This window comes from Microcaecilia unicolor, chromosome 1 (genome assembly GCF_901765095.1).
Source record: "Microcaecilia unicolor chromosome 1, aMicUni1.1, whole genome shotgun sequence".
Taxonomy (NCBI): domain Eukaryota; kingdom Metazoa; phylum Chordata; class Amphibia; order Gymnophiona; family Siphonopidae; genus Microcaecilia; species Microcaecilia unicolor.
Window position 1 is genome coordinate 739,975,373 of NC_044031.1, and position 144,179 is coordinate 740,119,551.

General features: G+C 44.8%; 1 protein-coding gene across 2 annotated transcripts; it reads left to right on the forward strand.

Moving 5' to 3' along the window:
* Window positions 1–20,104: 20,104 nt before the first annotated feature.
* DET1 (DET1 partner of COP1 E3 ubiquitin ligase) lies at window positions 20,105–99,811 on the forward strand. Of its 2 annotated transcripts, XR_003940343.1 has the most exons (6): window positions 20,105–20,205; window positions 21,451–22,553; window positions 77,498–77,688; window positions 80,079–80,270; window positions 98,167–98,770; window positions 98,808–99,811. XR_003940343.1 is itself a non-coding variant. In XM_030189705.1 (5 exons), the coding sequence occupies exons 2-5, from the start codon at window positions 21,468–21,470 to the stop codon at window positions 98,354–98,356; spliced, it is 1,659 nt and encodes a 552-aa protein (XP_030045565.1). In that variant the 5' UTR covers window positions 20,105–20,205; window positions 21,451–21,467; the 3' UTR covers window positions 98,357–99,811. The 2 variants fall into 2 exon arrangements, 1 of the variants encoding a protein (XP_030045565.1); XM_030189705.1 differs by having other exon boundaries at window positions 98,167–99,811.
* The last annotated feature ends 44,368 nt before the right edge of the window (window positions 99,812–144,179 follow it).

A 144,179-nucleotide genomic window follows, 5' to 3' on the forward strand; every position in this document is an offset into this window, starting at 1 on the left:
CCATTACGGCAAATGTAAGCCACATTGAGCCTGCAAATTGGTGGGAAAATGTGGGATACAAATGCTACAAATAAATAAAATAAATACTCCCTCAGTGGTCTCTGACCCCTCCACCCCCCACCCCCAAAGATGGAACCAGACTCTATGACAACCTCAGATGTTACAGTCCTATTAGAACAGCAAGCAGGTCCCTGGAATAGCCTAGTGGTTGGTGCCGTGCACTATGGAGAAGGGGACCCAGACCCATAATCCACTCTAAATGATCTTCCTGAGGCAGAAGTGAAACAAGGGGGCCCCTTGTCGGGGAGTTCTACTGTGTTACATCGGAACCACCTTTGAAGTTTTACCCAGTTGGAAATTTATGCAAATGTTTGTGAGTCCTGGCAACCACCCAGGTGGATAAGTTAAGTGGATTTTTTTTCCTGTGCACTAGTAGCATTTTTTTTTGTATTTTTCAAAGAATATTACGTTATTATCACATTGACCCTGCAGATTTACTGTAGTTGAATTTTATCCTCTGTTTTTTGGCTTCAATGTTTTTATTTCTCCAACTTGGAGTTGTTTTCCACTGCAGTTTGATTCAGATGATAATTGAAACCTCTGATAAGAGCCATTTAAAGGGGAAAACCATCTATGTAGGCACCCCTGGCTATTAAGGTTTCCTTTCTTTAATATATTTCTTATAGATAATCTCTGGGGTTACTGTTATGATTTAGGGCAAATTGAGTACCACTGATTTGATATGGGTTTTGCTCGACAGTATTTTTTTTTTTTTTGGAGTATTCAATATTGTATTTATGCAACTTACATAAATATTATCTACCTCTGACTGTGTTGGCAACTCTGACACGTATTCATGCCCGCGTACAACAAAGCAGAAGAGTCCACCAAGAAAACCAAAAAGAACCAACCAACCAACCAACCAACAAACAAACAAACAAAAGAAAGAGTAGACTAATATAGTTCCAGCACAGGGATATTTATTAATAGTTAATCACAACAGAGAAGTAAAGAGTGTGTCAATGCAGTCCTGCATTTTGGTGCATCATGCGCCTGCCTCAGGAGTCAAATTACCTTTGCAATAACAACATAAATGCATAAAATCTTAAATATAAATACAAATGGAAAACAAAAATGAGCACGTTATAATGCCTTTGTGTCGCTCCATGGTGCGACCACACCTCAAATACTATGTGCAATTCTGGTCACCGTATCTCAAAAAAGATATAGTGGAATTAGAAAAGGTACAGAGAAGGGCAACGAAAATGATAAAGGGGATGGGACGACTTCCCTACGAGGAAAGGCTAAAGTGGCTAGGGCTCTTCAGCTTGGAGAAAATACAGCTGAAGGGAGATATGATAGAGGTCTATAAAACAATGAGTGGAGTGGAATGGGTTGATGTGAAGTGTCTGTTTACGCTTTCCAAAAATACTAGGACTAGGGGGCATGTGATGTAGCTACAAAGTAGTAAATTTAAAACAAATCAGAGAAAATATTTCTTCACTCAACATGTGATTAAACTCTGAAATTCTTTGCTAGAGAATATAGTAACAGCAGTTAGCTTAGCAGGGTTTTAAAAAGGTTTGGATAGCTTCCTAAAAGAAAAGTCCATAAGTCATTATTAAGATGGACTTGTGGGAAAAGCCATTGCTTTTTTTTTCTAGGATCAGCGTAGCATAAAATGTATTGTAATATTTTGGGATTTTGCCAGGCACTTGCAACCTAGATTGGCCACCGTTGGAAACAAGATGCTGGGCTGGATGGATATTCGGACTGTTCCAGTATGGCAACACATGTTCTTATGATCACATAAGAATATATGTATTTATTTATTTATAAATATAAATAAGGCAAAATAAAATAATAGAGTAAAGAGGATGTTGAACTAAACATAAAGCATAAAGAAATCCATGTTAAAAAAAAAAAGCACATCAATACCAAAAAAGCCAAAAAAACCAAATGAATACATTGGTTAATAAATGAAGAAAAAGAAAAATATATGATAACATACCAGCATAAAAAATGAACCCCTCTGTTTACTAAGCCGTTAACTACATATTGAATTACAGGGGAGTCAGAGGTATCAAATTTCCCCTCCTAATGTTCTCTTATTAGGTCAAGGGGCCCTCTCACCCTCTGGCCATAAGGCAATTGAAATGGGGAGAACCCTGTAGACTCCTGAGGTACTTCCCTGTATGCAAACAGTAGGTAGGGCAAGTATTTCTCTCAGTCATGGTCTCCTGTTTCTTTTGTTTTTTCTTTTTAACAATTTACAAATTAATTCCAAAAATATTCTTGATACAGAAAAGATAGGTAATATTGAAACTTCGTATTACATAAAAATAGATAAGCAATATATTATCTTATTTGAAAGGTATTAATCCGCAAACAAACCTTTTCCGGAGATGGGAGGCGGTAGAACGAGAGGACATGATATGAGAGTGAAAGGGGGCAGACTCAAGAAAAATGTCAGGAAGTATTTTTTCATGGAGAGAGTGGTAGATACTTGGAATGCCCTCCCGCGGGAGGTGGTGGAGATGAAAACGGTAGCGAAATTCAAGCATGCATGGGATAAACATAAAGGAATCCTGTGCAGAAGGAATGGATCCTCAGAAGCTGAGCCGAGATTGGGAGGCGGGGAAGGTGTTTGGGTGGTGGGGCTAGTTCTGGGCAAGACTTCTACGGTCTGTGTCCTGAAAATGGGGCTAGTTCTGGGCAAGACTTCTACGGTCTGTGTCCTGAAAATGGCAGATACAAATCAAGGTAAGGTATACACAAGAAGTAGCACATATGAGTTTATCTTGTTGGGCAGACTAGATGGACCGTGCAGGTCTTTTTCTGCCGTCATCTACTATGTTACTATCCTGCTTATAATCGAACGAGACAAACGCCCAAGTTCCGACCTAAATCGGGAGATGGACGTTAATCTCACAAAAACGAGTAAATCCATATAATCGAAAGCAATGTTTCAGTGCGTCCGTGTCGCTCGTACGTGGACGTAAAAACGTCCAAATAAGAGGCGTGTCGGGGGCGTGTTAGGGGCGGTGATACGACGTGGACGGGTACAACGTATAACGAATAGCGAAATGGCTCTGGTTCAGCGGGAAGATGGGCGTAATATGATGGACCCGAAATAAAAGCGACCAGAGCAAGGGGGAAAGCGTCTTTAGACCCATTAGCGATTGTGTGTAGTTGGAGAGTGGCGATATTGTTGGTGGAAGAGCTGAAGTGGTGGTTGGAGAGAGAAAGCCGAGCGTGTTGAGTACCTGTGACGGTCGTCTGTGTGCCCTGCCTCTTTTTGTGTCATACCCTTTGACCGTTCCTTACTCCTACTCCTTTGCTCCATCGCCCCCTTCCCCTCCCCCTATCCCTCCCCATTCACTCCTCCCACGTGTATACTCTATTCCCTGACCTCCGTTTGTCTCTGTGTTTCTGTACTGTTTGGCGAGTGAGTGGCCAGAGGGCGTGGTGGCTGGAAGTGAAAGATCTGTGTGTGTTGCTGTTTGTTTGACTACTAGTCCTAATACTTGCACTGGTGGTGGGGATATGGATGCACTTAATGCACTTGTGGCATGCATGCTACACGAAGAGGCCACCCACCGCAGGAGGTATTCACGGCCCCGAGTGTTTAGGCCCCGCACCACCTTCCTACAACTCACTGACCAGCAGTGTCTAACAAGGTTCAGGTTTGATAGGGCCACCATTCGTCAGCTGTGTGAGCAGCTGAAACCCCTCCTTCAGCCCCAGACACGTAGGAATAACCCCATCCCTGCCCACCTCAAAATCACTTGCGCTCTCTCTGTCCTGGCCACTGGCAGTTTTCAATCCGTATTAGCTGCTAACACAGGCCTCACCCAGGCTTCTATTTCACACTGTCTCACCCAGTTCCTGGATGCCTTTATCACTCACACCTCACACTACATCACTTTCCCCACCACCCCCCAGGCCCTGCACAACAACATGGCCGCCTTCTATGCTCTTGCTAGATTCCCCTCGGTCATCGGTGTGATAGACTGCACACACGTAGCCCTCAGACCCCCCCGGGCACACGAAGCCACCTACAGAAATAGGAAGGCATTTCATTCTATGAACATGCAAGTTGTATGTGATGCCCAGGGGGAGATATTAGACGTGTGTGCCAGGTACCCCGGCTCCAGCCACGATGCCTACATCCTACAGCACTCGGGCATCTTCCGCAGGTTCGAGCGAGGGGAGTTCATTTGTGGATGGCTACTAGGTAAGTGCAACATGCATGTACCACCCATACTAGACCTCCTCCACTGGGCAACCCTCCGCCCTGGCTTCCTCCACCACAACCCACTATCCAAATCCCCCCGCCCCCCCTGTACCTGCTCCAAGCGATACACAATCATCTATCTCATTCTGCTTTTCTGCAAAGGTGACCGAGGCTACCCGCAGAGGACATGGCTCATGACCCCCCTGATCCACCCACAACCAGGGCCAGAAGAAACCTACAATAGGAGACATTGCAGCACCCGGGGGATCATTGAGCGCACCTTTGGTTTACTGAAAAACCGCTTCCGCTGTCTGGACCGGTCTGGAGGAGAGCTGCTCTACAGTCCAGAAAAGGTGGCCAAGATCTTTGTGGCGTGCTGCATGTTACACAATTTGGCCCAGCGCAGAGGACAGCCTCTCCCAGACGAGCCACAGCCACCACCAGAAGAGGCCCCAGATGAGCTAGAAGAGGAGCCCCCTCCACCCCCAGCCCACAGAGCAGAGCTCAATGCCTACCAGCTTGGCGTAAGAGCAAGACAAAGACTCATTGAAACAAGTTTTAGGTGAAAGTAAAGTGAACATTTATTTTTGACATTAAGTGCATGTGTGTGTTCAACCCCACCACCACCCCCCTCCCACACCCACTCCCCTCCCACCAACCCTCACCCTACAGCATGTCCCATCATTTTCCCCTTCCCTTCCCCCGTCCCCTCCTACCCCTCCCACGCCCTTCCTTTGCAGCTGGTGCTGCACGGGAAGTCTCTTCACCCTCTTCTGAGCTGCTGCTCCCAGTGTCCTCCTCCCTATCCCCACGGCAGCCTGCGGCTTCGGCTGCACCGTGGAAATCGGGCCACCTTCTTGGTTCTAGTGGTCTGGCCACAGGACCCAGAATGGGAGCAGATTTGGTGGGTGCTGCAGGACTGGGTGCGGAGGCTGAGGATCGCAAAACCCACCTCTTAGCTGGTGGTTGGTGGTGGTCAGTGGAGGAGGATGTTGATGGCAGGGGCTGCTCCAGCAGCACGGGGGCTGGAGTAGGCGCGGTGCCCTGAAGGCGCAGGTGTTGGATGCTCTGCTCCAGCCGTTTCAGTTGCTGGAGCACCTCCTGGTGGCCTTCACGTTGCGCCTGGAGGAGTTCCTGGTGTGCTCGCTGCTGTGCCTCCAGTGCTTGGTGCTGCAGCTCCAGTTTCTGCTGCCGGTACTCCTCCAAGCGCACGTTGTGGCGGAGTAGTTCCATGGCCAGCCGCAGGAGTTGCCTCCTTTGGCCGGATGGCCTCTGGCGGGGAGCTGGGCCCTCCTCCTCCTCACCAAAGTCCTCCGGTGCTGGAGGTGCGGCCTCTGCTGGTGCTGCAGGTGGTGGTGGTGGTGGCAGAGGCTGGACAGCTGGTGCAGGTGGTGGTGGTGGTGGTGGCAGAGGCTGGACAGCTGGTGCAGGTGGTGGTGGAGGCAGAGGCTGGACAGCTGGTGCAGGTGGTGGTGGACGCAGAGGATGCACAGCTGGTGCAGGTGGTGGAGGCTGGACTGCGGGTGCTGCAGGCTGTGGAGGTTGAGGCTGGACTGCTGGTGTAGGGCGTTGGCCTTGCAGGCCACTAGGGCCAGCCTCCTCTGAGTCATCACCTGTATAGCACAAGAGTGAGGAATAGTGTTGGTGCAAATAACCCACTTTTGTCTTTCAGCATTCATATACATTGGCATGTCCCCCAACCTGATGACCCAGCAAAGAGATGGTGAGGAGGAATGGAATTGACACGGGTACGAAAGAGAGAGCCCCACAGGCAGCTGGGTAGAGGTGGTGGATGAGCAGCCAAGAGAAGGACACCACTCACAACGTTGTGGACAAGCTGTTAGTTGTATAATTGTTAAATTGAACAACATTGCAGCATGTGTTGTGTTACTACTGACTTGCTAAACTGCATAGAACTGCTTTATGACCCCCATTACAGGCTCCTTCAGTTGAATGCATGTGGCCCACACTCAGTAGAGCACAGAGGTCACAGGAGGAACTAGGCAGTTTGGTAATGGGAAAATAGGAGGGAGTAGTAGGGAAGGACGGCCCCCAAAGTTCTGCCACAGTAGTAACCTCAGTGCTTTTTTTGTGCCGGTACGCAACGGTACGGCGTACCGGCACCTTTTTCTCCTCCTCCCCTCCCCTCCCATTATTTCCAGCGATTCTCCGCCTCTCTCCTGCCCTCCCATCGACGTGCAGCGATTTTTCCGTCCCTCCCCTGCCCTCACCTCTCCCATATCCAGCGATTCTTCGTCCCCCAGCGTCCTCCTTCACTGCCTGCCAGCCAGCGTCGGAGTCAGAAGCGAACGGTGCAGGCAGCGATTGGCTGGCAGCGTCGTAGCTTCCCTCTGCAAGTCCCGCCTATGCGTAAACAGGAAGTTGTAGGCGGGACTTGCAGAGGGAAGCTACGACGCTGCCAGCCAATCGCTGCCTGCACCGTTCACTTCTGCATCCGACGCTGGCTGGCAGGCAGTGAAGGAGGACGCTGGGGGACGAAGAATCGCTGGATATGGGAGAGGTGAGGGCAGGGGAGGGACGGAAAAATCGCACGTCGATGGGAGGGCAGGGGAGAGGCAGAGAATCGCTGGAAATAATGGGAGGGAAGGGCAGGGGAGAGAGAATTGCCGGACATGGGATGAGAGGGAAGGGCAAGGGAGAGAGAATTGCTGGACATGGGAAGGGCAGGGGAGAGAGAATTGCTGGACATGGGATGGGAGGGAAGGGCAGGGGAGAGAGAATTGCTGGACATGGGATGGGATGGGAGGGAAGGGCAAGGGAGAGAATTGCTGGACATGGGAAGGGCAGGGGAGAGAGAGTTGCTGGACATGGGAGGGAAGGGCAGGGGAGAGAGAATTGCTGGACATGGGATGAGAGGGAAGGGCAAGGGAGAGAGAATTGCTGGACATGGGAAGGGCAGGGGAGAGAGAATTGCTGGACATGGGATGGGAGGGAAGGGCAGGGGAGAGAGAATTGCTGGACATGGGATGGGATGGGAGGGAAGGGCAAGGGAGAGAATTGCTGGACATGGGAAGGGCAGGGGAGAGAGAATTGCTGGACATGGGATGGGAGGGAAGGGCAGGGGAGAGAGAATTGCTGGACATGGGAAGGGCAGGGGAGAGAGAATTGCTGGACATGGGAGGGAAGGGCAGGGGAGAGAGAATTGCTGGACATGGGAAGGGCAGGGGAGAGAGAATTGCTGGACATGGGATGAGAGGGAAGGGCAAGGGAGAGAGAATTGCTGGACATGGGAAGGGCAGGGGAGAGAGAATTGCTGAACATGGGATGGGAGGGAAGGGCAGGGGAGAGAGAATTGCTGGACATGGGATGGGATGGGAGGGAAGGGCAAGGGAGAGAATTGCTGGACATGGGAAGGGCAGGGGAGAGAGAATTGCTGGACATGGGATGAGAGGGAAGGGCAAGGGAGAGAGAATTGCTGGACATGGGAAGGGCAGGGGAGAGAGAATTGCTGGACATGGGATGGGAGGGAAGGGAAGGGCAGGGGAGAGAGAATTGCTGGACATGGGATGGGATGGGAGGGAAGGGCAAGGGAGAGAATTGCTGGACATGGGAAGGGCAGGGGAGAGAGAATTGCTGGACATGGGAGGGAAGGGCAGGGGAGAGAGAATTGCTGGACATGGGATGAGAGGGAAGGGCAAGGGAGAGAGAATTGCTGGACATGGGAAGGGCAGGGGAGAGAGAATTGCTGGACATGGGATGGGAGGGAAGGGCAGGGGAGAGAGAATTGCTGGACATGGGATGGGATGGGAGGGAAGGGCAAGGGAGAGAATTGCTGGACATGGGAAGGGCAGGGGAGAGAGAATTGCTGGACATGGGAAGGGCAGGGAAGAGAGAATTGCTGGACATGGGAGGGAAGGGCAAGGGAGAGAGAATTGCTGGACATGGGATGGGAGGGAAGGGCAGGGGAGAGAGAATTGCTGGACATGGGATGGGAGGGCAGGGAAGAGAGAATTGCTGGACATGGAGGGGAGAGAGGAGAATCGCTGGATGGGGAGGGGAGGACAGGGAAGAGAGAATTGCTGGACATGGATGAGAGGGGAGAGAGGAGAAATGCTAGAAATGGATGGAGAGGAGAGCAGGAGATAGAGGAGAACTGCTGGACATGGATGGATGGAGGAGTTGGCTAGGAGAGAGGAGAAATGCTGACTTGGATGGAGGAGAGGGGAGAGAGAATTATTGCTTTATATGGATACAGAGGAGGGAAGAGAGATGAGAAATGCTGGACATGGATAGAGGGGTGGAGAGAGGAGAAGTGCTGGACATGAATGGAGGGGAGGAAAGAAAAAAGAAGATGCACATGGATGGAGATGAGGGAAAGGGAAGAGGAGAAAAACTGCACATGGATGGAGAAAATAGGCAAAAGCTGGATCCATGTTATACCTCCTCCAGTCAATTCCATGGAGGAGGACCCAGCTTTTACTTATGGATGCAGGGCCACAAAAGAAGAAGAAAGGAAGAAAGTAAAGAAATAAATGGAAAGGAAGCCCTGGAAATGGAGTTAAGAGAACAGATAGAGAGCAGCAGAATCAGAGACTGGGACCAATATGGATAGAAAAACAAAGTCACCAGACAACAAAGGTAGAAAAAATCATTTTATTTTCATTTTAGTGTTTGGAATTTGTCTTATTTTGCATTGGGTATACTGGAGCTGTAACAGCTTACAGAAATTATTTATAATGAAAAGAAATCACATTATTTTTTCTCCTATACTAGTTTAATATTTTCAATGATGTCTGTTTATATGCGCCATGGCTGGTATAAGGGGTGTGACTAATGTGGGTGTGGCTATAATAGGGGCGGTGCCATGTGTGGTGACCCCGCCCACAATGAGTACCGGCACCTTTTTTTCTACAAAAAAAGCACTGAGTAACCTACACACACCCATAGGAGCCAACTGGAAAGTAGTATTGGGGGTGCTAAGCCCAGTGACCAACACTCCTCCCTGCACAGCTACATAATCTTTCCTGAATATTGGGGGTGCTCACACACACAGCACCCACCCTGTCCGCTTGCTCCTATAACACACATGACCACTACCACTACTCAAATAGAGCTTACAATTCAATAAATATGGGCACACAGGACAAGTAAGAGGAAACCCAATGACAACGGTAGGGATAGGGAGTAAGGGTAGAGAGCTAGTGAGTAGGGGTTACCAGGTCACAACAGCATCATAAAGGTGGCCTGTTAATATACTTAAAGACAGCCAGAGACACTCCCCCCCCCACCTCCCTCCTCCTGCCCCCCACTCCTCACCTCCCTCCCCCTGACCCCAACTTCTATAACACAAGTGTACTGCAGCACAACAGATACCCCAACTGCATAATGAAACACCTACCTGAGTCCTCAGCCTGGCCCGAGGTGTCCAGGGAGCCAATCCCGTGGATGCCCTCCTGGGGTAGGAGGGAGTGCACCATCAGCTCCATGGGCGTAAGGTTGGCAGTGTCATTGCCTGGGGGATTGGCCCCCGCCTTCCTCCGAACATCCCTCCTCAGCTTCCGCCACTTCCTCTTGCAATCCTCCACGTCTCTCCCAGCATGGAAGACAGCATTCAGGCTGTCCCGTACTGCCTCCCATTCCCGCTGCTTTATTGTTGCAGCCAGCCTCTGCCCTGTGGGAGCAAACAGACTCCGGTGCCGCTGTACGATTTCTTGGACCAGGAGCTCCACCTCTGCTTCAACGAAATTACCCTTCCGGGTCGGCGGCATGCGTGGTGGCATTGTACCAATGGGGTTTTCGAAAATACGGAGTGGGCGTTTATATAGGCGCCAAGAACACCCATTGAGACGGGGGAATAGGCGTTTCTGATATGGGCGTTTGTTGTTCCATTTTACACACAATTCCTAAGCGTGCCCAGCTCAGATAGCGATTAGGAACACATGGTTTCGATTATGAGTAGATAAGTATGGGCATCTCCACCTGCCTTCCCTTTCTTCATTGCCCTTTTACCTGCCATTTCCTGCACTGAGACCTTGCCGGTTGTTCGTAATAATCATTTACAGGGTTTTACCCTCACTTATATGAAGGTATGTGTTTAGCAATGTATGCTTGGGTACACCTGTGTATTTAGGGGGGGGGGAATTATTATTGGCCCTCAGCCACCACGCCTTCCGTTTCCTGTCTTCCACATCGCCTGATGCTCCCTTCCTTTCTTCCATTCTCTCTGCCTGGTTGTAGCAGGCAGTGTTTGGGGGCCAAGAATTTAGTACAGTCGGCCCAAATCAAGCACCCCTCGGTAAGGGTCATTTCAATCAGGGAGATGTGCAGCTAATGTTGCAGAAGATAAAAGGCGCACTACACAGTCTTGAAACAGACGTTCATGGTAAGCTCTCATTTGTCTGCCACCTCTTCTCTTTGTGCTCATAGTCAAGGAGTGTGCATTCACTGTATGTATGTAGTCTGGAGTCAGATGTTAGGTAGCTCTGTTTTCACCAGGTTCCTGTGCACTGTACTGTGGGGTTGGCAGGTCCTCAGTGGTGTGGGCCAGCTGTTGGAGGTGCTGTATTGGTTCCCGGTAGGTTTCATCTTCCTTGTTTATGTGGTGTACCCCAGTCCCCATTTATGAAGTGGCCACCCATTCTCAAGGTCCATAGGCGGGGGAGGGGAGAATGATTAATGCAATGGATGTGTATAGCACATTATGGAACACCTTCCTAAATAGCTCCATAGGTAATAGGGTAGGGAACATGCACATTACATTGTTTTTAATCGGTAGCCTGGACAAAATGATCGAGGTGGCTACAGGTAGTGCCACTGAGGCCTATGACGTGGTGGTGAGGGACAGGGGTGTGTGTACAGGTACCAACCCAAAGTAACTGGTGGTGGCTAAAGCCTGGTGGCTGCTGTGGCCTAGTGGTTAGAGCACAAGCCTTATAATCATAAGGTTGCTGGTTCAAATCCCACCTAAGGCAAGTCACTTCAGGGACACAGTTTGACACAAACCCAGAATACTTGAATGTAACACACCTTGATCGACTACTGGAGAAAGTGTGATCACAGCTGCAAATAATGAGCACCATTTTTATTTGTGCCCTTCTCTAACACAAGTATTACATTGCAACTGTGATGAAGTAACCATCCATCTATTGGGTTTCCCATTGTTTCCCTTTTGCTCCTCAGCATTATATACCATAGCTGATGTATTCAATGTGAAAATATGAGCCAGCTGTTTGTAGGTCCTTCTTGGGTCCCCCTCCCACCAATGTGGCTTGTGGGTAAGGATATGTGTCCATCAGACAGCAAACACTGTGAATGTGGTACCTGGAGTTATGTGGAAGTGTGTACCTGGCAGATCACACGTGGTACACTATTAATCTCTTATTGATGGCACTCTGTATTGTGGGTCAGTATGGTGGAGGGGAGGGAGGGAGGGAGAGAGAGATGCTGGCTGGCCATTTTTATTCATGAACACAAATATCCATCCAGCCTCCCCGGCCCAACCCCCCTGCACATATGGCCATGCAGGTTGGAATGAACAGGTGGCGTTCTGTATGGCCAACATTCTCAGACATACATCACCTTCTCATTCACACAGCACATTTAATGCTATGCATATTGCTGCCTCCTTCCTCTCAACTCAACAGCACCATTTGGTGATATGTAATGCACAAGGGAGACAAACACACACACACCCCCTGATAGTTATATTGTAAGAGAAACATTTATTTCCCCCCCACCCCCACCCCTACAAAATAAGCCCCAACACTGCCCTCCTCCCCCCCACAACTCCCCACACAACCCCAACAATTCCCTCCCCCACCCCCCCACAGAACCCCCAACATTTCCCTCCCCCCTCACACACAACCCCAACAATTCCCTCCCCCACCCCCCCACAGAACCCCCAACATTTCCCTCCCCCCACACACACAACCCCAACAATTCCCTCCCCACCCCCACAGAACCCCAACATTTCCCTCCCTCCCCCCACACACACAACCCCAACAATTCCCTCCCCCACCCACTCCCCACACCCCCAACAGGCCCCCCCTATTTAAATTAAGGGCGGCCACGCCCTCTGAGCAAGGCCCTCTGTAGCAGGGCAATGAGCAGCCCCAGCAGTACCCTTAGTGGGCCCTGGAGCTGCTCATTGCCCTGCCGTAGGGCTCTCACCTCCTGCAGCAGCTGGTGCTGGCCAACTATAAGCTGCTGCTGGCCATCTACCAGCTGCTGCAGGAGGCGCACCACAGTAGCAGGGCCAAAGGCTGGAGGTGGGCCAGGGGACACTGAAGATGGCCCAGGGGATGGAGGTGGGCCAGGGGACACTGAAGCTGGCCCAGAGGATGGAGGTGGGCCAGGCGATGGCGCTGCCTGAGGGGAGGGAGAGGCCTCATATGGAGCTGCAGGTGGGGAGAGATCCTCATGAATGTCCTCATCCTCATCTATGATGAGGACTCCCTCCTCCTCCTCCTCCTCCTCCTCCTCCTCCTCCTCCTGGTGGGCCGCCTCCTGGCCTGGCTGCTGCTCCTCCTCCTCCTCATCCAGGTGCCCCTCCTCTTGCTGTTCCTCCTCCTGCTCCTCCTCCTCCTGCTCCTCCTCCTCCTCCTCCTCCTGGAGGTGGTGGCCCTCCTCATTCTCCCGCTCAGCTTCCTGCTGGTGGAGCCCTGTGTATGTAAAAGGAGTGTGATTGAGATCAGTGCATACACCATGGCTTGCATAGTGCAGTAGCTGGGTGGCGTGAGGCAGGGGATGGGGCAGGGTGTGGTAAGGCATAGCCTATGCCCATGGGGAATGAGCTGCATCAGATGACATGAAACAGAACCCTGGACCCTCCTCTGACACACACCACGCAGGACATGTTGCCATACCAAATTCATTGCTGACCAGCATGTTTGCATTGTGAGATGCAACGAGGGGTTGATGGGCAGTTGTTGTAGGAGTTATTGGGGGGGGGGGGGCAGTGGGAAGGGTGTTGAGCACAATTCTTTTATGTGATTTAGGCCATAACATGCAGTAAAAGTAGGGCCTCAGGCAGCTGTACCAGGACACAGTAATCAGCCACCACAATAAGGGGAATAGTAAAGTGTGGCATATCATCTCATTCATCTCGGGGGGATGGTCGGACGTTGCAGGCACGCTCATGGGAGAACCCCTGCAACCTGCATCCTTGATCTGGGACAGATATGGTATTATTTACTAGGTGGCTATTAGGCACATGGGAATTGATATTGTACAACACATTTGCTTTATTCATGAAATGTATGTAGTAATCTGTACAGGTGTCCTGTTTTTGAATACTTACGGTGAGCCCTGAGGTGCCTTCGCACCGCCCGGATGAGGTCGGGTCTCTCCCGCCTCACCCGGCGGAATCGCCTCCTGAGGGACTCCAGGTCCCGGTGGACTCCAAAGCGTCTGTAAGATATAAGTTTGTAGAGCAGGGGTCAGGGGTGTTGGTCCTTTTTGTCCGCTGCACACATTCATTTGCTATTCACATACCAGAGAGAGAGGGTCTACGGTGTTGGGGGGGGGGGGGGGCACCTCCATTGGTAGTGAATCATAGGAGCCACCTTTTTACCATTTTGGGGGGTGGAACCCCCAGTGGAGATGACCCCTCCCTCCATACATATTTGATATTGGGGGTGGGGTGGTGAAGCACCCACAGCAGCCACCGAGTTGGTTCCTATGCAGATGATGCCAGAGAGGTGGGCATGAGGCCAGACAGTACCGTTTGTATACATTATAATGTATGCTTGTTAAACTACTTTATATGTGTTATCATGACCATGTTATAAAGTATGGTATAGGTTTCATTGGTCTCATGCTTCCACTATTCGGATGCGTTGTAACCCACTGGCTGCAAAGAGGGGTTGGAAAATGTGGCCTTCACATAACTAACGAAATTGTCACATAACACTAATAGCATAGTCACATACCTAACCTAACGAAATACATTCTTGTAGGGATGTGGGAATGGTGGTCGTTTCAATAACATACAAATTATTAGTGATTGTGCATGTTCCTATATTACTCATGATCCTTGCATGGACACTCCAGTTACTGCTGGTAACATTGATGACGGAGCTGTTATATGTGTAGGTACAGGAGGGGAGGGGGGTTGGGCCATAACCTTACCTTTCTAGCCTTTCCTGGATGCGGGACCAGGCTCGCATGGCCTGCAGCCTGGGGGGCAGGTGGTGGTGCTGAATAAATAGGCGATGCCGGTGCCTTAGGCACAGCCGGACGAGCAGCAGGCTCTCCTCCTCGCCAAAATTGGGCTCTCGCCGGTGTGCCATTTTTCCACGTGTTGTAAAAGAAGTGCCTTATATAGACGACCTTGCGTGAAAGACGTCGTTTCATGCACAGCTCCATATATGGATGACCATTCCATATATGGCCCCTATCAGCACGTGGACGCCCTCGTAAGCATAGACGTCTGTGACGTGCACATGCCTGCACGTGTGTGGAACGTGCCTTATATAGATGAGTATGACGCACCCCACCCGACCCTTTTCACATATACACAATATGCATATAGCTGCATGTTCAGTAGGTGTACAGTGCATGCAGATCCGGACATTCAGATGGGCACATATGATGAAAGTATGGGTGGAGCAGCATGATATGTCTGTAGTTGACACATATATGCGTTCCTCATATTTTCCCGTACCTGGATGGCCTGAACAACATGTACTGTACTTGCGATACACCTATGTACATTATTTTACACACCACGTGATTTGGTCGTTTGCACCTGCAATAATCGACCATCTTAGGGCGCCCAATTTAGTCACGCTTATGCGCTCGTCATTTGATTGTTTTCTTACAGGGATAATCGATTATCGAAAAACGCCCACACTATTTTTCCATTATACATGTCTATTTTTGGACGTTTTCGTAAGAACGTCCTAATTTGTACTTGGACGATCTTTCCATTATGCCCCTCTATGTGTGCTAATGCCGACACAGCCCATTCACTTTGAATCGGCCGTGTTGGCATTGCCGTGCAGCTTAGTAAACGGGGGGGGGGGGGGGGGGGGGGGGGGGGGGGGGGAGGGGGGGTAAATTATCTCATGGATTAGTAAGAACCAGTCAAAGTTCATAACACAAGCTTGATAAATCAAAGCATCCAAGAGTGATAGTTCATCTAATACGAAAAAACCAATATAATAGCATTCAATATATGCAAGCATGGATAGAAGGAACATATGTGATTTAAAAACATAGGACCCTGATTACTAAGCTGCGCTATACGTGCGTAACCCTTTTAGCGCTCGCTAACGCTAGAGACATCCATAGGAATATAATGGGTTTCTCTATCGATAGCGTGCACTAATAATTTAGTGAGCCTACAGCGCAGCTTAGTAAACAGGGCCCATAAACCGATAGGCAGAATAATACATAAAAAGGTTAAAACACGGAAAAGTAAGGGGCACTTTTACATAGTAGTAGTAGTAACCCAACGCGGGCTTACCATTTGCTCTTCCAAGACTACCGCCAGCCCGACGCAGCTGCTGACAGTGGTCCCGCTCTGAGTGCGCGCCATTTCCGGGGGAAAAAGAAAACCCCTCGGAAATGGCTTGCATGGTGGTAGCCCGGCAGTAATCAGGCATCGCCATGTGCTGCCCGGTTACCGCCGGATTAGCAAGGGAGCACCTATCACCACCTCAATGGGTGGTGGTAAAGGCTTCCTGCTGCATGGCCACACAATGTTACCTTACTGAATGGCCATTTTGAGTGGGGGGGGGGGGCTTTTACTGGCTGCGGGAAAAATGGTCCCTGCTGCTAGCACAGGGCCCTTTTTCCCGCAGCTTTGTAAAAGGACCCCTAAAAACAGCCAATAAATAAAAAGGGTTGAGATATATAGGCAATGAGCTAAAGAAAAACCAAATGAATGGAGTGAAAAAGAAAATTAAAAAAACTTGATATACGAGCCTTCTATGAAAAATTAGAGTGATTTACAATATAAATAAAATCATATAAAATACGAAATGAACACCATAGTAATAGGAAAGTACACAAACTGAGCAAATATAACAACTAAAAACATCCACCTTCACATTTACGAAGTAATTGCTGGTCTCCAACTGCCAATCATCTTAGATCAGCTAGCCAAGCCAAACACCTCTTAAAAAAAAAAAATTTCAACTTAACTTTAAATTGCTGAAAAGATTCCTCCATCCGCAACTGCAGAGGAAGTTGGTTCCAAAAAACTCGAGCCCGCCAAAAAAAGGCACTGGCCCTAGTAACCATCAAATGAGCAAGGGATGAATCCGGGAGAGCCAACAGCGAAGCTGTCGGCTCTGCCGGTCCTCTACCCCCAGAACGGGAAATTGAAGGCAACAGGAGCAGAGGATGGCAGAGCTGACAGCGAAAGCCTGAAGGTTGCTGTGGCCCGGCGTTTGTTTTTCTTGTTTCGCCGGCACTGCTGCTGCGACATCGGGAGCAGCAGCAGCGGCCAGGAAACACGGGGTACTGGGTGGAAAAAGTAGGGGAAGGGGGAAAGGGCATCAAGAGGGAGGCAGATGATAAATGGAGAGAGCAGAGGGGAGAAAAAAGAAAGAAGAGTAGGGACGCTGGATGGAAGAAGGGTGCAGAGAGAGAAAGCGAGATGAGTGGAAAGATGGGTAGAGAAAGAAGGGACAAGGAAAAGGGCAGGGGAGAGACAAGCTGCTGGGGAGAAGGAAGGGGAGCAAGGGGGAGACCCCAGCTGGTCAGATGGAGAGAGAAAGAGGAGAAATGTTGGATGAAAGGAGGAAGAGACAGAGGAAAAAAGCTAGGAGGGGCAGAAAGAGGGAAGATGCTGGATGGAACAGGAGTACAGAGAGAGAGAGATGAGTGGAAAGATGGGGTGAGGAAGAGGGGACACAGAAAAGGGCAGGAGAGAGAGAAGCTGCTGGGGAGAAGCATGGGGAGAATATGGAGGAGACCCTAGCTGGTCAGACGGAGAAATGCTGGATGAAAGGAGGGAGAGAAAGGGAAAATGCTGGAAAAAGGGGCAGAAAGAGGGAAGACACTGGATGGAAGGGTAGGGAGAGAAAAAGGAAAGACACTGGACGGATGGGGAGAGAGAGAGGACATGCTGAATGGAAAAGGGTAGAGAAAGAGAACTAGCTAGAAGGAAGGGGAGATAGAGGGAGACAATGGGTGGAAGGATGGGAAGAGAGAGAGGGATGACACTGGATAGAAGGGTAGGAGAGAAAGAGGGAAGGTGCTGGACAGAAGGATAGGGAGAGAAAGAGGAGACACTGGATGAAAGGAGGCAGAGAGAAAGAGAGGAAGATACTGGAAGGATGGGGATAGAAAGAGGGGAGATGCTGGATGGAAAGGGGAGAGAACAGAGATAGTGAAAGACTGAAGAATAAGAGGAAGGGGCATGGGGAGAACAAAAGTGAGAAAAATATAAAAAGCCATAGGTAGATGAAGTAAAAAGAATATTAAGAACATAAGAATAGCCATACTGGGTAAGACCAATGGTCCATCTAGCCCAGTATCCTGCTTCCAGCAGTGGCCAATCCAGGTCACAAGAACCTAGTAGAAACCCAATTAGTAGCACCATTCCATGCTACCAATCCCAGGTCAAGCAGTGGCTTCCCCCATGTCCATCTCAATAACCTTTCTAACCATTGTTACCACATCCTCCGGCAATAAGTTCCAGAGCTTAACTATTCTTTGAGTCAAAAAAATATTTCTTCCTATTTGTTTTAGTATTTCCATGCAATTTCATTAAGTGTCCCCTGGTCTTTGTACTTTTTGAATGAGTGAAAAATCAATTCAGCTCCACCCACTCCACACCACTCAGGATTTTGTAGACCTCAATCATATCCCTCCCTCAACTGCCTCTTTTCCAAGCTGAAGAGCCCTAACCTCTTTAGCCTTTCCTCATATGGGAGCAGTTCCATCCCCTCTATCATTCTGGTCACTCTTCTTTAATCCTTTTCTAATTCCACTCTATCTTTTTTTAGATACAGTGACCAGAATTGAATACAATATTCAACGTGAGGTTGCACCATGGAGCGATACAGAGGCATTGTAATATTTTTGGTCTTATTTTGCATCCCTCTCCTAATAAATCCTAGAATCCTGTTTGCTTTTTTGGCCACCGCTGCACATTAGGCAGAAGATTTCAGCGTATTGTCTACAATGACACCTAGGTCTTTTTCTTGAGTGCTGACTCCAAAAGTGGACCATAGCATCAGATAACTGTGATTCATTCCCAATGTGCATCACTTTGCATTTGACTACATTAAATTTAATCTGCCAATCTGATGTCCAGTCTTTCAGTTTCCTAAGGTCTTCCTGCAATTTTTCACAATCCACATGCATTTTGACAACTTTGAATAGTTTCGTCTCATCTGTAAATTTAATCGCATCACTTGACTACATAAGTATTGCCATACTAAGACAGACCAAAGGTCCATCAAACCCAGCATGCTGTTTCCAACAGTGGCCAATCCAGGTCACAAATACCTGGCAAGATCCCAAAAAAGTACAAAACATTTTATGCTGCTTATCTCAGAAATAAGCAGTGGATTTTCCCCAAGTCTATTTTAATAATGGTCTACGGACTTTTCCTTTAGGAAGCCGTCTAAACCTTTTTTTAAACCCCGCTAAGCTAACTGCCTTTATCACATTCTCTGGCAACGAATTCCAGAGTTAATTACATGTTGAGAGAAGAAAAATTTTCTCAGATTCATTTTAAATTTACTACTTTGTAGCTTAATTGAATGCCCCTAGTCCTAGTATTTTTGGAAAGAGTAAACAAGTGATTAACGTCTATCCATTCCATTCCACTCATTATTTTATAGACCTCTATCATATCTCCCTTCAGCCATCTTTTCTCCAAGCTGAAGAGCCCTAGCCGCTTTAGCCTTTTCTCATAGGGAAGTTGTCCCATCCCCTTTATCATTTTCGTCGCCCTTCTCTGCACCTTTTCTAATTCCACTATATCTTTTTCAGATGCAGTGACCAGAATTGAAGACAATATTTGAGGTGCGGTCACACCATGGAGTGATAAAAAGGCATTATAAAGTCCTCATTTTTGATTTCCATTCCATTCCTAATAATACCTAACATTGCATTTGCTTTCATAGCTGCCGCAGCACACTGAACAGAAGATTTCAACGTATCATCAATGACGACACCTAGATCCCTTTTTTGGTTGGTGACTCCTAACGGGGAACCTTGCATTATGTAGCTATAATTCGGGTTCCTCTTTCCCACATGCATCACTTTGCACTTGCTCACATTACACGTCATCTACCATTTAGGTGTCCGGTCTCCCAGTCTCGTAAGGTCCTCTTGTAATTTTTCACAATCCTCATTATACGTGCAGGACGTCAGACTCACAGAAACAGAAGCCTGCGCAGCCTTCTACATGGAATGTTGCTAGTGGAATAGCAACATTCCATGTAGAATCTCCAATAGTAGCAACATTCCATGTAGAATCTCCAATGGTATCTATTTTACTGTCATAGTAATGCTTGAATGTTTTCACTTATATACACTGTCAGCTAGCACATTTGCTTATTTCCGATCTGACGAAGAAGGGCAACCTTCGAAAGCTAATCAAGAAATGTATTAAGTTATGTCCAATAAAAAAGGTATCATCTTATTTTCTTTTCCATGTTTTATTTTGTTTGATTTCTATTGAGATTCCCTTTCTTTGAAACTCCCGCTACCCCTCCCCATTCACTCCCGTATCTGTCCTTTATTGTTTATTCTGAAACTTCCCGCGATGACGATCCCGCCCTCCTCGCACTTTCAAATTCATACGTCAGCCCCGCCCCCTTCCTTCTCTGCGTCCCGATCGAACACAACCTCTCCTGCTGCCTCTTGCCTCAGCTCAGAGAGCCGCTTAGGCTTAGGCAGGCTCAGCCGGAAATAGGAAGTGGCGTCAGAAGGGGGCGGGACGAGGTCGAGGGAGGACGTCGCGTCAAAGGTGGCGGCGGGACGCCGGAGATGGAAAACGGTGGCGGGGTCTCTCACGAGTGACCTGGAACGTAATTTGGAAGGTGGGATGGAGGTTGTGGAGTTTGAGAACGAGGGACAGATGCTGGACCGTGGATAGGGGAGGAGAGGGAGATGCATGTTGGTGCCGGGGAGCGTGGAAGAGGCCAGGGGGTCCCCGAGATAGCAAGAGAAACCCCAGGTACTCCGGCTCTCGTGTGCAGAGATCTCACAAGCCCTATAAAAGAAGAAAGAAAAAGCTCTTGGGTGCTTTTGTTGGTGCCTGACCCAGTAACAACAATTTTCCAGGTTTTCCATCCCCTCCCACACTTCCAGGGTTCCTAAAAACACCAAATTCTAAAAGAGTGTTCGAAAATGGCAGATTTTTTCCCCCCTGTTTGCATATTCATAATAGAAAGTTTCTGCAGTTCTGTCTCTGAATATGGCCGAATAAGAAGCCCTAAACGCTCCAAATAATGGTAAAACCAAGACTGCCTTTGCAGGGTCAACTGTAGGATCTTCTCCATGGGCTATCAAAAGAAAGGGTACCACCTCACTCACCCATGCTAGCACCCTCAGCGTTTCCGATTGAATGGTGGTATTTCTTGAAATGTTACAGAGGGAGCACTAAACTGCCGTTGTCTGTGAATGCAACAAAGTGACACCTTTTCACAGCCAGAGAAAAGCCCTTCTTTCATTTATCTTGAAAACATACTCTCTCCATTGATTTTTGCTTCCCTCCTTCCAACACACAGTACCGCCAGCCCCTGGGAAACAAAGCCTGACAAATGAAACTCAGATTTACTGTATGGAAGTTTGCAGTAGTTCTTACAGTTTGAGAGAAACACTGCGCTCCTAGCACTTCTGAAAAGGAAAGAGGATTGATTTCCTTGAAAGTATTTTTCCACAATTTTTTATCAATAATGCATCAACTCAGACATATTAATATGTATTGCAAACACTGAAATTCTACACAAGGAATAAAACACATTTTATCATACTTATTTGAAATTATTTGGAAAAAAAATTAGACAAAATCTCAAATTACACAACACCCAAAAGAAAATTGTACTTGTGAAAAGACTATATATGTATATATATAACCTTGTTGTATATTAGATTCTGTAAACTTTCATTGGTCCCATTGTTTTGGTTAAAGGTATAAAAGTAAAAAAGAAATGGAATGAAATATTGTAGAGCTGCAGCACTTCAGATGTTCATTTACATCCTGAGCAGCATTTTGAGCCATCAACATCATTTTGTTGTTTTATGGTGCTTTTCCTTATACCACAAACTTTCTTACTTTTCAGTTGGAAGATGAAGTGATATGATGGACCACGATGCCCCTACCATTAGACCTCGAAGAATCCAGAATCAGAATGTTATCCACCGTCTCGAACACAGAAGAATCAGCTCTGGTAAACCTGGAACACACTGGCATCAGGTGCGTATATTCCATCAAAACGTGTTCCCCAATTTCACAGTGGTCAATGTGGAGAAACCACCTTGCTTCTTGCGCAAGTTTTCACCAGATGGACGATATTTCATTGCGTTTTCTTCTGACCAGACCTCTTTGGAAATCTATGAGTACCAGGGATGTCAGGCTGCAGAGGACCTCCTACAGGGCTATGAAGGTGAAATATTGGCCAATGGAAATGATGAACGATCTATCAACATACTTGGCCGACTTTTTGAACGCTTTTTTGTCCTGCTTCATATCACCAATGTTGCTTCGAATGGTGAGCACCTCAACCGTGAGTGCAGCTTGTTTACAGATGATTGTCGTTATGTGATTGTAGGCTCAGCTGCTTACCTTCCAGAGGAACCCCACCCTCCTTTCTTTGAAGTGTACCGTAACAGTGAATCAGTGACTCCTAATCCCAGGTCTCCATTGGAAGATTACTCTCTGCACATAATTGATCTTCATACAGGGAGATTGTGTGATTCAAGGACATTCAAATGTGATAAAGTTATTCTCTCTCACAATCAAGGTCTTTATCTTTATAAGAACATTTTGGCCATCCTATCAGTGCAGCAGCAAACCATTCATGTGTTCCAGGTCACGCCTGAGGGGACTTTCATTGATGTACGAACAATAGGCCGGTTCTGCTATGAAGATGACCTTTTGACTTTGTCAGCTGTCTATCCTGAAGTTCAGCGTGAAACTCAGACAGGGATGGCTAATTCATATAAGGAGCCATTTATAAATTCTTTGAAGCATCGACTTCTTGTGTATCTGTGGAGGAGGGCAGAACAGGATGGCAGTGCAATGGCAAAGAGGAGGTTCTTTCAGTATTTTGATCAATTGAGACAACTCCGTATGTGGAAAATGCAACTCCTGGATGAGAACCATCTGTTTATTAAGTATACGAGTGAAGATGTGGTGACGTTACGTGTTACAGATCCTTCACAGGTACTGTTCTTTTGTGAAAGTTCATAAATAGACTAAGCACAGGACTGGTGGCCTCTTAGAATTCAAAAACTCATACTCCTTATGCTGTAATAGAGTATTTGGGCTATTCTCTGCCGCATGCCACAAGTGAAAGATTATAACTTGATAGGGAGTCAATGAATTATCTATATAAATAATTCTCACCTCCAACGTTCTGAACCTCACTGTGTGGCAGGGAAACACTGAAGCCCTGTAGTCTTCTAGGCTGTCATCACCTCTTACTCTCACGCATAGACCCGCCCTCAGCCACGCCCCATCCACACACAATTCACAACCCCAACATTCTAAATGTAAATTTGTAGTTGCAAGATCCCATGAGTGTCTGCCCCGCCCTCACGTCACAACGTGGTGACGTGAAGGGCGGGCCTATGACACTCAGCCAATCGGCAGTTCCACCACCCTCCGACGCCCCCCCAACGCACAACCAGAAACAGCAACCTATGCAGGCCCTCCACCCCCCCCCCCCGACGCAGGGGGAGGAGTGCCGTCCGAACACCTGATCCGCCGGGACCCCGAAGCTGCCGCCCTCCACAAAAAAAGCTACCCACCTGCGCCCTCCCGACGCTGCCCTCCAAATACCTCACGACACTGCCGCAGGAAAACCTTGCTAGCGCCCGTTTCATTGCTCACAGAAACGGGCCTTTTTTACTAGTAATGAATAAAGGTCTTAGTTTTAAACACATTTCTATATTTATTTAGAGAAGAGGATGATTAGTACAGAAAGTTCCAGATGAGGAGCTTTAGTCAGAAACAAAGTATACATGTTGATATCTTATCTTCACTATGTAGGTATCTTATCTAAAAGTGGTAGGGTAAGTAAACCGTACCATTTGATTCATACAGTACTGTGGTCTGAAATTTGGTGCAACTGTGAGGGCCATCCTAGTACATAAGTACATAAGTAATGCCATACTGGGAAAAGACCAAGGGTCCATCGAGCCCAGCATCTTGTCCACGACAGCGGCCAATCCAGGCCAAGGGCACCTGGCAAGCTTCCCAAACGTACAAACATTCTATACATGTTATTCCTGGGATTTTGGATTTTTCAAGTCCGTTTAGTAGCGGTTTATGGACATGTCCTTTAGGAAACCGTCCAACCCCTTTTTAAACTCTGCTAAGCTAATCGCCTTCACCACATTTTCCGGCAATGAATTCCAGAGTTTAATTACACGTTGGGTGAAGAAAAAAGTTTCTCCGATTTGTTTTAAATTTACTACACTGTAGTTTAATCGCATGCCCCCTAGTCCTAGTATTTTTGGAAAGCGTGAACAGACGCTTCACATCCACCTGTTCCACTCCACTCATTATTTTATATACCTCTATCATGTCTCCCCTCAGCCGTCTCTTCTCCAAGCTGAATAGCCCTAGTCTCCTTAGTCTTTCTTCATAGGGAAGTCGTCCCATTTTAGTCGCCCTTCACTGCACCTTTTCCAATTCTACTATATCTTTCTTGAGATGCGGTGACCAGAATTGAAGACAATACTCAAGGTGCGGTCGCACCATGGAGCGATACAACGGCATTATAACATCCTCACACCTGTTTTCCATACCTTTCCTAATAATACCCAACATTCTATTAGCTTTCCTAGCCGCAGCAGCACACTGAGCAGAAGGTTTCAGTGTGTTATCGACGACGACACCCAGATCCCTTTCTTGGTCCGTAACTCCTAACGTGGAACCTTGTTTTGCTCTCTTTTATAAACGGTGATGAAGTGACTAGTCAGCTTTTGACTGTAATTCTGCTTGCAAAGCTGGACCTAAAACAGCAAATGATGTGGAACCCAGAGAACTGGAGAAACAATAATTATCAACTAGTGCAGGAAGTTCAGTATAGATGTTAATCATTCTCCACCTACTACAAGAAGTTTATTCAGATGGAGAAGGGGCAAGGTTAACCAGCATTTAGTGCGAAGAGCAAAAGCAGAACATTGACCATTTTCACAACATGAATAAAAACACTCAGGTTTCATTAAATTTAGTGTTTAGCATTCTAGTAGCTATGTAGACAGAATCCCAGGCAAAGTTGGGTACGGCACACAATGTCCTTTGATCCCAGTGGGTGAGTGATCCAACCAATTCTTGGACTTCACTTATCTCAGGTATGGTGTGGTTGCATGAGCAACCATAAGGCTTGGATTCCTAAAATACAGACAGCAGGTAGTAAAAGGGTCAAAAGGAAAACTTTATTTCTGTACAAAGGGAAAAATAAACAGACTTGTTTCTCCACAGGTTCTGCACTCTCAATAAGGTCTCTAGAATACAATCCTACTACTATTACTACTATTTAGCATTTCTGTAGCGCTACAAGGCGTACGCAGCGCTGCACAAACATAGAAGAAAGACAGTCCCTGCTCAAAGAGCTTACAATCTAATAGACAAAGTAAGCAAATCAAATCGATTAATGTGTACAGGAAGGAGGAGAGGAGGGTATGTGGAGGCGAGTGGTTACGAGTCAAAAGCAATGTTAAAGAGGTGGGCTTTCAGTCTAGATTTAAAGGTGGCCAAGGATGGGGCAAGACGTAGGGGCTCAGGAAGTTTATTCCAGGCGTAGGATGCAGCGAGACAGAAGGCGAGAAGTCTGGAGTTGGCAGTAGTGGAGAAGGGAACAGATAAGAAGGATTTATCCATGGAGCGGAGTGCACGGGAAGGGGTGTAGGGAAGGACGAGTGTGGAGAGATACTGGGGAGCAGCAGAATGAGTACATTTATAGGTTAGTAGAAGAAGTTTGAACAGGATGCGAAAACGGATAGGGAGCCAGTGAAGCGACTTGAGGAAAGGGGTAGTATGAGTAAAGCGACCCTGGCGGAAGATGAGACGGGCAGCAGAGTTTGAACCGATTGGAGAGGGGAGAGGTGACTAAGTGGGAGGCCTAGCAAGAAGCAGATTGCAGTAGTCTAAGCGAGAGGTGACAAGGGTGTGGATGAGGGTTTTGGTAGAGTGCTCGGAAAGAAAGGGGCGGGTTTTACGGATGTTGTAAAGAAAGAAACGACAGGTCATAGTAACATAGTAGATGACGGCAGAAAAAGACCTGCACGGTCCATCCAGTCTGCCCAACAAGATAACTCATATTTGCTGCTTTTTGTGTATACCCTACTTTGATTTGTACCTGTGCTCTTCAGGGCACAGACCGTATAAGTCTGCCCCGCACTACCCCCGCCTCCCAACCACCAGCCCCACCTCCCAACCACCGGTTCTGGCACAGGCACAGACCGTATAAGTCTGCCCAGCTCTATCCTCACCTCCCCACCACCAGCCCTGCCTCCCAACCACCGGCTCTGGCACAGACCGTACAAGTCTGTCCAGCACTATCCCCGCCTCCCAACCACCTGTCCCACTTCCCACCACCGGCTCTGGCACAGACCGTATAAGTTTGCCCAGCCCTATCCCCGCCTCCCAACCACCAGCCCCGCCTCCCGATCTTGACTAAGCTCCTGAGGATCCATTCCTTCGGCACAGGATTCCTTTATGCTTATCCCACGCATGTTTGAATTCTGTTACCGTTTTGGTGATCTGCTGGGATATGAGCAGAGAAGGAGAGAGAAGAGTCAAAGATGACCCAAGGTTTCGAGCTGAGGAGACAAGGAGAATGAGAGAGCCATCAACAGAAATAGAAAACGGGGGGAGTGGGGAGGTGGGTTCATTATGTTCATTACTGCAGCCAGGTACTACAGGTTAGTGATTTCCATGGTAATATTGCTGCAGTAAAATGTATTGCTTTCCTGCAGCTTAGTAACCACTCCTCTAAATGCCTTTATAAAATACGGTCAAATTCTCTTTAAAAAACTAACACCTTGTGCTCTGTCCCCAATAGGTTTCACACTTCACTATACATTGCTTTCCCTCATGAATCAGAGCCACTGTAGCTTGGCCCAGGCAAAGCTCTCACAGGTTAAATAGTCTTTAAACTTAGGTTCCAAGAAATTTCTCCTACCTTACTGGAATCTGTTTTTCACGAAAATTCAGGCATCTCGGGCCACTCCACTTCCCCAGGCCTTCCTTAGATACTACAGCTAACAGCACACGCTGGAAGGATCCTTGGTCACAGGACCTTCCCTTCCAGAGACCTCTTGCTTTGGGACCTTCCTCCTGGAAGCCTCTATAGTTGGGGCCTCACTGGTCCTACACTCTCTGGGCATTTCACCTTCCTTCCCTCTGAGCCCAGCCCTTCTGACCCAGGACCTGTTTTGGCAGTTTATCACCACCTGCTTTCAGGCAGTTAAACTGCTCTCTTGGGCCCTTTTACTAAGCCGTGTTAGCATTTATGTGCACCCAACATGTTCCAAAATGGAGTTACCGAGTAGCTACCGTATAGCTCTTGCGGTAATTTCATTTTTGGCATGCGTCCGATAAATTTGTATTTTTTGCAGTGTGTATTGGATGCGCGCCAAGTGGCATTTGGCGCGCAGGTCATTACCGCCCGGTTACCGTATTTTCGGCAAAAATTTAAAAAAGGTCTTTTTTACAGGTGCACTGAAAAATGATTCTGCCCGCACCCAAAACCCGTGCCTTCACTATCGCAGGACATTTTTCAGCACACCTTAGTAAAAGGACCCCTCAGTGAGGAAGTGCTCATTGTCATACCATCCACTTCCTTACATATGGTAAAAAAAAAAAAGGAAAAAACTTTTAAGATATAAAATCAAATTTAGACATAGGCGCTCATTTTCAAAACAGACATCTCAAAATGGCTACAAACATGTCCATCTGCCAAAAATGTCTAAATCACGATTTTCAAACAGGCAGAATTTGGATGTTTTCAATGGACTCTACACGGGAAGCAAAGAACAACTCATTAAGAAAATACAAACCGCCCAAAACACAGCAGCCAGGCTTATATTTAGTAAAACATGATTCGAAAGCGCCAAACCCCTCCGAGAAAAACTACATTGGCTACCAATCAAAGAACGTATTGCTTTCAAAATCTGCACCCTGGTCCGTAAAATTATCTACAGTGAAGCCCCGGGATATATGATAGACCTCATAGACGTACCAACAAGAAACGCAACCAGATCAACACGAACTTACCTAAATCTCCACTACCCAATCTGCAAAGGTCTCAAATACAAATCTACTTATGGGTCCAATTTCTCTTACATAAGCACACAACTGTTGAACGCACTACCAAAAGCCGTGAAAACAACGTACGACCACCTTTCTGAGCTGAATCTGGTATATGATTGGGATGTAATTATTGCTTTAAAAAGTTATCTATTCAAACTATTGAAATTAAAATAGTTAACCATTTAAACTTTAAGCTCTGGAGTGTGGTAGCCGTGTTAGTCCACTCTTAAGGTTGTTAATAGAAATCAAACAAAATAAAACATGGAAAAGAAAATAAGATGATACCTTTTTTATTGGACATAACTTAATACATTTCTTGATTAGCTTTCGAAGGTTGCCCTTGTTCGTCAGATCGGAAATAAGCAAATGTGCTAGCTGACAGTGTATATAAGTGAAAACATTCAAACATTACTATGACAGTCTGACAGGGTGGGAGGATGGGGGTGGGTCGGAGGTATGCATGGGGACATCAAAGCATATCATTGATATTCTAACAGGATGGGTGTGGATAGGTGAGGGGAGGGTGATCAACAGAGACATACAGCTTTATGGTTTATAATGGGCTAGGAACCCCAGGTCCTTGTTAAGTCCTTTCTGTTGGGTGTTAAAATATTCAATCATTCTGACTTCAAAGGTCTTACATTCTTGTATGGTTTTAAAGTTACCTTTCAGTATTCTCACTGTGAAATCACTGGTACAGTGTCCTGGTTCTGTGAAGTGCTGTCCCACCAGGGTGGGGGCCCTACTGGCTGTATTGTTCATGTGATGTCTATGTAAATTGAATCTTGTCTTAAGCATCTGGCCTGTTTCTCCAATATAGCATCCTTCATTACATTTTTTTACACTGAATGATATATACCACATTATACCACTGCAAGGTGTGTTATCTTACTTGCAAAGTAATGAGATGAAAAACATGCATTTGCATGCTTTGCATCTCATTACTAAGTAACTCGCGGTGACTTAAATATCACTGTAATAAATTTTGTCAGGTTACATTAGGCATGTTAAGGGGCAAATAATGTGAGTTAGAGCCCTAACACAGCTTGATAACCACCCCTCCCATACATTATTTATTGTAGGGCCCATAACTTGTTAACTGAGTTAGCATGTGCTGTTAGTGAATTGTCCCCACACAAATGGACCAAGCAGTAATACCTTATGTACTGTTTAATCACTAAGGATGGAAATTATCAATGTGGCTAGCATTAAGATGGGTTATTTTACTGTTTTAACCCTAGTTATTAGTAACTAGGTTTCATTACATAAAGTGGGACCAGTTCTAAAATAACCCATTTTAACGGTAGCTGACATGGATAACTCCGCCCGTCCCCTTAATATTTTATATTCCTAATATCTAGTTGGTTGTCTTGATCTTCTCCCACCAGCCTTATCTTGGATCTTGTGTGGCTGCACAGTGCTGTCAAGGTAGCCTGAAAAAGAGGTTGAACCAATTTCTTACACAGTGTCCCTGTTCCAAGAAAGAGACTGATTGGGTAGGGCAAATGCTGCTCTTATTGCAGCAGAGCCATGTCAGGCAAACATCTACCGAGGTATCACATCACTATGTACCTGCAGCAAAATAAATGCCTGGTAGTAAATCAAGAAAGCTAGGAAAATTTGTTCCATCTAGTTTGCTAGACATCTTAAGATTTCAAGGCACTAATCTTGCTGTCTTTCTACAAAAAGGAAGAGAACGTTTGATCTAATTGCTTGTAAAAAGTAATCGGGAATAGCACTGGAATCATTTTATTATGGTATTCTGGAACCTTCTGGTGAGGAGGCAGTGAAACTATATGGGGCAAGAGGCGAAACGAGAGAGCAATAATTTAAGGAAGGAGGTATAATGGCATTAGGATAAAGGATAGAATTAAAATGGCAAGGGTACACAGTGTGAAAGACGCACAGAGGAGAGTGGCATGCAAGATAGAATGGCATGATAAACTTCTTTCATTCTGTATATAATTGTGGAATGATGTTATTTAAGACCATGGGTGCTTTAATGATAGTGCCAAAGGAAGCTGAGTTGTCATTGCTGTGGCTTCCATGACTTTAAATTTCCAGACTTTTGTACCATTACTTCAAAGATGAAAAAAAAAAAAAATAAAACTGGCATGGAGCCAAAAGTTTTAGAAAGCAGAGGAGAATTTTTTTTTTCATGTAACCGATTTTTTGACCTTTTTTATTTTCTTTGTATTGAAGTGGGTGAGGGCCCTGTTTACTAAGCTGCGCTGTAGGCACGCTAATGTTTTTAGTGTGCGCTGACACAAGAGACACCCATAGGACTATATAGGTGTCCCTAGCATTAGCGTACTCAATAAAAACGCTAGCATGTCTATAAACTGGGACTTGAGTATTTAATGTTTTTCGCCTTGTAGTCTGTTTTTATATTTTGTCTTAAAGATTTTTGTTCTTTGTTTTTTGCCTATATTTGGATTTTTCTTATTTTTTTGTTCAGTTTTTGTCTCTGTTTTGCTTTTTGTTTTTATCATGTCTGGATTTTTTTGCATTTTTAATTTTTGTCTAATATTTATACCTAATGCACTTTTGCCATTTTAATTTTATTTGAACAGTGCCATTTTGAATCCAGGGCATTTTGTCTCCCTTTCTTCTCTTCCAACTTCTCTCCTGTTCATGCAGTTTGCATCCCTAGGCTGACCCCGAATTAACTACAGGTGTCTAGTGATCTGGCACCTGGGTATTTTCCACCTCTGAATAACTTTAGAAACTATGTTGTTGTTGGCATAATTGCATGTGTGATGTGTGAATTTTAAGTTTATTACTGTTATCACAATTTCTTAGAACACTGGTTTTCTTTGTAAGAAAATTCAATACAGTTTGTCTGCTCTTTCACGGATTGGCACATTTGAAAAGGAAGACTTAAAAAAAAACAAGTTTACAACCAAGTCATTAGCCAGCTCTGTGGTTCATGATGAAGTACCACAGTATAGAGAATCTGGGTTCAGATTATCCAGGATGGATGATTGGAGCCGGCGCACTTAAGCATAGGGAGGGTGAGCAGATGATTACCACTGGTGTGGCCATCAGCTGCTCTGCCTCATAGGGGAGATGTTTCCTGTGGCCCCCAGGCTGTCAAAGGCTCCTTCAGTATGCCATGTAAGGAGCAGGAGAGGGAGAGGGGTTGAACAGACCTCTGAGAGACAATGGGAGAGATGAATCTGCCACCTCCCAAAGCCGCAATTTTGAAATGACCTTTCCATTTTGTTTTCTAAGTATTTTTAAAATTGTCCAGTCTGTCAAGTATTTAAGACTTTTTGCTTAGTAAAATGTATGTTTAATAAGGAAAAAAAAAGGTAATAAATACATAATTGCAACATTTCTTAGACTCTCTAGTTCTCACACTTGCTTTTCTGTCAGCCACATCACCTCTTGGATTACCTGATTCACTGCTTGCCGTCCAGTGCCATAATGCTTTAAAATAACACCGTGCAGAGTGGAAATTATAAGTGTTTATGGAGATGCCGACATTTAAATTCTCTCAACAGTCCTTGTAATCTTGAAACTATGGGGAGCAGAAAGCACTTGAAGTGATTTTCCTGAGGTTAAAATTTCAACACCTCCACACCTGCCTGTACTAGCCCCAGCACAAAATTGGTGTGAGACAACAGCTTAACAGGTGACCTGGGGTAAAGCCCCCAGTTTGTAGGTAAATGTAAGTCTGAAATTGAGTTACTGATGAGCAGTGCCTCATTTTGTAGCCAGGGTAGAAGCAGAGCTCAAAGTGCCTGGCTTTTTGCATTTCAAAACATTTTTTGTAAACAGAAAAACATTAGCAGCTGTTAGGTAAGGCATAACTATTTCTCTTTTGACATAACAGACACAAGGAACAGAAAGAAAACAAGAAAAGTGGATGGAAGCATTGCAGTTATGCTTGTATTTATATAGACTAAAACTCTTATACATTTTTTTACATTCTGCTGACTAAAAATTACAATTTAAAATGCATTCTCTTTGTGTACCAGGTAGATAATTGTGTTCCTTATTGGCCTGTAAGGGTGGTTTTACTGAGCCCCGTGTTGCATCATTTTTCCTCTACCCAGAGCAGTGCCTTTTTTTGGGGGGGGGGGGGGAGGGGGCTTAGTTCTAGCCTTTTGAACAAGTTACTGGTTGCTTTGGCCTAGGTTCTATATATGGTGCCCAAAAAAGGCGCTGTTCTATAAGCCATGCTTAGAGTTACGCACAGGTATCGCGCCTAACTTTAGACACAGCCATTTGCTTCAGCTGTAACATAATGCAAATATGTGCGCCTACATTAAACACGTATCCCAGTTATTCTATAACAAAGCGTGTTAATTTTAGGAACGTCCCCATTCTGTGCCCCTTTTTCAGATCGTATGTAAAATTTAATTACATTTAATTATTGCCAATAATTGCTTGTTAAAAAGCCAATTTTTCTTCAACATGCCAACTTCATTCAACAAATTAGCAAAACATATATTCTACAGAATTGGATTCCTTTCATCCATTCCTGCGCTCCCCCCCCCCCCCCCCCCCCCCCCACCAACTTCTCCCTTTCCCTGAACAATGAAAAAAAATGAGTTTGTGATACATAGCTTAAAAAAGAGAGGGAACAAAAACTAACCCATCTGATCTATCGTGCAGTTTCATCCAAGGGCCTCCCATCACTGTTTATTGAATATCGCGCTCCTTACATGTGCTGTTTATGAATACCAGATCAACTCTTATATATCCCAAAATGTCTTCTACTCCCAAGCTGTGCCTTTTCCACTTCAGGGCTTTCAGTAATTGTATTCATTGGCGTTGCCATTGTGCTAGAGAGGATACTTCTGCAGCCTTTATTGATACACACTTGTGAGCCATCATGCTTTTTTGAGGAACATCCACATGCCCCCATCTAGCCTGATATCCCTTGCACACTATCAAACAAAATTACTGGGTAATCAATATATGTACTTGGGCTGTGGAGTTTGAGTCAGAGTTAGAAGCAATTTAGGGTGGAGTCAAGAGTCAGTAAAAATGTACCGACTCTGACTCCAGCATCAAATTAAAAACTTACAACATTATAATATACTAGTAAAAGAGGCCCGTTTCAGAGCAAATGAAACGGGCGCTAGCAAGGTTTTCGTCGCCAACCCCTTCGTTGTTCTGCCATTGCTCCGCCCCCAACGTCATGACGTTTGATGCGAGGGCGGGGCCCGGAGCGATTCCCCCCCCCCCCCCCCCCCCGCCTCCCTGCTTCCCAACCCCTTCGTTGTTCTGCCATTGCTCCGCCCTCGAGGGTGGGGCCTGGAGCGATTTTGGTGGCTTCACCACCACGAACCTTCGAACCTTTTTGAAGGAAGTCAGGGCTTGGCTTCACTGACGTCAGTGTCCTCAGAACGTTGAGGGTGAGTTTTATTAATAGTAGATTATGGTAAATTTATCATTTTGTACATACATATATCCTTATCTTTGAATCCAGAACAAAAAAAACGTAAAGCATAATATCAGTTGGAATCGGAGTTGGACAGTAAAAAAATAAAAAAAAAAGAGTTGAAGATTTGGTGTACTGACTGCACAGCCCTGGTTATAACATTCTACTAAAAGGTTTGTGGTAGCTGGCACTTCCAGAATATATTGCTGCATGCCGGCTGGTTCCATCCCACAGTTGGGGAAATTGCTTGTGCTCTCAGTCTTTACTTTAAAAACACAAAAAGGGATGATATAAGCCCTACAAATAATTTTGGAGGAGTGGCCTAGTGGTTAGGGTGGTGGACCTTGGTCCTGGGGAACTGAGGAACTGAGTTCGATTCCCACTTCAGGCACAGGCAGCTCCTTGTGACTCTGGACAAGTCACTTAACCCTCCATTGCCCCATGTAAGCCGCATTGAGCCTGCCATGAGTGGGAAAGCGCAGGGTACAAATGTAACAAAAATAAAATAGATACTATTGGAGATTCTACATGGAATGTTGCTACTATTGGAGATTCTACATGGAATGTTGCTATTCCACTAGCAACATTCCATGTAGAAGGCTACGCAGGCTTCTGTTTCTGTGAGTCTGACGTCCTGCACATACGTGCAGGACGTCAGACTCGCAGAAGCCTGCGCGGCCACATTGGTGATCTGCAAGGGCCGACTTCTACATGGAATGTTGCTAGTGGAATAGCAACATTCCATGTAGAATCTCCAATAGTAGCAACATTCCATGTAGAATTTCCAATAGTAGCAACAGTGGAGGAGTGGCCTAGTGGTTAGGGTGGTGGACTTTGGTCCTGGGAAACTGAGGAACTGAGTTCAATTCCCACTTCAGGCACAGGCAGCTCCTTGTGACTCTGGGCAAGTCACTTAACCCTCCATTGCCCCATGTAAGCCGCATTGAGCCTGCCATGAGTGGGAAAGCGCGAGATACAAATGTAACAAAAATAAATAAAATAGTCTAGCATAAAGTCTTTGTGATACTACAACACTTTGGTGCTCATTTTCAAAGCACATATACTTACAAAGTTACGTGTAGGGGCATTTTTGATATGACATCTAAATCGGCTTTTGGCCGTTTTGCGCTAAACGTCCCAAACCTGAATAGCAAATGTAATCATTTTCGAAAACAGAAAAGCGTCAATCCTTTTTTAATACCGTTTCGAAGAAGGTTTTGTGCATTTATCGCACAAAATCAAGCCATTGGGCTGTAGAAGAGGCCAGCATTTTTAGCAGACTGGTCCCCCAGACATCCCAGGAGGTCAGTGGGGCACTCTAGGGGCACTGCTGTGTACTTGAAATAAATGCTCCCAGGTACATATCTCACTGTTGCTCCCTTATCTTGTCTGCTGAGCCCTCCAAAACCCACTACCCCCAACTGTATACCACTACAATAGCCCTTAAGGGTGAAGGGGGCACCTATATGTAGGTACAGTGGGTTTTTAGTAAGTTTTGGAGGACTCACAGTTTCCACCACAAGTGTAACAGGGAGATATAGGTCTGGGTCCACCTGTCTACAGTGCACTGCACCTACCACTACACTACAGGGACCTGCTTGCAACTCTAATGGACTCTGGTGAATCTGGTGTCTTAAAGATGCTTTTATTAGAACTGTGTTTTGAACCTTCTGTGCCAGTGATTTCATATTTTTATGCTGGAATTGTCTTAAAGGTGCTTTTATTAGAACTGTGTTTTGAACCTTCTATGTCAATGACAATCCAGTCAGTTTGGTTACATAGAATCTGGTGAATCTGGTGTCTTAAAAGGTGCTTTTATTAGAACTATGTTTTGAACCTTCTGTGCTAGTAATTTAATATTTTTATGCTGGAATTGTAGGTGCTTTTATTAGAGCTGTGTTTTGAACCTTCTGTGCCAGTGACTTATTCCAATCAATTTGATTTCATAGCATCTGGTGACTCATAGAATGTGTACCTGTGGAGGAGGGGCAATTATGTACAGCTGTGTGGTAAAATTAAAAACAGAACACTTGGCTTACCTTGAGAGCTGTCTGAGCTAAGCTGGCCATTTTCAGACTTGGTTTGATTGTAACCTGATGTTACCTGTGTCCTGCTCTTAATATCTACCTGATAAACTACTGACTTTACCTCCTTAAATTCTATCCTATTAAAAAAAAAAAAAAACAGACCTGTCTTTTCACTTGCAGAGGGTCTGACTCTATAGTCCCACCCACCCCTGTGAACTCCCTTTATATAGGACCCTTTTATATAGGTCAGTCAAGGGACAAGTATCTTCATTACACCCTGATTGGTCAATTCTCCTTATGTTCACCTTTTCACAATATCAGAGCAGCTGAAATGTGAGGAACCTGGAGAAAGGAAGAAGCTTTATGGATCGTCTTGGAAAGAGAAGATGGAACCTGTATCCACATGGGGGTTATCTACAGACCTCCAGCACAAACGGAGAAGCTAGACAAGGATCTGATAGAAGATATTCAAAAGATTGATATGAAAGGGGAGGTGCTACTGTTAGGAGATTTCAACTTATCTGATGTGGATTGGAACGTCCCGTCAGCGGAATCGGAAAGAAATAAGGAGATTGTGGACGCCTGTCAAAGTGCCTTGCTCAGGCAAATGGTGATGGAAGGGTCGACACTGGATCTAGTACTCACAAATGGAGGAAGTGTTTTCAGTATCCGGGTGAGTGCCCACCTATGTAATAGTGATCATCACACGATATAGTTTGATATAAAGGCAAAAGCGGAGTATGAACACACAAAACTCAAAGTACTGGATTTCAGACATACTGATTTTGATAAAATGGGGGAATACCTGAAGAAGGAGCTGTTGGCATGGGAAAGCATAGGGAGAAGTGGCAAATCAGTGGTCCAAGCTAAAGGCTGCTGTAAATATGGCAGCTGTTCTTTATGCAAGGAAAGTAAACAAAAACAGGAAGCCTATATGGTTCTCTAAACAAGTAGCTGAAAAAATAAGAACAAAAGAGGCTTTGTTCAAGAAATGTTGAAGAACACAACGAGAGGATCATGGAAAAGATTATCGGATTAAACTCAAAGAAGCGAAGAGGGAAATACAGCTAGCACAAGCGGAAGAAAAAATGCCTAAAGGTGTAAAGAGAGGTGACGACCTTTTTCAGATATATTGGAGAAAGAAGAAAAGATAGGAATACAATTGAAAGACTTAAAGTTAATGAGAATGTCTATGTGGAGAATGATGAGGATAAAGTGAACATGAGAAACAATTACTTCTCTTCGGTGTTCATGGAGGAAAATCCTAGAGAAGGACCACAGTTGGCTGCCAAGGGAATATCTGGGAGTGAAGTGGATATTATGCTATTTATGGAAGAAAGAATTTATAAACAGCTTGAGAATCTGAAGGTGGACAGAGCTATGGGGCCGGATGGGATACATCCCAGGATACTGAGGGAGCTTGGAGAAGTCCTGGCAGGACTTCTTAAAGATTTATTTAATAGATCTTTAGAGATGGGAGAGATTCTGTGGGATTGGAGACGAGCGGATGTGGTGTTTCTTCACAAAAGTGGAGACATGGAAAAAGTGAGAAACTGCAGATCGGTGAGTCTCATGTCAGTGGTAGAAAAAAATAATGGAGCTGCTGCTGAAAGAAAGGATAGTTAACTTTACATAAGTACATAAGTAGTGCCATACTGGGAAAGACCAAAGGTCCATCTAGCCCAGCATCCTGTCACCGACAGTGGCCAATCCAGGTCAAGGGCACCTGGCACGCTCCCCAAACGTAAAAACATTCCAGACAAGTTATACCTAAAAATGCGGAATTTTTCCAAGTCCATTTAATAGCGGTCTATGGACTTGTCCTTTAGGAATCTATCTAACCCCTTTTTAAACTCCGTCAAGCTAACCGCCCGTACCACGTTCTCCGGCAACGAATTCCAGAGTCTAATTACACGTTGGGTGAAGAAAAATTTTCTCCGATTCGTTTTAAATTTACCACACTGTAGCTTCAACTCATGCCCTCTAGTCCTAGTATTTTTGGATAGCGTGAACAGTCGCTTCACATCCACCTGATCCATTCCACTCATTATTTTATACACTTCTATCATATCTCCCCTCAGCCGTCTCTTCTCCAAGCTAAAAAGCCCTAGCCTTCTCAGCCTCTCTTCATAGGAAAGTCGTCCCATCCCCACTATCATTTTCGTCGCCCTTCGCTGTACCTTTTCCAATTCTACTATATCTTTTTTGAGATACGGAGACCAGTACTGAACACAATACTCCAGGTGCGGTCGCACCATGGAGCGATACAACGGCATTATAACATCCGCACACCTGGACTCCATACCCTTCCTAATAACACCCAACATTCTATTCGCTTTCCTAGCCGCAGCAGCACACTGAGCAGAAGGTTTCAGCGTATCATCGACGACGACACCCAGATCCCTTTCTTGATCCGTAACTCCTAACGCGGAACCTTGCAAGACGTAGCTATAATTCGGGTTCCTCTTACCCACATGCATCACTTTGCACTTGTCAACATTGAACTTCATCTTCCACTTGCACGCCCAATCTCCCAGTCTCGCAAGGTCCTCCTGTAATCGTTCACATTCCTCCTGCGACTTGACGACTCTGAATAATTTTGTGTCATCGGCGAATTTAATTACCTCACTAGTTATTCCCATCTCTAGGTCATTTATAAATACATTAAAAAGCAACGGACCCAGCACAGACCCCTGCGGGACCCCACTAACTACCCTCCTCCACTGAGAATACTGGCCACGCAATCCTACTCTCTGCTTCCTATCTTTCAACCAGTTCTTAATCCATAATAATACCCTACCTACGATTCCATGACTCTGCAATTTCTTCAGGAGTCTTTCGTGCGGCACTTTGTCAAACGCCTTCTGAAAATCCAGATATACAATATCAACCGGCTCCCCATTGTCCACATGTTTGCTTACCCCCTCAAAAAAATGCATTAGATTGGTGAGGCAAGATTTCCCTTCACTAAATCCGTGCTGACTTTGTCTCATCAGTCCATGTTTTTGTATATGCTCTGCAATTTTATTCTTAATAATAGCCTCCACCATCTTGCCCGGCACCGACGTCAGACTCACCGGTCTATAATTTCCCGGATCTCCTCTGGAACCCTTCTTAAAAATCGGAGTAACTTTCTAGGCACCAGTGGGAGGAAAGGGAAATAGGACTTGATATACCGCCTTTCTGAGGCTTTTGCAACTACATTCAAAGCGCATATATTCAGGTACTTATTTTGTACCAGGGGCAATGGAGGGTTAAGTGACTTGCCCAGAGTCACAAGGAGCTGCAGTGGGAATCGAACTCAGTTCCCCAGGATCAAAGTCCACTGCACTAACCACTAGGCTACTCCTCCACAGACGTTCAAATATTTCAAAGGTGTTAATCCGCAAACAAACGTTTTCCAGAAATGGGAAGACGGTAGAACTAGAGGACATGAATTGAGGTTGAGGGGGGGCAGACTCAGGAGTAATATCAGGAAGTATCTTTTCACGGAGAGGGTGATGGATTCATAGAATGCCCTTCTGTGGGAGGTGGTGGAGATGAAAACGGTAATGGAATTTAAACATGCATGGGATAAACACAAAGGAATCCTGTTTAGAAGGAATGAATCCACAGAATCTTAGCGGAGATTGGGTGGCAAAACCAGTGCTAGGCAGACCTACGATCTGTGCCCTGATCATGACCGAATAGATATGGATGGACTGAAGTGTAAATTTTAAGATTCTTCAACGTTAACTTCAGAAATTTTAGCACAAGAACACATCTGCAAAATAGGTTTTGAAAATACTGCTTTGGACATTTTGAGAAGAAATGTGTCCAAATGCTTCTTTATGACACTTTTTGGATGTTTTCTCTTTTGAAAATATGCCCCATCGTAACCTATGTAACTTGTAAATCTATGTGATTTGAAAGTCTATGTGCTATGTTCATGGAAAATAGTATGATTTCTCAAGCCTAAAAGATACATAGCTTTCCATATTACAGCCAATAGCATTTGATGATCCAGAGATTACATTAGGTGGAACGATTACTTAATAGATTTTCTAAATCAGATAGTACCTTTACAAAGTTACAGACAGCATTCTTCAGCAAATGAATCCAGAGACTTGTGGGTTATGACCATCTGCCAGCAGGTGGAGATAGCACTGAATTGAACTCTGACCAAGGAGCGTTTTGTCCTATTAGACAATCAGTATTCTCTATATCCAGCAGGCGGATGGACAGTCTTTGCCAAGCTCTTGGGTTCATCTGAGTGCAGCTCCTGTTCTATATTTTTGTAGTTCAGAGTAGCGTGGTGCTGTTTGGCTAAGCAGTGCGAACTTTAGGGGCTACACCTGGTGACAAAGCCGAGATATGTGATGGTAGAGGACTTTGCAGAGCAATTCGAAACTCTGAGTAAGAGGGTTCTGCTCTCAGTGAGAGAGGAAGCAGGTTCTAGAATGTGGGGGTGATGAAAAAGAACACATTCCATTCAATATAAAGCCCTCGGTGGTCAGCATTGTTTTAAACACTGATGGCCATGGGCAGAATTAGCCACAGGTATTCAATTATGCGCCATGTCCAGACACTGGCACTGAATATCTGGGACAAATTCAACATTTGCTGGCCACTGGAACTTAAGCAGACCTTGGCTGAATATTAGTATTCTGAACCCTCTCCTCTCCCTAGGAAGAAAAATTCCAGTCTACTCCAAGCCCTCAACCCCCCCCCCCCCCCCCTTCTCCCAAAGGAAGATTCCAGCTCACTCTAAGGCCCCCCCCCCCCCGGACTTTTCTGATATCTTCTTGGTAGTCTAAGGAGGGTCGAATGGGCAGGAGTGATGCCCACTCGCACTTTTGAGAGGCAGGGTGTTACTGCTTAGGGAAGAGGTCTGTGCATCAGACCTGCTTTCCATGGTGGTCTTCTTCCTTTGGGACAGAGAGGAAGCCTAACTGGCATAGCTGGAGGTACCTGCAAAAATGTCCAGTAATGGGCAGTGGGTTCTCTTCCTGAGGAAAAAGATTGGAAGCAGGTTGGTCCTCAACATGGTAAAGCGGGACTGTGTCCTAGAGATTTTCTGCCTGCTCTCAGATTGTTTTATTGGCTTGCTTTGTTGAGCAAGAGGGTAGCTGTTCATGACAGCATGGCACGATGGTTGTATCCAGCAGCGGTAGCTCTCATTACTAAGGAGGAGTAGGGACAAGGCTGCTATTCTTTCTATTTTGTGGTGTCCAAGAAGGAAGGATCATGGTATTGCGAGTGCCCCATTTCCAAGCGGAAATGCTATGGTCAGTGAGAGAGGTTGTGCAGCAGAGGGAGTTCCTCACTTTGCTGGACTTCAGAGGCTTAAATGTGTATTTTGGTGTGGAGAGATTATCACCTATACCTGGACAACTGGCATGTCAAAGCAAAGAAGTTATATGATAAGAGCAGGCTCTTCACCACTTGTATGGTTATGTTATCACCTTGAAAAGAACACTCTGAAGCGGAATCAAATGCTGGAATGCTTGTAAACTCACTGCCGTACGAAGAGAGGGAAAAATTTCCTTACCCAGCAGATAGCAATCAAGTAAAGGTGTTTCTTGGGATCAACAGGCCTGGGACTACAGATAGGACTTGGGGTTTATGATGGCCTCAACTTTGTGTCTTTGGCCAGAGTGCACATGAGACTGTTCCAGAAGTTACTTTTGCAGCAATGAATGGCCTGGTCAGAGAGCTATGATACTCAAATTCCTTGGACTCTGCAAGCCAGAGCCAAACTATCATGGTGGCTGGATCCATAGAATCTGGCCAAAGAAATCAATCTGGAGTATCTGCAGTGGCAGGTAGTCAAGATGGGTGCAAGTCTGACTGGTTGGCGGTCCCATTGCCTTGGCCAAATAGCTTAGAGAGTGGTCACCCATGGAGGTCAGTAAGCCATCTGGAGACGAAAGTAGCTTGACAAGCATTGCACTCCAGCAGTCCTATAGTTGTAGCTTACGTTGATTGTCAAGGAGGGGACAAGAAGCTGGGGAGTTGCTCAAGAGACAGATCTTCTTTGCAGTTGGGCAAAGTTGTGCCTTCTGGTACTGTTGGTAGTACACATTGCTAGGTCCCTTAATATGCAGGTGGATTTCCTAAGCAGATACTTCCTGGACCATGTAGAGTGGAAACTCTCAGAGAAAGCCTTCTCTCCGATTAGAGATCAGTGGGGCAAGCCAGCTATAGATTCAGTGGCATCAGAACAGAAGGCAAATATTTCCTGCTTTTACACCATTGAAGGAATGGGGTTCAATGGGCTTTAATGCTCTCTTTCATCTGTGGCTACAGTTGGATCTGCTCTGTGGTTTTCCTCCATTGCCCTTAGTGGGCTGGCAAAAGCAGAAGATTGCCATACATCCTGGTCTGGTGGCATTAACCTGCACCGGCCAGTCCCAGACACCCTTGGTTCGCAAACCTGGTTCACCTGCTAGTGGGGAAAGCTCTCAAGATCCGACAGGAGAGGGACTCCTGGATCAAAGCTCTGTGCAAATAGGAGACCTAGCATTCTTCTTTAAAGGGCAAGGTTGAGGTATATAGGTAACTCTCCAGTAGTTATTGCTACCCTTCTTCTAACACAGAAGCAATCAACTTCAATAACATACGTGAGGTTCTGAAGAGTTTTCAAGAGCTAGTGGGCTGAGAGGGGTGTCCCTCCATTCTGTGTGTCCCTCAAGCAACTTTACCCTTCTTGCAGGGATGGTTTCCAGAGGGTTCTATTGGCCTTGAAGGTTACATTGCGGTGGTAGTATGCTTATGCTTATCCGCTGCATTTGATCTGGTTAAGCGTGCCCTGCTTCTTCAGTGTCTAGTCTCCATTGGCATTTCTGGAACAGTTCTTCTTTCTTGGAGCACCACTTCTTTAGGGTGTTTGTCTTTTTTTCTCTAGCTCCTTTCCTTTGTCCTGTGGTGTTCCTCAGGGCTCTTTCCTTTCCCCTCGTCTCTTCAATCTTTTTTTTAAGTTCTCCTTCCCTGTTAATACAAACTTAAGGTATTAGCTTTTACTCATATGCAGAGGACATTCTACTCATCCACTATACTAGTGCTGAATCCATAAATCTTAAACTGTTTAAATATTGCCTACAAGAAGTAGCCATATGGCTACATTCACATCACCTAGTCTTAAATCCAGAAAAAAAAAAAGTGGCATGTTGGATTACAAGTTCATAGTCCTCCCCTTCCTCTGTTCTTACATTTTTAGACAGACAAATAACTCCAGTTACCTCTTAAGTACTTAGGAATTATCCTCGATTCAGCACTTTCCATTTCTCCTCAAATCTTTTAAGTGTTGAAAAAAGGCTTTTATTTCCTCCAGAAACTGAGAGAAAATTATTTGGATGATAACTCACTTTGTTTACTTTTTTTTTATGCATTGTGAGGGAGAAGGAAGAGGGCCTATAAGGGCCCTGCCACCTCAAGCTCAATGATCTCCTACCACTTTATAGAATAAAGACAGTATAAGAAAACCAGCTGTAAGTAAACTTGCAGCCAACATAGATCACTCAGGGTCTTCTAGTAAAAGGTTGCTAGGCACCTAAGGAAAGGTAAAGGTTCAAGAAAGATCCTGGTTACAGTCTGCTAGACAGGTGGTTCTCAACCCAATCCTTGGGACACACCCAACCAGTCAGGTTTTCAGGATATCCACAATGAAAATGCATGAGAGATAACATTTCCATACCAAGGAGGCAGTATATACAAACCTATGTCATGCATATTCATTATGGATATCTTGAAAATCTGTCTGTCTGGATATGCTCCAAGTATTGGGTTGAGAGCCACTGTGCTAGACGATTAAGAAGGAAAACTGTTCCTACCTGCTAATTTTCTTTCCTTGAGCCCCACCAGATACAGATCTGGCTGGAGTCACATGGTGTACTGTGTGTAGGGTATGTTGTCACAATTCATTCTCAGTCTCCATTTGCTGGTAGAGGGGCATAACCCATTTGTTCTCAACTAGTCTGGTAGGTCTTGATGAAAACAAAAAAAGCAGGTAAGAAACTTCTCCCTTAACACAGGTCCCCTCTGCATGAGTGCATTGCACTTTCTGCTGAGCCTGCTGGCCAGATTATTTGAACAAGCTAGAAGAAAAATAAAAAGGAATTTCACTCCTGGAAAAGTGAAGCTGAAGGTGTATAGGCAGTGTATGCTCTGTTTCAAAAATTGTACTAAGTTCTTCAAAATATTAACTTCTGAAATACAGTCAGAACTTAAAAATTAGGTAGATATTCAAATCCACTTTTAGGCTTTTTGAATTTCCTGTAATAAGCACTCTAACAAGTCCATCTGAAATTGCCCAATTTAGAAAGACTTAACCATTTTCATTCTGATGACATCTTGGCATACTGCCAGAGCAAAATATGCAGGGAACTCACTTCAGAGTTTCTAAGTTTTGGTCATTCTCACCTCTGCTTAGAGAGACACTTGGATACAATGTTTCCTTTGGCAGCTTTTCAAATTTCAGAGGTCTCTAATTTATATTTTGTCAACCTTGCAAAGAGAGAACTGGCACGCCAATTCCTCTACTGCTGATTTAAGTAGCTTTTTCTTTAATGATTTTTCACTTTAGCAAAAGACTTTGACTTCCCTGTAAGCTGTAGGGCAGATTTTATAAATAGCCTTAACACATAAAGTAGTGGTATTCAATGATGGGCCCTTGGGACTGCAGATGTGTCAGATTTTCAGGATATCCCTAATGAATATTCATATAAGAGATTTGCAAGCATACTACATCCATTGTATGAAGATCTACCTCATGCATATTTATTAAACACAAAATTCTTTACTGGGTAACAAATTTTCTAATAGCTATACTCAATATGGGGCTGTCTGTACAATTTGGATAATCAACTAAGCGCTTAATAGTAACATAGTAGATGACGGCAGAAAAAGACCTGCACGGCCCATCCAGTCTGCCCAACAAGATAAACTCATATGTGTATACCTTACCTTGATTTGTACCTGTCTTTTTCAGGGTACAGACCATATAAGTCTGCCCAGCACTATCCCCTCCTCCCAACCACCAGCCCCGCCTCCCACCACTGGCTCTAGCACAGACCGTAAAAGTCTGCCCAGCACTATTCCCCGCCTCCCAACCACCAGTTCCGCCTCCCACCACTGGCTCTGGCACAGACCGTATAAGTCTGCCCACCACTATCCTTGCCTCCCAACCACCAACCCCTCTTCCCCCCACCGGCTCTGCCACCCAATTTCGGCTAAGCTCCTGATGATCCTTTCCTTCTGCACAGGATTCCTTTATGTATATCCCACGCGTGTTTGAATTCTGTTACTGTTTTCATCTCCACCACCTCCTGCGGGAGGGCATTCCAAGCATCCACCACTCTCTCTGTGGAAAAAATACTTCCTGACATCTTTTTTGAGTCTGCCCCCCTTCAATCTCATTTCATGTCCTACCGCCTTCCCATCTCTGGAAAAGATTTGTTTGCGGATTAATACCTTTCAAATATTTGAACGTCTGTATCATATCACCCCTGTTTCTCCTTTCCTCCAGGGTATATATGTTCAGGTCAGCAAGTCTCTCCTCATACGTCTTGGAACGCAAATCCCATACCATTCTCGTAGCTTTTCTTTGCACCGCTTCAATTTTTTTTACATCCTTAGCAAGGTACTGCCTCCAAAACTGACAATTGTTCAGGAGGTGGTACAATACGGCGTGGTTGACAAAAAAACACGCTGTGAATGATTTAAATGAATGTGCCTAAAACAACTGTTGCTTGTCACCAGTGATTTGTAAAAAGAGAAGTGCTGAGTGGGGTCACTGTGGTAGTTAGATACATGATTGTACTAGCAAGATCTGGCACAAGGCTTGGATGAATGTGGAGTGTGAGAGAGAGAGGTGTGTGTATCTGAGTTATTGGTGACTTAATGGTTTTATAAAGTTTGATATTCACAATTTAATAAAGAACAATTAAAAAATAGTTATATGGTGGTGAAGATATGCATATTCATTAGAGAAAACCTGAACCATTTGCAGCCTTCAAGGACCATTAAGTGAAGACCACTATGACAAGGCACCTAAATTATTTTTTAAAAGTCCTTGTTTTGAAAAGACAACATAGTCACCCATGTGCCTTTATAAATAAGCTGCTAGAATGACACCCTGTAGTGCACAAATTGTAATGCATAAATTAATACCTATAAGCATGTATATGTCGCAAGTGTGTTTTATAAAATATGCATTTCCATAGCATCCCACAGATCAATCCAGAGACTTGTGTGTTATGTCCCTCTACCAGCAGGTGGAGATAGAGAGAACTTCAGAGGTTTACGGTATGTGGTCATGTGCAGCCATCTTAGCTTCAGTATTCTCTCTGTCTAGCAGGTGGATGGTCATAACCGTGCAGCTCTGGATTGATTGGCTCCTGGCCTGGTCCCCTGGGTCTGGTTGAGCTTCTGGGGTCTGAGGTGTCCGGTCCTGGGACTTAGGTGCACACCTGGTGGTGCCAGGTCCTTCCCTTCCTCTCCCATGGCCCTCTCCTCTCTGCCTCTCCTGATTTTAAAAAGAGTCTGAGGTTTCTTTAGCTCCAGTGTTCACTCCTGCTTTAAAAAAAAACAACAACAAAAAAAACCCTCCTCAGACTGATTCGTCCAGCACAGCGAGCTGATGCCAGTTTGTAGTACCGGCTGAGGGATGTGAGGACCGACTTGGCATGTGACAGCGATTCCCAAGGGGGGTGAGTATTCATTACCCTACCTGTGCCGGTGGTGGGGGAGAGCAAAAGCGGCTCCCGGTGTTTCCTGTGCCAGAACTCCACTGTACGGCCCGACTCCGTGGAGCATTGTGCTCCTTCCCGGCTTGTTTGGGACAGCTGTTTTTTTTTGGGTGTGCGCCATCTTTTCTGCCACACCACATGGCAAGGCTGAAGCGCCGGTGCTCCCTTGGGTCCCGGTTCACCTGCAATTCTGACAGTTTTATGTGCAGGCTTTTCAGAAGGTGTGACTGGGGAACTGGGGTGGATCGCTTCCAGTTTCTTCATATTTAAGGGCTTCTGAAAAGGAGGCCTGGGTCAGTTTGCAGACTCCTATGGGAGTTCTCGAGTCTCCCACAGCCTTGAGTCTCCCGCAACTTCCCAAGGGCGAGGTCGGAGGCCCAGTAAACCCGTGTAACTGTTCTGTGGCAGCGAGAGTCTTAAGCTGCAGCTTGGAAAGTACCGACTGTCTGAAAGTCTTGTGGTGAACTTGCCTGTGCCTTGCTAGGTGGTTTGTGGTTTGGGTGTACCCTCTTATAGTTGCACTAAGAATATTTCTGGACCCTTTTCAAGGAGGTTCAGAGTGTATTACATTATTAATAGAGGGAAGAAAGGGATCAGGATTAGGGATCCTACTCTAGTTTTTTCCCTCTTTCCGTTTCTCAGAGCATGGCAGTACATATTGTTTAGTCAGGCTTAGGGGCTGTTGACTCCATATTTCTGTGAGAAATGTTACATTTTGAGGCTAGTGCATGCCTCTTGGGTTTCTCTTGGTCTCCATGGTAATCCTGCACTCTCTGTACTGCCCTGGTGGCATTTGGCATTTGCTCTGTGTGCACAGTTTACATCAAATTAGTTTTACTCAGGAAGGTGGCTGGCCTTTCTGCCTGAAGGGTACAGGTTCGAGACTAGTTTATCCACCCTATTAAGTAGAGGAGTGTGGTAGCCGTGTTAGTCCACTCTAAGGTTATCAATAGAAATCAAACAAAATAAAACATGGAAAAGAAAATAAGATGATACCTTTTTTATTGGACATAACTTAATACATTTCTTGATTAGCTTTCGAAGGTTGCCCTTGTTCGTCAGATCGGAAATAAGCAAATGTGCTAGCTGACAGTGTATATAAGTGAAAACCTTCAAGCATTACTATGACAGTCTGACAGGGTGGGAGGATGGGGGTGGGTCGGAGGTATGCATGGGGACATCAAAGCATATCATTGATATTCTAACAGGATGGGTGTGGATAGGTGAGGGGTGGGGTGATCAACAGAGACATACAGCTTTATGGTTTATAATGGGCTAGGAACCCCAGGTCCTTGTTAAGTCCTTTCTGTTGGGTGTTAAACCACCCTATTAGAAACTGTGGACTAGCTGTGTTTCCAATGGGGCATATTTTATTTCATTCTCTCTTTCTGCTTGCCTGGCCAAGCTGTTGTTGCATGACTGGAATAGTTATCACTACACTACTGTACTAATGATTGCCCTCCTTTCTCGTTTTGCACACCAATACTGGCCACACCTTTGCATACTAGCCCCAGCTTCCCCGGTATCTGCAGCGTACCCGGTACCTCTAATTGCTTCTATGGCATTTTTAGCATCTTTTCATGGTATGGGGTGCCTAGATTTCATGAGGAGTGGGCCAGGATCTACTTCAGTGTAGAGGTAGCTTAATTGTTGTTGCAACCAGCTGAGAGTGAGCACAGAGCTCTAGAGGTACCACTTCACGATCTGCTGCAGTTTGCTATCTGTACTGCGCAATGGTGCAACAGCCGTATTGTGCTACGCCACCTGACTCATGTTCTCAGCCGCACTTGTTAGCTTCAGTGCGCAGCAGCTCTAGTACACAGTCACACCAGTTGATTCTTGACCTTCTCTGCAAGAAGTTAGTGCTGATTTAGGCATCAGACCACTGATGTGGCTTCCAAGTCACATTTGGCAACCTGCCTTTTGGAAGTAATCTTGGGACTGGAGAAGATCTAGGGCAGCTGGGTAAAGACCTGAGGGACTCTCAAGTCTCGGAGATTTCCAGGGGACTATTCTAAGGATGATTTTTAATCCTCTCGGTTTTGTCGTAGGTTTCGTGGGACCAGGAAAACCACTTTCAAGGTTTCCGCTTTCACTACAACAAGCCACTTGGCTGCTGGTAGAATGAGCTTGGTTTCAACTCCAGGTCTACCTATGCCTGCTGTATCTCCCAGTGATGGAGTCTCAGTTCACTCCTTAGGCAGGACTCCTGTAAGGGTTTCAAGAGGAGTGACCAAGATTGCCTCAGCCCATGTGTCTTAGTTTTTCTATCGCATGGTTACAACCTAGACTTCACTACAGGCTTTTCTTTGAGTCTACATGCAAGTTCAAACACTAATATCAGGCAGTTCTTACCACCATGCCAACGTTTCTGCCTTTAGGCACAGTCGAGTCTGTCCCCAGTTGCAGTTAGGGGAATGGGAAGTTCCCTTTGCTTTGTAGTTCCAACCAGGGAGCTTCCTTCCAGCTGAGTTTGGAAGTCATAAGAGTCTAGGGTGTTTACGGTTCAACTTTTCACAATAGGAACCTTGCAGTGTGTAATAATTCAGTATGGTGGGGAAAGTTTCTAGCCTCTCTGGACCTCTAGGAAATGTACTTTCATATTCCCAGTGCTCCTTCCCGCAGAGGGACCTTAACGATTTATGACCATGTCATTCAACCTTTCCACGTTACCAAAGACATTTTTTCAAGGTCGTGGTAGTGGCAGCTTTCTTTTGTGAGGATAGATTGCAGGTTCATCAATACCTCGTGACTGGCTGATTTGCAACTCTGTCTATCAGGAGACTGCAGATTTCAACCAAGATACCTACCCTTCTTCAGTGCATAGGATTGGTAATCACCAAGAGTCGGTTGTTTATAGCATGAATCTTGGCTTATCGGGGAATGATGTTCCATATAGGCTTGGGAAGTCCTTTCTTTTGCCCCTCAGCAAGAGGTGCCACCCAAGTCAGGTTCTACTTTCCCTACCAGGTCCAGGATATGGGCACAAAGGTCTCTTTCTTGGATATTCTCCCATGGGCCTGATTCTATATCAGACCACTTCAGGGGTTCTGTCTCTGCTTTGGTCCCCATCTCTATGGTCCCTTCAAGCCTACTTAGTCTCCGTGGGTGATTTCAACACAGCCTTCCACTGACATTTCAGAAGTTTTCTCTCTCTGGAGGTGGCTAGCTTGTAGGCTGCTGGGGTGTGCCGTAGCTAGTGGCAACAGATTTCGGATCCCTTACAGAAGGCAGACAATCGCCTCCTCATTTGCCAGATGTGGAGTCGAGGCTGGCTTAGTGACAGTTTTCTTCTATGATTTGTTTTGGACGTTGAATAAGCGGATGTTTTTGGCTGTGATAGCCTGTCGTTTGACGTGGTTGCGCTGCTGGGCAGCATATGCAGCTTCTAACAATGGCTGGTTCAGCTCCCTTTTCAGAACAAGCTTTTGTTTGAGGACTCGGTGAAGTTTCATGGAAGATCTGGGTAACTCATAGACTCAACGTCTTCCTGAGGACGTGTCTACACGTTCTTTTTGGTTGTGTCATGCTCGTCCTTATCTTTAGGACACCTGGACTATAGTCCACAGCAGCCTAGTTTTCTTCAGCGATCCAATCCAGGCAGGGTCTCAGATCTCCTTACTTCATCCGTTCGAGATCCTCCAGATTTCTACTGACGGGGTGACGGGGCACACAGTCCTGTCTTTGTTGCATATGATGGTTTCTGCCTTCCATCCCATTCCACCTTTGTCCCTTCCCACTTCTGGGACATTCACTATGTACTCCTATTTAGAAGTGACCAGCGAGTTCCGTTGGTCAAATCTTTGCTTTGTGCTTTGCTCGGGACCTTAGGAAGGTAATGCAGTTTCCAAAGTCACACTGTCTCACTATTTTTAGATTGGCAGATGCGGGCGTAGCAGTTTTGATATCAGGGGGAGCAGACCTTTTGTTAAATAGGCGTCAGTGTGAAGCTGAAGGGCTGATCTGCAAAGGTGCCATTTTATTCAAAATCCATTTAGGGACACAGCCGCTCCCCTTGCACCCCACCTAGCTACACCTGTGCATAACGGGGCAATGTCTGGGGTGACCCACTGAGCAGAAGTAACTTCCGACATAGCCTCATATACTGCTAAAGACTGAAGCTGCCTTCTAGTGCTCACCATTTTAAGGTTAGCAAATGCAGCAGTGGCAGGATCAGAAGCAGATATATTCAGAACCTGGAGAGCCGTAGGTATATAGAAAGGCAGTGACTCCTTATGAAACACCCACTGCAGTGGGATCATCAAATTCCAGACCTGCTGAGTAGAAATGCCTCACAGCATAGCCTCATGTTGTCCTCTAGCTTGTCACAAGAAAGGGGATCTGGTTTTGAGAGCCGCAGTGGCTGTTGGCTGAGAGAGGCAGTTTCTTCGGCTGGCCTCTGTATGGGACGGTCTCTCCCATTGTGGGTGGCAGCGCTTTCTTCCAGATCGCAGTTGACTTCCTATTTCCAAGTCCCATCTGGCTTCTGTGGCTGCCCTTTGCAGTTTGGCCACTTGGACTTCTGTCCTGTCATGGATGGCTTTTGCAGCTCATCCACTTGATCTGCTGTCCTTCCCTTGCTAGGCTGCAGACTTGAAGTGGCAGCGCATGTAGCCGCTGCCTGTGGAGTATTGCTCCAGTCTGCTGTGGTGTAGTACGCCACCCCGCTTGAGGGCTGCTTTGGTACATCCCACAAGTCTCTGGATTGATCTGTGGGACGCTATGGAAGGTAAAATTAGTCCTTACCTGATAACTTTCTTTCCATTAGTCCCAGCAGATCAATCCAAAGGCCCGCCCTTTGTTGTTCTGGGTTGAGTGTTTTCTTCTAGTTGCTTTAGTTTCATCAGATTCCTTAATTTGATTTTTGTCTACAAAACAAGCAAAACAAATCAAAACATAAAGGAAATCTTCTGTTGTTACCCTCCCGCATGAGCAGTTGAAGAGCTTATATGGGCTTTATGCAGGCAGGAGAGGACTTTCTGTTAGATTTCCTCTTCCTTCTTTCACTGCTTTGATGTCATAGGATCTTTGGGTTATAGGATCTCTGGCTGTTAAGGCTGAGCTACGGGCTAGACTATTTTCCTCTGCTGATGTAGCTTTAGATAGTTCGGACCTAATTTGGAGGATCTTGTTGGCAAAATGATCAGCTAGGTCTTGGGCAGTGGAACATGTTTTCTGTGAATGTGCATCCTTATTAGTGGAAGCTAGTGTTTTAACTAAGGATAAAAGTTTTTTGTTGTCCAGAACATCTTGACCTATTAGGCTGCTATAGTATTGGCAATTTGAGTTTGCTACCTTCTTTTTGTAGCATTGGAGGGCTGACTTCCATTTGGATTTATCAGTAGTATCTTTGTTCTTTCTCCATTGCTTTTCAAGGCAACAACATTCCTTTTTTAGGATGTATAGTTCCTCTGTAAACCATGGTGAATTTCTAGGTGTCTTGACCTTTATAGTGGTAAATGGTGCAATTTTGTCTAGTATGGCTTTCACCTTGGTGTCCCAGCAGGATTTGATCTAACCATGTGTAGGAGATGCGGTAGTGAGGGAATCTGTTAGCTCAGACCAGAAAGTGTCCTCATTGATTTTACCTCTGGTGGAGAGGAGTTTGGATGTCTGATTCACTTCTACCACACCTGACCTCCAACACAATCTTCTATTTGTTATCAACCGAAATGGCAAACGCCTTTACGGTACTTTGTAAGCCACATTGAGCCTGCAAATAGGTGGGAAAATGTGGGATATAAATGTAATAAATAAATAAACAATACTGAAGTTAAGGTAGCTGCACATGACCACGTATAGTAAACGTCTGATGTTCTCTCTATCTCCACCTTCTGGTAGAGGGACATAACCCACAAGTCTCTGGATTGATCTTTTGGGACTAATGGAAAGAAAATTATCAGGTAAGGACTCATTTCACCTTACATCATAGCTCTGCTTCTGCTCATAAAAGTAAAGGCAGTGTCTACATTTTAGGCATATATTTACACGCTCCCGCCACCACCCCATCACCCCCAAACACAGTTTTATAATAGCTGTATTCTGATATAAAATATGCTTTATATGTGGAAAATCTCTCTATATAAAAGGCAACACCAACGTTCTATGAAGCCTCCAGACGGAAGTGTGAAGGGGGAGAGATATCCGGTTTCCCCATGAGTGTCTGCCCCGCCCTCTCTGTAACACAAACAGTCAGTGAAGGAAAAGAGCAGAGCACGAAATCAAATCGCTGGCTCTGTAACAATGAATGACTCAGAGGGGGAGGGGAGAGAGGGCAGGGACACACACACTCCCACATGCACACAGAAGAAAACATTGCTAGCCCCCGTTTCATTTGCATCAGAAACGGGGCTTTTTTTTTTACTAGTGTTTTTATAATATTGCCCCCTTTTGTCTTAAGATATGCCATGTCTGTGTTGTAGAATGAAAATGACTACTTTGCATTGTGATCCTGTCCAGTTTTTCTTGCTACGTGCAAATTTTGAACATGTCCAGGTGGTGTTAGTACAGAGTCTGACAATCAGCACAATGAATCTGTATGGCAGCACAGTTTAGAGTGGCAAATGAAAGAGCTTTCAGATATTTTGTGCAAATGTTACTTTTTTCTACGGAAAAAGGAGGAATCATCATGATTTTCTTCATTCTTACTAATTAAAAAAAAAATGGCTGTCATCATACCTTTGCCTTTAAACATAAGTACTAGCTACAAAATAGCTGTATGCCTGTTTCCTGGCTCCTAGTCAGTCATCTCTTAGCTTAATTCTTAGAGCTCTTTCCTGTGTTTTTGTTTTGTCTCCTTCTGTCTATTTCCCCAAGTATGTACCTTTAGTTCATAGTGGCATGTTCACTGAAGACCAGCTGGATGATTTATTCATACAAGTGGGTGATGTCATCTAACTGTGCCATTTGAATAAATCATCCACTTCTATGGTTAATTATCCTGTTGTCCTCAGAGAATACCTGTTACAGTTGAGTAACTTTGCTTTACATGTTTTGATCTGTGTGCGTCTTCTGCGTTCATGTATTGTAATTTCTGCTTGGGCTTTTTATAAGTATTGAAACATTAGTGCCCTGATTTACTCAGGTGTTAAAGTATTGGACATATCTAATTAGGAAGAATTTTTTAGAAATGCAATATTTATATCGCATCGGGGAAAAAAGGACTGATTTTTCTGCATACATAATACTGCTGCTTTCACTTAGTTGTTATGTGGCATTGTGGCTCGTGGCTGGCTGCAAGACCTCATAGAAATGTGGTACACACATTGCAGGCAATTGCCTTAGAGGAAATTATAGGAAAGCCAGGTGGTTTTTGAAGATTCTTATGAATCTTCGGTAATACATATATCACCGGTATAATTGGATGTGATACTTGAAGAAACTGACATTCTTTTTTGAATGATGAAATGATGTTCATATTCCTCAGTAATAAGAGCATCAAACTTACTGCTTAACTTCATAAGTAGGATCAGAATCCAGTGGTTGGTAAAATGAAGTATTGGCAAGTTGGCATTCAGTTTCCTGAATATACATTTGTCGATCCGTCACCACCACTGACCCACCCTTATAGGCCGGTTTGATGATGAGCAAGGGATGGTTCTTCAGTTTTTGCAATTCAACTTGTTCTTCCCGAATCAAAATACGATAGGTCCGAGCAGGAAAAGAATATTCTTCAATCTCTTTAATCCCAGCTGTTGAAATACCCCTACTGTCGGGTCCACCAGACCCAATGGAGTCCAGCTAGATTTAATTTTCACATGAGAATGATCCAACGGAACATCTGATGGTTGGCTATCGAGAAATATCTTTAAATTGCAAAACCTGAAAAAAATCTTGTAAATGGTTACACATTTGAAACATGTCCACTTTAGGTGTAGGCACAATGGATAACCCTTTGCCTAATAAACTCAGTTGTGCTGCTTATAGAGTTACAGATGAGATGTTAATAACTGCCTGCTTCAATGGTGTTGGGAATAGGTTAACGGTCATGCTTGATGTTCTTAAAAAAAAAAAAAAACACCCAAACGCCATTGTACTATCTTGTGGGCATCGGGTGCAGTATTGTTATATCGGCGCTGATACTGCGGCAAGTAGATCTAACATAGTAAATGATGGCAGATAAAGACCTATCCAGTCTGCCCAACAAGATAAACTAATTTCACATGATATGTGATCATTGTTTCTTTTTCTTTTCACTCACATTTACATTTCATGCTTTATTAAATGAATTAATGGATTTGCCTAGATTGTATTAAGAAAGTTTGCTCCTTTTGGAGTATGATGGATAATTTTATTTATTTATTTAAACAATTATATTCTGCCTACAACTAAGCGGATTGCAATATCACATAATCAAAGTAAAAGTAATAAAAATCAAAACAAATACAAATAAAGATACAAAGTTGGGATGTAGACAGGACAAATGATTGATATAGTAGCAAAGGCTCAGATTTGAAATAGCTGGGTCTATATAAGATCCAATAGCCTGCTAATAATTTAGTGATGTCACCTCTGTTATTTTTTTTTTTCAAAATGTTTTAAATGTATTAAGTTGCAACATTTAGTCCTCCTCTGTTATGCCTTTGAATTGTGTGATTGTAGAGTAGGGTTTTTCCCCTTTGTGTCTGTTAATGTTAATAGAATCCAGATAATAGCAACATTCCATGCTACTAATCCCAGGGATAAATTGTGACTTTCTCCAAGTCTATCTTAATAGCAAAGTATGGAATTTTCCTCCAGGGACTTATCCAACCCTTTTTTAAGCCCAGGCTTGGTATAACTTAGGTGCATTCCTGCTGCACAAGCTAGGTGGCCCATAACAAAATCATCCTTTAAAATGTATATTTATTTTCATCATTTATTCCAGAGTGATTTATTCAAAAGTTCCCCTTTTAAAAGTATAGTCCTTTGAAAGAATTTATTTTAATATTTACCAATGCACAAGAGGAAAATTATTGATACAGCAGCTTCTCCATTAAAAGAAGAAAATACATTTTTTTCCAATTTTCATTTTTCCACCGGCAGGACACCAGGAGAATAGACCTGTAACAGCCAGTTTTAAAACACAATGCACTACAAGGGCTTGCCTCTACATGTAGAAAATGAAGAAGAAAAGATGGATTTCTTAATTTTTTTTTAAAACTCTCATTTCTGTACACATCTAGAAAAATAATTTTACACTGAGCCACCTCACGAATACTTTTTCAAATCACTTCCTCAGCAGGAAATAAAATTAAATCTGCCACCTTAAAAAGCACCACACAACAGGGGGAAAACACTTGAAGAGAAAAAAATATTGAATTGCACAATATGAAATGAAAGACAAAAGGAAAGTCACTCCCTGAGTAGCTTGAGGTATCATTAATATGACCATATTCACTACTCTTTATTTTTATTTTGCATGTTGCATGCTAACAAATTGTCTGATGTACCATAACTTGTATGCTTCTGAATTATTTCAGGGGTCCTTTTACTAAAGTGCACTGAAAAATGGCTTGCGATAGTGTAGAAGCGTGTTTTGGGCGTGTGCATAATTAATATTTTTAGCGCACCTAAAATGGACGTGCAGCAAAATGAAAATTGCCGCGCATCCATTCTGGGTCTGAGACCTTATTGCAAGCCACTGACCTAGTGGTAAGGTCTCACGTGGTAACCAGGCGGTAATGGTCTACGCGCGTCAGAAAATAAAAAATATATTTTTCAGACACATGTAGCAGACGCGCGCCAAAATTGAAATTACCGTAATGCCAGTTTGGCACGCCTAGGCGCCTACACGGCTTAGTAAAAGGGCCCCTCGGTTTTTCCAGGTTTCTGTTAAAGCATCATCATGTGAAAAGCAATAGGTTGTATATTTATTTTTATTTTATTTATGTATTGCATTTGTATCCCACATTTTCCCACCTATTTGCGGGCTCAGTGTGGCTTACAATACCTTGTGAAGGATGGAAATACATTGTTACAATACGATTATGGGTTACATTGTGAGGAGTTATGGGAAGACAAAGTCAAGTCAAAAATCGTGAGGGCGTGGAAACCATGTGAAGTTACAGTGGGGAAAAGATAGGCGATAGAACAATTTCAAGAGAACAAAGTATAACATTGTATCTGTGGTTGGAGTTTGAAGTGTGGTGATAATGCGGGGTGAGAGTAGTTCAGAAGGGAGTGTATTGATGCATTTCTATTAGTATACACCTTTCTAAGTGGAGAAGTGGCCTGGTGATTAGAGCACCAGTCTTGCAATCCAGAGGTGGCTGGTTCAAATCCCGCTGCTGCTCCTTGTGATCTTAGGCAAGTCACTTAACCTTCCATTGACTCAGCTACAAACTTAGATTGTGAGACCTCCTGGGACAGAGAAATATCCAGTGTACCTGAATGTAACTCACCTTGACCTAGTACTGAAAAAGGTGTGAGCAAAATCTAAATAAATAAGGGGCTCTTATACAGAGCTGTGGTAGGCACTAACACTTGCTTACCCACAGAAAATGGCCTACCATGGGATGCACTGAGGTGTCCCATGGTAATTTTGCTATGTGTGTGCACTACCCACGCACTGAAAAATAAAATTTATTTTTTGGTGCAGGAGGCATGCCTGGTGCGGAGAGTGAGTGAATGTGTTCTGTGCTAATTGGTTAGCACAGTTACATTGCCACGTGCTAACCGATTAGCACCTGCTTAGTGCGTGAGCCCTTACCGTCCACTTAGTGGGTGGTGGTAAGGGCTCACGTGCTAATTTGTTGTTCTCCGAGGACAAGCAGGCTGCTTGTTCTCACTGATGGGTGACGTCCACGGCAGCCCCTCCAATCGGAAACTTCACTAGCAAAGTCCTTTGCTAGCCCTCGCGCGCCCGCGCGCACCGCGCATGCGCGGCCGTCTTCCCGCCCGAAACCGGCTCGAGCCGGCCAGTCTTCTTTTGTCCGCACTCGGTACGGTCGTGTTTTCGCCGTGTCGAGCCCCGGAAAGTCGACCTCGCGCGTCCAATTTATTTTGAGCGTGTTTTTTCCTTCGGGAAAGTTTCTCTTAGTCGGGAAGTGCTCCGGAAACCCCCCGCCGGGTTTCGTGTAAATCCTCCCCATACTTCCAGCTTTTTGCCCCGGTAAGTTTTCTTTCGTCGTCGGGGTAGGCCTCTTTTTGGCCTCGGTCGAGATTTTTCTCCCTCTAAATTTTGGTGCTTCAAATTTCGCCATTTCGGCTTTTGATTTCGCCGGCGTGATTTTTCCGCCCATGACATCGAAGCCTTCCAGCGGCTTCAAGAAGTGCACCCAGTGCGCCCGGGTTATCTCGCTCACTGATCGACACTCGTCGTGTCTTCAGTGTCTGGGGGCCGAGCACCGCCCTCAGAACTGCAGTCTGTGTTCCCTGCTTCAAAGGCGGACTCAGGTAGCGAGACTAGCCCAGTGGAACGTGTTGTTCTCGGGCTCTTCGTCGGCATCGGCACCGGGATCTTCGTGTGCATCGACGTCGTCAGCGTCCAGACCATCTTCCTCGGCCGCCTCTGCATCGGCGCCGAGACATCGGATAGCTGCATCGACGTCGGTGGTACCAGGACCTCGTCTGCTGATGTCGTCGGACGGTGGTGCATCGGGTGGAGTGCAGGTGAGGGCTGTCCATTCCCCTGCTGGTGGCGGTGAGCCCTCGGGTGGGTCTCCGCCTACCCTGAGGGCTCCTGCGGTACAGCCCCCCCGAGATCGACCTTCTTCAGTCTCGGCCCCGAGGAAGCGACGGATGGATTCGACGTCCTCCTCGTCGGTGCCGGGGAGCTCCGGTGACATGCTTCGGAAGAAATCGAAGAAGCATCGACACCGGTCTCCTCCCCGTGTCGGCACCGAGAGCTCTGGGTCGCCGAGGGATTCGGCACCCAGCAGGCATCGGCACCGAGAGGACCGCTCACCCTCTGTTCAAGAGGTGTCGATGCGCTCCGCTCTGGACAGCCCGGAACAGCCTCCACGCCCGGAACAGGTACTGACGTCGACGCCTGCATCGACCTCTCAGCCTTTCTCTGCAGCCACTCTAAACGAGAGCCTCCGGGCCGTTCTCCCAGAGATTCTGGGAGAGCTGTTGCGCCCTACCCCTCCGGTACCGGCGGTGCTTGCGCCTCCGGTACCGTCGAGTGTGGCGCCGGCTGGCCCATCGCCCAGGTTGAGGTCCCCGACGTCGGTACCGCGTGCGGTGCCGACCGCGGCCACCTCCCAGGAAGGCTCCCCGACCACGTCGGCGGAGGGAGCTTCGCCGATGCGGGCAAGGGAGTCTACCTCTCGACGCCCCCATCGTGGACGGGGTTCCACGGAGTCGAGCAGGGCGAGGTTGCAGACACAGGTCCGGGAACTCGTGTCTGACACCGAGGGTGAGGCCTCGTGGGAGGAAGAGGAAGATCCCAGATATTTCTCTGACGAGGAGTCTGAGGGTCTTCCGTCTGATCCCACTCCCTCTCCTGAGAGACAGCTTTCTCCTCCCGAGAGTCTGTCTTTCGCTTCCTTTGTCCGGGAGATGTCTACGGCCATCCCCTTCCCGGTGGTTGTGGAGGACGAGCCCAGGGCTGAAATGTTTGAGCTCCTGGACTATCCTTCTCCACCTAAGGAAGCGTCCACTGTTCCCTTGCACCATGTCCTGAAGAAGACATTGCTTGCGAACTGGACCAAGCCATTAACTAATCCCCACATTCCCAAGAAGATCGAGTCCCAGTACCGGATCCATGGGGACCCAGAGCTGATGCGCACTCAGTTGCCTCATGACTCTGGAGTTGTGGATTTGGCCCTAAAGAAGGCTAAGAGTTCTAGGGAACATGCTTCGGCGCCCCCGGGCAAGGACGCTAGAACCTTAGACTCCTTTGGGAGGAAGGCCTACCATTCCTCTATGCTCGTGTCCAAGATCCAGTCCTACCAGCTCTACACGAGCATACACATGCGGAACAATGTGCGGCAGTTGGCGGGCTTGGTTGATGCTCTTCCCCCTGAGCAAGCCAAGCCTTTTCAGGAGGTGGTCAGGCAGCTGAAGGCGTGCAGAAAATTCCTGGCCAGAGGAGTTTATGACACTTTTGATGTTGCGTCCAGGGCCGCTGCTCAAGGTGTGGTGATGCGCAGGCTCTCATGGCTGCGTGCCGCCGACCTGGAGAATAGAATCCAGCAGCGGATTGCGGACTCGCCTTGCCGTGCGGATAACATTTTTGGCGAAAAAGTCGAACAGGTGGTAGAGTCTCTCCACCAGCGGGACACCGCATTCGACAAGTTCGCCCGCCGGCAGCCTTCAGCTTCTACCTCTACAGGTAGACGATTTTTCGGGGGAAGGAAGACTGTTCCCTATACTTCTGGCAAGCGTAGGTACAATCCTCCTTCCCGACAGCCTGCGGCCCAGGCTAAGCCCCAGCGCGCTCGCTCTCGTCAGCAGCGTGCGACTCAGCAAGGCCCCGCGGCTCCCCAGCAAAAGCAAGGGGCGAGCTTTTGACTGGCTCCAGCAGAGCATAGCCGACATCCAAGTGTCAGTGCCGGGCGACCTGCCTGTCGGAGGGAGGTTGAAAGCTTTTCACCAAAGGTGGCCTCTCATAACCTCCGATCAGTGGGTTCTCCAAATAGTCCGGCAAGGATACACCCTCAATTTGGCCTCAAAACCTCCAAATTGTCCTCCGGGAGCTCAGTCCTACAGCTTCCAGCACAAGCAGGTACTTGCAGGGGAACTCTCCGCCCTTCTCAGCGCCAATGCGGTCGAGCCCGTGCCATCCGGGCAAGAAGGGCTGGGATTCTATTCCAGGTACTTCCTTGTGGAAAAGAAAACAGGGGGGATGCGTCCCATCCTAGACCTAAGGGCCCTGAACAAATATCTCGTAAAAGAAAAGTTCAGGATGCTTTCCCTGGGCACCCTTCTCCCCATGATTCAGCAAAACGATTGGCTATGCTCTCTGGACTTGAAGGATGCCTACACACACATCCCGATACTGCCAGCTCACAGACAGTATCTGCGATTTCAGCTGGGCACACGCCACTTCCAGTACTGTGTGCTACCCTTTGGGCTCGCCTCCGCGCCCAGGGTGTTCACAAAGTGCCTAGCTGTGGTAGCAGCGGCGCTTCGCAGGCTGGGGGTGCACGTGTTCCCATATCTCGACGATTGGCTGGTGAAGAACACATCCGAGGCAGGAGCCCTGCAGTCCATGCAGATGACTATTCGCCTCCTGGAGCTACTGGGGTTTGTGATAAATTACCCAAAGTCCCATCTTCTCCCAGTGCAGAAACTCGAATTCATCGGAGCCCTGCTGGATTCTCGGACGGCTCGCGCCTATCTCCCAGAGACGAGAGCCAACAACTTGTTGTCCCTCGTCTCGCGGGTGCGAGCGTCCCAGCAGATCACAGCTCGGCAGATGTTGAGATTGCTGGGCCACATGGCCTCCACAGTTCATGTGACTCCCATGGCCCGCCTTCACATGAGATCTGCTCAATGGACCCTAGCCTCCCAGTGGTATCAGGCCGCTGGGGGTCTAGAGGACGTGATCCACCTGTCCACGAGTTTTCTCGAATCCCTGTTTTGGTGGACGATTTGCTCCAATTTGACTCTGGGACGTCCCTTCCAAATTCCTCAGCCACAAAAAGTGCTGACCACGGATGCGTCTCTCCTGGGATGGGGAGCTCATGTCGATGGGCTTCACACCCAAGGAAGTTGGTCCCTCCAAGAACGCGATCTACAGATCAATCTTCTGGAGTTGCGAGCGATCTGGAACGCTCTGAAGGCTTTCAGAGATCGGCTGTCCCACCAAATTATCCAAATTCAGACAGACAATCAGGTTGCCATGTACTATGTCAACAAGCAGGGGGGCACCGGATCTCGCCCCCTGTGTCAGGAAGCCGTCAGCATGTGGCTCTGGGCTCGCCGTCAGGGCATGGTGCTCCAAGCCACATATCTGGCAGGCGTAAACAACAGTCTGGCCGACAGGTTGAGCAGGGTTATGCAACCTCACGAGTGGTCGCTCAATTCCCGTGTGGTGCGACAGATCTTCCAGGCGTGGGGCACCCCCCTGGTGGATCTCTTCGCATCTCAAGTGAACCACAAGGTCCCTCAGTTCTGTTCCAGGCTTCAGGCCCACGGCAGACTAGCGCCGGATGCCTTCCTCCTGGATTGGGGGGAAGGTCTGCTGTATGCTTATCCTCCCATACCTCTGGTGGGGAAGACTTTGTTGAAACTCAAGCAAGACCGAGGCACCATGATTCTGATTGCTCCCTTTTGGCCGCGTCAGATCTGGTTCCCTCTTCTTCTGGAGTTATCCTCCGAAGAACCGTGGAGATTGGAGTGTTTTCCGACCCTCATCACGCAGGACGACGGGGCTCTTCTGCATCCCAACCTCCAGTCCCTGGCTCTCACGGCCTGGATGTTGAGGGCGTAGACTTTGCCTCTTTGGGTCTGCCAGAGGGTGTCTCCCGCATCTTGCTTGCTTCCAGGAAAGACTCCACTAAGAGAAGTTACTTCTTTCATTGGAGGAGGTTTGCCGTCTGGTGTGACAGCAAGGCCCTAGATCCTCGCTCTTGTCCTACACAGACCCTGCTTGAATACCTTCTGCACTTGTCTGAGTCTGGTCTCAAGACCAACTCCGTAAGGGTTCACCTTAGTGCAATCAGTGCATACCATTACCAAGTGGAAGGTAAGCCGATCTCAGGACAGCCTTTAGTTGTTCGCTTCATGAGAGGTTTGCTTTTGTCAAAGCCCCCTGTCAAGCCTCCTACAGTGTCATGGGATCTCAATGTCGTTCTCACCCAGCTGATGAAACCTCCTTTTGAGCCACTGAATTCCTGCCATCCGAAGTACTTGATCTGGAAGGTCATTTTCTTGGTGGCAGTTACTTCGGCTCGTAGAGTCAGCGAGCTTCAGGCCCTGGTAGCCCAGGCCCCTTACACCAAATTTCATCACAACAGAGTAGTCCTCCGCACTCACCCTAAGTTTCTGCCAAAGGTCGTGTCGGAGTTCCATCTGAACCAGTCAATTGTCTTGCCAACATTCTTTCCCCGTCCTCATTCCTGCCCTGCTGAACGTCAGCTGCACACATTGGACTGCAAGAGAGCATTGGCCTTCTACCTGGAGCGGACACAGCCCACCAGACAGTCCGCCCAATTGTTTGTTTCTTTTGACCCCAATAGGAGGGGAGTGGCTGTAGGGAAACGCACCATATCCAATTGGCTAGCAGATTGCATTTCCTTCACTTACGCCCAGGCGGGGCTGGCTCTTGAGGGTCATGTCACGGCTCATAATGTCAGAGCCATGGCTGCGTCGGTAGCCCACTTGAAGTCAGCCTCCATTGAAGAAATTTGCAAAGCTGCGACGTGGTCATCTGTCCACACATTCACATCTCATTACTGCCTGCAGCAGGATACCCGACGCGACAGTCGGTTCGGGCAGTCAGTTCTTCAGAACCTGTTTGGGCTTTAGGATCCAACTCCACCCCCCGAGGGCCCTGTTTGTTCTGTTCCAGGCTGCACTCTCAGTTAGTTGGTAAATTTTTTAGGTCAATCTCAGTTATGTCCTCGCCGTTGCGAGGTCCAATTGACCATGGTTGTTGTTTTGAGTGAGCCTGGGGGCTAGGGATACCCCATCAGTGAGAACAAGCAGCCTGCTTGTCCTCGGAGAAAGCGAATGCTACATACCTGTAGAAGGTATTCTCCGAGGACAGCAGGCTGATTGTTCTCACAAACCCGCCCGCCTCCCCTTTGGAGTTGTGTCTTCCCTTGAAGTGTATTGTCTTGCTACATACTGGACTGGCCGGCTCGAGCCGGTTTCGGGCGGGAAGACGGCCGCGCATGCGCGGTGCGCGCGGGCGCGCGAGGGCTAGCAAAGGACTTTGCTAGTGAAGTTTCCGATTGGAGGGGCTGCCGTGGACGTCACCCATCAGTGAGAACAATCAGCCTGCTGTCCTCGGAGAATACCTTCTACAGGTATGTAGCATTCGCTTAATGGCCACATGCTAATGACAAAATTAGCGCTTCACCATTAATACCAAAAATAGGAATTTCAGCCATTTTACCCCAGAGGTAAAAATGGCCTTAATGCACTTGAATGACCCACATAAGAGCACGCTAAGACTATTTTTCACCGTTATGTGGTAAACGGGCGCTTTTAAAAAAAGCCTAAAAAATACCTGATCACTTATTACAAAATATTTTGCCAATTAGTGCAAAACCTCAAAATAGTATGCCTCCTCGTATGCCTTAAGCTATGTTACGTTATGTATTTATAACCCACTTTCTCCCGGTGAGATCCAAAGTGAAGTCATAAATCAAGAATCTAGTGAATAGCACTAGGAATCTTACAAAAATAGATTCAATTTAATTTAATTTTAGCATTTATAGTCCACGTTTCGATCAGGTTCTAGGCGGAGTAGAATCAAAAAAATTAACATAAGATCATAAAAAGTTAAGTTACAAACAAAGGGCTCCTTTCCCGGCACTACTGATTAGCATGTGCTGAATGTGAAGAAGCGCATGGGAATGGAATGGGCTTCTTTGCATTCAGCGCACCATTAATCGTTAGCGCCGCTTTGGAAAAAGAACCCAAAATCTTATCTCAAAAATATTTTTGCAAAAGCCAAGTTTTTACTAAATGCTATCAATAGAAATCAAACAAAATAAAACATGGAAAAGAAAATAAGATACCTTTTTTATTGGACATAACTTAATACATTTCTTGATTAGCTTTTGAAGGTTGCCCTTCTTCGTCAGATCGGAAATAAGCAAATGTGCTAGCTGACAGTGTATAAGTGAAAACATTCAAGCATTACTATGACAGTCTGACAGGGTGGGAGGATGGGGGTGGGTCGGAGGTATGCATGGGGACATCAAAGCATATCATTGATATTCTAACAGGATGGGTGTGGATAGGTGAGGGGTGGGGTGATCAACAGAGACACACAGCTTTATGGTTTACTAGTAAAAAAAGCCCCGTTTCTGATGCAAATGAAACGGGGGCTAGCAAGGTTTTCTTCAGAGTGTGTATGTGGGAGTATGTGTGTCCCTGCCCTCTGCCCTTTCTCCCTTCCCCTGTGTTGTCTGTCTCCTCCCCCTCTAAGTCCTTCAGTGTTACATTTCTGTTCTGTGTTACAGAGAGAGTGAGGGCATCTCTCTCCTCTCCCCCTCTGAGTCCTTCACTGTTACAGAGAGAGGGATTTCGTGCTGTGCTGTTTTCCTTCACTCATGGGGAAAACGGATATCTCTGGCGCTTCACACTTCCGGCTAGAGGCTTCAGAACGTTGGTCTTGCCTTTTATATATATAGATAATGGGCTAGGAACCCCAGATCCTTGTTAAGTCCTTTCTGTTGGGTGTTAAAATATTCAATCATTCTGACTTCAAAGGTCTTACGTTCTTGTATGGTTTTAAAGTTAACTTTCAGGATTCTCACTGTAAAGTCACTGGTACAGTGTCCTGGTCCTATAAAATGCTGACCAACAGGCGTGGGAGCCCTACTGGCACCAGTATTGTTTATGTGATGTCTATGTAAATTGAATCTTGTCTTAAGCATCTGGCCTGTTTCTCCAATATAGCATCCTTCGTTACATTTTTTACACTGAATGATATATACCACATTGGAAGATGAGCAAGTGAAAGATCCCTTTATGTTGAATATCTTTCCTTTGTGGATGACTGTGGGGTCCTGTGAAATATTTTGGCATAGTTTGCAACTGGATAAATTACAGGGAAGTGTGCCCTTCTGTTCCTTTTCAGTCTGTGATGGAAGTTTACTTTTGATTAGCTTGTGTTTTAAGTTGAGTGGCTGTCGGAAGGCCAGTACTGGTGGGGATGGGAATATCTCTTTCAGTAATTCATCCTCCTGGAGTATAGGTTGTAGATCTCTTATGATTTTCCTCAGTTTTTCCAGCTCTGGATTGTATGTCACTACAAGGAGGATTCTGTCTGTGGATTTTTTCTCCTTGTACTGTAGCAGATTCTCCCTGGGTGTTTTGAGGGAGGAGGCAATATTCTTGGAGATTATTTTGGGGTTGTAGCCTTTCTGTTTGAAGGATGCAGTCAGGCTTTTAAGGTGTCTGTCTCTGTCCCCTGGGTCAGAGCAGATACGGTGATATCTTGTGGCTTGGCTGTAAATGATGGATCTTTTTGTATGTGAAGGATGGAAGCTGGAGTTGTGGAGGTAGCTGCATCTGTCTGTGGGTTTCTTGTATATAGATATTTGTATACAGCCATCACTGATTGAGACCATGGTGTCCAAAAAATTGACTTTTTCTGGGGAGTAGTCAATTTTGAATCTGATTGTAGGATGGTATGTATTGAAGGCAGAATAAAATTGTTTGAGTTTCTTCACCCTCCGTCCAAATCATAAAAATGTCATCGATGTACCGGTAGTATTTTAGAGGTTTGGTCTGGTGTGTATTCAGAAATGTCTCTTCCAGCTCAGCCATAAAAAGGTTGGCATATTGGGGTGCTGTCCTGGTGCCCATCGCAGTGCCCATTATTTGTAGATAGATATCATTGCTAAAGCGGAAGTAGTTGTGAGTTAAAATGAAGGCTGAATGCTGAAACCTCATACAATCCATATAATAGTATTACAATTTTTAGATTAAGTATTTAGGAAAAAGATATTTCTTCAATTGTCTTTGAAAAATATAAGAAGGTATTAACCGGATAGAAGGAGGAAGCAAATTCCACATTTTAACAGACTGAAAGCAGAATGCACGTTCTAACGCCAGACCAGTCCATGGGGTCATTTTACTAAGGTGCACTAGTTGATTAGCATGCATTAAATATTAAGCCCATTATATTCCTGTGGGTGTCTTAATCATTTAGTGGCCTTTGTACAAAGCCGCGGTAGGGCTAATGCAAGAGTACCATGCGCTAAATTGACACTACTGCTGGGGTAACATGAGCGCTCTGTGGTAGTTTCAGAGTTAGTGTGCGCTGTTTCCTGTGTTACAAAATAATTTTCTGTTTTCTACCGTGGGGGGTGGGGGGGGGGGCATTCCCAGTGGTAATTGGCAACGCGGTCACATTAACATGAACTACCTGATTATCGCAGGAGTACTGCGTGTGCCCTTCCTGCCAAGTAAATAGGTAGCAATAAGGGCTCAGGCAGTAAATTGCCATGCACTACTTTTAATATTAGTGCACAGCCATTTACTGCCCCATTAAAAAAAAAAAAGGCCTTGTTCCCTGTTGTGGTAAAAAAATGACCCAGAGCACTCTAATTTCACACGTCCAAACTAGCGCAGACCACTTTTTACCACAGCTTAGTAAAAGGGCCCCTTAGTGCACACTAAATCTGTTAGTGCACCTTAGTAAAAGGACCCCCAGGTTAATAAGAATAATACCCTCCCTCCAGCAGAGGGAGATGGAGCAAATTCCTGCTCTCATCCACTATGCTGGTGCAGCCGATAGCCTGTAAATACTTTCTCTAGCAGGGAAAGTAGATGGTGCTGGGGGTAAACAAACAAAAAAAAAGCTCCAATAGCCTTGGGATTCAGTATTGTACCTGGGTACCTTAGGGGGGGCTATTTGCCTGTGCTCCTTTGGCATAAAGCTTCTTCCTCATCAGGTTCTAGAGGATGCCTTTTGAGGCTGTTCAAGAATTTTCTTTGTAAGGACTTCTTGGCTAGAGTGGCTTGGTAGTAAAGCTTATATGAAGGTTGTTTTTGTTTGTTTTTTGGTTTTTGTTTGTTTTTTTTAAAGAAAAAAAAGGATAGCCAAACAGGAAAAAAAATGCAAAGGGCGAAGACAGCAGGCAGAGGTGCTGCCCTAGGTCCAGCGTCTCTGGGGAGTCCTGTCCCCAAAGACAGTTCATCTAGATATGCACTATGATATATTCTCTTTGAGCTTCTGTGACCAGGATATAAAAGAGAAGGTCACAGCAAGTGATGCTTAGTTGAACAGTATCTAGAAATCATGTCCAAGCTTCAGGAGAGTGGCAGGTGCTGTCCCAATTTTGGCGACAGAAAACAGAGGTTGGTATTGGGCTCCTTGTGTTTGAAATGTGATTCTGAGGAGTTGTCCGCCACTGGTAAGCTGCTGTTGGATCAGCCTAAGGGAGAACAGCTGTGTTTGTTGACCTCATAGATCCAAGTCCCAGTGGGAGGATAATTTGGATTTTCTACCTCATCCCCATTTTCACCACCTGTGTTCTAAAATTCAGCAGGACAGGGAGATGAGATTGGAGGAGTTTCCTGAGAACAAGAGGAACCAGGTTCGATTTCCACTGCAGCGCCTTGTGACTCTGGGCAAGTCACTTAACCTTCTATTTTCCCAGATACAAAATAACTACTAGTATATAATTTGTGAACTGCTTTGATTGGAACCATAGAAAGGCGATATATCGAATCCCAGCCCCTTTCCCTTTCCCCTGTGTAGGGTTGTTCTTGTTGGAGGAGCAAGTTCTTTGGGGTTTTCGCCTTGATTTCCTTATGAGAATGTATCAGACTTGTCAATCCTGGGGTCAGGATTCAGTAGAGCAAGAGGCCAAGGATGATGGGAGAGGTTCTGCATTTATTTCTGATTCTTCCAACCCCTTTCTCATTCACCACTGAGGAGGATCCAGAGGCTGACAATGAACAATGAGATCTCCGTGACATCTGGGACAAGAAGGAAGAAGACTCCTCAGTGGTTAGACTCTTCAAGAGAGAAAACTCTAATCTTATTAATCAGGTGATAAGTACAAATAGAAGATCCCTATGGTGGGATAAACTACTACTATTGCTACTTATCATTTCTGTAGCTACTTGACATATGCAGTGCTATATCCCATTCTGGCTGGTATTTCTAGACCAGCAAAATCATTTCTGCTTCACTGGGTAGTCAGTGATATGATCCAGGAGACTGGAGACTTGGGAGGTTCCAGTGCAAGATTTCAAGGAAGAACCTTCATGAAGCTATATCCTCTACCTAGGGCATAGCAGGAGAAGCTGTTTGCCATTCTCAGAATGGATGCCTTATTTTCAGTGGTTACCAAGCACACAGCCATTCCTGAGGAGGGAGGCACTCCTCAGGCATTTCCATTATAGAAGGATGGAGATACTTTGTAATCAGGGCATCCCTTGGGCATTTCCATTATAGAAGGATGGAAATCCTTTTATAAGAATATCTTTGAGAAAGCAGGGCTTCTCCTGTGCTTGTTCTTTGTAAGGGCTATTTTGTTCAGGCTTCTGTATATTGGCTTGAGGAGTCTCAGGCTGAAAAATTTTCATTAGGGACTATTGGAATATGTAGCCTCGTTACCTGCAGATGCTCAGTATGAACAGACCTGGTTATTGGCCAGTCATGGCCTCAGTGGTCATGGGATGGTGACATATTTGACTAATTCGCTGATCAGTGAACTGTCCTTGAAGGACCAGTTGTTATTCCAAGATAAGCTGGATAAAGTTGTCAGGGAATTCGGGGGAGGGGGGGGGCTAGGAAGCACGTCCTAAAGAATAGGACCCAAGAGAGGGTATCCAGAAAACGATCTCCGAATGCTTAGTCAATTAGGCAATTTAAAATATAGCACTGCTTAGAGGGCATCTCTTTTGTGGCTCAAAACAGGGATCCCAAATTGGATGTCTTCTCCTTGGCAGACTTAAATTCACCCAATGACATAGGGGTTCCAAGTAACAGTTGTCTTGGAGGTGGCTTTGGAAGTTTGCCTCTGCCTGAGCCCACATCATGAGGAACCATTGGGTCTTATTGTTCACAAACATGGATATATCCCTGAGCTGTAGTCCCCAATTCCTGACATGTTGTTGGTTTTCCCACTGCAATACTTCAGAAAAGGCATTGCTGGAACAGGTGACCTTCTGACATTTCTGCAGTTTGCACACAATAGTACCAGTGTCAGAATCCGAAACAGGAAGGGGATGATATTTCCCGTAGTTTGTGGTATCCTGCAAAAAGAAGGCTCCTTTCAGCATGGAAGTTCTTCAGTAAATGGAAAGTGAAAGAATCCATTGGAGTAGATTCCCTGGCAATCCCATGACCTCATAATGAGCTGCTTCACATTCACCCCCCCCCCCCCACCCGGCCCTTAATAGACAGGTTATTACAGTATACCCCCCATACACAAATGAGACAGGAACCTGAAGAGCTTGTAGAAGCAGAGCTGCTTTGACTACTTCAGGTCAGGAGCTACTGTGACAAGGACCACTAGAGTCATCTTCATACTTACAGCCTAGTTCTTGAAAGAGCAAGGCTAAGGAAATTGGGCGCTCATGCCCAGTGATCGCCCAAAGCTAGAAGAAGGTCTGCTTCCTTGACGTATACAGTATCAAAATCTGGAGGATTTGTGATACCTGGTGCAGGGAGCAGGGCTATGGTGTCAGTACACCCTTCGATGCCGAGAACTCTATTTTTCTACTGTCCGAGTCCTGATATTAGTCTTTACATTTTTTTGTTCTGGATATAAAGTACTAGTAAATATAACTTTAGATCCAGGACAAAGATAGGTATATATAAGTATAAAATTATAAATTTACCATATATTATAAAGTTTATTTTATTTTGAAGCTAGAGTCATTATATTTGTACCGACTCCGAGTCTACCCCAAATTGTTTTCGACTCCACAGCCCTGTCAGGGAGAGGCATGTTTCCCCATGGAGGGTTTAGATTCCAGACATTTTGAGTGGTTTTTTGTTTGGGAGGGGGTGCATGGAACTTGAATTTGGTTCTCAGCACTGTAGGAGAACCTCCTTTCCTCAGGACAGCATTCCCGGAAGATATCTGGAGAAAAGCCATTTTTCTGGTAGCTATTACATTAGCTAGTTCCAGGCCCTTGCATGTAGAGAACCATATGTAATAATGGCTAAGGATAAGGGTGACTTTTCATAGTGTACTATCTTTGCTGAAGGTAGTTTCACCCTTTCATCTCAATCAGACAATTGAGTTTCTCAGTCTGGTGAAGCATGAGGGGCGAGTAAGCTAGCAAGGTACTACGTCTCTTGTATGTTAAGAGGACATTCTGCAGATATATGAAGATGGTTGAACATTTACAGAACATTGCTAGTTTTTTTTTTTTTTTTTGTCTTTTTTGGTAGTCCCAAAAGAGGTAAAATGGCTTCAAACTCCACCTTAACCAGATGGATAGGAGAAACCATGGTGGCATATGGCTCACACAGATGCAAAGCTCCAAAGGACTAGAAAGCACACTTGACCAAGGGTCTATTGGGCAGAGTATAGGTTGGTTCCACTAGAAGGTATCTGTTAGAGCAATGACATAGACATCTCTCCATCCCTTTTTGTGACACTAGAGTGAAGACCAGCAAGCAGGCTGTTTTTAGGAGCAGCAGCCCTTGCGACCATGATAGGTTTCTCCAGCCCCAGATGAAGAGGGCTTTTGTACATCCAACTGATCTGGATTGGTCTTGCACGGATGAAGAGGAAAGTACGGTAATGCCTTACCTGATAACTATCATTTTTTTTTTTGAGTCCTGCCAGACCAGTCCAGGGACCCACACAAGGAATCCAAAGGTACTGGGAGCGAGAGAGAGAAGATGGCTGTGGGTTGCATGATTTACTAGAAGAAAGATTGTGTGGGTATATGAGTTGAACAAACCAAATATATTTAGGGCTAGCTCTTACTCTACTACAATGATGATAATGAATTTGGAAAAGACTTCAGATCCTTGGTAGCAGCTGACTATCTTTTTGATGAAACAGCTGACTGCTCTGCTCGGCGTGACTGGATTTACATTCACGCTGGCGAGAATCCTCATTAGTCAAAAAAACTCACAACACTAGCAAGCATATTATTTCATATGAATGCTGTGTATAAACGGTACTGTACAAGTACTTAGCTGTGGTTGTGCTGGAGAAATAACAGATGTCCGCGCTCAACAGCGAGCTCCTGTTTCGCTCCGCGCTTCTTAAGGAGCCAGATCATACAACTCTTCACAGCACCTTCCAAAACCGCCAGCTGACTGACAACAATGGACAGCAGGCAATTAGAGATACAATGGCTTGGCTATGGAGACCGCTTGCTGAAAGAATACTGTTTCTGCAAGTATGTCCCAAATTAATTTGAAAAGTTTAAACACACCAGAATGCTGCTACTCACCACTATAGTCATGTTGTCCCATTGTTGTTCTATTTACACTGGCTTCTGATCTCTTTCAGAGTGAAATTTTATATTTTAATCTTTGCCTTTAAAGCTCCGTATGACGGTAAACTCCATTATTTGGCAGAATGAGCACTGCTGTATGTTTCTGTTTGTTCACTGCAATCTTTTAATGAGCATCATTTTATTCTCTCCTCTCCATCTCATGCACACCTTGAGTCTACAAGGTATAGTGCCTTTTTCTTTCACTCAATCTCTCTGAAATGATCTTCCTCTGTATTTATGTGCTGATCTGTCTTGGAAGAAATTTAGATCTACTTTTGAGGCTGACCTTGGTGCCACAGATTTAGGGAGGCTCCTTCTTTGTCCAGCTTTGTTTGTATCTCTGCTATATGTCTTTTCTGCTCCCGTAGTGTGATTTTTAGGTTTTTTTTCTGTGTATTTTTTTAAAATTGTAGTTCCTTTCTAAGAATTTCATTTTATGACTGTAAACTGCTTTGACCTGTGTGCCAAGTAAAGGTGGTACATCAAATCCTAATGAACATAAACATTCCTGTTTCAGCAGTATATATAGCGGATGGCTAAAATTTGCTCTGTTTCACTCTGCTGAGGGGTGGGTGTATTTTCACTTTTCTGAATTGGTCCGACAGGGCTCAAGGAATGACAGTAATCAGGTAAGGCATAACTGTAATTTTCTGATTTCTTCTTTTTCGTGAAATGTGTTTAGTTTTAAGATTAGCATATTAATATGCATTCACTATTTGTATCTATAAACTAAGCTAACTTAGGTAAAGGATTACTGATTATTTTCTCATAAACCATGCTAAAGTGCAGGTTTTATTTTTTTTCTTTATACATGAAAAAATAGGTTAAGCATTTATCTTACCTGTTAAATTGTTTCCTGATTGACTAACCCATTTTAGACCCAAGTGAATTAAGAGGTAGCTTATCTTGAAGACGATTCCTTCAAGCTTACAAGCATTTGTTTTATAAACGATACAGCTCAGTTGTCATCTTCTCTGATTCTCTAACCGTTTGGGTAGATGAACATTTAAATTCTCCTACCTAAGACTCCAGTTCTCCTGCTCGTTGGCCAGTTTTTCCATCCTGCCTCTGTATCTGTTCCAAGGATGTTTATTTATGTGATAACCTTGCTACTTGGTATTGGTTACCACAGCCATCTTGGAAGCCTGACATTGCTGTACTTACTGCTATTAGGTTTGTAGTTATGGTTACTTCTTGGAAGCCTGTTGTAGGCCTGCTACTGATGATAGCGTTTTAACAATTTACAACAGCAAAACTTAAAAGGATACTCTCAAAGTGACTTACAAACTAAAATAAATATGCAACAGTTACATGTACATAGAGTAGGTTTAGCTAAGAAGATGGTAATATGTTTATTTTGGTTGTCTTGAAATCCAGCCAGTCAATATCCTTGGAGTCATCATAGATCAAGAACTGACCCTAGAGAAACAAGTCGTAAAAGTAACAAAAAACATGTTCAACATGATGTGGAAACTAAAACGAATAAGAAACTGTTTTCCTACATCCATCTTCCTCACACTAACTCAGATCATAGTACTGATCCACATGGATTACTGCAATGGAGTTTATGCAGGCTGTAAAGATTCAATCCTCAAAAAACTACAAACAGTCCAGAACACTGCCACAAAACTCATCTACGGCAAACCCAAAATTCGACAAAGCCTACCCATTGTTAAAAGCTGTCCACTGATTCCTTATCAAAGCACGAATATCATTCAAAGTATGCACACTAGTCTACAGAATAATCAACGGGTTAGCAGCAAATTACATGACTACCCTAATCAACCTTCCAACACGAAACGCAAAACAAGACACCCATAACTACCTGACTCTTCACCCCCCCCCCCCCCCCCATAATGCCAAGGCATCAAATACAAAACCACACACACGCTTCAAACTAACCCTAACCGATTAACCAGATGCCACGACCAACTAGACCTCATCTTACACACTTCCATGCTATAAAATCTGTGACTGTTTGAAGACCCCAACAGGAATAACATATCATTCCTCGATCTTTCACTTCTTTAACAACATAAGCACTCATAGCTTCATTATTCAATATGCCCTCAGATTCAGAGGCACTCACTATGTAACCCATGCTACTTTTCATTACAAACTGTATCTTTACAATTGTATCACTATGTAATCAAATGTATCACTGTAAACCATACTATTTTCCATTTCAGATTGTATCTTTACTCCTTTATCTGTAAGCCACATTGAAACAACTAACTGCTTTATAATGTGGAGTATAAATGACACAATAAATAAATATTCAGCCTGCAGCGGTCAGCGTTTTTTAAACACTGACTGCCATGGGCAGAGTTAACCCCATATATTTAATTGTAGGCCATTTCTTGGAACCGGCATTGAATATCTGTCCACTGGGTCTTATGTGGGTCCTAGCCAATATTCCACCAGAACCTGCATAAAATTATATGACCATATCTCTTTCCATCCCCTTCCCGATCTTCCATCCCCTTTAACATCCCCCCCCCCCCCCACCCGGACCTTAGCTCTTCCCCTTTTAATCTTTCTTCTAACCCCCCCCCCCCCCCCCCGAAGAAAATACCAAGAGGCCTGAGCCTGGCCACCCCCCTGTAGGTTCCTCCTGAGCCTACCTTTGCTGGTCCCTGGTGGTCTAGAGGTTGCAGCAGGATTTTTCAGGAGCAGCCAGTGCTGGGTAGGAGCAAGTGGGCATCTCTCTTGCCCATTTTCCCCAGACCATCGAGGACCACCAGCAAAGGTAGGCCTGGGGGTGGCCAAGCTTGGGCCTCATGATACTTTCTTCGGAGGGAGGATCAGAAGGGGGGATAGTTTAGCTCTGGGGTGGGAGGGTGTGCTATGCTGCTCTGGGGGGGGGGGGGGGGAGGGAAGATTGGAAGGGGGCAGGCTTGCAGGAGCACAAGTACTACAACCTGGAGATTAATCGGGCCCCAGCTGATATTCTGACTGGAGCCTGGTTAAGTTAAGACTGCCATTTTGCTGTCTATGCAGTAAACCTAGCAAGTTAGCAGACTGAATATTGCCACTAACTGGCTAGGTCATCGCTCCACCCTAACTCCATCTCTGGCCTATGCCAAAACTCTCCAGTTAGGGAAAGGCCATTTAGAGGGGTATTCAGCAGCACTGTCTGGTTAAGTGCCACTGAATAACCCTGGGCAAGCAATTTAAATGGCCAGGAGCCTTTCCTGGCTGTTTAAATCGTTTTGAATATTGGGTTCCACTGATTGTTTTGGTGGAGCTTGAGTGCAGAAATTGTGTACTGGTAGCTAAACATGTTTCTTTTTGCTACTTTGAAAAGCAGAGAGGTGTTCAGTTTTTGGATTTAATATTTTTACTGTGACCTCAGAACTGAAGGAAAATGTTCTCACTTAGGTGATTTTGACCACAAAATTCAGATTGAGTTCACTGAAATATAATTTCTGATGTGGAAATGCAGAGTAAAGATGTACATGTAATTCTCAAAAGAGTTCAACATTTAAGAAACAGTATTGTGAGAACATGTATTTAAGGTAAGACGGGCAATTTACGGAACGAAAAGTCAATCATTTGTCTTCAGTTATTACAGCAGTTGTTTCTGTAAGTGACATACCCGCAACTATTGAAGGTCTTGGTTTACATCCAGCTAAAGGAAAGTAGATGTTGATTTAATTACATATTCTACCACTTGCCTGCAGTATTTTATATTATTCTATTTTATTTTATATGTATTCAGCCCACGTAGTTTAAGGCGAGTTATATGTAGGTATTTCCCTTTCCCCAGAGGGCTTGCGGTCTAAGGTGCCCTTTTACTATGATGTGTTAAAAAGTGGCTTACGCCATGATTACCGCATGGGTTTCCCCGTGCTCTGAGGCCACTTTTAGCGCGGCTGTAAAATGGCCGCGTTTCCATTTTTCCTATTAATGGTCAGGTGCTAATTATTAGCGTGTGAGCCCTTACCGACACCTTTGTAGGCAGAAAGGGCTCGCACATTAACCACACACTAATCGGTTGGCTTGCGGCAGTGTAGATGCGCTAACCGTTTAGCACTAGGCACTACTCTCTGCTCCCCAAAAATGCCAGGGAAATGTGCGCAGATGCCAGAACCACCACAGGACGCCTGAACGCTCCCCACTTTTACTGCATTTTGGCACACAGAAAGCACGTGTTATTGCTTACCACCGCTTAGTCAAAGGACAGTATACGGAAGCAGTGTACTAAATTAGCAAGTCAGTTATGCAGTAGGCATGTATCTTTATGACCACCTCAAATGGTCAAAAAGCTAAAGAGGATCCACGTACGTGGAGAACTCAATAGATCCCACGGGGCAGCAAACAGAGATAAAAGAAGTGGGAAAAGTAAACCAGTGGAGGAGTGGCCTAGTGGTTGGGGTGGTGGACTTTGGTCCTGAGGAACTGAGTTCGATTCCCACTTCAGGCACAGGCAGCTCCTTGTGACTCTGGGCAAGTCACTTAACCCTCCATTGCTCCATGTAAGCCGCATTGAGCCTGCCATGAGTGGGAAAGCGCGGAGTACAAATGTAACAAAAATAAAATAGATACTATTGGAAATTCTACATGGAATGTTGCTACTATTGGAGATTCTACATGGAATGTTGCTATTCCACTAGCAACATTCCATGTAGAAGGCTGCGCAGGCTTCTGTTTCTGTGAGTCTGACGTCCTGCACATACATGCAGGACGTCAGACTCACAGAAGCAAAAGCCTGCGCGGCCACATTGGTGATCTGCAAGGGCCGACTTCTACATGGAATGTTGCTAGTGGAATAGCAACATTCCATGTAGAATCTCCAATAGTAGCAACATTCCATGTAGAATCTCCAATATCTATTTTACAAATGTAACAAAAAAAAAAAACAGGCTTGTCCAAAGTACTGGGACCAAACAAATAATTAATAATAAAATCAACACAGTTAGAAATGCGTCATTTCTAAGGAAACATTAATAAACTGTGTTGATTTTATTATTAATTATTTGTTTGGTCCCAGTTCTTTGGACAAGCCTGGTTTACTTTTCCCACTTTTATCTCTGCTGCACCTCAAATGGTCACCACTTTTCTATAAATTAAACTATAATAATGTACTTACTACTACTACTACTACTTAACATTTCTAAAGCGCTACTAGGGTTACGCAGCGCTGTACAATTTAACATAAAAGGACAATCCCTGCTCAAAGAGCTTACAATCTAAAGGACAAGTGAATAGTCAGTTCGATAGGGGCAGTCAAATTGGGGCAGTCTGGATATCCTGAAGGTAAGAGTTAGGTGCCGAAGGCAGCATTGAAGAGGTGGGCTTTAAGCAAAGACTTGAAGATGGGCAGGGAGGGGGCTTGACGTAAGGGCTCAGGAAGGTTGTTCCAGGCATAGGGTGAGGCGAGGCAGAATGGGCAGAGCCTGGAATTGGCAGTGGTGGAGAAGGGTACTGAGAGGAGGGATTTGTCCTGTGAACGGAGGTTTCGGGTGGGAACATAAGGGGAGATGAGGGTAGAGAGGTAGTGAGGGGCAGCAGACTGAGTACATTTGTAGGTAAGAAGGAGAAGCTTGAACTGAATGCGGTATCGGATTGGAAGCCAGTGAAGTGACCTGAGAAGAGGGGTGATATGAGTATATCGGTTCTGGCGGAATATAAGACGTGCAGCAGAGTTCGGAACAGATTGAAGGGGGGATAGATGGCTAAGTGGGAGTCCGGTGAGGAGTAAGTTGCAGTAGTCAAAGCGAGAGGTAATGAGAGCGTGGACGAGAGTTCGGGTGGTGTGTTCAGAGAGGAAAGGGCGAATTTTGCTGATGTTGAAGAGGAAGAAGCGACAGGTCTTGGCTATCTGCTGGATGTGTGCCAAGAAGGAGAGGGAGGAGTCGAAGATGACTCCGAGGTTGCGGGCAGATGAGACGGGGAGGATGAAGGTGTTATCAACTGAGATAGAAAGTGGAGGAAGAGGAGATATACTTATTAATGTATACCATGTTAATAGTTGGGCATTAAACTTTCATTTATCCCTGACCTTCCCCATGCCTAGTGCTCAAAGATTCTTTCTCTCAGTATCTCTATACAACAATTTGAAAATTTTGAAAACCAAATATTAAAACATCTCTTTGCAGGATTAACAGGTCTTAAAAACTCAGTTGAATATGAGTGTGTTAGTTTCTGGAAAAATAACCAATTTGATTAAATATTGTAGATAGATCACCAAGAATGTGTTGGTCCAATAAAACAATGTATATTACGCTCCGAAGAAAAGGAAAATATTTGTCAAGATATGGTCTAACTATTTACAACATATCTCCCACAAGGCTAGAAGTGCAGTGCTTAACAAATTGGGACCGTCCTAGACAGTGCAACATTAAGTAGATGCGGACTTTGGACTGGTTAATACCTGTAATAGACATTGATAGTATCAATACCATGAAATCAGTAGACATAGGTAAAGGGGCAAATGAGGAGGAGGGTGGGGGTAGGGGGGGAAACTGTGAAATAATGATGATGATGTAAGATTTGATGCAGATGTACACTTGCGTTATGACTGAATGTTTACACAGTGAGTGAATTTATTGGTTTATGTTTGACATGATGTACCATCAATAAAAATCATTAACAATTAAAACAATGTATATTACATTTTATTTTCTGAAAAGTAACGTGCAAGTTTCCTTCTTTCTGTAGCCTTCTTTCTTTGTGGTGTACAACATGGTGACAACGGCAGTCATTGCAGTCTTCGAAAATACATCTGATGAGCTGCTGGAACTCTTTGAGAACTTCTGCGATCTGTTCAGAAATGCCACATTGCACAGCGAAGCAGTGCAGTTCCCCTGCTCAGCTTCTAGCAACAATTTTGCCCGGCAGATACAACGCCGGTGAGCAATTTGAGACTTACTTATAGACGTAGACTTCAGTTTATTGTAAGATTTAATTTGAGCAAGAAGAATAGGAAGGAGAAATGTTGATTTTGTAGGGGTTGAGTAGGGGATGTTTGTTTTAGCCTGTGTTGTTATTGAAACTTGTTATATCGCAAATTCTGAGACAAGACAGATCTAAGCATTGTACAGTACTAAAATACATTGTTCCTAGTGAGAGTGAAATGGAGGATTAGGTTATAGGAGGGATTTTTATTGTTTTGCTTTATTTTGGGGGGGGGGGGGAATATTTTTGATACTGTTTTATATATTTTTGTAATATATATTAGATTTATTGTAACACTAGTAAACAAAGGCCCGTTTCTGAGTGCAATGAAACGGGCGCTAGCAAGGGTTTCATGGCTGCATGGCTCGTCGCTGTTTTACCTGGTTCGTGGCGTACACCGCTGCTGTTTCCGTTGTAGCTCTGTGTGGGTGGCGGTTTTCGTGCCCCGCCCTCGACGACATCGCATTTTGACGTGAGGGCGGAGCAGAGCTACAGTGTGGAAATCCGGAGTTTGTGGCCCGAGTAGATCGTTGGAGGTGAGAATGTGCTCCGCCCTCAACGTCATAACATTTGACGCGAGGGCGGGGCCCAGAGACTGTGATTTTCGCGGCTTCAGAGCTTCGAACGTATGAACCTTGGCTTCAGTGACATCAGCAGACAATAGAACGTTGAGGGTGAGTTTTATATATATAGATGTCAAGTGTGGGCTCATTTTACAGAGAGACATGAGTTACTCCTGAGGGAATTCTGCGCTACTGCACAATGCAGAATTCCCCACCTTTGCAGATTGCCACCCTCCTTCCCTGCACACTCAGTGCTCTAGCTAGGCAAGAGGAAGATCTTCACAGCCACACATCAGGCTGCTTCCTCCTCTGCTTGGTCCTTGGTGATTTTTTTTTTTTTTTTAATCTGTGCAGCTTTACAGAGGCCTGCAAAGCTCATAGGAACTGCTGGGTCTGGGATGGCAGACGAGCAGGAAGCAGCCCGACGTGCAGCTGTCAATTCCTCCTCTTTTTGTGCCAGAGTGGTGAGGGTGCAGGGATGAAGTGGGGGACCTGGAATAAAGCATAGATGGAGGGGGAACTGAAAAAAAAAGGTGAACAGTGTATATGTGCAGGGAGGGGTTTGGGAAAAAAGGTGGATGGAGTGGGGGGGGGGGGCTGGAAAAAAGGTGGATGAAATGTGGTGGGGTAGAAAAAGTAGATGAGGTGTATGTGTATGCCATGGAAATGGGGTGAGATCTACAGGAAGGTGCATGGGAAACTGCTGTAGTGGTGATGAGGGAGGTATTTCATGCCTGGGGGGAGATGCTAGCCCTTATAATTTGGGAATTATGCACATGAAAATTACAAGTAAAGTGGACAGAAGATACCAAACTTTTCAGCTTTTATGCATAGATTTCCCCCAGGAATAATGAATAAACTGGAACAAAAAAAAAAGAGAGACTCCAATAGGACAGCAATTGTTGGCATATTAGGATTAAGTAATGCTTTGGGTTTCCTATCTGTTTGCTTTTCGGAATATCCACCCATGACTATTCATATGTCATATTTGAGTACATTTAATTTAATTTGGAAGCACATTGGCCGCTTTAGCAGGCAAGGGTTCAAGGTGGATTAAATCTGAGCAAACGTAAAATTAGGACCAGTGGAACAAATGTACAATAAAAAAAATACAATATAATTAATGGGCTAAACAACAAAATCATTAATTGTAAATCTATGGAATCAGTTCAGATAAACAGATCATTTTTGTTCTGATAATCTAAAGCCTAAGTTTAGTGAAAGATCTGTAGTAAATTAAATGATATGAATACATAGTAGCATAGTAGATAGTAAAGACCTGTATGATCCATCCGGTCTGCCCAACAAGGTAAACTCGTAGTATAAGGTATGATACATATACTTGATCTTGGTTTGTCATCGCCATCTTCAGGGCACAGACCGTGGAAGTCTGTAAAGCACTGACCTTGTTCTCCAGTTACAGAAGGGCACAGACCATAGAAGTCTGCCCAGCACTGGCTTTGCTTCCCAATTATTGATGTTGCCCTCTAATCACCGCTAAGCTTGTTTGGTTCTATGCCTTCTATACATAAAGGAATCCTGTTCAGAAGGAATGGATCCTCAGGAGCTTAACCGAGATTGGATAGCAGAGCCGGTAGTGGGAGGCGGGGCTGGAGGTTGGGAGGCGGGGATAGTGCGGGGCAGACTTATACGGTCTGTGCCAGAGCCAGTGGTGGGAGGCGGGACTGGAGGTTGGGAGGCAGGGAATAGTGCTGGGCAGACTTCATTGGTAGGTAATTTACTCGTTTATGTAACAGAACGTTTTTTCTGCTTGGCTTTAGATTTAAAGACACTATTGTGAATGCAAAGTATGGTGGTCATACTGAGGCTGTGAGGAGACTCCTAGGCCAGCTACCAATCAGTGCACAGTCATACAGTGGCAGTCCTTACCTTGACCTCTCTCTCTTCAGCTATGATGACAAGTGGGTGTCAGTTATGGAGAGACCCAAAACATGTGGAGATCATCCAATAAGGTATGAAGAATAGTCAATGAATCACAGATGTGGAAATGGAGAAATATTTGCATTTCCTGTGTTTTTGATCCATTAAGTGGAAGCATTCCTTTCTTTTTCTTTCCAACCCAGTGGTTCTTCAGAAGGAAGTTAATGTCAAGAATGTCTTTTCCATTGACAAGCAGGATTGAGGCGGGTATTCATGTAGTTGATGGAACAGCTCTCCTAGAGCTCAGATCTAAGTGTACACATTTTCAACATGTGCAACCCTTCCCTAAGCACATTTGTTTTTTCCTGTCTGTTAAATGGATGCAAAACACACTGGCATATTTTCAAAGCACTTAGCCTTCCAAAGTTCCATAGGTTTCTATGGAACTTTGGAAGGCTAAGTGCTTTGAAAATATGCCTCAAAGTGTACTAATTTGTACAAGAGGTTTCCTTTAATGCAGTGATTCTCTACCAAGCCAGTCAGGTTTTCAGGATACCCACAGCAAATATGCATGAAATAAATTTGGATGCACTATCTCCATTGTATGCCAATCTTCATGCCCCTCACCGTCGAAACAGTCACCCAGGCGATCAAAAGGTTCTCCAGCACCCGCTGCAAACTGGATACCTGCCCCAGCTACCTGCTAAAATCTGCCCCTGATCGCTTCCTAACAGACCTCACATCCCACCTAAGCTACATGCTCCAACATGGTCTTTTTCCTGAGGAATACAGCAACATCCTACTCACTCCAATCCCAAAAGACACTAAGAAAAAATCAACCGAACTCACCAACTACTGACCAGTCGCATCTATCCCACTGACTGTCAAACTGATGGAGAGCATGGTAACTAAACAGATTACTGACTACATGGACAAGTTCTCAATACTACATCAGTCACAATCGGGATTTTGCCCCCTCCATAGTACCAAAACTGTGCTAATCACTCTCCTGGCCAAATTCAAACAGGAAATAGCCATAGGTAAAAATATAGTTCTCCTCCAATTTGATATGTCGATTCGACATGATTAACCACAACATACTACTAAGACTCTTAGACTACTTCGGTATTGGTGGAAACTTACTTACTGGATCAAGGATTTCCTAACCACCAGAACATACCAAGTGAAATCAATCTTAAACATATCCCCACCTTGGAAAGCAGACTGTGGAGTACCTCAAGGATCACCACTATTGCCAGTACTTTTCAACATAATGATGATCCCACTGGCCAAGTCCTTATCAAAGCAAGGTCTCAACCCGTTCATCTAAGCAGACAATATCACAATATACATTCCCTTTAGACATGATCTAACCGAAATTGCCAACGAAATCAAACTCAGTCTGAACACCATGGACTCAGGCAAACTCTTTTCAGCTGAAACTTAACACCAAGAAAACACACTGCCTTATCCTCTCATCTCAACACAATATGTACAAACCCACAACCTTAATCACCCCTGAAAACTCCCTCCTTATCTCAGACAATACTCGGTGCCACTATCGACTGCAACCTCACACTCGAGAGCCAAGTGAACTCCACAACAAAGAAGATGTTCTATTCATTGTGGAAACTTAAACGCTTAAAACCTGTCTTCCCGAGGGAAATATTTCGCAACCTAATACAATCAATGGTACTAAGCCATGTAGATTACTGCAACGGAATCTATGTGGGATTCAAGGAACAACTATAAAGAAACTCCAGACAGCTCAAAACACAGCAGCCAGGCTGATTTTTGGTAAATCGTGATTCGAAAATGCCAAACCTCTCCGAGAAAAACTGCACTGGCTCCCAATCAAAGAACGCATCACCTTCAAAATCTGCACACTGGTCCACAATTTTCTACGGCCAAGTCCCAGGATACATGACAAACTTCATAGACCTACCAATCAGAAACAATATCAGAACATCCCTAACATACCTAAACCTCCATTACCCAAACTGCATAGGACTGAAATACAAAGCAACCTATGCATCCAGCTTCTCCTACGTAAGCACGCAACTATGGAACACACTGCCAAAAGCTGTGAAAACAACCTATGACCACCTAAACTTCAGGAAATTACTAAAAACCAACCTGTTCAAAAAGGCATATCTCACTGACCCAACATAAACACCTACACCCCGCAACACAGCAAATCTAAGCTCGAAATGGACACTTCATAAACTTCCTCTCCTCGACCCCCACTGTAACTGCAACACAGGAAAACTAAAGCTTGAAATGGACACTTTACAACCTTTCCTCTCTTCGACCCCATTGTACCGAAACGTGTACCTTATCCGACCACAATATCACATTGTAACTGTTTCTACCGGATTGGCGAATGTGAGCCACATTGAGCCTGCAAATAGGTGGGAAAGTGTGGGATACAAATGCAACAAATAAATAAATCTATCTCATGCATATTCATTGTGCATATCCCGAAAGCCTGACTGGCTGGTTGCGAACCCCTGCATTAATGGAATTGAACCAAATTTGGCTTGCTGGAAAAACAGGGAAAATAAAAATTAAGTTTTAAAATGGGCCAGTCTGGATCAGGGGTTCCAGAGAAATAAAGTGCCCCAATACGTTTCTGTAGATGAGGCTATTACTATAGCTTCCTTGTTATTTGAGGCCATACCATCCTGAACGAGTGGATGTTATCCCTCATACCAGCAGATGGAGGTACAAAAAAACTGATCTTTTCCAGTGAACACACCTTTATGAGGGGCTGGTGCTCGATGGAAATCTCCAGTGTTTTCTCTACCTCAAGCAAATGGTAGGTTGTTCAGGCTGGTGCTCCTGGCCTCTGGCCTAGCTCCCTGCTTTGCAGGCAGAGGCTGCACAGTGTGGTAGAGCCTAACGGCCACTCCCAGGTTTTCAATTCTGAGGCCTGGTTCTGGTAGAGAGTGGAGCACATCTTCCTTACCCCCAGTTGTGCTTCTTGGTGATCACTGGGCAAGGTATTGACTCAGCCCTTTGGGGCCCTGCCTGAAAGGTGAGGGTCTCCCCAACCCCTTGTTGCCCGTATACCCTGTTTGGAATAAAGCTAATTGAGATACAAAAAAGTGTGCTTTGCAGCTTAAAAAACAAAAAAAAAACCACAGAGCATAGGTGAGCCAGGAGGACAGCAGAGACACCACATAGCTGGGCATGCCTGCTGGGAGATACTGTGCTATCTACAAGAGCCAGCATCTGAGCGCAGCTGCCAGCTCTATCTGCTTCTCCTTCGACAGTCTGGGGTGGGGGGGGGGGGGGGGGGGGGGGGGCGGGGTTGGAGGTCATTGAAGCTGCTAGTACTTGGCTAGGATGGTTCCAGTTGGATTGACACTCAACAGCCTAGGCTTCAGAAGCAGGGCTCCTTTTGTGGCCCCAAAAGGTCTGGAGATTCAGGTTCCTCTGATGGGCCTGGAAGTTCCAGGCCTACCCAATAAGGGTGTGCCAGACCCCTCAGTGGTTCCGGTAGGGAGCAGCTCTCATTACTTCAGATTAGTGGGTTCTAGAGATGATAGCTTCAGGGCAAGGTAATGCCCTGGAGCTGTCTCGCCTCTTCCCAGACACCTTCATGGTATCCCCCTGTGGCTTGGAGCTAAAGCATCAGTCTGTCGCTTCACTATGCTGCATCGTCTCAAGCTGGGAGTGGTGGAGCCCATCCCAGCACTACTACTGCTTTCGACTCCTAACCATGACTCTCTTACTCAACACCCTCACTTATCACCCCTACCACTGCAATTTCCCCACCCCTAGCTGTCTGTTCGTCTATCCAATTTAGATTGTAAGCTCTGTTGAGCAGGGACTGTCTTTTCATGTTAATTTGTACAGCGCTGCGTAAGTCTAGTAGCAGTATAGAAATGTTTAATAGTAGTAGTAGTAGGATTGGTGCTAGGAATGTTATTCTGTTTATTTTGTGGTCTCAAAGAAGGGAGGCTTTTTTTTTTTGTCCCATCCTGGACCTCGAAAGGGGTGATTGTCTCCTAGTGAAGCATTTCCACATGTATACTCTCTGCTCTGTGATTGCCTTAGTGTGTCTGGGTGAGTTTTGACTTCCTTGGACCTCTCAGAGGCCTATCTGTCCATCCCCATCATGGAACATCACAAATGGTAGCTCTGCTTCTGTGTGCTGGAGTGCCATTATCGGTTTCTGACCCTTCCATTTGGGCTGACCACAGCTCCCCACGCCTTTTCCAAGGTGATAGTGGTAGTGGTGATGGCGGTGGTAGTGCATTTGAGGCACCTAAGAATTTGGGTTCATTCTTATCTGGACAGTTGGCTGATCCAAGCCGACTTGGAGTCGGTGACCAGCTTGATGACCTCTCAGGTCATTTCCCTCCTAGAGAGTCTGGGCTGGGTGGTGAATTGGATTAAGAGTTATGTTCTTCCTACCCAAGTCCTAAAATACCTGGGAGTCTGATTCGACATGGCCCAGGTGATGGTTTCCCTCCCAAAGGACGGGCGGCCAGACTTTGAGGCCCAGAAGCTTAGGTTGTGTGAGCTATCAGTTCCCAGGGTGTGGGATTATCTGTAGCTCTTGGACTTTATGGCAATGATTTTGGAAGTGGTGCCTTTGACCTGAGCACATATGTGGCCCCCGCAGTTTGCCCTCTTGTCCAGCTAGGCCCTGGTCTCTCAAGACTTTGATCACTGGTTACTGCTCCTGGCCAAGACCATGGACAGTCCCGGCCATCTCCTTTGATGGACCTTGCTAGAATCACTAGAGTGGGTGGTGGTCACCATCATTGTGAGACTCCTCAGGTGGGAACCCAACTGCCTGGGTTTGATGGCGCAGGGGACTTGGTCCCCTATGGAAGATTCCTGGTCAATCAACCACCTGGAGATTTGGCATTGTTGGAGTTCCTCTTTCTAGTCTGGGGGAAGGTGGTCCAAGTTATGGTGGACAGTTCCGTGGTGATAGCATATATCAACAAGCAAGGCAATAAAAGGAGCAGACAATGGCATTGGAAGAAATAATCATCTGCCATTGGGCAGAAGTGCATCTGCAGGCCCTCTCAGTGGTCCATATCATGAGCAAGGCCAATGTCCAGGTGGACTTCCTCAGCTTCTGTCTCTTAGATCCAGGGGAGTGGGAGTTGGGGCTAGTGGGGTGCACCAGTGTTCAACCTGATGTTTACAAGGTTCAGTGCCAAGGTGAGGTAGTTCTTCAGCTGCAAGAGGAAACAGGCCTCACAGAGGATAGATTCCTTCATACAGCCATGTCCTATGGAGGAGCCTCTTTATATCTTTCTGCTGTGGCCTCTAATAGGCTGGCTATTGTGCAGGATTGCACAGCATCCTCATCTTGTACACCTGATGGCTCCGGATTGGCCTCACAGGCCATGGTATGTGGATCTTGTGCATATGTTGGTGGCTGATCAGCTCCCTCTGCCCAGAGGTCACGGTCTCCTCAGATAGGCCAGGATGATCTGGATCCCTTCTGGCTTATGGTTTGGCCCTTGAGAGGTGGCACTTAGTGAGTCAGGAGTTCTGCTCGCTGTTATTTCTGCTTTGCTTAAGTCTTCCATTTCCCTGGCCTGTTTATGGGTATGGAAGGTTTTGAGGGCTTGTGTGCTGGACAGTTTGTAAATCCCTGGAAAATGAAGGGCTTCTTACAGCAGGGTCTGGACCAGGGCCTAGAACTGAACTCTTTCAGAGTTCAGGTGTCTTCTCTCTCCAGTTTTCGAGGCAAGGTTATGGGCCTCTCTCTGGCTGCAGATGGGGATGTGGCCCGGTTTTTGAAAGGGATCATACACATGCATTCCCCAGTGCAGCCCTCCTTTTCCTCAGTAAATTTGGTCTACTACTACTAGTTAGCATTTCTGTAGCGCTACAAGGCGTACGCAGCGCTGCACAAACATAGAAGAAAGACAGTTCCTGCTCAAAGAGCTTACAATCTAAGCTCACTGTGCTCTCCGGGGTCCCTTTTGAATCATTGATGTTGGCTTTGATTAAGAACCTCACTTTGTAGACGGTTTTCCTTGTTGCGATTACCTTGGGTAGAGGGCAGGTTGTATCTCTTTCACCATAAATGAGCTTGCATCACTTCAGTGTTCAGCCAGATGGTTACAAGCTTCAGTGCCAAGTTGGGGTGGTTCTTCAGTTGCAAGAGGAAACAGGCTTCACAGAGGATAGATGCCTTCGTACAGCTAGGGCCTATGGAGGAGCCTCTGTATTTCTTTCTGCTGTGGCCTTTAATAGGATTTTGTGCAAGATTGCACGGCATCCTTATCTTGTACACCTGGTTTCCTGAGTTTTGGAGCTGCAGGCTCTATCTAGTCAGGAACTGTATCTTTCTTTTTTTGAAGATTTGGTGTACATTCACACACTTCCTTCCTTCTTCCTAAAGTGGTTTCTCCATTCCATGTGATTGAGGAGGTGTAAGGCCTCCATTGTGAGATAAATCAAGGCGGTCACTGAGGCTGCCTCCTGGGTTCGGGGTACACTGAACTCAGGTGCAGGCGACCTCCTGGGCAAAGGCCCGGCGGTCTCTCTGAATGATATTTGCAGGGCGTTGATGTGCTTGTCGCTCCATTTCTGAAATATTACTGGTTGGACATGCTGGCCAGGGCCTGCTCAGACTTTAGGCGAGTTGTCATATGGAGGGCTTTGTCTTCCCCCACACAGTGAACCTGCTTCAGTACATCCGATTCATTCAGGTTGGTAAGACCCCAGACGGCAAAGAAGGAGAAATTGTATCTTATCTGATCATTTCTTTTCCTTTACCATACCATCCTGAGACCCTCTCTCAGAAGACTAAGGCCTTTTTAAACTTTTTTGCCAAAAATGGATGTGCTGCAAAATAAAAATTGGCACGTGTCCATTTTGGGTCTGAGACCTTACCGCCATCCATTGACTTAGCGGTAAGGTCTTACATGGAAACCATGCAGTAATCGTCTATGCGCGTGGAATGATGATTACTGCCCAGTTTCCGCCGCGTACAGGAAAATAAAAATTATTTTCCGGTGCGTGTCGCGGACACGCGTAAAAAACAAAATTACCACCCGGCCACCAACTCAAAATTGACTCGTATAGGACACGTGTACATGCCTACGCGGCTTAGTAAAAGGGCCCTAATAGTTCAGGCACTTTTGTTGTCAAAGTTGGATTACTGCAACATCACATATTTGGGTTGTTCAGACAATACAAAAGAAGTTACAAGCAATACAGAATACTGTCATTCGCTTAGCATTTCACTAAGGGTTCCTTTTACTAAAGGGAAGTAGGGTTACTTCTTGGATAGTGTGTGGGAAAGCAGCACTATTGCCGTGGCTGTGCAGTGCGTGAATAGCGCATGAGCCCTTACCGCCTGCTAAATAGGAGGCGGTAAGGGTCTCAGGCAGTAAATGGCTGTGCACCAATGTTTTTATTAGCACATGGCCAATTACTGCCTCCATTGAAAACAAGTATTTTTACAACTGTGGTAAAAAGTGGCTGGAGCTCACAGAAAACCCACGCTGCAAAAAGTGTGGCTTAGTAAAAGGACCCCTAAATTTGATAGGTTGCTCACATATTGAATCATACTGGCTTACTATAGAGGCCAGAACAATGTGTTGCCTAATATTTAAGATCATTCATGGTATAGTTCCTCTTTATATGAATGACTTGATTCATATTACAGGTCAAAAATCAAAACAATCTTCTAGAAATCAACTAAAGTTGATTTTTCCAAGTCCGAGAGGTATGAAATCATGAAACATTTTTGTCTCTTCTTTTTCATATTTGGCAGTAAATACATGGAATTCATTATCTATAAAAATAACTTTGGAATCAGATTATGTTCTTTTTAAGAAAGACTTAAATACAGCTTTATTTTGAAATATGCATCTAAAATATTGTTGCTTTTTCTGCTTGATGACTTGATAAATCTGTAATAACGTTGTAGTTACAGGGTAACTGACCTCGTCTCTGATTGTAATCCACGTTGAACTTGTAATAGGTACATGCAGAATATAAGTAGATGTTTTATTATTATTTCCATTAAATATACAAGCATTTCTCTTTGTTCATTTAATATAAGAACATGTGAGTTTCTCTGCTACAAGAGGACTCAGAATGAGGTACAGAGTAATTAACTGGTATAACTGCCGAACATCAATAGGGATAAAATTGAATCAAAGGTAAGGAGAGGTTGACAATGATCAAAGCCATGCATCAGTAATACAGCCAGAGTTAAGGTATAAGAGGAAAATAACAACAGCAATTGTTTATCAGGCTTCCAAAGATTAGCCCAGCAACAGAAGTGGTTTGATATCACTCTTTTAAACATGTGTGATGAGAGATAAGCTTGCTTTTTAGTAGCTTTCTTCAGTCTGTCAACTGTATTATATAATACTAGTAAACAAAGGCCCGTTTCTGAGAGCAATGAAACGGGCGCTAGCAAGGGTTTCATGGCTGCATGGCTCGTCGCGGTTTTACCTGGTTGGTGGCGTGCACCGCTGCTGTTTCCGTTGTAGCTCTGTGTGGGTGGCGGTTTTCGTGCCCCGCCCTCGACGCCGTCGCGTTTTGACGCGAGGGCGGAGCAGAGCTACAGTGTGAAAATCCGGAGTTTGTGGCCTGAGTAAGAACGTTGGAGGTGAGAATGTGCTCCGCCCTCAACATCATAACGTTTGACGCGAGGGCGGGGCCCAGAGACTGTGATTTTCGCGGCTTCAGAGCTTCGAACATACGAACCTTGGCTTCAGTGACGTCAGCAGACAATAGAACGTTGAGGGTGAGTTTTATATATATAGATGTTAGAGAAATATCTAGCAGATACTCTGAAATTCTCATCAGATCCCCTCTTACCCATTACTATGTTCCCAAATCTAGTAATCCAAAAACTCCTGCAACAAGGATTGTGGACATTCTGCACCCAGTGGGCTACTTGAACATGGCTGCCTTACTGGAGCCTCCTCACAGAGATCTTGTTAGTATGACAAGTGATTGTAATGTTGGCAATAGGTGATGACAGAGGCCTTGTATTGTAGACCTTTTTATTCTTTCCATCCTAAAGGAAGTTGGAAAGAGTTAACAGGGGTCCAGAATGTGCGTGTGTCTGGTCGTCTCTCTGGGGTTAAAAGAATGGAATGGACATGGCTATTGTTACATGCTGGGGTCCAGGACCGAAATTTAAAAGGGAACCCCAAAGCCCATCAGTAGGCTGCATTTTCTTCAGATTTAGGCAGGTATGGAGACCCAGGGTAACTACACTGCTTTCACCCCCCCCCCCCCCCCCCAAACACCGGTACTTGGAATGGATTGAAACTTAGCATGAGGAAAAAACTGCTAAAAGACACAACGAGTTCAAAAGTAGGCCAAATTGGACCAGGGGTTCCAAAGATATAAGCCCCCTCCCTTTCGTTAAGAAAAATGGACCACTGTATTTCCATGACAGAAACATGTCTTGACCTTGCAACCTGGGCAACCCGTTATAAAATTCCTCTTATTGTTATGGCACTGTATGTAAGTGGACCAAATATTTGCCATCACAATGGATTGTTTATAAGGTTTAATATAATGACCCCCTAGAGTTTTGCAGAACCAGAGGAAGATAGTGTTAAGGAGAAGCAGTAGTTTATCCCCTGTCCCCTGTAAAACTCTTTTATGAGAGGAATTTTCTTTGGCCGTTCATCTCAGAAATTTTCCCTGAAGGTACTGACTGATGATGCTGAAGAAGAGGTCATGGAATTTGGCTGCCTTTAGGGGCCCTTTCACAAAGGCGTGGGAGGGCAAATGCGCGGGTAGCATGCTCCCAGTCGGTACTACCGCTGGGGTAGTACGTGTGCCCAGCAGTAATTCTGAGTTTGGCGTGCGCCGAATCTCACGGTAGTTTGGGGGGCATTCTTGGCGGTAACCGGCAGCGTGCCCATGAGTCCAGCACCTCCCTCCCTTCCCTTGCCTCCAGCCCTGCCTTGCGGGTCCATCAGCCCCCTCCCTTCCCTATAGCAAATCCCTTTTTCCCTCTTTGCGGGTCGAGCAGTCCCCTCCAGCATCCTTCCCACAGGTCCGGCATTTTGTCTTCCTCCCCCCCCCCCCCCCCCCCCCCACCACAGTAGCTGTTATGGAGCTGAAGACGATCTCCACAGGCCTGCCTGGCAGAGGGAAGGCCCCGGAGCAGACCTGTGGAGATTGCTATCGGATGCATAAGGTAGAACTACAAGGGGGGAGCGAGGGAGGAAAGCAGGCAGACAGAGATGTAGGACCCGCGGGAACGGTAATTGTGGTTTTTTGTGTTTTGTTTTACCACGTCGCAGGCACGGTTTACCACAGGTCCCCATCCCCATTCACTACCTTATTTACTAATATGTGTTAACCAGTTACCCCGTCATTCTATAAGAGGTGCCTAAATTTTAAGTGCCTGATGTGCACTTTAAGGGAGGCATTCAAAGGGGAAGGTACGGATGGAGCATTCAAGTCAGGAAGTTTCGGTACTCCATAAAGGTATTTTCTAACCATTTTATTTGCTGAGGGGTGCTGGTTTATAGTTCTAGTTGCCTGCTTGTTCCTAAGGAATCACAATTTGAAGAACTTTAAATCCTGGATTGTGATCTCATCAGTTTTTTTGGATAACGTATTGACTAATCTTTTCAGACTCCTGAAGCACAACTTATGTCGAGTCTAGCTCCACCTACAGTAAACGATTTTGCAACACGTCTAGCACAGAGGGTGTGTTACTTGTGTTTCCTCTGCTGTTTTGCTGTTCTGACCTGAGACTCTTGGAGAACTGTTCTCTTGTTTCTTTCTGCAAAGGTTGTTTTTCTGCAGAGGTTGAGCCAACATGCGTAGCTAACTTAAAGAATAATGTAAAGTATGTACATAACTGTTGCATTTAGGCACTAACTATGCATTTCATTCAAATGTACGTCTTAATTAAATTGCATTAACCTACATTAGTAAATGAGGCAGTAGGTTTAGTTGCCCTTGCTGACCACCCTAATACTCCTCGTAGGTCAGAACACCAACTGGAGGCTTTTGGTGATTTGGTCTCTGAGAAACCATGGAAGAAGAGTTAAAGGGAAGTGTAATAGGTTGTAGCACACTGAACTGGAGCATCACGATACCTGATACTACTACTACTACTACTACTACTTAACATTTCTAGAGCGCTACTAGGGTTACGCGGAGGTTACGGGTAGGAACATAGAGGGAGATGAGGGTAGAGAGGTAGGGAGGGGCTGCAGATCGAGTGCATTTGTAGGTTAGTAGGAGAAGCTTGAACTGTATGCGGTGTCTGATCAGAAGCCAGTGAAGTGACTTGCGGAGAGGGGTGATGTGAGTATATCGGTCAAAGCGGAAGGTACTCATCTACACTTGTATTGGACACTTTCAAAAATGAGCACAGGAAAAGTTTTCAATTTTTATCTTTTCTCCTTCCTTCTGACATGAGACAATTGTCATTTCTGACCTGGCCAGATGACGCTGTTTTTTTTTTCAGTCCTTACAATGCAGCGGAGGAGTGGCCTAGTGGTTAGGGTGGTGGACTTTGGTCCTGGGGAACTGAGGAACTGAGTTCGATTCCCGGCACAGGCAGCTCCTTGTGACTCTGGGCAAGTCACTTAACCCTCCATTGCCTGCCGCATAGAGCCTGCCATGAGTGGGAAAGTGCGGGGTACAAATGTAACAAAAAAGAAATAAATTATTCTTTTAAAAAACCTGGATAAAAAATCTCTCTCAACAAAATTGTGTATTTTTGCCAGGTGTAGCTTCAAAAAAACCATGTAATAGTAGTACATTGCATGTTTCCTTTAATGAAAAGCAAAACGTTATGTGATGTGATTTGAAATCCCATTTAAGGAACGCTTGTTCTGATGTATTTACATTTTCCAGAATAAAATGTATTCCTTTGTTACCTTAAAAGACATCTTTTTCTTGACAAAAGGCAGTACAACGGTAATTGTTTGGAAAAGGAGAGATGGCTTTTGTAGGCACACTAAACTGCTTCGATTGCCCTGACCAAGCTTTGAGATTAAGAGGATCAGCTAAAGTAAAATACGAGAGTCTACGAGAAGAAAACAGGATTTTACAGCCATTTGGCAGCTGCACTTTTCCAGTATGTGGCACGCTCGCTCTGTTTTTTTAAAGGGAAAAGAGATTAGTAGTAAAGAGGATAACTGATTTGAAAACACATTTTAAGGAATAAAAGAGCACAGGGAAAATCTCTCTCATTATGAATTGAAATGCTATGGAAATTTGAAAGGCTCTCTTCTGTCTCACTGTTTTGTTGACAAAAGTCGTGCATTTCGTTCCGTCTTAATTTATCTGAGGAATGAGAGTCCATGGAAACAGCATTGAAAATGGCCTCTGATTTCTGAGCAGTTTTTAAACGGATTAAAAAAAAAACAGCAACCTGGCATTACCTAAAATTGCAGAGAATTTGTCTTGCATATGGTAAATTACCTTGAATTGGAAATGTATTTGCAGAGTGCTGGCCATGACTTAAAAAAATATGTCTGTGTTCTTACTTTTTTTTTGTAAGAGGAATTAGTTTAGACAGAATACCGCAAGAAATGAAGTTGCTCTTGCTGCATTACCTATTTTGTGTTAGGTTTCTAATCTGTAGGGCTGTAGTACCGAATAAAAATAATTGAGCTATGCTAAACATATCCTCGGCCGTAATTGACACTCCGGGTAGAACATTGAACATCCTGAGAGAAGCAAACAGATTATTTGAGCAAAATGAGGAGCCTGGGCATTGAAATAAAAGGTCTAAAAGACAAATTTACAAAGGCTAAGAAAAGAAATGAAAGATAAATGGGAATGAAGTCTTCTGTAGACCATGATGTTGCAAAAACTGCTTTCTTTTTTTCTCTTTTATTTAGTGACTAGTATAAAAGCCCCGTTTCTGATGCAAATGAAACGGGGGCTAGCAATGTTTTCTTCTGTGTGCATGTGGGAGTGTGTGTGTCCCTGCCCTCTGGCCTCTCTCCCCTCCCCCCTCTGAGTCCTTCACTGTTACAGAGCCAGCGATTTCCTTCACTGACTGTGTTACAGAGAGGGCAGGGCAGACACTCATAGGGAAACCGGATATCTCACCCCCTTCACACTTCCGGCTGGAGGCTTCATAGAACGTTGGTGTTGCTTTTTATATAGAGAGATCTGTACTATGTTCTATTGTATACTAGTAAAAAAAAAGCCCCGTTTCTGATGCAAATGAAACGGGGGCTAGCAATGTTTTCTTCTGTGTGCATGTGGGAGTGTGTGTGTCCGTGCCCTCTGGCCTCTCTCCCCTCCCCCCTCTGAGTCCTTCACTGTTACAGAGCCAGCGATTTGATTTCGTGCTCTGCTGTTTGCCTTCACTGACTGTGTTACAGAGAGGGCGGGGCAGACACTCATAGGGAAACCGGATATCTCGCCCCCTTCACACTTCCGGCTGGAGGCTTCATAGAACGTTGGTGTTGCTTTTTATATAGAGAGATCTGTACTATGTTCTATTGTATACTAGTAAAAAAAAAGCCCCGTTTCTGATGCAAATGAAACGGGGGCTAGCAATGTTTTCTTCTGTGTGCATGTGGGAGTGTGTGTGTCCCTGCCCTCTGGCCTCTCTCCCCCTCCCCCCTCTGAGTCCTTCACTGTTACAGAGCCAGCGATTTGATTTCGTGCTCTGCTGTTTTCCTTCACTGACTGTGTTACAGAGAGGGCAGGGCAGACACTCATAGGGAAACCGGATATCTCGCCCCCTTCACACTTCCGGCTGGAGGCTTCATAGAACGTTGGTTTTGCCTTTTATATAGAGAGATTTGGATCGGAGATTTAAATCTTCACCTTTTCTAAATCAGAATTTAAGGCGAGTTACAAGTTTAGATATACAAGTTGTGCAATATTAGGCAGTGATTTTGGAGACATTGAGGTTACTAGGTGATAGATGCGTGGTCGAGCATGTTTCTTTTCTCTCTGATGAAGATTAACACACAGAAGGGTTGAACTAGCACAAACCTGCAACTTCCGAGCTATAACATCACTCAGGTCTTAAAACTATGTTCATGATCATCTGCATAAAATAATTTGGTCCCCTTAAAACATGGGATTGTGTAGGGTACACAGCTAGTCACATAAGATTTCAGTTTTTTTTTTTTTTTGCAGTGGAAGAAGAAATCTCAAGTGTCATAGGCTTTTTGATTCAACAGCATCTTGTGTTGAGAAAAGTGGAAGTTGGGACAACTCAGAAATCCCATTATACCACAGGGTTTTGGTTTCTCAGTTACTAATTGTAGGTTATTGCAAAATCATGCTTTACTAGAAACATGTTCCTAAATTTGCACACTGGTAAATACACACACTCAAAATTTCTCTTATTAAAAGGGTGTTTATCCCTTTTAAAATCTGACATTAAAACTTAAGATTTGGAGAAACTATTCTGTAAACTCTTTCTTTTTTTTTTCTTTTTTAACACCATTAAGGGGAGATTCTTCATCAAAGTTCTTTGAGGTATACGCTGAATTTCCTATGATCATATATGATTCTATTAGATTGCTTGATATTTTTCTCTTCCCTAACCTCTTTATTGTTGTATTTTGTTTTTACTTTATATGGATTATCTAATTATTTTCATGTAGATCTGCTGTTCTGTACCTAGACTGAGTATTTTTATAATTTACAATGCTATATGTTATATATTCTGCATTCTTTTGATGATTTAGAAAATAATGTAGTTAAATTAACTTCTAAACGGGGTACTCTAGGAGACAGGATATGGGCAGAATTTCTTCTAGTGACGATTAAAGATATTCAAAACTCACTGAAGCTATTGTCAGAATCACATTGTTTGTTAGACATTTGCCCTGCTTAATTTTTTAAATCTCCACCCCCTGATTTTGCTCTTTGGTTACTGACTTTAATGATTGAACTACTTGAGAAAGATTATTTCCCCAGCGACTAGGAGAAATTCTATTGACTTATTTTGAAGAATCAATCTGGTGAATTAAAGAACCAGAAAATCAGGAGAAAATCTGTACGTGCGTACAACAAAAGTTCAGGAGAGAATAGAGGATAAAACAAATTATTCATGTTTATTAAAAGCACTAGTGAAATCAGATCGATTTCCCCATGACTGATCGTCATTTGTTTCATTCTCTACTCTCTTGGACTTTTGAATTGAAAGAACCACCAAATTATAGGCCTGTTGCCAGTACCCTTTTTACAAAATTGGCACAACAACTAGTGGCACAACAACTAACACATTATTTAGAATCATATGTTCCTTAGCGTATGCAGCAGATGAATCCAAGAACTGGTGGGTTGTGTCCATCTACCAGCAGGTGGAGATAGATATTACAAAGCTGAAGGCAGTGATACCAGACGGCCAGCTCCTCCTTCACCTCAGTACATCTATATCTCCAGCAGGTGGTGGACGGCTCTTCAACAGCTTCTGGATTTGTCTGTTGGGGATACTCCTGGGGCCTGTGGGTCAGTTGAGTTTAGTGTTGTCTGGCTGGTGGTGTCGACTTTGGGGGCATACTCAGTCTTCTGGGTCTCTGCTTCATCCTTTTCCCCCTTGCCTCCTGGTCTTTAGAGCTCTAGCCTTCCTCACCAGTAAAAAAAAAAACCCCAAGAGAGCTGCTTTGCCTTCATTCGGTGTTAAAAAAAAACAAAAAACAGAAGATTTCTGGCAGGACCGGGCAGTACAGGGTTTTCCTGTCTTAGTGCTGTGCTTTCAGTATGTGTGCCAGTTAGGCAGCAGACTGCTGTGTCAGTGGGACTCAGTTTCTCCTCCGGAGAGACCTGCTGTTCGGTGAGTCCCTGCTTTTTCAGCACGGGGGTACTGTGCTTTAGTGTGGGCGACGCTGGCGTTTGAAAACTGTTCCCGCTGCGGGACACTCTGCAGCGGGACTGTGTAGTGGCGTATTCAAATTCTGGGGAGGGAAGCACTGAAGTTCCCCTTCCCCAAGCAGCCTTTTCCCGTGCTAAAATGGCAGGAATGCGCACCTTTTTGCCGGCACAGACCTCTCTTTTCTCCTGATATCGGCTCTGATCCTTTCACGCCCTGCGGCCTTCTCCGATGGCATAAGCACTGCCTGGCCAGCAATGTGTCCTGAAAGGCTAGAAGACGAACAGCACCAAAAGCAGGTCCAGGCGGGAGATCGGCTACACCGTCCCTTGTGTCATCCACTGACCCATAGATGGAGGCAAAGGGCTCTCCAGTCCGAGAGACTCGCATTTGTGACCACCACCATCGACTGTGGAGGTGCCAAGGCACCCCTTCCACAGGGAGGAATTGCGGAGCCACCAGTTCATGCGCAGCGGTACTGAGATCAGCCACAGAAGACACTGCTGACACTCCTGAAGGAGACTATTGTGTCAGGTTATTTGCTTGTGGGGAATCAGGCTCCTCAGGCCTTGCGGGCTCATTCTACGAGGTGTATTAGCAACATCCTGGGCAGAGACTACCTTATTGTCTCATTGCAGCAACATGGTATATACTGCATACTTTTGCCAAATATTACAGGGTGGATATTGCAGTATGCTCAAAAGCCAGTTTTGGGGCTTTGGTCCTCAGGGTGGCGGCACCAGGATCCCACCCACTCTAGAGATTGCTTTTATGCATCCCACAGGTTCAGGAATAGTGGGAAGTTACATAATGGAAGGATAAATTAGGTCTTAACATGATAATTTTCTTTGCATCAAATCATTCCCACTATTCCAGAGGCCCACCAGAGGTTTCTGAGGTATTTAGTTGGTGTGAAGTAATGGGCCAAATAACGACTCACCTTGCATGGTGCTTCTTGCATATCTCTTGTTCTCTACAAGTTGTACAGAGATGAGAAAGGATTATACATTTGTTAGTGTTTGGTTAACAAGTTGTATTTATTCTGAGTATTATCCTTACTGCTTGTCTACCTAAATACTGAGGAGCTGAACTGGATGCCAAGAGAGAGATGTCTCAGCTCAGTTTTCGGTTCTCTATTTCCACCTTCTGATTGATGGACACAACTATCCCACAGGTTCTGGAATTGTGGGAAAATTATTAGGTAAGACCTAATTTCTCCATGATGTTTGGTTCTCTTTGTTTCCGTCATTGGTGGTTCAGGTGTTTCAGGTGGCCGCTTTCCACCTCCGCTGCTGCCTAGTTCGGTAAGGTTTTTGCATTTTCCATATGACAGTAGGTTCTGTGTTACCTGCAGACTACTGCTACGGAGCAGAGGCACTATTATGGAGGACAACGCCAACCCAGGCAGCATGGATGGGGGACTGCTTCCACCCAGAATCCCTGAATCTCCACTAGTGATTCCTCGAGAGAGGACAGGAGTAGAGGTAGGGTATGGACATTGGCGAGGTGGAATTCTATTTCCAGGGAATTGGGGGGGGGGGGGCTTTTGATATGGTGTAAGGAGGGATTGAGAGGCGAGTATTATGTTGCTAGAGGGAGGGAAGGGGCAGCTAATGTAGAGGGTGAAATCAGATATAGGGAGAGGGCAGTTATAGAGCAGACATCGGGAATGGGGTGGGAGATCGGAACAATGGGAGGCGTGATCTGGAGAGGAATTGGAAGATATAGGGGATGTGTGCTGTCTGTTAGTAAAAGAACTTACTTAGCTAGAGAGGTAAAAGTGCACTGTAAACCTCACCAAAGTAGATCAAATAAAGAACAAGGTATATTAGAATTAATCTACTTTAAATTTTTTTACACACTGGAATGTATTTTATTTGGAAAAGCAATTTATTATAATCTATTGGAGTGTATTGGATGTGGAAAACATTGCTGCATTTTGATGGGACATTGACCTTTTAAGAGATTAACTATTGTATTATCTAGTATCTGCTTCAGAAAGAAAACATCCTGAATTTTATTCCATATTTACAGTATGAGTAACGGTGTAATGGCATAATATGACCTGGAAGTCAGAATCAATTTTTTTTTTTTTTTTTATTTTGGAGTGTTTTATTAAAGTAACAGATTTTACTGTAAGATATCATTATAGTCTGTAGAGTTAAAAAAAATAATGATTAGGACTGATTTCTTGTTGATTTGTTTTCCCCTAGATTTTATGCCCGAGATTCTGGCCTTCTGAAGTTTAAAATTCAAGCGGGTCTGCTGGGTCGCCCTATCAACCATGCTGTGCGGCGCTTGGTGGCATTTACCTTTCACCCCTTTGAGCCTTTTGCCATATCAGTGCAGCGGACCAATGCAGAATATGTTGTCAATTTCCACATGAGACACAGCTGCACATAGAATTAAAAAAAAAACAAGAATGCTGCCTTAAGTTTACACAGACGTTTAGACTAATACCAAATGAGAAAAGCCATACCATCAAACAAAAGCCAAATAAAAACTCACTTTTCAATTCATCTGGATATCAAAAATATGATCAAAATGATCCAAAAAGATTGGATCAGTCCTTCATATTTATAAATACCTAAGGGATGTTGGGTTTTTAATTGTTTGGCTCGTCTGTACTCAAAAGCCGTTAATGAGAAGGAATGGCATTCTGTTGGGATCATGCAGCTTGCTTCTGAAAAGGGATTCTACAGTTAATAAGAAAATGTCTTCTTGCTTCTTGAGAAGAAAAAAAAACCTGTATATCAGAAGACCAAATGAATTAGCAATAGTGGTTGCAGGAGGGGAGGGGAGACAGGAGGGGTTTATGTAGAGCCATGTGTTTAAATATACAGATCTAAATTAGACATTTCCTATATATTTTTCGGTTTCCAGGAATGAGAACTATTGCTTAGTTCACCATAACTCAACGAGCATAGTCTGAATATTTTTAAAGTCTGTATTTTAAATTGCAATGTTATTTATTTACCAAGGATAGTCCCCCATAGTAAACTGAACCACACAAACTGCAACCACTTACGCAATGCTAATCAATTTTGACAATCGGAATCAACCCATCCTATACCCACAGCGGAAGCAAAAGTAGAATGTTCTCGGCAACATTTGCCATTACTATATTAGCAGATTATGATGTGACAGGTGCTCGAGTGGTTCTATCATTTTAACCAAAAGGAAATGACTACATTTTCCTCATCTCATCAACTTGTGACCCTCCTACCAGATGCTCATTCTTGACCTCCACTTCAGATGTATGGCTGTTGAGAAATATTTGTTAAGACATGAAATGTAGTGCCCTGTTTACTAAGATGCACTGTAGGTGCGCTAGCATTTTTAGCGTGTGCTAAAAATGCTAGTGCACCTTAGTAAACAGAGCCCATGATCTTGGGTTAATGCCTTTTACTGAGCCTACGGTAAAATGGCTTTTTTTCTATTTTCTTCATTAATGGCCATGTGCTAATGTTGCCATTAGCATGCATCCATTTTTTAAAATTACCGCAGGATCACTTACCAACATCTGTTTTGTAGGTGGTAATGGTTCCTGCATTATCTGTGCACAAATGCCCACTTTCTGCCCCTAATGCTCCCTAATATAATGCTCCATTTTTTGTGTATTAGGCGTGCATTAGCTCCTAAAGCATTTTTGCAAAAGGGTCCCTTTATCATTCTGAAGCTTTGGTGTTCTCCCTTAGTTGAATAAGGGGCAAACCAATGTCCTTGTACTGCTGCTACAGACACATTTAATAACCCAATAAGGCTTTGGATTTAAATTTATAAGTACCCAGTTTGTAGCAATTTTTTAAAATTTGATACATATTCTGTATGAAAATATTGATAGTTTATATGCTCTGAATAAATTCTAAAGCATTATGAATCATGTTCATAGCCTTGTACCCTGTTGCATAAAAGGTTTTGTTTCAGTACTCTACAGTAGCATGTGACCACAACTGAACCAATAGAGTGGCTGGAGAAAATTGCTGGGATCATTTTCTGATTAATGTAATCTAATCTGGGATTTATATTCGTCTAAGTACTGTGAGGTACAAAGTGGATTACAAAAGTAGTAATACAACTGCAAGAGCCCGCAAATTAACTGGTAAGTAGTGGCCTAGTAGTTAGTTAGAGTGGTGGACTTTGGTCCTGGGGAACTCAGTTCAATTCCCACTTCTACATGGAATGTTGCTACTATTGGAGATTCTACATGGAATGTTGCTATTCCACTAGCAACATTCCATGTAGAAGGCTGCGCAGGCTTCTGTTTCTGTGAAGGACGTCAGACTCACAGAAGCAGAAGCCTGCGCGGCCACATTGGTGATCTGCAAGGGCCGACTTCTACATGGAATGTTGCTAGTGGAGGAGTATCCTAGTGGTTAGGGTGGTGGACTTTGGTCCTGGGGAACTGGGTTCGATTCCCACTGCAGGCACAGGCAGCTCCTTGTGACTCTGGGCAAGTCACATAACCCTCCATTGCCCCAGGTACAAATAAGTACCTGTATATAATATGTAAGCCGCATTGAACCTGCTATGAGTGGAAAAGCGCGGGGTACAAATGTAACCAAAATAATAATAATAAGTTGATCAGTGTAAAATTAACATAAAAATTTTTGAAACTAAAAAAAAAAAAGTCAGCATGTTGAAAGGAAAAATAGGAATGTAATCATCTTAGATTCCTAGGTAGGGAATTCCAGCATTCTCTGTTAATAATAAGAAAGAAACAGAGACCTGACTGAAAATGTGGTGTTTCCCCCAAGAATTTCATATTGGGATGTCTTAGGCTGTTTGAAGAAACTTGTCTGAATATAGCTGTCCTGCTTTTGATTGCATGTTAATGATATCTGTTCCTATATAAACACACATATGTATAATAGGAGCACAACTTGCAACCAATGTGCTATCAGACATGATTGGGTGTGCCATAGAAAGTCACCGCTGCCTGGTTCTCAGATCCTGACCAACATCTCGCAGTTACAAGAGACACCAGCAGTGGCTCTAAGTATGCAGGAGTTCCTTTCTGAAAGCCTGTCTCTCCTTCCTAACTACAGCTCTGAGCTCAGGAATTAAAGGTAAACATGCAGGACATGGAAAGCTAGGCCCCACTTTATGCATCCTCCTTTGTTGGATCTTTCCAACCTCTGTCTTATTCCCAGATTGCATAAGATAGGGAGAGCATGCAGTGAGCGGTAAGACTGCAGCAATGGATGAGCTCTGAATGATATGCATCAGCCAAGATTACTGAGTTGGCTTTTTTGCACAAGGCCAGTGCAAAGGTATTGAGCCTAGGCTAACCTTCTATCTTGTGCCCCCTCTCAATTAACTTCCTGAAACAACCATGTAAAAATGCATAATTGGATACCATACTTTTCAAACAGTATTAGTTATTTATTTAGTTGAGACTTGCTATACTTCTTTTAACTATCAAGTAGCGCAGAGCGGTGTACAGAGTAAAATATAAATGAAAGGAACTACAGTATAAAAATAGGAAAGTCAAACATTCACCCCTTGAACAAACAGTACAGAGTGGTGTCAAGCATGCTTATTCTGGCTCAAGTTCCATGGACCTTCTGGAAAAGCCATGTTTTAATTGCAGTTTCAAAGATAGTTTGTTATGTATAGTCGATGGTAAAGCATTACAGAGGGTACTGGCGGTGAAATAAAAGGCACTGTGGTGGATTCAAACTGAGCTGACCTGATAGAACCATGTGATGGTCATTGAATTCTTAGAATATGTGTCAGGGAGTAAGGGACAGTTGAGAAGTATTGCAGGGCATCCATCCAAAAAGCCCTAAATATGAGGAGCAAGATCTTAAATTTTATTTGATATTCAATTGGGAGCCAAAGGTGACTTAAGCAAACGAGTGATATTATCAGACTCGCATGAGTGGAAAAGTAGATGGATAGCTGTATTCTGCAAAGTCTGTATATACATATATATATATATATATATATATATATAAGAGAGAGAGAAAAAGAAAGAAAAATTCCCAAAGCCATTTACCTAGATAAATGGGCCATTGGAAAACTGCCCACCTTCCCTGTGAGAAGAAGATCTAATTTAGTATTACCTGATAATTTCCTTTCTTTGAGTCCTACCAGGCCAAGTCTCCTACCAACAGATAGAGACAGATCAAAGGCTTGTAAGCTCCACTCTTTGTAGCACACCATAAAGTCGCATGCTTCTCAGTATTTCTCTGTAACAAAGCAAATGGGAGACCCTGTATTGTTCATTCCCTAGAGACAAGGGAAAAAAGGAGGGTTATATGGTGGCCACCTGACCATGCAGAAGAAATCTCTCGAGAAATGCATGTAGCTCAAACAGGCTTCTGAATAGCTGGTTAGGTGCTCTGAAATAACCAACACAGCAAATGGGAACAGAACATGTCATTACCTGGCAGGACTCCGGATTATCGGTTAGATTGAAGGAAAGGATAAAAGGTAAGACCAAATTTCACCTTCCTTATAGTCTACCAGACCAGTCACAGAGTAATCCTTCACATTGGGTGAAATTTGGTAATACCTGCTTTTAGCATTCCTGCTCCAAAGGCTGTGTCCTCCCTAGCAAGGACATCCAACCTATAGTACTTTGCAAAACAAAAAAAGTGATCAGATTTCTGTAGGTGAAACTGCATGTGCCTCTGCCCAGAAAGTTCCAATCCCCTGGTTGAATGAGCTTGCAAACCTTCAGGAGATAGGGCAAACAAATGGTCAGATCTCTGAAATTCAATAATCACCTCCACATACCAGAGCAGAGCTCAATGTATTTCCAATGTACAGAAAATGTGCAAGTTTCCCCCACAATTATCGCTATGAAAGGATGGAAGCATGGTCATCTCAATTCACACAGTAGGTCGAGACCACCTTTGGGAGGAGAGAGGGAACAGACAGGGCAGAAGCTTCCACCTCTCTGAAAAGCAAAAACGGCTCAGGCCTGGTTCTCTGAATTCATGTAGCCAAACAAATTACCATCAGAAATGTTAATTTCAATGTAACGTCCTTAAGAAATGCTTTCTGAATAAAAGTTCAAAAGGATGGCCTCTTAGCGTCCAGAACACCAAATTAAGATTCTAGAATAAAACATTTAGATGCACTGGGAGGCAAAGGTGCATTACTTCTTTCAAACAACACGTCACATCAGAGTGTGAGACCAATGATAGGCTTCCAAACAATTTCAAAAACATGCCAACAAGTCACCTAGATCTGCAGAGAACAGATGGCTAGTATCCTTGAAAGAAAAAGCAAGCCTACTCCATACACCAAGCTTCAAAAATCCTCACGTGCACCAAGGAGATAGTTCTCCTCTTGCTTGCCTGCAACAGTGTACTAATCACCTCAGCCAAGTATCCCTTACACCTCAGTGATCAGTTAAGCCATGATATGGAACCAAGACAGGTCTTGCTCCACTGCCATTTTGAACCTGGCCTGGTTTGCCTATTACGGATGCCTGTGCCAATCCAGTGCCATCAGGATCACCAGGCAGGAATGCACTGCAATCTGCTTCACAATGCAATCTATTAAGGGGGGGGGGGGGGGGGGGGGGGGGGGAACGCATAGAATGAATGTCAACATTTGTCAACCCCCATCCCTCAGTACATACAGACACACTTTTTGCTGCAACTGAAAAAACAAGACACCTTATTTCACTTTGTTTCCATTAGGTGGTGGGGAAAAAAAAAACCTGTGGTGGAATTCAAAATGGCATGGGATGAACACAGAGGATCTCTAATTAGAAAATACATGGTAACTTAAAGGGTTGCATATGTGTTGCACGTGAAGTGGTGCTTAGGTAGAGAGACTGCATCGACTAAGGCCGGTGCTGGACCAGTCTAAGTCCTGCACATGGCGATCCGGTTTAGGGTGGGCTGGAGAGAGATTTGACGGAAACGCCAGTGGTTTGGAATGTTAGGACAGTGCCAGGCAGACTATTGCGGTCTTTGTCCCGCAAATGACAAGATGGATTTAGATGGGCTGGAGTGGGCTTTGACAGCAACTCCAGTAATTAGAACATAAGGACAGAGCCGGGTGGACTTCTATGGTCAATGCCCCAGAAACACCAAATAATATCATGTTCATTGTTGATTTAAATCTTGAATTGATAATGAATGTGACTGTTGGGCAGACTGGATGGACCATTCAGGTCTTTATCTGCCATCACTTACTATGTTACTATCAGGTCTAGAACAGCAACACTCCATTGGACTTTGACAAAGAAAAAGGCCTTCTTGAATAACTTCCACTCCCCTGGGTCTAGAAGCTGCTTGCCAAGGAAGTCCACCTGCACGTTATCTATGCCCATCAATGCGGCATCTACAAATCATTCAAAATGCGGCATTTGATTTTTATTAAATTCAGATCATATTTCACCTCTATTGAAAAGCTTCCATTGGCTTCTAGTGGAGGCTCGCTGGTTTAAATTATGTACTTTAATACATAAGGTATTGTATGGTTTTGCCCCAGATTACGTGGTAGATATCCTTATTTTGGGGAATTTGGGTCGATCAAATCAGACAGCAAGACCAAGGTTAATTGCAGTTTCCAATGCCCAAAGGAGTCAGATTTAAATAAATTTGAGCTATGGGATTTGCTTATATTTCAGCACAATGCTGGAATTCATTGCCTTTGGAATTAAGATTAATTCGTAATCATCTTTGATTTCATAAGCTATTAAAAACTTGTTTGGGTTGTTTCTGCACACACAGGAATAAATTGAGATATTTATAATAATATTGATTATCAGAATGATGCTACTTCCTAGGGTTGCCTAGTCTCTTAATATTTTAATCCACATGGACCCAGTAATTGTATTTAGTGGAATATAATATTTTTATTGTATTATATGTATGCTGCCAACAATGCTCTGAGATGGACCTCCACCCACCAAATTATCAGAGCTTTCTCCTGTGCTATCTCACAACTCTTCATACTCCCCTGAGGAATGAGGCAGGTCAATGCTGTGGCATCATTGGATAGAACCCTGACTACATTGTCATGATCAATGGCTTGAGGCTTCCAGTGTTTTGTGAATAGCCGTTGCCTCTAAGCAGTTGATCAGCCAGCCTGCCTCAGTGGATGATCATTGGCCCTGCACTATTTGGATTTGACAATTGACTCCCCCAACTGGCCAGACTGTCATCTATTTTCACTACTATCCAGTCCAGGCTCTCCAGGGGTATGCCTTTCATGAGAATTTTTCTTCATAAACATAAGATCAGACTGGCCTTGGCTTCTTACCCACAGTAGATTCACTTCATGGCTCTGAGACTGAACTTACCAGCAGTCCAGCAAAGATTTTTGTAATTGTTGCATATGTGCCTATGCCAAAAGGACCTGCTCAGGTATTGCAGCCATTGATCCCAGGACTTGCATGTAGTTACAAGCTCGAAACACCCTTTCTGTCAAAAGCAATCTTATGTGCCCCTTCTGAGTATCAAAAAAGGGCCTCTTCTACTACTACTATTTAGCATTTCTATAGCGCTACAAGGCGTACGCAGCGCTGCACAAACATATTTCCAGCTTCCATAATGGCTCCAGCAGCAGTGACAGCAATCATTGTCTCCCTCTGGAACTGGGGAGCTCACAGTGCTTGGTTTATGTCCTTAAGATCTACAATTGTACAAAAGAACCTCTCCTTTTTGCAGCATGACAGAAGTAAAAGGAATATAAACTCTCACCCTACTTCTCCTTGGGTACTAGGATCACGATCCTCAAGCGCAGGAGGTTTTATCAGATGCACAGCACCACTGCCTGCTTCACAGGAGCACTGCAGGAAGAAGGCACAAAGGAATCTGTGGGCAGGCACTAATCATGTAACCCCATCTCACCATTCCCAGGACCCTGCTAGGATATAACTAATCCCCTTGAGCTAGCTGGGCAGTCAGCTCACTATCCAATCGATCAAGAAATCTTCAACATTCCTGACTCCTAAAGGGCTAGAAAGTACAACTTTCCCATCACTCTACCAAACTGAGCCCTGCTTCCAGTGTCCCACTCCACTGATAGCAGGGTCCGAATGGCCTGATGGACTGAGAACTTGCGCAACCCTATAGAATAGTATACACCAAGGTGGAGCTCAGTAATCCATAAGGCTTCCAAGGTAGTTCTGCCATGCAAAAATGTTAATCCCTGTCTCCTACAGGGAGCTCACTTTCCAGCAGCTCCCAGAAGGAGCTCCCCTGGACCAATGAACTAGCTGCTGCCCACTTTCAAACTCCACCACCGACTAGGATTCTCAATCCTCCAATGGGTCCAGTCTGAGCTTCTTTGTGGGCCCAGTTTCACCAGACATTTGAGCCTCCATCCTCACAGCCTGGCTCACAAGAGACCCTTGCACCTGATGCAACAGATAAACCTGATGGAATAATAAAGCAAATCTAGAGCCCCTACATGAACACAGATTGGCTCCTATTCCCTCCCCCCCCCCCCTCACATACACACACACACACAGTCTGGGAGGGCATCACATAGTCCTCTTCCATCTCTTCCAGGGGATTCAAGGAGCACAGGCCCTCAGAGCCAACCAGCTCCAAAATGTTGGTCATGCCCACACTGATACAAGACTCTGCAATCTGCTGAGGTGAAACAGTTACAAATTTAAGATCTGGCTTTGGCCTCATTATACCCAAGTCTTACTGTACTCCCAAACTGGTAGAATCAGCTTGATAACTGTAATCATAGTATGATCAGATTTAATATTAGCTTTGGAAAACTATACGCAGGAAATCCAATACGTTAGCGTTTAACTTTCAAAAAGGAGACTGACAAAATGAGAAGAACAGTAAAAAAAAAAAAAAAAGCATCTGCGAAGGTCAAAAATTTATATCAGGTGTGGATGCTGTTCAAAACTACCATCCTGGAAGCCCAGGCCAAATATATTTTGTGTATTAAAAAAGGAGGACAGAAGACCAAACGACAGCAGGTATGGTTAAAAAGTGAGGCGAAGGTAGCTATTACAGCTAAAAGAAAATCCTTCAGAAAATAGAAGAAGGAACTGACTGAAAATAATAAGAAACAGCATAAGGAATGTCAAGTCAAATGCAAAGCGCTGATAAGGAAGACAAAGAGGGACTTTGAAAAAATATTGCGTTGGAGGCAAAAACACATAGTAAAAAAATTTTTAGGTATATTAAAAGCAGCAAAAGAATCAGTTGGTCCACTAGATGGCTAAGGGGTAAAAGGGGCAATCAGGGAAGACGAAGCCATAGTGGAGAGATTAAATGAATTCATCATCGAGGAAGATTTGGGAGAGATGCCGGTGCCAGAAATGGTATTCAAAGCTGACGAGTCGGAGAAACTGAATGAAATCTCTGTAAACCTAGAGGATGTAATGGGGCAATTTGACAAATTGAAGAGTAGCAAATCTGGACCGGATGGTATCCATCCCAGAGTACTGATAGAATTGAAAAATTAACTTGCGGAACTATTGTTAGTAATATGTAATTTATATTTCAAATCGAGCATGGTATCGGAAGATTGGAGGGTGGCCAATGTAACGCCAATTTTTTAAAAAGGTTCCAGAGGAGATCTGGGAAATTATAGACCAGTGAGCCTGCCGTCGGGGCTGGCAAAATGGTACAGAATATTATAAAGAACAAAATTACATAGCATATTCAAAAGCATGGATTAATGAGACAAAGTCAACATGGATTTAGTGAAGGGAAATCGTGCCTCACCAATCTATTACATTTCTTTGAAGAGGTGAACAAACATGTGGATAAAGGTGAGCTGGTTGATATTGTGTATCTGGATTTTCAAAAGGTGTTTGACAAAATACCTCATGAAAGACTCCAGAGGAAATTGGAGAGTCATGGGATAGGAGGTAGTGTCCTAGTGTGGATTAAAAACTGGTTAAAAGAAAACAGAGAGTAGGGTTAAATGGTCAGTATTCTCAATGGAGAAGGGTAGTTAGTGGGGTTCCCCAGCGGTCTGTGTTGGGACCACTGCTTTTTAACATATTTATAAGTGACCTAGAGATGGGATTAACTAGTGAGGTAATTTTAAAATGCTGACGGCACTAAGTTATTCAAAGTTGTTAAATTGCAAGAGGATTGTGAAAAATTACAAGAGGATCTTACGAGACTGGGAGACTGGGCATTTAAATGGCAGATGTTTAATATGAGCAAGTGCAAAGCGATGCATGTGGGAAAGAGGAACCTGAATTATAGCTACGTAGTGCAAGGTTCCATGTTAGGAGTCACCGACCAAGAAAGGGATCTAGGTGTCGTCATTGATGATACGTTGAAACCTTCTGCTCACTGTGCTGCGGCTGCTAAGAAAGCAAATAGAATGTTAGGTATTATTAGGAAAGGAATGGAAAACAAAAATGAGGATATTATAGCCTTTGTAGCACTCTATGGTGCAACTGCACCTCGAATATTGTGTTCAATTCTGGTTGCCGCATCTCAAAAAACATATAATGGAATTAGAAAAGGTGCAGAGAAAAGCAACGAAAATGATAAAGGGGATGGGACGACTTCCCTGTGAGAAAAGGCTAAAGTGGCTAGGGCTCTTCAGCTTGGAGAAAAGACGGCTGAGGGGAGATATGATAGATGTCTATAAAATAATGAGTGGAGTGGAAAGGGTAGACGTGAAACATCTGTTTACTCTTTCCAAAAATACTAGGACTAGGGGGCATTCAATGAAGCTACAGAGCAGTAAATGTAAAATGAATCGGTGAAAATGTTTCTTCACTCATCATGTAATTAAACTCTGGAATTTGTTACCAGAGAATGTGGTAAAGGTGGTTAGCTTAGCGAGGTTTAAAAAAAGGTTTGGACGGCTTTCTAAAGGAAAAGTCCATAGACTGTTATTAAAATAGACTTGGGGGAAAATCCACTGCTTATTTCTAGGATAAGCAGCATAAAATATATTGTACTTTTTTGGGATTTTGCAAGGTAGTTGTGACCTGGATTGGCCGCTGTTGGAAACAGGATGCTGGGCTTGATGGACCTTTGGTCTGTCCCAGTATGGCAATACTGGCAATACTTGTGCACTTATGTAGTATCAGCGTGGTTCTTTGCTGCTGCACTGCAACAGGAGCTGCATATGCTAGCACTGCCATAGTGGACCCCACAGTGGGAGCAGCACTTTATGTACTATACAGGCACCTCCATCTTTGATTGAACTTGAATGCTACTGTTAACCTCATATGTGCCACTTTTGGAGCTCTTAACTGATTCCTCCTCTGATCACTGCTCTATGAAAGCCAAAAATGAATGCCAAAGTGCCCACACTCTTCAGCCATTGGAAAGAACTGGGCTTGATGGGTGCTCAGGTTCTTCAGCTACTGAAAAAAAAACAGGCTCAATGGGGATTGATGCCCTACCGCAGCCCTAGCCAGGAGTACATCTACTGTATGTCTTCCCTCTTTGACCCCTGTTACGCCATGTCTTGAAAAAGATCACATTGCACTGGGGACAAATGATTATCATAGCCCCAGATTGGCTGCGGAGGCTGTGGTACCCAGTCCTGATTTGACTGCTGGACAGGAGTCCTGCATCTTTTACAGGTACACGGTCTACTGAAGCAAGGTCCGGGGCTCATGGAAAATGATTTCCACTTTGGTCTACGGCTTGGCCATTGAAAGTTTAGATGAAAAGGTTATTCTGATTCGGTCATTGCTACCTTGCTTCAGACTTGGAAATGCTCTATATCCATGGCATGTGTGAGGGTGTGAAGGATGTTCAAGGGCTGGTGTTCTTAGCGCAGACTATCTCCCTTCTCTGCTCAAATCACGCACATCCTATTATTTCTCCAAGCAGGTCTTCAGAAAAGATTGGTATTGGGTTCACTAAAAATTCAGGTTGCAGCTTTGGTCTGTTTTAAGGGCCGATTAAGATGTCTCTTGCGGCTCACCCAGATATGGCTCGATTCTTGCGGGGAGCGGGCGACTACCAGCCTCCTTTTTGTACTTCCGAAAATGGTATCAGCATTTCATCTCAACCAATCTGTGGAGCTTCTGTCCTTTTGCAGAGAGGGCGAAGAGGCTCAGTTTTCTTCCTCGAAGCTTTTCAATGTGCATAGAGTCATTATTAGATATCTGGAAGTCACAAATGATTTTCCTAAATCAGACAGTTTGTGCTTTTTGGTAAACAGAGCCTTGGCCTCTTGGCTTCCAAGCTCACAATTGCTAGATGACTGATGAAGACTATCATGTGCTTGTGGGGAAGGCTTTGCAGGCTCATTCTACAAGGCATACAGCGACATCCTGGGTGGAGAATATCTTACTGTCTCTGACAGATATTAGCACATATTTGAACATCCCACTGGTTCTGGTATGGAGGGAAGCTACCTAATTGAAGGAGAAATTAGGTGTTACCTGATCATTTTCTTTCCATTAGTTCTTCTCACTGTTCCAGAGGCCCACCCGAGGCTTCTGAGATGTTTAGTCAATGTAAAGTAATGGGTCAAATAATGACTGTTGCCTTGCATGGTGCTTCCTGCCTGTCTCTTGTTCTCACAAGTTGTCCAGAGATGAGAGGTCCACACATTTTTGGACGTCTGGTTAGTATTAGGTTTGTGAGTTGTTTAAGACTGTTGTGTTTATTCTGAGGGGGTATAAGGGGTCAAATGTTATGTAAGGTAAAGAGGAATATTAAAATGGAGAATGTTATGAGTTAAAGTAAGAATTTTGAACTTGATTCTGTGGCCCATCAGGAGCCAATGTTCAGATTTCAGCAAAGCTTTTGACACGGTTCCCCACAGGAGGCTCTTAAATAAACTGGATTGGCTGAAGATAGCACCCGAAGTGGTGAACTGGATTAGGAACTGGTTGACGGACAGACGCCAGAGGGTGGTGGTGAATGGAATTTGCTCGGAGGAGGGAAAGGTGAGTAGTGGAGTGCCTCAGGGATCGGTGCTGGGGCCGATTCTGTTCAATATATTTGTGAATGACATTGCCGAAGAGTTAGAAGGTAAAGTTTGCCTATTTGCGGATGATACTAAGATCTGTAACAGAGTGGACACCCAGGAGGGAGTGGAAAACATGAAAAAGGATCTGAGGAAGCTATAAGAATGGTCTAAAGTTTGGCAATTAAAATTCAATGCGAAGAAATGCAAAGTGATGCACTTAGGGAATAGAAATCCACGGGAGACGTATGTGTTAGGCGGTGAGAGTCTGATAGGTACGGAGGGGGAGAGGGATCTTGGGGTGATAGTATCTGAGGATTTGCAGGCGACGAAACAGTGTGACAAGGCGGTGGCCATAGCTAGAAGGCTGTATAGAGAGAGGTGTGACCAGCAGAAGAAAGGGTGTTGATGCCCCGGTATAAGTCGTTGGTGAGGCCCGACCTGGAGTATTGTGTTCAGTTTTGGAGGCCGTTTCTTGCTAAGGATGTAAAAAGAATTGAAGCGGTGCAAAGAAAAGCTACGAGAATGGTATGGGATTTGCGTTACAAGACGTATGAGGAGAGACTTGCTGAACTAAACATGTATACTCTGGAGGAAAGGAGAAACAGGGGTGATATGATACAGACGTTCAAATATTTGAAAGGTATTAATCCGCAAACGAACCTTTTCCAGAGATGCGAAGGCAGTAGAACGAGAGGACATGAAATGAGATTGAAGGGGGGCAGACTCAAGAAAAATGTCAGGAAGTATTTTTTCACGGAGAGAGTAGTGGATGCTTGGAATGCCCTCCCGCGGGAGGTGGTGGAAATTAAAACGGTAACGGAATTCAAACATGCGTGGGATAAGCATAAAGGAATCCTGTGCAGAAGGAATGGATCCTCAGGAGCTTAGTCGAGATCGGGAGGCGGGACTGGTGGTTGGGAGGCAGGGATAGTGCTGGGCAGACTTATACGGTCTGTGCCAAAGCCGGTGGTGGGAGGCCGGGGCTGGTGGTTGGGAGGCGGGGATAGTGCTGGGCAGACTTATACGGTCTGTGCCAGAGCCGGTGGTGGGAGGCCGGGGCTGGTGGTTGGGAGGCGGGGATAGTGCTGGGCAGACTTATACGGTCTGTGCCAGAGTCGGTGGTTGGGAGGCGGGGCTGGTGGTTGGGAGTCGGGGATAGTGCTGGGCAGACTTATACGGTCTGTGCCCTGAAGAGCACAGGTACAAATCAAAGTAGGGTATACACAAAAAGTAGCACATATGAGTTGTCTTGTTGGGCAGACTGGATGGACCGTGCAGGTCTTTTTCTGCTGCCATCTACTATATGTTACTATTATCATACAGTGGAATTAGATAAGAGTTTCACATCTGTATTCTGAACTAATTGAAGATGGTGTGTGTTTTTTTTCCGTGAGGGTTGTACCATAAAGTAGGTTATTGCAGTAATCTAAGGAGGAGATAACCAGTGAGTGAATGAAGACCCGCAAAGCAGGTGGCAAACTAAGGACTAAGAAAATAGTGCACAAAGTACTTTTCAGACATTACCGGTGCCTAGTCAAGCATTTATGCAGTTATGCTGGCATATCATAAATCCAGCTGATTTGTGAATACTTTTGGCGTCTGTTAGCGTCTTCAGATTGAGCAGTGTCCCACTGCAATTTTATGCATTTTGTGGACATGCAGTATTTTTAGGACCCCAGACGCAGGCAGTTTTGCCGAAACACGGACCGTTTCAGGTCTGTCCAATAAAATTTGAGTTGATGATCCCTATCTTGAACGTTGCTTGTACTTTTGTTTCTGTACTACTGTGTGAGTATAGTTTGGTTTCCATCTCTGGTTTTTCCTTTAAGCTGTTATAGAATACTGGTATAAAATGTGGCATTGATGCACCAAATACAGTCACAGCCACTTATGTCAGTTCAATGGCAGGCCGTGCATGCAACTTATTTATTCTATAAGCTGTGTGCATTGCTAGGCAAGACACCCATGAAAGTCCCATGCTGTCGTACAATTGCACGCTAAAGGCCAGATTCTATATAAGCTGTGCTGAGTAGTGCACATTAAATTATGCGCATGGCCAATTTTATGTGTGTTACTCAATTGAGTAATGAGCCAATTCGTGATGACAATAGTCCGATAACCAATTATCACTAATTAGAAATAATTGGAATTTTCACACCCTTCTTTTTAGATGTATTCTAACAAGAGGACCACTTAAATTCCAGTGCTCGTAGCTGAAAAGGAGGTACAGCCAGGGGATGAGTGTAGGCGTACTGGGGGTGTCAATCAAATTTATGTGCATTCTTAAACAATTTGGGGGAACGCATATGCATTTAGGCATGTGCATTTACACCAGGTTTTCAATGGCGTAATGGCCGCACCTAAATGCGCATTCCCTGGCCTATGCACTGTTCTATAAACTGTTCCTTGCTGTGGACGTGGTTTATAGAATAGTGTTATATGTGTTATTCCAACACACCTACATTTTAGATGCCATTACTAAATCTGGCCCTAAATGACTTAAGTGCACATTTTATAGAATAGCACCTAATGCATATAAGTTCTATTATTTCTATAAATATATGCGCATTATTGGCATCTAACTTTAGGTGCACCTTATGGAACTAGCATTTTACTACTACTACAAATCATTTCTATAGCATAGTGACGTGTTATTTTTCCCCATGATGGCAGAAAAGGAAAACACACCAGATTCATCATGGCTTATAAGGCTAGCTGAAAATAAAGGGCCTAGAACCGACCATGTGTGTTGTTTTATCTCACTGGCACTTTAGCACTGTATCTATTTTCATTTCCTGTATTAAAATGCTGCTTAGTTATGTTCACAAGATGTGGGTATATTGTGATTTTCATATATGAAGAGGTGGCCTTTATACATGTGGTTATTCTAGTTCATATGATCATGAGCACAAGGTAAACTCCCAAATATCTTTTTTTTTCCCCCTGGGGTATCAAATTGTTCTATCTGCAATTCAGAAAGCAGCAACTTAGAATTGGAAACTGATTATTAGGGCTCACTATTCTGTACAATGCCTGGAGAGACAGAAAATTCTCAAATACTAAGAAATGTAATCAGAAACCAAGAAAGTATGACAGAAAGATACAGAAATATTGGTCATCATGCTGAGCGACACAGGTCTGACTAAAAACAATTTCCAAGCACACCTTGATAAGTTCCTTATACATATTACATCCTACGAACTCCACAAGGAAGATCGCTTTGGCACAAAGTAAGTATTAAGATGAAGATTTGTATGTAGTAAATTTGAGAGATTGTAATCATACACAACATAGCCTAGCTTAGGAGTGAGGTTCGTGCCTGTCATGGTATGTGTACAACTAAATCAATTATAAGCTTTGTTCTAATATAGACACCACCAAAATGTGTGTACTAATTATAGCATCTGATTCACAATACATAATGAGGAGAAAAGGGACCTCGGAACTCAAGCCTTCTTAATTGCACTGACAAGCTCATACTACTTTTTCTTTCATTGGTCCCCCCTCCAAAAAAAAAACTTCCTTTTTTCAACATTAATGAACATTTCTCAAATTTGTAAGTGTGAGACCCCGAGCAAGGGTTGGGAGTGGACCGGAGCAATAACACAGCTGGACAAAAGGGATGATCACAAAATAAGTACTTGAAGAGCTCCCCGGGCCTGTTCCTTCACAGGGCCTGAGACAGTGTGGATAAACCTCTGCAGTTTAGGAAACACAGTTATTAAGCAGGCCTCTAGTGGCTGGCCTAATACAAGTTGTGACTGCCAGGGTTGTCACACCCCAAACAGCCTATGTTTTCCCTCAGAGGTCCAGGTCTGTCTTCAACCAGACCTCAGCAAAGCTTTCGAGTCTTACCAAAAGTATACGGTTGGCTTACCTCAGCCAGGTCATAACAACTAGGTGTATTCTGTCAGGGCATAGACTGGGGCTTCTGTACTTCCTTCCCTGGGCCTCCTTAACCTCAGACTGGCCCTGCGTTTTATCCTTCCTAGTATGGGTTCCGCCCCTCCCGGCTCACTTCCAGGCGGGACCAGTGCTCTTAAGGTGGCCCGGCCTATCGGAGGTAGGTATGGGATTTACGTTCCAAGACGTATGAATGGAGGCTTGCTGACCTTAACATGTACACCCTGGAGGAAAGGAGGAACAGGGGTGATATGATACAGACATTCAAATATTTGAAAGGTATTAATCCGCAAACGAACCTTTTCCGGAGATGGGAAGGCGGTAGAACGAGAGGACATGAAATGAGATTGAAGGGGGGCAGACTCAGGAAAGATGTCAGGAAGTATTTTTTCACGGAGAGGGTGGTGGACGCTTGGAATGCCCTCCCGCGGGAGGTGGTGGAGATGAAAACGGTAACGGAGTTCAAACATGCGTGGGACATGCATAGAGGAATCCTGTGCAGAAGGAATGGATCCTCAGAAGCTTAGCTGAAATTGGGTGGCGGAGCAGTTGGGGGGAAGAGGGGGTGGTGGTTGGGAGGCGAGGATAGGGGAGGGCAGACTTATACGGTCTGTACCAGAGCCGGTGATGGGAGGCGGGACTGGTGGTTGGGAGGCGAGAAATACTGCTGGGCAGACTTATATGGTCTGTGCCCTGAAAAGGACAGGTACAAATTCAAGGTAAGGTATACACATATGAGTTTGTCATGGGCAGACTGGATGGACCATGCAGGTCTTTATCTGCCGTCATCTACTATGTTACTATGTTACTTTTCCTAAGGGTGAGAGGCAGTGTTCTATAAACCCCCTCAGTATGCAACAAAGAAAAATTCTACTTTTCTTCATTATTCTTCCAAAATAGTCTGGCAGAGTTCTTCATTTTCCTGAGAAACCTGGTTCAGCTGCATTCACAATCACTGCTTTTATATGTGGCATTCAGTGCCAGATAACTGATACCATACTGCGTGCATCTTTGCCTACCTCTTATTTGGTTATACAAGTGATATCAGAAAATCAATATGTACCAATTATACTTTAGTTCAAGCATCCAGACTCAAATGACACAAAAGCCCTCAAGCACACCCCAAATAAAGTGGAGAACAAACCTCAGCAGAGCCACCCAGTCAACAGTAGTTATAAGGTATGGGCTTGTCCCACCAATACGGAAAAAAACTCCCACTATACAGAGTGCAAGAAAGACATCAAAAAAATGTCACATAGAGTCACACAAATGCTGGAGACAAGTCACAGGATAAACAATATCGGACCAATGTCTGGTTTAAGCATAACGCGTTAGAAAAAGTGATACTCATCAACCTTCTTCCCAGGTTTCTTATGCTTCTTATATCCAAATCAGAAGTCATCCAGACTGTCCATCAAACATTCCATATTCCCAACAGGGATTCCCTGTTTCGCCGAAGCTGCGTCAGGGGTAACAGTAGAAAAAAAACAGTTAATCCTGTGTCATGACCACTGTATTTCCAACAACACTGGGTAACTGCCAAAGGAATGCCAAACAGGCTATTTAACCTGCTAGAAGCTCTGACTCTACCAAGGGCAGCCAATACACATAAGACATAAGCATCGCCATGCTGGGACAGCCCAAGGGTCCATCGAGCCCAGCACCCTGTCTCCGACAGCGGCCAAAAGAACAAGCATTTCATCCCGCCCATCCCTGAAATAGTGGATTATTCCTACGTCCGTTCAATAACATTCTGTGTCCTTTTCCTCCAGGAAGCCGTCTAAACTCCACTAAGCCAACCGCCCCAACCACCTTATCCGGCAATGAATTCCAGAGTCTAAGCACGCGTTGTGTGAAGAAAAACTTCCTCCGATTCATTTTAAATTTACTATACTGCAGCTTCATCGCATGCCCCCTTGTCCTAGTATTTTTGGAAAGCGTAAACAGACGCTCCACATCAAAAAGCGTCCGCCCTAAAAAAAGGCGGCCCATTCCATACAAATGTTCAAACTATCAGGTTCAACAGAATTAAAGAAAAATATCCATTTTTGTTCCACCTGTCTCAAGAGACGACTAAAGTCACTGCGCAGCTGGGACCGCTCTATTTATTCTAAAATTATACATTGCAGATCTTCAAAACGATGTCCCAAGTGATTATAGTGCATCACAAAAGGGATTTCCAATCTGTGTGTGCCTCTATTTGACATTTTTTGATAAGTCTTTCTTGCACTCTGTATAGTGGAGCTTTTTGCCCATGATGGTAGGCCAGTCCCATGCCTTATAACTACTGTTGGCTAGGTGATTTTACTGAGGTTTTTTCTCCACTTGTTTTGGGGTGTGCTTGAGGGCTTTTGTGTCATTTGAGTCTGGATGCATGAGCTAAAATATAATTGGTACATATTGATTTTCTGATATAATTTTTTTGTTGAGCTTGTGTGAACTTTAGTCCTTATACAAGTGATATGCAAAACTAACACATTTGAAGATACTTTCCATCTCAGAAAACAATAAAATTTGTAATTTCTCCTGCAATTCGACATGTCCAGTGCATTTGATTTGGTCAATCACGAAATACTACTAAATATCTTAGAATACTTTGGAATAACAGGAAACGTACTTAACTTGATCAAAGGTTTCTTAACAACAAGAACATACCAAGTGATATCAAATTCGACTATATCATCACCTTGGAAACCAGAATGTGGAGTCCCTCAAGGATCTCCACTGTCACCGTCCCTTTTCAATTTAATGATGACACCATTAGCCAAGACATTATCCAACCAAGGCCTTAATCCTTTCATTTATGCAAATGATGTTACCATTTATATCCCATTTAAACATGACCTAACAGAAATCACTAAAGCAATAAATGATAGCTTCCATATTATGAACTCATGGGCGAATGCTTTTCAATTAAAACTCAATGAATAGAAAACATAATGTCTCATTCTCTCATCACAGCACAACAAGTACAAACCCACTAATTTAAATATCCCTAACTTCACCCTTCCCGTATCAGAAACTTTGAGTTACAATTGATTGAAACCTTACACTAGAAAACCATGCGAAAAACACAACAAAGAAAATGTTTCATTCAATGTGGAAACTCAAAAGAATTAAACCTTTCTTCCCAAGAGAAGCATTCTGCAGACTGGTGCAATCATTGGTATTATGCCAGCTAGACTATTGCAATGCCATCTATGCTGGGTGTAAAGAACAAATTATCATAAAACTTCAAACTGCACAAAACACGGCAACCAGACTCATATTTGACAAAATGAAATATGAAAACGCCAGTCCCTTACGAGAAAAGCTACACTGGCTTCCATTAAATGAGCGTATTGCTTTCAAAGTTTGCACTCTGGTTCATAAAATCATACACGGTGAAGCTCCGGGGTATATGTCAGACCTTATTGACCTACCTACCAGGAACTCTACTAGCTCATCACGTACATTCCTGAATCTCCACTATCCAAACTGTAAGGGATTGAAATATAAACTAACGTATGCATCTAGCTTCTCCTACATATGCACGCAAATCTGGAATGAATTACCAAAATCCATAAAAATAACCCACGACACAGTGAACTTCCGTAAACTATTGAAAACCTATTTATTTAAGAAAGCATACAATAACAACTCATCCTAAATGCCAATTAACAAAAAGTACCTATACAAAATGTATTCTTTATGTCTTAATTGTTTATGCTAAATTATCCTGATTTATAGTTTAATATTCCTAATTGTTCAAGTTAATCTGTCGCGAATGAAGTTTAACCTAATACCTTCAATTCTTATCATAAGACGAACTTTCCTTCCTGTAACCTAATCCACTCTGTCTCCTCTTCCTCAACAATGTATTTCTCCTCTCCGGAACTGGTCATCACCACTTACGGAACTATGTAAGCCACATTGAGCCTGCAAATAGGTGGGAAAATGTGGGATGCAAATGTTATAAATAAATAATATACAAATTAACAGAATCTCCAGGAAATGCCTTTGTCAGAGCCCATTAGATCATTACAAGAAAATAAAACTTCATTAGGAATAAATGCTTATTTCATATCCTTTTCTGAAACTCTTTCAAAACACAATATCCACTATAAAATACATCATCTGTTGCAAACGTAATAAGTATTGTTCATTCACTCAGAAATTTAAAAAAAGTTGTTAATACTTTTATATTGTTTTAAAAATAAGATCATCAATTAAAAGGTATTACCTGTAATATTTTTATTATTTTACTATTTACTGATGCATTTTATTTTGTTCCAGCGGTTTCCTTTTGCTCCTTTTGGCTTCTGGTTCAGTCAGAACCAGGGTTGAACTGGAGCACCATAAGCTGTCACTTGCAACTATCTGGTGATTTTCTTGCTATTTCATATCCCTTTTCAACAGCCCTTGAGTAGAGGCCATGTTCCTTCTGGAAACCTTGGTAAAATAGAGGAATTACCATGATAGTCCACTTTAAAGGTATTAAATATAAATAAAACAAAGGAAAGGAAAATAAGAACAATGACTATGTCTACAACTTCCCTACAGGATGGCAGTAAATTGTTAAGGGTGAATGGCTTGTCTGGAGCCCAAATATAACAGAGGGAGGGAGGGAAGCTTCACCCGATGCCGGTCTGGGCAGATATGGTGGGATTCAGGTCTTGTTCGCCCAGGCTGGGTCGAAGAGGGAGTAGGCTGGAGCTTTGGGGCAGCAGAGGGTCACCTGCAGACAACCCTTGGCCAGGATTGGCTGGCAACCTTCAAATTATTGCGGAGGGAAGGATCTGCTAATGGGATCCTTCCTTTCCTCCTGCGTGGAGGAGTTGCAGGTTGCGATATTAAGGTGGGGCCTCCTGGGAGCAGGATTCTTGCCCAGCATCCTACTTGCCCTCCCATTTGTCTGGGTTGGCTTGTTGCAGCTTGTGGGGGGGGGGGGGGGGGGGAGCGGGAATGGGGTACATGGCTAGTAACAACTTCAAGGAGATCTTTTGAAGTAGACCTTAACATTCACCCAGTGGTCAATGTTAAGTCTAGGCTGGCATTTCAGGCCTAGGTGTCTAGGCCTTATCCCTTGCTTTAGCTGGTATGGAAACATGACGGCAGATAAAGGCCAAATGGCCCACCAGTCTGCCCATCCTCAGTAACCACTAACTCCTCCTTTTCCTAAGAGATCCCATGTGCCTGTCCCATGCTTTCTCAAATTCTGACGGAGTCCTTGTATCCACAACCTCCATCGGGATGCCATTCCACGCATCCACCAACCTTTCTGTGAAAGAATATTTTCTTAGGTTCCTCCTAAGCCTATTTCCTCTTAACTTCATCCTATGCCTCTGATTCCAAAGTTTTCCTTCATTTCAAAAAGGCTCACCTCCTGTACATTAATACCACTGAGGTATTTAAACGTCTCTATCATATCCCTTCTCTCCCGCCTCTCTTCCAGTGTATACATGTTGAGGTTCATATGCCTATCCCTATACGTTTTATGAAAGAGACTGCTGACCAGTTTTGTAGCCGCTCTCTGGACTGACTCCATCCTGTTTATAGCTTTCTGTAGATGTGGTCTCCAGAATTGCACATAGCACTCTAAATAGGGCCTCACCAGAGACATACAAGTGCACCATCATCTCTTTACTGCTGGGCATCCGTCTCCGCATGCACCCGAATATCTTTCTGGCTTTGACCATCGCCTTAGCTACCTGTTTGGCTATCTTAAGGTCATCAAATACAATCACCCCCCAAGTCCTGCTCTTCTTTTGTATGCAGAAGCACTTCATCCCTTATGTTGTACTATTTCCTTGGATTTTTGTAACTCAAGTGCATGACCCTGTATTTTTTAGCATTAAATCTTAGTTGCCAGTTATTGGACCATTCTTCAAGCTTTGCTAGATCCTTCCTTATGTCATCTACACCCTCCGGGATATCCACCCTATTACAGAGTTTGGTATCATCCGCAAACAGGCAAACCTTACCAGATAGTCCTTCCAAAATATCACTCACAAAAATGTTAAAAAAAAAAAAAAGCCGTCTCGAGAACTGATCCCTGCAGTACACCACTGATAACATCCCTTTCCATGGAGCAAGCTCTATTTACCGCTATCCTCTGACTCCTTCTATTTAACCAGTTTTTAACTCAATCACTTTAGGTCCCATTCCAATGACACTCAGTTTATTTATCAGTTGCCTGTGTGAAACCATGTCAAAGGCTATGCTAAAATCCAAGTACACCACATCTAGCACCCCCTCCCACGTCCAACCGTTTGGTCACCCAGTCAAAGAAATCAATCAGGTTTGTCTGACATGAACTGCCCCTAGTGAAATCATGCTGCCTCGGGTTCTGCAGTCCATTTGATTTGAGAAACCTCACAATCCTCTGCTTTAGAAGTGTTTCCATTAGTTTACTCACCAGTGAGTAATTCTCAACCTGCTCCTATTTCCGCTGTTGCACAGAGGGACCACATCCGCCCTTCTCCAGTCCTCCAGGACCATTCCAGATTCTAAGGAAGCCTTGAAGAACTCAGACATCAGAACCACCAGAACTTTTCTGAGTTCCTTGAGTACTCTCGGATGTATCCCATCAGGCCCCATCGCTTTGTCTACTTTTAGTTTACTAGTTCTTCATGAACACAGTCTTTTGAGAATCGGTCATTTTCTACCACACATCCATCATCTTTAGCATTTATTTTCTGCAGTCTTACCCTCAGCCCATAGGCGTAGACTGGGGGGGGGGCGAGGGGGGGCAATGCCCCCCCAAACGACGAGGACGTGGACTGGCGCTAGAATGAAAAAAAAAAAAAAAAACAAGCAGGCACGCGTTCATCTCCGTCCGCTTCGCTGCTTCCCTGCCCTCTCTGTCTGCGTCCCGCCTTCCTCTGATGTCATTTCCTTTCGGGCGGGACGCAGACAGAGAGGGCAGGGAAGCAGCGAAGCGGACGGAGACGAGCGTGTCTATCTACCCCCTCTCTTCCTACCCTCCGGCGCAGGCAGCACCAATCTTCTCTAAGCCTTTCTTGTTCCTGGCAGCGGTAGCGACGTACACGCTGCCTTCAGCTCTGCCCCGAAGCCTTCTCTTCAAGTTCCTGTTCCCGCATAGGTGGGAACAGGAACTTGAAGAGAAGGCTTCCGGGGCAGACCGAAGGCAGCGTGTATACGTCGCTACCGCTGCCAGGAGCACAGAAAGGTTGAAGAAGACTGCTGCCTGCACCGGAGGGAGGGAGGAAGAGAGGGGGTAAACGGAGTCACGATCCTGGACCTCGCGGGGGGGGGGGCAGCAGAGGGAAGATGAATGGGACTGGGAGGGTGGAGAGCAGAGGGAAGGAGTAAGAGATGGATGGGACTGGGAGGGGTGGGAAGCAGAGGGAAGGAGCAAGAGATGGATGGGACTGGGAGGGGTGGGTGGGGAGCAGAGGGAAGGAGCAGGAGATGGATGGGACTGGGAGGGGTGGGTGGGAAGCAGAGGGAAGGAGCAGGAGATGGATGGGACTGGGAGGGGTGGGAAGCAGAGGGAAGGAGTAAGAGATGGATGGGACTGGGAGGGTGGGAAGCAGAGTGAAGGAGCAGGAGATGGATGGGACTGGGAGGGTGGGAAGCAGTGGGAAGGAGCAGGAGATGGATGGGACTGGGAGGGGTGGGAAGCAGAGGGAAGGAGCAAGAGATGGATGGGACTGGGAGGGGTGGGTGGGGAGCAGAGGGAAGGACCAGGAATTGGTTTGGACTGGGAAAGGAGGTGAGCAGAGGGAAGGAGCAGGAGATGGATGGGACTGGGAGGGGTGGGGAGCAGCGGGAAGGAGCAAGAGATGGTTGGGACTGGGAGGGGTGGGGAGCAGAGGGAAGGAGCAAGAGATGGATGGGACTGCGAGGGGTGGGGAGCAGAGGGATGGACCAGGAGATGGATGGGATTGGGAGAGGTCAGGCACAGCAGAGGGAAGGAGCAGAAGATGGATGGGACGGAGGGATGGTGAGCAGAGGGAAGGAACAGAAGATGGATGGGACTGGGAGGGGTGGGGAGCAGAGGGAAGGAGCAAGAGATGGATGGGACTGGGAGGGTGGGGAGCAGAGGGAAGCCTACTGGAAAGAAGACACTGCATAAAACAGAAGACACTTGGATCAAAGCGAATAGAAAAACTACATGATCAGACAACAAAGGTAAATAAAAGTTTATTTTATTCATAATTTATTAATTGAAATGTCTCAGCTTTTTGAAATGTGCATCTGTGATATTTTGCCTGTAAATTTCATTTCCTTCCTCCATATTAGCATATTCATTTGCATATGTATATATGCAAATGATATGCTAATATGCTCCGCCCATTTTTTGCCCCCCCCCAAATGAAACAGTCAAACTACGCCTATGCCTCAGCCTTTCATCCATGATCACAGAACAGAAATAATTGTTAAGCAGTTCAGCTTTATCAGCTTCTACATATTCCTCTCCCTCAGCTTTGCACCTCACAATGCTGTTATGGCACTTCCTCCTGTCACATATCTGAAAAATGCCTTGTCCCCCAATTTTACTATATTGGCTATCTTCTCTTCTATTTTTTTTGTTACATTTGTACCCCGCGCTTTCCCACTCATGGCAGGCTAAATGCGGCAGGCAATGGAGGGTTAAATGACTTGCCCAGAGTCACAAGGAGCTGCCTGTGCCGGGAATCGAACTCAGTTCCTCAGTTCCCCAGGACCAAAGTCCACCACCCTAACCACTAGGCCACTCCTCCATTGCCTTTTTGCTTTCCTGACAGCTTTTCCAGTTTCTCTTAGCTTTTCTGGGTATTTTTGCCTGTCTTCCTCTGAGTCATCTTATAATGTATGAAAGCTAACTTTCTTTCTCTTACCTTTTCAGCTGTTACATTTGAGAACCAGAGCTGCCTCCTTTTCCTCTTACTTTTATGTAATTTTCTAACATAATGGTTTGTCACCTTTAAAATTGTTCCTTTCAGTTATGCTTACTGATGTTTTACTTCCTTCAGCTGTTCCCATCCAACTAGCTCTTCCTTGAGAAATTCCCCCATCTTGACAAAGTTAGTTCTTTTGAAATCTAGGACCTTCAGTCTTGAATAACATAGTAACGTGGTAACATAGTAGATGAAGGCAGAAAAAGACCTGCACAGTTCATCCAGTCTGCCCAACAAGATAAACTCATATGTGCTACTTTTTGTGTATACCCTACTTTGATTTGTACCTGTCCTCTTAAGGGCACAGACCGTATAAATCTGCCCAGCACTATCCCCTCCTCCCAACCACCAGCCCCGCCTCCCACCACCGGCTCTGGCACAGACCGTATAAGTCTGCCCAGCACTATCCCCGCCTCCCAACCACCAGCCCCGCCTCCCAACCACCGGCTCTGGCACAGACCGTATAAGTCTGCTCAGCACTATCCCCGCCTCCCAACCACCAGCCCTGCCTCTCACCACCAGCTCTGCCACCCAATCTCGGCTAAGCTCCTGAGGATCCATTCCTTCCGAACAGGATTCCTTTATGTTTATCCCACGCATGTTTGAATTCCGTTACCGTTTTCATTTCCACCACCTCCCGTGGGAGGGCATTCCAAGCATCCACTACTCTCTCCGTGAAAAAATACTTCCTGAAATTTTTCTTGAGTCTGCCCCCCTTCAATCTCATTTCATGTCCTCTCGTTCTACCGCCTTCGCATCTCCGGAAAAGGTTTGTTTGCGGATTAATATCTTTCAAATATTTGAACGTCTGTATCATATCACCCCTGTTTCTCCTTTCCTCCAGAGTATACATGTTTAGGTCCGCAAGTCTTTCCTCACACGTATTGTAACGCAAATCCCATACCATTCCCGTAGCCTTCCTGTATCTTAATATTGAACCACACCACTCGGTGATCACTAGATGCCACATGATCTCCCAGTGTAACATCAGAAACATTCTCCCCATTTGTAAGCACCAGGTCTGGAATAACTCCATCCCACATTGGTTCCATTACCCACTTCTGGAACAATTCTTTTTGTAGAGAATCCAAGATCCCTTTGCTTCTAGACGACCCCACAGCAGGGATGCCCCAATCGACACCTGGCATATTAAAATCGCCTATCAGTAGTAATTCCCCTTTCCTAGCTATCTTGTGAATGTCTTCAATTAAGTCTCTGTCCATTTCTTCTGATTGTGAAGGTGATCTGCATATTACACCAAAGTAAATACATTTTATTTATTTATTTATTTACATTCTTTATTCCACTATTTTCCAAAAACTGGTTTTGGTTCAAAGTGGCATAAACTTTCTGCTCCCCAGTCAATTTCTCAAGGGCAATGTGATTGAAGATAGCTCCTTGGGGTCTTTGAAAAACTGCTCCTGTTAAATGTACCTCGCAAGTCCCTGAAGAAGAACGTGAAACGCTGACCACCGTCGGATTGATGCAGTGGTAGAGTGAGAAAAGAAAGTTAATTACTTTTTTTCTTGAGAAATTGACTGGGGAGCAGAAAGTTTTTGACTATTGACAAAGATTAAAAAATGAAGCGTGTTGGAGATTTTTTATGCCGATGATTGACACTGGAATCCTTTATTGTCACAGAAGAAGAAAATGGCTGAGGGTTAACAGAGGCATTTTCCTCCATGCATATAGAGTACATGTGTATTTGTATCCTCTTACTGATTAGAATAATTGTGATTGGTGTGAGATAGAAAGTATATAGTTGGTTTGAAAGTACTCCGCCCTCCACCATCTTCCTTTTAATCATTATTTATTCAGACTTGCTATACAACCTTTGCTAATAAGCAGTTCAAAGTGGTGTACAATAATCATAAAATACATAATCAAAAAAGAAAAGAAAGGAACTACAATGGGGGATATGAAAGTACAATATAGGCAAACACACAACTGTAGAGTAGAACTAAACTTTACCAAAATTGAAGGGAGAGGGGAAGGGAGAAAACAAGCTGAGGGAGAGGGTCGGGTTGAGCGAAAACACAACAACCAAATGCACTTAACCTGAATAACTGGGGAAGGCTTGTTGGAAGAGCCAAGCTGTAGCCAAGGATTTAAATTTCTGTAGAGACAGTTCAGATGATGAGGGATAATGAGTTCAACAGAGCTGGGGCTAGGAAGGGAAATGAAGATACTAGACTATTGAGGGAGAAGGAAGATGCTGGACTATGGGGAGGTGTGTATAAGGTCTTTACCCCTGTGGGGTGGGGGGTGGGGGAGGGGGCTCATGGCTGAAAGTTCACATAGAGCATTGGATACCCATTGGCCAGTGGAAAACCTGAACTCATGTCTCTCTGCACAGCACGGCCTCTGAGCCACCAGATCAGCCTAATTCCATTTGCTAGTTTCCGCTCTATGATCTGATTAAAGTTGTTTCTATTCTATGCATACAGTTCTTTAAAAATCGTCTTAAATTATGGGAACAGACATCATTAAATGGTATCCAGGATTTGCATTGTACCTGAAAGGACCCTCCACTATGCAAAATGATCTTATGCTCTGGCAAAGCTAGTAGTGAAAGAAAACATTATACTTGGAAAACGATGAACAAATTGGCTTATTATTTTGATTGGTATGATTATACTTCTGTTTTAGGTGTTTGTTTTACCAAAGTCTAATCCTCTTAGAGAGCTTTTGCACTTGAACTTTTGACCCTTTCCTGGGAGAAACGAGAAAACATGTTTACCTAATTAGTTTTTAGATAGGAGAAAATTATGGACGCAGAATAAAATAAACATGATGTTACTAGAGATCTAGGATTTAACCCTTAAATGCAAGGTACCTGCAAGGCTTATATTGTTGTCAGTAACAAACATCTTCTTTACTCCAGCAGCACTCGGATCCATAAATTAGAATTTGTTTGAATGAGATTTCAAAAGATCCAAGGATTGGCAATGAATTGAGTGTTTTCAGTTTTCCATCCCAAATATTTTTCTTCTGCCAGCTATTGATTAAAAGAAAGATTGGAAGAGACATATTTTAGAAATGAATAGGGCATGGCTTCCCAAACCTGTCCTGGGAACCCCATTGCCACTTGAGTTCCAGGTTACCCAGTGAATGTAAATGGGATACCACTGGTTCTCCAATGTATGTAACTTTATCTCATTAATATTCACCATGGATATCCTGAAAACCCAACGGGCCATGGTGTTCTGAGGACAGGAGTCCTGGAAAGCGGTGGACTAGAGATTCCCATGATACAATTTTGCTCTTCAGGATTTCTTTAAAAGAAACCTATAATGCCATTCTTTTTCTGAATCATCCTGTCACATATTTCTCTTCTAAAAAGAAACTGGATATGATGCACTTTTGCCAAAGGATAAATTTGGAAGAACAACCATCTTTAAAGTTGTGTGAAACATTGTCAGAAGTTGATTTCTGCAGTTCCATAGGTGCCCTGTATAAGAGGCTTGGGAAGGCTAAGCCTCCCCAGCAGCAAACGTGACCTGAACAAAAGGACGGATCGATCTATCGCTCGCTCTCTCTGTCTCTCCCCACCTGCTGAGACTTTTGGCAGCTTTCTTCTTTCCCTCCCTCCCTGTCACCTGCAAGTCAAGTATTTCTCTGTTTTTATTATTCCCCCCCCCCTTTTTCTTACCCCTCACGGTTTTAGCGTTTCTCCCCTTTTCTTACCCCCTCGTGGTTCCAGCATTTCTCCCCTTTTCTAACACCCCCCCCCTTGCGCGGTTCCAGCGTCTCTCTCCCTCCCACTCCCCATGGTCCAATGGTGCTTGCTAACCTCCCGCAACAGCTGCAGGCAGGGCAGGAGCATTGCAGCGATTGAAAGGAGCTGCCACGATCTTCCTGGTGACATGTTCTGATGCAGTTTCCTGTTCCACAGGGGCAGGACAGGTCACAGGGAAGATCATGGCAATTTCTTTCAATCGCTGCGATGCTCCTGCTCTGCCTGCAGCTGTTGAGGAAGGTTAGTAACACCATTGGACCATGGGGAGTGGGAGGGAGAGAGACGCTGGAACCGCGGGGGTTAGAAAAGGGGAGAAACGCTGGAACCCCGAGGGGGAGTAAGAAAAGGGGAGAAACGCTGAAAACGTGAGGGGTAAGAAAAGGGGGGGAATAATAAAAGGGTTAGAAAAAGGGAGAAATGCTGAAACCGCGGGGAGGTAAGAAAAGGGGAGAAACGCTGAAACTGCGAGGGGGGAATAAGAAAAGGGGAGAAACACTGGGGCCGAGGGAGGGATAACAAAAGGACAGAAATGCTTGACTTGCAGGTGACAGGAAGGGAGAACTAGAGGGAGGGACTGAGACAGGAAGAGGTGCTGGAGGGAGAGGTATAGATACTGGACCAGCTTGGAGGCGAGGGGGGCTAAGACAGAGCCTGATTGACTGGCTGACTAGGGGAAGAAAGGGGAAAATATACTGGACGGAAGAGAACCTCAAGACCTAGGAGGGAGACATACTGAACTGTGGGGGAGGGGACTGGGATGAAAGAGGGAGACATCCTGGTCCAGGATGGGGGGTGCGGGAAGAAGGGAAGAGAAAGGAGAGAGACAGAAGATGTGCTAGATATGGAGGGAAAGGGATAAGGACACAGAGGGGCAACACTGACAAAGACATAGAGTGGAAACTGCTGAATATAAGGGCTGAATCCGGACACTTTGAGGGCAGATGCTGAAAGCAGAGGAAGGACAGGAACAGGGCCATAGTGGGGAGATGATGGACAGGACGCAGGAGGATGGTAGATATGGAGACAGAAGAAATTTCAAATGGATAGGATACATTTCAAAGACAAGAAAAAAAAACAGAGAAAAGCATAAAAACAGACACTGGGACCAAAGCGAAGAGAAAAAAAGAAAATGGTCAGACAACAAAGGTAGAAATGTATTAATTGGAATATGTCAGCTTTTGGAAATGTACATCTGTGATATTTGCATTTCTGTTTCAATTTCTCTATCATTTTTTTTCACTAGGTAGTGCTTTGGTGTTTTAGGGCCCAGTGTAATAATTACAGTGCTGCTTTTTTGTGCATAAAGTTGTAGATTTTCCTGTCCTGGGAGTTAGTGCAGTTATAATTTGATAAGGTTTTGAGTGTATTTTTGCCTGTTTGTGTATAGTGTTTTGCAGTGGAGGGATTGTGTGTTGGCCTTCCGTTTCTAAGTGTCGTGCTAATTTAATCCTCATAATGCTTGAAGTACAATTTTGAATTGTGGTGGAAAGATAAAAGTGAAAAGAAAAAACAAAGACATGAAAAAATGAATATTGCACAGTGAAATTGCACATTCATTTAAGGAACAGTGTTGTTAGTAAAATTTCACCACAGGGGTTTTTGCACCAATGACTGAGTAACCGCTAAAGATGTGTTCTGTAGCCTCAAAGTGGACATTAGAACATCTTGTGACATCTGAGGTACTTTTTCCCCCTTAGAATAAGAAGTGAATAGTGAAAAGTGGACCTGTGTGGTTCTCTATATGTTGTAGTTTCACATTATTTGAGTTGAGAAGCCATTTGTTGTTAATTAAGTGGCCTTACTGAGGTGACACTAAAAACATCAGAAAGGGTTTTAGAGACTAAATTATGAGACACAGCCTCTTGAGGGATCTTTAAATACAATTGAATTATTTCCATAGGCGTGTTGGCTGAGGGCAAGTGGAGAGAAGAGAGGCCTCTATGGAGGCATAGGTATCATCTATGAACACTTTTTTTCAACCTGCTTTAATTCAATTGCTTAAGAGACTTATATACTGTATGTCTATTGAAGGTTACACTGTTTTCTTGTCACTTTACTTTTTAGCATTTGATATATATAGACAGGCCCCATGCCCAGCCATGCCCACTTTAGCCTCCTCAAACAGCTGAGCTACTGACCGCATATGTGCAGTTCTTTAAAACGCAGATAGTGCTGGGCAGACTTATACGGTCTGTGCCAGAGCCGGTGGTTGGGAGGAGGGGCTGGTGGTTGGGAGGCGGGGATAGTGCTGGGCAGACTTATACTGTCTGTGCCAGAGCCGGTGGTTGGGAGGCGGGGCTGATGGTTGGGAGGCGGGGATAGTGCTGGGCAGACTTATATGGTCTGTGCCCTGAAGAGGACAGGTACAAATCAAGGTAGGGTATACACAAAAAGTAGCACATATGAGTTATCTTGTTGGGCAGACTGGATGGTCCTCTGCCATCATGTACTATGTTACCTTTTCGGCTACTATGTACCAGAGCGGCCTTCTTTTCCTCTTACTTTTATGTAATTTTCTAACATACAAATTTTGTTGCCTTTAGAATGGCTCCTTTCAGTTTCGTTCACTGATATTCTGCTTCTTGCTGTTCCCATCCAACTAACTCTTCCTTGAGAAATTCCCCCATCTCAGCAAAGTTAGTTCTTTTGAAATCTAGGACCTTCAATCTTGAATAAACCTTCTCCTCCTGCGTCTTAATACTAAACCACACCATCCGGCGGTCACTAGATGCCAAATGATCTCACACCTTAACATCAGAAACATTCTCCCCATTTGTAAGCATCTTTGTAAGAATCGCTCCATCCTGCGTCGGTTCCGCTACCCACTGCTGGAACAATTCTTCCTGTAGACAATCTAAGATCCCTTTGCTTCTAGATGATCCCACAGCATGGACGCTCCAATCGACGTCTAGCATAATTAAATTCACCTATTAGTACCACCTCCCCTTTCTTAGCCATCTTGTGAATGTCTTCAAGTAAATCTCTGTCAATTTCTTCTGACTCTGAGGGTGACCTGTATATTACACCAATTTTCCTTTCCCTCTTACCAGTTTAACCCAGAGTGCTTCTTCCTTACCCTGTACGTCCTGTAATTCTGTCACTTTAATATTATTCTTAACATTATGCATTATTCTTTGTTATGTATCCAATACTGTTTATTGTAAGCCACATTGAACTCAGACTTGTTTGGGATAATGTGGGATATAAATGTCATAAATAATAATAATAATAAAAAAATTTATTTGTTGGTAATACACACTTAAAGAGGTTTGAGTTTGGAAAAGCCACAGAATTACGAACACATTCCTCAGAAATGTCTTGGTTTCAGTAGTATCTAGTTAGCTGTGTTTAATTTAAGGCCCTGTTTACTAATGCATGCTAGTGTTTTTAGTGCGTGCTAGAGACACCCCTATATTCTTATAGGTGTCTTTAGCATTTAGCGCGCACTAATGTTTAGTGTGCGCTAAAACCACAAGCGTGCCCTTAGGTTCCCTTTTACAAAGTCATAGGACGGTTAATGTGTGGGTAGCATGCGCTCCAAATTGGCAATGCCGCCAGGGTAGCGGCATGCATCTGGTGGTAATTCTGAGTTTGGCGCGCTCCGAATCCCACAGAAAATATTTTTCTATTTTCTACCGTGGGGGGTAGTCCTGGCAGAAATTGGCAGTATGACCATGTTGGCACACGCTGCACGGTTACGACGTGGGTAGCATGTGAGCCCTTACCGCTAAGTCAATGGCTGGCAGTAAAGGCTCAGGCCATAAATATGTGTGCGATAGTTTTAATTTTTGTGCAGGCCTATTTCCTGGCTCATTACAAAATGGCCTTTTTCCCAACTGCGGTAAAAAGTACATAAGTACGTAAGTATTGCCATACTGGGAAAGACCAAAGGTCCATCGAGCCCAGCATCCTGTTTCCAACAGTGGCCAATCCAGGTCACAGATACCTGGCAAGATCCCAAAAAAGTTCAATACATTTTATACTGCTTATCCCAGAAATAGTGGATTTTCCCCAAGTTCATTTAATAACGGTCTATGGACTTTTTCTTTAGAAAGCCATCCAAACCCTTTTTAAACTCTGCTAAGCTAACCGCCTTTACCACATTCTCTGGCAACGAATTCCAGAGTTTAATTACACGTTGTGTGAAGAAAACCTTTCTCCGATTCGTTTTAAATTTACTACATTGTAGCTTCATCGCATGCCCCCTAGCCCTAGTATTTTTGGAAAGCGTGAACAGACGCTTCACATCTACCCGTTCAACTCCACTCATTATTTTATAAACCTCTCTCATACCTCCCCTCAGCCGCCTTTTCTCCAAGCTGAAGAGCCCTAGCCGCTTTAGCCTTTCCTCATAGGGAAGTCGTCCCATCCCCTTTATCATTTTCGTCGCCCCTCTCTGCACCTTTTCTAATTCCACTATATCTTATTTGAGATGCGGCGAGCAGAATCGAACACAATATTCGAGGTGCGGTCGCACCGTGGAGCGATACAAAGGCATTATAACATCCTCATTTTTGTTTTCCATTCCTTTCCTAATAATACCTAACATTCTATTTGCTTTCTTAGCCGCAGCAGCACACTGAGCAGAAGGTTTCAACGTATCATCAACGACGACACCTTCTGCTCAGACGTGCCCACGCTACTGCAGGCCAGATTTTACCGCAGCTTTATTAAATAAATAATTGCATTTGTATCCCACATTTTCCCACCTCTTTGCAGGCTCAATGTGGCTTACAATACATCATGAATAGTGGAAATACATAAGAAAATATACATTTAGTATTACAGAAGGATCTTGGGTAGCATGATAATGATAAAACTTGGTAGTAGTTTAACAAGCAAATATTATAAGACAGTTCCGGATATATGTATAGGAGTTCACATTTGTAGATCTTTGTGATTTGTAGAGCTTTGTAAAAGGACCTCTTAATTTGTAAATCCTAAATCATAAAACCTAAACTGCAGGCAAATCTTTGCAATAGTTGTTTGTGTACGGAAGGCATAAAATTCGTTGGTGAGGTAGAAATGATGGCAAATGCCTTTAAGTTCTGCAACAGTTCATTGTCACTATTCAGCACATGCCCTTGTCTTCTCTAAGTAAAATGCATGCGTGGGTGTTGATGCTTGTAAACAAGCATATTGTACTTCTGTTAAGAGATTTATTTGCTGATTTCCAGTGTCCAAGTGCAAAACTAGTATTCAGTTTATTACATGTTCTCACTGTCTGAAAGTGATTTATGATTTTTTTTTCTCCTTTTGAGAAGTATAAATCTCAATTTTATTCTTCTAAAAAAGGTTAGGAAGGGAAAAGGGAGATGCTGGACTATTCGGGGATTAGGAAGAGAAACACACAATCTTCATCCCTTCCGACCCTCCACATATATTTTATTTTTGTTACATTTGTACCCTGCACTTTCCCCACTCATGGCAGGCTCTATGTGGCAGGCAATGGAGGGTTAAGTGACTTGCCCAGAGTCACAAGGAGCTGCCTGTGCCTGAAGTGGGAATCCAACTCAGTTCCTCAGGACCAAAGTCCACCACCCTAGTCAGCCCTTGCAGATCACCAATGTGGCCGCGCAGGCTTCTACATGGAATGTTGCTAGTGGAATAGCAACATTCCATGTAGAATCTCCAATAGTATCTATTTTATTTTTGTTACATTTGTACCCTGCACTTTCCCACTCATGGCAGGCTCAATGTTGCTTACATGGGGCAATGGAGGGTTAAGTGACTTGCCCAGAGTCACAAGGAGCTGCCTGTGCCTGAAGTGGGAATCGAACTCAGTTCCCCAGGACCAAAGTCCACCACCCCTAACCACTAGGCCACTCCTCCACTCCATTTGATCACTATACAACCTTGTATTTGCTATCAACCGACTGGGCAAACGCCTTAACGGTACTATGTAAGCCACACTGAGCCTGCAAGTAGGTGGGAAAATGTGGGATACAAATGCAACAAATAAATAATAAAAGCAGATACAGGACTGTTGGGGTTAGGAAGGGAAAAAGGAGGTATTATAGCTACAGTGGGGGAAATAAGTATTTGATCCCTTGCTGATTTTGTAAGTTTGCCCACTGACAAAGACATGAACAGCCCATAATTGAAGGGTAGGTTATTGGTAACAGTGAGAGATAGCACATCACAAATTAAATCTGGAAAATCACATTGTGGAAAGTATATGAATTTATTTGCATTCTGCAGAGGGAAATAAGTATTTGATCCCCCACCAACCAGTAAGAGATCTGGCCCCTACAGACCAGGTAGATGCTCCAAATCAACTCGTTACCTGCATGACAGACAGCTGTCGGCAATGGTCACCTGTATGAAAGACACCTGTCCACAGACTCAGTGAATCAGTCAGACTCTAACCTCTACAAAATGGCCAAGAGCAAGGAGCTGTCTAAGGATGTCAGGGACAAGATCATACACCTGCACAAGGCTGGAATGGGCTACAAAACCATCAGTAAGACGCTGGGCGAGAAGGAGACAACTGTTGGTGCCATAGTAAGAAAATGGAAGAAGTACAAAATGACTGTCAATCGACAAAGATCTGGGGCTCCACGCAAAATCTCACCTCGTGGGGTATCCTTGATCATGAGGAAGGTTAGAAATCAGCCTACAACTACAAGGGGGGAACTTGTCAATGATCTCAAGGCAGCTGGGACCACTGTCACCACGAAAACCATTGGTAACACATTACGACATAACGGATTGCAATCCTGCAGTGCCCGCAAGGTCCCCCTGCTCCGGAAGGCACATGTGACGGCCCGTCTGAAGTTTGCCAGTGAACACCTGGATGATGCCGAGAGTGATTGGGAGAAGGTGCTGTGGTCAGATGAGACAAAAATTGAGCTCTTTGGCATGAACTCAACTCGCCGTGTTTGGAGGAAGAGAAATGCTGCCTATGACCCAAAGAACACCGTCCCCACTGTCAAGCATGGAGGTGGAAATGTTATGTTTTGGGGGTGTTTCTCTGCTAAGGGCACAGGACTACTTCACCGCATCAATGGGAGAATGGATGGGGCCATGTACCGTACAATTCTGAGTGACAACCTCCTTCCCTCCGCCAGGGCCTTAAAAATGGGTCGTGGCTGGGTCTTCCAGCACGACAATGACCCAAAACATACAGCCAAGGCAACAAAGGAGTGGCTCAGGAAGAAGCACATTAGGGTCATGGAGTGGCCTAGCCAGTCACCAGACCTTAATCCCATTGAAAACTTATGGAGGGAGCTGAAGCTGCGAGTTGCCAAGCGACAGCCCAGAACTCTTAATGATTTAGAGATGATCTGCAAAGAGGAGTGGACCAAAATTCCTCCTGACATGTGTGCAAACCTCATCATCAACTACAGAAGACGTCTGACCGCTGTGCTTGCCAACAAGGGTTTTGCCACCAAGTATTAGGTCTTGTTTGCCAGAGGGATTAAATACTTATTTCCCTTTGCAGAATGCAAATAAATTCATATACTTTCCAAAATGTGATTTTCCGGATTTAATTTGTGATGTGCTATTTCTCACTGTTACCAATAACCTACCCTTCAATTATGGGCTGCTCATGTCTTTGTCAGTGGGCAAACTTACAAAATCAGCAAGGGATCAAATACTTATTTCCCCCACTGTATGTCATGCAAGGTTCCACGTTAGGAGTCACGGACCAAGAAAGGGATCTAGGTGTCGTTGTGCATGTAAACATGATTGCCAATTAGTGCTGATAATTGCTTAATATCCAATTGATAGCACTGATTAGCTAGTTAACCAGTTAAGGGTCCCTTTTACTAAGGTGCGTAGATGCTTACACACGTACAATATGTGTCAAATTGGAACTACCACCCGGCTACCGCGTGCCCTGGGCGATAATTTCATTTTTGACACACGTCCAAAACATGTGGTAGAAATTTTCTACCGTGTGGTACTTATCCAGCGGGTAATCAGCAGTGTATGCATGCTGACGATTACTGCCCAGTTAACGTGTGAGGCTTTACCGCTAAATCAATGGGTGGCAGTAAGGTCTCAGGCCGAAAATGGATGCATACTGGTTTTAATTTTGACGCACATCCCTTTTCGGCCAAAAGGCCTTTTTTGCAGGCGCGCTGAAAACTGGACCTGCACGCATCCAAACACATGCCTATACCAGCGCAGGCCATTTTTCAGTGCGCCTTAGTAAAAGGACCCCTTAGGTATGTGCACTGTTATAGAATATGCTTCGATTTCCGCACGGCAATTTAGGCACGATATATAGAATCCCAGGGTTTGTCTCTAATGAGGCTCAGGATTCTAGCCACAGAGGAAATACTGTCTGTATTACTGTGCGTACTCTTTGTCTAGGTAGATCCCTGCTCAAATACATGAATAGCCCTAGTCACCTGCCAGAAATTTAATTTAAAAAGGGAGAAAATCTTACAAGCTAATGTGTCTGAACCAGGGGCATAGCCAGACTTCGATGGGAGGAGGGTCCCGAGTCTGAGGTGAGGGGGCACATTTTAGCCCCCCCCCGGCGGCGCCGACCCCCCCCCCCCCCCCGCCCACTACCGCAGCCAACTTTCACCCCCCCCCGCCCGCCGCCTCTGCCAACTTTCACACACACACCCCTCCCTGCCGCAACCCTCTCGACCCCCCCCTACCCGCCGCCAACCCTCTCCTGCCGCTTACCTTTGCTGGCGGGGGACCCCAACCCCCGCCAACCGAAGTTCTCTCCTCGGCCGCGTGGCGTTGCTTGCTGAATGATCTGATCAAGTTTCTGTGCATGCGTCTGACGCCCTGCGCAGGGCGTCAGACGCATGCACAGAAACTTGATCAGATCATTCAGAAAGCAACGCCGCACGGCCAAGGAGAGAACTTCGGCTGGCGAGGGTTGGGGTCCCCCGCCAGCAAAGATACACGACAGTGGCGGGGGAGGGTTGGCGGCGGGAAGGAGGGTTGAGAGGGTCGCGGCAGGGGGGTCCAGGGCCAAATCTACGGGGGGGGGGGGGGGGGGCAGGCCCCCGTGGCCCCATAGTTGCTACGCCCCTGGTCTGAACAGCAGTCGCCTTAGCTAAGGAAATATAGACAACATATTTCAGCTCCTATTTGATTAAACACCAGTGGTGTACCAAGGGAGGGGGGGGGCGGTCCGCCCCGGGTGCATGCCGCTGGGGGGGTGCCGTGCACTGGTCAGCTTCGTTCGTTTCCATGCTCCCTCTGCCCCGGAACAGGAAGTAACCTGTTCCGGGGCAGAGGGAGCATGGAAACGAACGAAGCTGACCAGCGCGCAGCACCCCCCCTCCCAGCGGCATGCACCTGGGGGGTTCTTTCACCGGGGTGGGGGGTGTCCTTTTGCCGAGGGGGGGTCATGCTACACCGGGGGGGGGGGTGCTGCACCCAGGGGGTGGGACGCATCGGCGATCTGCCCCGGGTGTCATCCCCCCTAGGAGCGCCACTGTTGATGACTACTGAAGCAAATGGGCCAGCTTTAGTAGGAAAGCCACGAAGCAATATGTAAGTAGTCTCTGTCATTTTGTAGTTAACAGGTAAAATATTTGATAAGCTGGCAAGAAATACCATGCAATGCCGGTGCCAGCATGCTTATGTCCACTTGAGGATTCCAGTCTTTGTATTACTGTTAAAGGATGATAAAAACCATTGTTGAAGAATTCTCGACAGAATAGACATCAGTTTGGGCAGTTTCCATTAATGCATCACACACAGTAGATATATTGAGGCATGCTAAGAAACGAACACCCTAAGAGGCCCTTTTACTAAGCTGCATAAGCGTCTAAGTGTGCCCAACGCATGCCAAAATGGAGATACCGCAGGGCTACCGCGTGGCTCGCGGTAATTTCATTTTTAGCGCCCGTCTGATACGTGCATCTGAAAAAAAAAATTTCCACGTGTATCGGATCCACGCCAAGTGGCATGCATAGGTCATTACTGCCCGGTTACCGCGTGAGACTTTACTGCTAGATCAATGGCTGGCGGTAAGGGTCTCAGCCCCAAGAATGGACGCGCGGCAATTTTCATTTTGCCGCACGTCCATTTTCGGCAAAAAAATATTTTTTAAAGGCATTTTTTTACAGGTGCGCTGAAAAATGATTCTGCGCCCCCCCCCCAAAAAAACACGTGTCTACACTACCGCAGGCCATTTTTCAGCGCGCCTTTAGAAAAGGGCTCCTACAACCTTCAACCCAGGTGCCATATAAACCTGCAAAATCAGCAGGAAAATTTGTTCTCTATATGGAATCGACCATTCTGTCTCACTGAAACAACATTCGTAGGATTTTAAGAGCAAGAAGCCCATGAAACAGAGAAGTCATTATCTGCAGCAATTTTTTTAAACTGCCTCCCATTTGTAAATGTCTAAGATTAGAAATGCAGCAGTGCCATTGCTTCCAGATGCAAAAGATTCAGGTACTGAGCAGAGAATATGCTATTGTGTAGGTGAATAACATGGGTATGTTAAAAAAAAAAAAAACTGGATTGGCACACTGTCGGCTTCCTCGTAATAATTTATTTTTGTTTCTGCAAAGGATGTGATACCCTAATAGAAAACTGGACTGCATTTGTGTAAGCTGCACTCTCCGTATGGGGAAAAATCTGTCAGAATGATGGCTGTTTCTTTTTTCTTCCAGCTAGCAGGCACTGTACGGCAATTAGAGTAACTAACCTATTTCTGTCATTGGCAAGCAATGTAAGACAATGCGAGAGACTGTGTAAGACTGTATGAAACCAGCAGGCTTCCTTTGAAATTTCAGAGAATTCTATGTAAAAGGTTTAGGGGCCCTTTTAGAAAGCCGCGTAAGCGTCTACGCACGCCCAGCGTGTGTCAAAATGGAGTTATCACACAGCTACCACATTTCATTTTTGGCGTGCGTCTTCTCTGCATGCTTGAAAAAAATTGGGGGGGGGTCACGCGGCAGCTACGCGCACGTCAAGTGGCATTCGGCGCCTGTAGGTCATTACCGCCTGGTTAGCGCATGAGACTTTACCACTAAGTCAATGGATGGCGGTAAGGTCTCAGACCCAAAATGGACGCGCGGCAATTTTCAATTTTGCCGCACGTCCATTTTCGGTAAAAATTTTAAAAAGGGTTTTTTTTTTTTATAAGCGCGCTGAAAAATGGATCTGCGCATGCCCAAAATCCGCGCCTACACTACCGCAAGCCATTTTTCAGCGCGCCTTATTAAAAGGACCCCCTTAGAAATCTGAAAGGAAGAACCATGTTAAAGTATGCAGAAGGACAAAAACAAAGAGGAAGCTGGTATTAGCTTTGCTCTCCATTCAATCTCTTTTATAGTCCATGTTCTCATGTGAGACTTGCTTTCTGCAATGTGTTAGTTACAAATCAATATTTATCACACGTTGCAAAGAAACTGGTGTTCTTGAGCACGGAGGAAAACTTCTTCATCACTGTGTACAACATCGCAAAATACAGCACTGAAAGAGGAACAGCCAGTGTTTTTATGGATATGAAATTATTCTGAAAAGAGCAGTTGCGATGGTTGAAAATCTGCATGAGGTATGACGATTGCCTAAAAATACTTTTTATGCAGCTTCCAGGATGGTATTTCACAAGTTCAGGAAGACTAAGGGGTACTTTTACTAAGGTACGCTGAAAAATGGCCCGCACTGTTGTAGATGTATATATTGGATGTGCGCAGGTCCATTTTTCAGCATGCCTGCAAAAAAAAGGCTTTCTATGGCCGAAAATGGACGTGCGGCGTTCGGCGCACATTCATACCATTGGTTATGCGCCTTTCGGTATCTGCTCCCCAGTTCAAGAAATTGATAAAAACCTGGCTATTTTCTAGGGCATTTGGCTGATGGGGGGTTCTGAGATTTTAGAGTTTGTGATTTGTAAGATTGTATATTGTTTGTGTTTTTTTAATGAATGTTTCATTGAACCTCGCCTAGATGTTTGGATAGGTGGGTTATAAATGTAATAAATAATTATGTGGTGCAGCACTGGAGCTTGTCAGTATTTCTCTGCCTCCAGTAAATGGTACAGGTCGGACTGGTGCAGCAGGATTTCTTCAGTGCAGATTGGCTACCCAGGGTGCAGTCCAAGGACAGTGACCCCTGATGTTGAGTCCTTGGCCCCTGAGGGCTCTCGAGGATCAATCCATGGACTCTCCCCTAACTAAGCACAGAGGAGTCTCCATAGCCCTGAGTCTCAACCTTTAGGCTCACACTTGGTGTGGCTGGCAGGCAGAGGTCTCATGGGTTAACGTTCTGGGCAATATTTGTGAGAAGTCATGCCTGGAGGCTGGGCCCCCAAGCCTCCAACCTTTGGCCTTTGCCTGGCATGGCAGCCACTGGTGTTGGGCCCTGTGGGGCCAATACAGTTTGTATGAAGATTCTCACCTTTCTATAAATCTTCATTGCATCAAAAAAGAAACTCCTACCTGGCTCTCTAGCTCTCCACCCTTTCCGTCCCCCCCCCCCTCCATTTTTGCACCCTTTCTCCCTTCTCCCAACTCCTTTTCTGATCCATCCCTTGGTTTGTAGGGGGTCTTTGGAATTAGGCTGGAGAGAAAAGTGAGGTACAGCAGCCTAGAGGCTGCCTTAGGCTGACATTTCTGAGCAGGGGAAGTTCCAGGGGCCTCCCCAGAGCTCTGTAATAAGGATTTTCTGGAACCGGAGCATTTGGCTGGGGCACTGGAGGACACAGTGCTGATATGTGGGTGGAGGCAGGTGTTACTGCTGTGAGCTCTGAAGCCTGAAATCACATGAAATGCTTGCTTTGCCATGGCTGGAAGAGGAGGATGGACAATCGTGTACAGGTTAATGCACATTAGTACTGGCCATTAGGACAATCAAAAAGATTATAAACACAATCCAAGATGGATATAAAACTTTAATACGGCAGGCCAAAGCATAATTTGGTGAGATTGAGAAATATGTTAAAAAGGCAAAAGTTAGGAAATATGGCAAAAGTTAGAAACCTGCAAGTGAGCCAGTTGAACCATGAGATAAACTGTGGGTAAATGGGGCATTCAGGGAGGTTAAGACCATACAAGAAAACCTAAATTCATTCTTTGCTTTCGTCTTCACTGAGAGGATGTTGGAGAATGACTCACCAGAAACCAGACCTTGCAAATGATGATTCCGAGCAACTGAATAAGATTCTTTATTTCTTTTAAAAAATATATATTCTACATAATCCAAAGTTCTAAGTGGATAACAAAATGAGCATATATAATTTGATATCAATAAAACATACTACTACTACTACTTAACATTTCTAGAGCGCTACTAGGGTTACGCAGCGCTGTACAATTTAACAGAGAAGGACAGTCCCTGCTCAAAGGAGCTTACAATCTAAAGGACGAAATGTCAAGTTGGGGCAGTCTAGATTAAATGACTCAATACATTACAAATACAAGACAAAGCAGCCTTCAAAATCAACCTATACACTCTAACACTAAATACTATCGGTCTCATTTTCGAAAGAGAAGGACGCCCATCTTTCGACACAAATTGGAAGACGGACGTCCTTCTCACAGGGTTGTCCAAATCGTTATAATCGAAAGCCGATTTTGAACGTCTCCAACTGCTTTCCATCGCAGGGACGGCCAAAGTTCAAGGGGGCGTATCAGAGACATAGCAAAGGTGGGACTTGGGCGTGCCTAACACATGGACGTCCTTGATCCATAATGGAAAAAAAGGGCGTCCCTGAAGAGCACTTGGACGACTTTACCTGGTCATGTTTTTCTTATGACCAAGGCACAAAAAGGTGCCCAAAAAGACCAGATGACCACCAGAGAGAATCAGGGATGACCTCCCCTTACTCCCCCAGTGGTCACTAACCCCTTCCCACCCTCAAAAAATATCTTTCAAAATATTTTTTGCCAACCTCAGATGTCATACTCAGGTCCATGACAGCAGTATGCAGGTCCCTGGAGCAGTTTTAGTGGGTGCAGTGCACTTCAGACAGGTGGACGTTTGTGGAGGAAACAGCGAGCCCTCCAAAACCCACCAGAAATCCACTGTACCCACATTTAGGTGCCCCCTTCACCTGTAAGGGCTATGGTAGTGGTGTACAGTTGTGGGTAGTGGGTTTTAGGGGGAGTTGGGGGGCTCAGCAGACAAGGTAAGGGAGCTATGTTCCTGGGAGCAATTTCTGAATTCCACTGCAATGCCCCCCTAGGGTGCACGGTTAGTGTCCTGGCATGTCAGGGGGCCCAGTGCACTAGAAATGCTGGCTCCTCCCATGAGCAAAGGGCTTGCATTTGGTTGTTTCTGAGATGGATGTCCTTGGTTTCCATTATCGCCGAAAATCAGAAATCACCATCTCTAAGGACGACCAAAATTTCAAGATTTGGACATCCCCGACCGTATGATCGAAACGAAAGATGGACGTCCATCTTGTTTCGATAATACGGGTTTCCCCGCCCCTCCATTGGGATGTTTTGCGAGGACGTCCTCAACAAAACGTGGACGTCCCTTTCGATTATGCCCCTCCATGTATGTCAGGAAATGGGAATCGTTGCAGCTGCCGCCTTTTGGGAAAAAAAATTAAGTAAACATGAGGAAGCGAGTTGAGGAGGGAAAGAGGAAATGCTAGACTGGGATTAGGGGCGGGCAGCATCTCATCCCTGCCACGGGCGGCAGATTGTCTTGGGCTGCCCCTGGCCAGGAGCTATTTCTAGATGGTTAAACCGCTTTGAATATTGACCCCAAAATGTCAAATCTAATACTGATATTAACATCTGCCACTATACTTGAGTGCGGGAGGATAACCAGTGTAGCATCAATATGTAAAGAGACTTCAGGGGTGACTCAGGAAGCTAGAGAGCACTGAATCTGACATCAGTGCTGGGCAAAATGGTGAAGAACAGAACTAGAGGACATTTAGAGAAACATGGTTTAATGGGTAAAACTCACCATGAATTCAGCATACAAAAGTCATGTTTCATTAATCAGAAGTTTTAGGAGCAAACCAGTTGGTATAGAGGGGCATAATCGAACGCGAATGCCCATCTCCATGGGCGTCTATGTCCGAAAACGGGTATGTGAAGAAGCGGGACAGACCGTATTTTCAAAAAAAATGGGCGTCAATCTTTTGTTTCGAAAATACGGTTTGAACGGACCAAATGCCCATGGATTTGGTCCTTTCTGAGCTGGGCGGTTTGTTTTTTTTGCGATAATGGAAAATAAAAACGCCCAGCTCAGAAACGTCCTAATCCAAGCCATTTGGTCGTGGGAGGGACAAATGTACAACACTGCCATAGCTCTTAGGGGTGAAGGGGGCAACTACATGTGGGTACAGTGGGTTTCAGAGGCCTTCCATTTACCACCACAAGTGGTACAGGTGGGGGGGGGGATGGGCCTGGGTCTGCCCGCCTGAAGTGCACTGCAGTACCCACTAAAAGTGCTCCAGGGACAGGACTTGTTGCTGCCGTATAACCTTGGCACAGCAGTTCACACCTGAAGACTAATCTTGCTGAAAACATCCTTTATTTGAATAAGCACCTTTACTCACAGTTAACTGCAGATCACAGGTTGTGTCCCACTGGCAACGAGCCTCGCTGGTACTGAGATTAGCAGTAGGTCAGAGCTGGCAGAATGGTGTACAATGCCCTCTTTCAGCAACATTCAAGGTAAGAACTAAGTTCTGTAACGTGGCTAACATGTGAAAGGGATCTAAAACTGTGTTACAAAAATGGCCACTACCTCATGGACTACCGGAAACAAAACAGGGTACACTCTGACCCAGTAAGCAGAGGGAAAAGCACCATGGGAGTAGAGCCTACCAACTACCAACATCGTGAGCATTTCACACAAGCTAGTGGAATCACGGAGCCCAATACCCTACACCCACCATAATGCATTGCTGATGTGACTCTGCAGTGCCCTTAACAGAAAAGGTGTCACACTCACCCGAGAGCCACATCAGAACCAGGGAAAGGCTGTCAGAGGATCGAACGCATTCTGCTGTCATGGAGGTGGGTACGGAATTTGAGGCTGGCATAAAGGCTGGCAAAAAAAGTTTGTAAAGTGGGTTTCTTTTGGTGGGAGGGGGTTAGTGACCGCTGGGGGAGTCAGGGCAGATGATCCCCAATTCCCTCCAGTGGTCATCTGGTCAGTAGGGGCACTTTTTTGGGACTTGTTCATGAAAAAAAGGGTCCAAAAGTGACCCAAAATCGCGGTAAAAATGCCTTTTTTTCGATTATCACCTAAAGACGCCCATCTCTGCTCGGCCGATAACCACGCCCCAGTCCCGCCTTCACCACGCCTACGACACGCCCCCATCAACTTTATTCGTTCCTGCGACGGAGTGCAGTTGAAGATGCCCAAAATCGGCTTTCGATTATACCGATTTGGGCACCTGCGAGAGAAAGACGTCCATCTCCCGATTTAGGTCAGAATATAGGCGTTTTTCTCTTTCGATTATAAGGTGGATGGTGTATCTGGATTTTCAGAAGGTATTTGATAAAATACCTCTTTACAGATTCTTGAAGACATTAAAAATATCAAGGGAGAGGAGACAGTGTCTGACTGAAGTGATATTAGGTTGGTATATGAAACAAAGTCTTTCTAGTAAAGAGAGATGAATAGTGGAGTACCCCAGGCATCTATACTCACTGTTTAATGTATTCATTAAGGGATCCTTTTACTAAGGCACACTGAAAAATGGCTTGTGGTAGTGTAGGTGTGGTTTTTTGGCGCGCACCGATCCGTTTTTTTCAGCGCGCCTGTAAAAAAGGCCTTTTAAAATTTTTGCCAAAAATGGACGTGCGGCAAAATCAAAATTGCCGCTCGTCCATTCTGGGTCTGCGACCTTTTCGCCAGCCATTGACCTAGCGGTAAAGTCTCACGCGGTAACCGGGCAGTAATGACCTACATGCGTCAAAGGCCACTTGGTGCAAATCCGATATGC

What these genes read in the sequence shown, in the direction of transcription:
- DET1 (XM_030189705.1), top strand. Translation starts at nt 21,468, where the DNA reads ATGATGGACCACGATGCCCCTACCATTAGACCTCGAAGAATCCAGAAT. An exon ending in GTGTTACAGATCCTTCACAG is followed by an intron (nt 22,554 to 77,497) that starts GTACTGTTCTTT and finishes TTCTTTCTGTAG; the next exon opens with CCTTCTTTCTTTGTGGTGTA. An exon ending in GCCCGGCAGATACAACGCCG is followed by an intron (nt 77,689 to 80,078) that starts GTGAGCAATTTG and finishes GCTTGGCTTTAG; the next exon opens with ATTTAAAGACACTATTGTGA.